General features: G+C 40.9%; 3 protein-coding genes across 6 annotated transcripts in view; all 3 read right to left on the bottom strand.

The window, feature by feature from the left end:
• Nucleotides 1-1,858, bottom strand: part of bicd2a (BICD cargo adaptor 2a) — a 106,266-nt gene extending 104,408 nt beyond the window's left edge. Inside the window, exon 1 of the mRNA XM_078210162.1 lies at nt 1,631-1,858. Within this exon, the coding sequence (XP_078066288.1) occupies nt 1,631-1,858 (228 nt within the window). The remainder of the gene's footprint in view (nt 1-1,630) is intronic.
• A 23,408-nt stretch (nt 1,859-25,266) lies between these two features.
• On the bottom strand, nt 25,267-68,006 carry LOC144491596 (transketolase-like). Of its 2 annotated transcripts, XM_078209630.1 has the most exons (15): nt 67,752-67,955; nt 64,963-65,005; nt 63,858-63,975; nt 54,618-54,731; nt 54,316-54,413; nt 47,857-48,048; nt 46,029-46,156; nt 43,195-43,388; nt 37,942-38,106; nt 37,141-37,297; nt 36,559-36,689; nt 35,861-35,944; nt 30,088-30,184; nt 28,866-28,988; nt 25,267-26,942 (listed from the first exon to the last, which is right to left on the bottom strand). In XM_078209630.1, the coding sequence occupies exons 3-15, from the start codon at nt 63,939-63,941 to the stop codon at nt 26,770-26,772; spliced, it is 1,740 nt and encodes a 579-aa protein (XP_078065756.1). In that variant the 5' UTR covers nt 63,942-63,975; nt 64,963-65,005; nt 67,752-67,955; the 3' UTR covers nt 25,267-26,769. The 2 variants fall into 2 exon arrangements, with proteins under 2 accessions (XP_078065756.1, XP_078065755.1); XM_078209629.1 differs by lacking the exon at nt 64,963-65,005 and having other exon boundaries at nt 67,752-68,006.
• Nucleotides 68,007-83,388: 15,382 nt separating this feature from the next.
• On the bottom strand, nt 83,389-142,691 carry dcp1a (decapping mRNA 1A). Of its 3 annotated transcripts, XM_078209627.1 has the most exons (10): nt 142,524-142,691; nt 133,338-133,378; nt 127,728-127,822; nt 124,467-124,594; nt 111,238-111,304; nt 108,433-108,571; nt 102,609-102,734; nt 99,937-100,653; nt 90,681-90,893; nt 83,389-86,067 (listed from the first exon to the last, which is right to left on the bottom strand). In XM_078209627.1, the coding sequence occupies exons 3-10, from the start codon at nt 127,745-127,747 to the stop codon at nt 85,987-85,989; spliced, it is 1,491 nt and encodes a 496-aa protein (XP_078065753.1). In that variant the 5' UTR covers nt 127,748-127,822; nt 133,338-133,378; nt 142,524-142,691; the 3' UTR covers nt 83,389-85,986. The 3 variants fall into 3 exon arrangements, with proteins under 3 accessions (XP_078065753.1, XP_078065752.1, XP_078065754.1); XM_078209626.1 differs by lacking the exon at nt 127,728-127,822 and having other exon boundaries at nt 142,524-142,685; XM_078209628.1 differs by lacking the exons at nt 127,728-127,822; nt 133,338-133,378 and having other exon boundaries at nt 142,524-142,555.
• Nucleotides 142,692-144,179: the final 1,488 nt, after the last annotated feature.

Genomic DNA, 144,179 nt, shown 5'->3' with positions numbered 1-144,179 from the left:
AGTAAGGCAAGCCTTTGGTGGCAGCAGCATACTCTCTGAGGAGCAGCAGTACAAGTAGTCGTACCAGGTCCCAAGATGCAGAGGAAGATATTGGATGCAAAGATACTTCACTACTGCATATACTGTGGCTTCAATCCACTGCCCCCCATTCCCCCCACAAACTCCCCACTTACCACCAATGTTTTTAAATCCAGGAATGAGCACCCTGAGTCTAGCAGCAGTTCAAGAAGGCTGCTCACCACTGCCTTCTCACGGGCAATTAGGAATGGGCAATAAACACTGGCCTTGCCAGCAATGCTCACATCCTATGAATAAGTTAAAAATCAATGCTGGGCTAATTGTAAGGAGCACACAGAGTTCCACAGATCAAAATATACCAGGATATTTGGTATAAATAGAAGAGTCTTATTGACTTTGCACTGTGGAGCCAGGGGCATGAAAAGGTAAGCAGAGAGAGCACACTGGGAAGAAATACATGATTCACAGCAGAGAATCAATCACATGATAACATTACTTAGCAGTCACAAAGTTTTCATCATCTGATTCAACCTTTTAAATCGCATTGATTCTTGCGATTCCTTTTTCACCAGGGTGTTTATAATGCTGCATGTTGGGATCCGTCCATCAAGCAAGGAGGATGCTGACAATTGCACCATGTTAACCTATTCTAAAATCAATCGTGTCTGTCTTGTTAGAAACAATCAGCTGGACATCCGGTGTACACCAGTAAAGATTATCCCTTGTCTAGGCTGTAGAATAGGATCAACACTGAGTATAAGTACAGTTCAGTCGTCACAGTGATTACAACTGCCCTTTTGCTTCTCTGGAAGCAGCTGCATATTCTCAGGCACTGCATCCTCTGTGTATCTTCATCCTGCTATCCTCAGGTTCTGCATCCGCTGCTGTATCTTCATCCTGCTAATCTCAGGGACTGTATCCTCTGTGTATCTTCATCCTGCTGTCCTCAGGCTCTGCATCCTCTGTGTATCTTCATCGTGCCGTCCTCAGGCTCTGCATCCTCTGTGTATCTTCATCGTACTGTCCTCAGGGACTGCATCCTCTGTGTATCTTCATCCTGCTATCCTCAACGACTGCATCCTCTGTGTATCTTCATCCTACAATCCTCAGCGACTGCATCCTCTGTGTATCTTTGTCTTGCTATCCTCAGGCACTGTGTCTTCTTCTGTATCTTCATCCTGCTGTCCTCGGGGACTGCATCCTCTGCTACTCCCTGATGGTCCAAGGAATCCCATGGATTTGAAATCCTTCCTGGGATTAGTGAATTATTATGGGAAGTTTATTCCTAATTTAGCTTCTTTGCTGGCTCTCCCTGCACGTTCCGCTGCGCAGGGTCTAGGGGACACTGCAACTGAAGGTTTTTAACAGAGTTAAACAGCAACTTTTTTCCTCTCATTTATTGACTCATTTTTACACCAAAAAGGACCTTATCTTGAGAAGTGATGTCTTTCCTTATGGGGTTAGGGCAGGAATGGCACATCGCTGGAAAGATGGGACAGAGAAATCTATTGTGCACACACCTAGGATCCTCTCAGATGCTGAGTGGAGGTATTCCCAGATCGAGAAAGCAGGATTGGCAGTTGGTTTTGGCATTAAAAGGTTCCATCAATACGTCTATGGTAGAACCTTTATCATAGTGACTGATCATAAACTTCCGCTGGGACTTTTTAAAGAAAGCAAAGCAATGCCTCCGCCTGGATAAAGCATTGGGCTTTGTTATTGGCAGTATATGAATATCTCCTATAGAGCCGCCCAAGACCCAGATAGCTAAAGCCGATTCACTGACTTCTCTGCCGTTGCCTGGAAGTCTGGTTTCACCACCAGCTGTGAAAGGGGTCATGATGGCACTCAATTTTTTGGACACCTTGCCGGTATCAGCGAGGCAAAAGGACCCAGTCCTGTCTAAATTAAAAAACATAATACCATTCGGGGCAATCAACGGACAGCCCTCAGATGAAATGAAACACTGTTGGATGAAGAAAGACGACCTCAGTGTCGAGGATGGTATTATCCTCTGGGGTTCCTGTGTGGTTCTTCCTCGCTCAGGGCAACATCTGATACTTATGGAATTACCCAATAGCCACCCTGGGATTTCAGAGATGAAAATGCTAGCCAGCAGCTATGTATGGTGGCCCGGCCTTGAGGCAGACATTACTGACTTGGTTAGACAGTGTTGCCACGCCAAAAGAATCGGAAACTGCCCCCCCCCCCCCCCCCCCCCACCTCAGCCTCCCTACATCCATGGGAGTGGCCTGGTAGACCCTGCTTGTGAGTGCATGTAGATTTCACCAGACCCTTTTCTGGCTCCATGTTCTTGATTATGGTTGACATGCATTCCAAATGGTTAGAGATACATTGTACAAACTCCACCACTTCCCATGCTATTGATGAGAAACTACAACGTTTCTGCACAAATGGGATACTCGAAATCCTAGTCTCTGAAGCACCGAGTTTCAGACCTTCCTGCTTTCCAATGGAATCAAACACATTAAGACAGCACCCTATCACTTGTCATCAAATGGGTTGGCTGAACGAGCAGTGCAGATTGTACGATTAGCCTGAAGAAGCAACCTGCAGCGTCATTAGAAACTAAACTGGCATGATTTCTATTCGACTACAGGACTACCCCTCACACAATGACAGAAATCAACACAATGGGATTATTAATGGGAAGGAGGCATTGGACAAGATTAATCTTATTTTTCCCAACCTGGCGGGGAGGCTGGAGTGCCCACCAGAGACCTAGAAATAGAACAATGATTCTGAAAGGACAGACAGAACATTCAAAACCTGTGACCCAATCCAGGCAAGGAACTTCGGGGTTGGCCTCTTGGGTACCTGCGTCATATAAGGTCCAAGTGCAGGACAAAGTTATCAAGAACACCCGAACCATCTCAGAAATAGGGAACCTGTGCCAGTACAGGCCTCAGACCCGCTATGGGGACAGCCATTGCCAGCGTCGAGACTTGCCTGCCCCTCCGGGTAATGAGGACACGGATTCTGAAATGGATGCAAAAGAAACCAGTGCTCCTACTGAAGTCAGACCTTGAGAAGAGCCGGAGTCGGCATCTTTGTGGCATTCCCTTCGGAAGCGAATGTCTCCAATCCGCTTCACACTCCCTGATCCTGTCCTGTCTCCAGTTGACCTCAGGCCAATCATTGAGCAATAGAGAAGAGCCCCCCCCCCCCCAATAGTGGGAGTATGAGGGAAAAAACTGACTTGAAGGGGGAAGAATGTTATGATGGCCGCACAGGATCACCAACAGACCTCCCCAAGGGCCTCGTCGAATATGAGCTCCCCTGTTAGGTGAGTGGAGGCTCACCCAATAGGCAAGGAGCAGTGGGAGGTTTAAAACCGGCTGGCTCCACTCAGGCCAGTAGTCGACAGACTCGAGACCGATCTGCACTCTGTAGCTGTTGAAAGGCATTCAGGTATCACTGTAAATAAAAGGGTGATTGGTGACGGAAGACTGGTTACAGTCAGAGCTCTTTTGTTTCCTGCATTTGTACAGACAGCTCTATGGTGCATTCAGTATATCACAACAATGTTGAACATCTTTACTGGGGTACTGTGTAAGGCTCAACAATCTTTGTTGAGCCTTACACAGGAAATGCCAGCAATATTTGATTTATAAAGGGCAGGGGGGTGTATGGAAATACCTTCAATTAGATTTTAATTGCTCATCATAAGCTGTTGGTCTTTTAAAAATACATCATGAAATGCATTTTCAGAATGCACTTTCCAGCAGTGATAAACTCCCACAATTGGAAGGAGCAGCAAAGGTTGCTTGCTGATCCTCTTTATCTTGGCCTCTGTCACTACACCATCGGGCTCTAAGCTAATATTCAAAAGTTTACATGCAAACTGCCCCTATGTGTCTTGGCCAAGCAGAGACTTCTTTCTGTTATCACGTTGCAGTGGAATGCTGGGCGTAGATAAAGAACAATGAATTGACAGACACAGACAGCAAGTTAGCATTCAGTTGAGCCAAACCCACATGCCATGCTTTAGATCACTCAGATGCATGTTAGATGCAATCGCTATATTGCACTTAGTTACCCCTGTTCTAACAGGTTTCACTCTGAAATATGGTTAAGCAAGACAACATGAATCAAATACTTCAGTTCAAAATCCTTCGATGGGATGTGGGCATGGCTGCCAAAGCCAGCATTTATTGCCCATCCTTAATTGTCCTCGAGAAGTAATGCTGCAGGCTATGCATTGCTGGTACTTCCACCGTGCTCTTAGTTCTAAGATTTTGATACAGAGAATATAAAGGAACAGTAACATATTTCCCAGTCAGAGAATAAATAACTTGGAGTGGAACTTACAGGTGGCAATGTTTCCATGACTGCTACCCTTGTTCTGTTAAGCAGAGGTCACAGTTCAGAAATATGCTGTAGGAGGAGCCTTGATGAGTTGTTGCAGTGCATCTTGTAGATAATGTTGGCAGTAGGCACGCTGCACTAGTGGTGGAAGGGTACAATGTTTAGGGTGTGGATAGGATGCTAACCAAGTGGGCTGCTTTGTCCTGGATGGTGTTGAACCTCTTGAATGTTGATTGTGCTGCACTCACCCAGGCAAATGGGCAACATTCCATCATACTCTTGACTTGTGCCTTGTAGATGGTGGGAATACTTTGGGGAGGCAGGAGCTGAGTTACTTCCATGGAATTCCCAATTTCTAACTTGATGGAAGTGCTGCAATGTTATTTCAAAGATGTTACACCAAAACTTGATTGGAATGAAGTTACAAGTTGATGAACGTGGGGTCAATGGCTTATTGAGGAATGGGTCAGTGGCAATGGAACTCCAGTCAACCAAGGGCTGCTGGATGTTTTGTCAACTTGACCAAAGTCAGACCAAATTCTGGACGTGTTTATTAATGAGTGTGATAAGAAAGTAAGGTATGGTAGCATGATGATCAAGAGTCTATTTATCCAGAGGCCTGAACTCAAATCTCATAAACGTGAATTCAAATCCCACCATAGCAGTTGGGAAATTTCAATTCAGTTAATTAAGTAAATTTGGAATAAAAAGCTAGTATTAGTCATGGAGACCATGAAATGGTTGAATTTTTGTCAAAACCACTGATTCATTATTATCCTTTAAGGAAGGAAACCTGCTGTAATCCAGTCTAGTATACTTGTGCTTGAATAAACAGCCTTCTATAATGTCAATCGGGGAGGTGGATGGTCTAGTGGTATTATCGCTAGACTATTAATCCAGAAACTCGGCTAATGTTCTAGGGACCCAGTTCAAATCCCGCCATGGCTGATGGTGGAATTTGAATTCAATAAAAAAATATCTGGAATTATGAATCTACTGATGACCATGAAACCATTGTTGATTGTCGGAAAACCCATCTGGTTCACTAATGCCCTTTCGGGAAGGAAATCTGCCGTCTTTACCTGGCACAGAGCCACAGCAACGTGGTTGACTCTCATCTGCCCTCGGGCAACTAGGGATGGGCAATAGATGCTGGCCAGCCAGCGATGCCCATGTCCCACGAATGAATAGAAAAAAACTAATGTGGTAAACTATAATCCATACAGACTGCAGCGATCCTAGAAGATGGCTCATCAATTTCTCAAGAGTAAGTAGGGATGGGCAACAATGTTGGCCTTGTCAGCTCATCACATCCTGTGGATGAATGAACAAAATAGCTGATTTTCTAAACCTCTTAATGACAAAACTTGTTCAAACTTGCTTGTTGCAAAAAGAGACAAAGAATGAGATAAGCCCAGCTCTTCGGTCCAGCAACAAGAAAGATAGGGGTATAAAACATCCAAACTTACAGTGATTGAGAGGAAAACTACAAGCAACATTTGAAGGAAAAGAGCCTCTCTTGTATTTTCCCAGAATGAACACTCTTGGTTCCAAGTTATATTCTACAGAGTAGGGTTGCAATAACATTACATCTAGTAAAACTAGATGATTTCAGGGGACTAGTGGGGTAAATATGTGGGGTTGCGGGGATAGGAGCTGGTGCAGGTTGTCAGTGCAGGCAAATGGTCTCCTTCTGCACTGTAGTGATTCTATGATTTGAATATTGACAGAGTTGGTTGGGTCTTGCTTGATTCTTGGTGCTTTGGCCATGAAATTCAAAGCACATTTAAATGATCTTGCATCTAGTCAGCACTAAGCTTGCTGCTGAGTGACTGCATACCTAAACAACAGATGCAAAAGCTATTTTCACTGCTTAAAAACCAGCCTGCACTTCTTAAAGCAGAGATACCTACAACAACTTATATTCAAATCACAGCTTTAACTTAATGAAAGTCCCAAGGCACTTCACAGGAACATTATAAAACCAAGTATGGCACCAAGCCATAAGGATATATTAGGCCAGATGATTAAAAGTTTGATCAAAGAGGTAGCTTTTAAGGTCGAGAGACAGGGAGGTATAGGGAGGGAGTTCCAGTGCTTAGGCCTCGGCAACAAAAAGCATGGTCATCAATGTTTTTTTTTATTCATTCAAAGGATGTGGGCTTCGCTGGCTGAGCCAGCATTTACTGCCCATCCCTGAGGACATTTAAGAGTCAACCACATTGCTGTGGATCTGGAGTCACCTACAGGCCAGATAACGATGACATATTTCCTTCCCTAAAGTGAACCAAAAGGGTTGTTACAACAATCAACAAAGGTAAGTCTAGCAAAGTTTCACCGGCAGTGCCAATGTTACTTAAATATCCCAGTGGTCTGCCCAATGAAATTTCCTGTGGCTCCATGACTCTTGTTATATGCATCCTGCCAACATGTGTAGGGTCGTGCACTGGAATCATAAGCCAAGTGGTCAGTAAATAACCCTTGTTTCCTCGTAGCCACTCTCTGATTTGTCCGAGTGACAGAAATACTGATAATACCGCAGAACAAAGGGATCATGACAGCTGGCATGACAATGGGAATTGACCTGCATGACATGAACACACAGCTGCTGGGCATTGAGGGAGTGGTATCCCTTCTAGGTGTGGTGCTCAGAATTTGCATGCAGCACCTGCAAAGCAATGTATGTGTCAGCAATAGCACTCTGCAGTTAAGTAACACTTGCACTGCCTGGCGAAATATCAAAGGTATCACAATGTATATATTATACAAAGGTATTGTCTGTATAAGCACATATATAATCATTTTGAACAAGTATTATAGATTTAAACTGTATTTTTGTATTTTCTTATCAGCTTTGGCCAATAAGCAATTTACCCCTTAGCATAATGGGAGATAAGTTTAATTAGATAGACCACATTCTTTTGGAACAATGGAGCATAGAGCATATACCCTATTATCAGGAGTAGGCCACGCAGCTACAGGCAACCAAGGTTATTGAAATGTATAGAAGGATTCAGCTTCTAGCTGTAACGAATAGCTGCAATTTATCCTCCATTGATAAAGCAACAGAAAACAGACCAGACAAGATGACTCCCTTCTGGTTCCCAGGACTGCAGGTGTTAGGTTCAAGAGTTGCCCCTACCAGATTTGCATAGGTAAGGTTACTAAAGCAATGGGGGAAAGAACTTCTGAGTTTGGTTGACCAATGAATTCCTAATTCTGCTGCAAGGTAGAATGCTATTGGTCAAAGTAAATAAAGTATATTAATGTAATTGGACCATCCAGCTTGGATGACAGGTTGGGCAGGAGGACCAAATCTTCAGAAATGTTTATCTGTTGTGCTTATGTGATGTAACATCAGAGAGAGGTTATAATCCTCTGACCTTCTCTCTCCCAATACATGTTGGTCAAATAAAAAGGTATTTAACGGCATACTGTCTTTCGCAAGCCTTTGTGTTAAACGAAGATCAGCTGAATGCAAGATCCCCAGAGGGAAACCCCTGAAAATCCCCTTACAATGGGGTAGCTTCAATGGTGTACTTCTGCAGAGGACTGAAGAGACCGATCTGTGTGAGGGCCAGGTTCTGCTACAAGTGCCACATATGAAGTAGTTATCAGGCATCGTTATGGGTTATCGTTTGGCACCTGTTGCCAAGTGACTGTAGCCATTGGCCATCATAGAGTCATAGAGGTTTATAGCATAGAAACAGGCCCTTCGGTTCAACTTGTCCATGTCGCCTAGTTTTCAACCATTAAGCTAGTCCCAATTGCCTGTGTTTGGCCCATATACCTCTATACCAATCTTACCCATGTAACTGTCTAAATGCTTTTTAAAAGGCAAAATTGTACCCGCCTCTACTACTACCTCTGACAACTTGTTCCAGACACTCACCACCCTCTGAAAAAAATTGCCCCTCTGGACCTTTTTGTATCTCTCCCCTCTCACCTTAAACCGATGCCCTCTAGTTTTAGACTTTATCTTTGGGAAAATATGTTGACTATCTACCTCATCTATGCCCCTCATTAAAGTTAATTTATTAGTCACAAGTAAGGCTTACATTAACACTGCAATGAAGTTACTGTAAAATTCCCCTAGTCCGACACTTCGGCGCTATTCGGGTAAATGCACCTAACCAACACATCTTTCTGACTGTGGGAGGAAACCAGAGCACCTGGAGAAGGTGCAAACTCCACACAAACAATGACCCAAGCGGGAATCAAACCCAGGTCCCTGGCGCTGTGAGGCAGCAGTACTAACCACTGTGCCACTGTACCACCCACATTATCATATAGACCTCTAAAAGATCATCCCTAAGCCTCCTACGCTCCAGGGGAAAAAGTCCCAGTCTATCTAGCCTCTTCTTATAGCTCAAACCATCAAGTCTTGGTAGCTTCCTGGTAAATCTTTTCTGCCCTCTTTCTAGTTTAATCATTGTGCATAATCATGCACAATGTCACCATTTCCATTTGTCACCAGCCAGTGTCTCTCAGGTATGAAAATCGATGTATGGGGCTTTCATGTCTTGTTTGCACGCATCCTTGAAGCAGAATTTTGGCTGTCCTACTAGTCTCCTGGCTCTGATTACCTCACCATACAGAAAATCCTTGGTTATATATCCCTCTCCCATCCTGCAAACGTATCTGAGCCAACAAAGTAGCCTCTGCCTGACGAGTGCCAACATACTTCCAACATTTCCCTTTGAGAGGACTGCCGCATGTGATTTTGTCATTGCAGAATGCGCCACAAAAAGTAAAGATGAAAACCATGGCTTTTCTTTTCATCCATGTTTCATAGCCATACAGCGAGGTGCCTCATAAACCAGCATCTTGGTCCCAAGACTCAGCTTGATGATATTCCATTCACATTTTATGAGTCGGCCAAAGGTTATCTTACGCGCCTCTCGGGTTCTACACAAAGAGATAGATCATTTGTCACTGTGGACCTAAGAATTTGCTAACCATTTCCAGGGGGGTTTTCTTGAGATCGATCAAGGCCAGAGATGTGAGGCTCTGTCACATAACTACAGTTATTTTGATGCTTCTACTAAGGGAGAACAAGTTGTAGACATAGGAGAGACAATCCATGAGTTTTTGTAGTTCAACTTGTGAGCGGCTAGCACAGCATCATCAGTGTAGAGGAGTTATCTGATCAAGATATGCATTTGCTTCAGTCTGGATAGATTGTAGAGCTTGCCATGTGACCGAGTATGCAATAAAATCTTCAGGGAAGACAAAGGTCAGAAGAGTGGGGAAAAATATACCAAAGTGGGGTCTAGGACACTCATTCCTCACCCTGAAACTATCAGAAGTGGTGCCGTCAGATATACAGTATGGTACACGCTGTCATGAAAGGAGCAGCTGAGACTTAGGAGCTTTGGTGGAGAGCCAATTTTCCCCAATATCTGCAGAGTCCATACATACAGCATAGTAATCATTGAAACTAGGATGGTTTGTAGTGATTACCTGAATTCTCAGTTTGAAGCATGAAATCACCTATTGTTATTTATATGCATTATACTATTTGGAATTTTATTTGGTTTTGGTCATTTTTTGTGTTGTCATGGGGAATGGCTAACTTAGTCTGAGAAATATCTAGTTGACTTTTCAAGTTTACTTATTAGTCACCAGTACGGCTTACATTAACACTACAATGAAGTCACTGTGAAATTCCCCTAATTGCCACACTCTGGCGTCTGTTCGGGTCAATGCACCTAACTCGCACATCTTTGGACTGTGGGAAGAAACCAGAGCACCCGGAAGAAACCCACGCAGACACGGGGAGAAAGTGCAAACTCCACACAGACAGTAATCCAAGCCAGGAACTGAACCCGGGTCCCTGGCACTGCAAGGCAGCAGTGCTAACCATTGTGCCACCATGCCACCCATTTCACAAGTTTAAATAATTTTACTAAGGATTTTAACTAAGGAAAGAAATCTGCAGTTAGTTCCTGGAAACTCTGGATCCATTCAATTTAATTAGTGAACTCAAACGGTGTGATTAACCATTGCATCAAATTGTTCCAGTGTATGTATTGCTAAAAAAAATTGATATTTAACACAACTCCAAGCTGTTTTCTGCACCTTACGTTCTGTCTGTGACATTTGCTGCTACAGGAAGAGATGCAGTAAATTTAGTTCAAGGTCTGATGGAGTGAGTACGACATCAAGGGCCAACATTAAAACAAATTAGCAGCATAAATCCTTTAGATGTAATACAGTGCAATTCCAGAACAGTAATAAACAGGTCTTCTGCAATGTTTTCTGTTTCCTCAGACTAATAAATATATATTTTTTGGCATACATGATTTGTTTAGTTACATAACATTAAAATGCGTTATCCTGTTCTGGCAGCTCTGCTGGAAAATAATGACTCTTGTTCTATTTTCACTCATGTGCTGTCACCCTGCGATTAGTCGCCACATATCATTTAGTATCCACAAAGCCCAACTATTTTCTAAACCTTCTACAGATTATAGTGCACGTTTCATTCAAATTTTTCATAAACATTTTAGGGATTTTGCTTGTACTGCATTTCAAATTTACTGAAATTTGAACAATTATTGTTATCTTCTCAGTAATATTCCTTAATTTTTTGTTCAGTAAGTCACAGCGTTTCCCCCTTTATTCCCCAGTCCCCTTCTGCCTAGTTATTGCAAGCGTCTCATTATTGGCTGCTTTATTTTTGGCCTCACTAACCCGGTTATATTCTCAGGAATCAAACAATTAAAGAACCTGCATTCCTACAATATTGTTATTTTTAACCTTGAGAAAGAGCAGGTTTTCTTTCCTCCAACAAAGTGGTAATTTTGGACCAATGAAGTCTATTAGCAGACCTCATTGTTTATAGAGTAACTTGGACCCCGACCAGCTGTTTGGGAGTTGTTTTGTTACAGCTTGAATGTTGCATGGTAACCACAGGCCCATACAGATAATTTTCCTTCCAGAAGTTTTCATGCAAGTTTGTTCATTAGATGAATGATCTCATAATGTATATATAAAAAAGGGTGCTCCAGATGGCTTTCTGGGTTTAATGTGCATCAGAGTCCAACTGTGCCAAGGTGAAAGGCGGCAGGGTATTAGCTCTTTGCACTCATATCCTCACTTCAAAGATTATTATTATTGTGCTTGCACCTTGCAATGAACCATCTGTTCTTAAAAGCAGATTCCATTTTAATTGCCCCCACTGAAACGTCAAAAAAGAAGCAATTTTAACAGAGTCATGTTCCTTTTGTTTGATTCATGCATGTTCATAAGGAAATAATGTCAAAGACTAAAGTGCTGATAATTATTTCTTGGTGAAAACTAAATGGAGAATTATGAATTAAAACCACTGATAAAAGCTGACATATCTTTCTCTAACTTGTATTAGCTGGAATCAGCAGTCTAACAGCAATCAATGAGCATTCTGCCGAATTTCAGGGTGTAGGCTGGAATTCTCCGACCTTGCTGCCGACTGGGATTCTCCAGTCCCGCTGCAGTGAATGGAGTTTTGGCTGAGCGCCAAATTCTCTGTTCTCACTTGCAGTGGTGACAGGTCTAACAAGATTAGAGAATCCCAGCCGTAGTGGAAGATTCTAAGCTGCAGATGCCATTTTATAATGGCTCTACAGCTGGATTTATTTTCCAATGATCCAATGCAAGAGATTATTATAAGACAGTTTCCTGTACAGAACTGCGCTTCAGAAAATGTCGTAAACTGTAGATTTAGAAATATATTTGGTGCAATTCTCCTATGTCCCCAATGGTTCAATGGTGGCCAGGGGGGTGAATTTTCCACGGGATTGTCTGATGGTGCTCGTCATAGCAGATTGGAAAACCTGCTGGAGGCCGGTGTGAAACTCACTTACATCTCGCTAACAGCATGCAGATGAAGGCCTGACCACCCACACCCAATTCTCCACAACGCCAGCAGAAAAACACACCAGTGCAAAACACACCAGGCACCATGTGGCGTGAAGATGCTGGGATTCACCTGAATAATGCCCGGGGCTGCCTCCGGAATTAGGGGTGGATGATGCTGGCAACACTGGACCCTAGAACACCACAGCAGTGGGTGGGGAGAGCAACTACAGACAGATCTTCCAGATTCGGTGTCCTGGAGGGGGTCCATCTTCTAGCCTCAGAATGTTCCTCAAGATCCATTTTATTTCTCAGGAGGTCCATCTCAGAGTGCTCCCGGGGACCAATCTTCATTTTCATGATATCCACCTTTTTTCAATAGTGAGTCAGTGATGTCGGGCACCTTTTCAATATGGCGCCCAGATAGGAGGGTGGATTACGTGCCCTCAGGCCTGCCGCACTAGGGAAGATGGCACAAAACATTGAGTTACATAATTAATAATATCGGGACTCTGTGTTTCCACCATGCCACAGAACTTAGTCCCAGGATGAGAGACTGTTTTATTTTCTGGGGTAAAAAGACTTACATGTACCTTGTGGCAGGAATGAAAAAGGTCCAGCACAAGATACTGTAGGCTTCCGGAAATCTGAATTAAAAACAGGGAATGTTGTAAATGCTCAGCAGTTCTGGCAACATCTGTGTTGAGAGAAACAGGGTTAATGATTCAGATCGGTGAGCCTTCAGAACTGCATTGTCACATTCGAGACTGATTAGTGGCAACATATATAACACAGCAAAAACTTAACTTTGCATACATTTCTTGTTGACAAAACCATATTTCCTGTTGTCAACCTTTCTGATTATAAATTCATAAGACCATAATTATTTGGAAACTACATTTGTCGAGGTGCGACCTTGTAACAATTCTCTCCTTCCAGTAGTGCTTCTATATTGTTTCTTCCAGCTTCTCAGCTTGCACAGCAGAGAGGCACTATTAGTTCAAATAACTCCATTTCTCTGCTTCCCAATTTCACAATAAATAACAGTATTAAAAATTAAGTACCGATATTATAAAAGAATAAGACTACAATGTCTGACATTAAAATGGTGATTAAATTATGTCTGTATACATGCTCTGGACCAAACGTCACCTGCTCTCTAACCCCTCTTTATCAGAAGACTACAATTGGCTTTGAGTCCCTGGGCTGGGTTATTTTGAAGGTCATGGGTGTCACATCCACTGCAGTGACATACAGTCGGCCAAACATAATCATGTGGCTGTGGGCCAATTAATTACTTTTCAATAGTGCACTCAGTTGCTGGCTCTTTCAAATATGGCATTTGTCACTTCCCTGGTGTGCTGATGGGCCGCCACCCGAGAGATTCCACACATTTCCAGGGGATCCCTGGAAATATCTAGAGATGTAGAAGCTAAGAGCCGCAGTGATCTTGAAGGCCACTGGCACTGGGTGTCCACCAAACTCTATGGGTCTCAGCTTGTCCTTCAACATGGCAGATAAATCAGTGACTGCCTCCCTGGAGAGAACCAGTCTGCAGTGACACTGTACTCAGTTACCTGCAGATAGTTGTGCTGTCTATGATAGAAGGACCTATCCCTAGAAGAGAGTCTATGTGTGGTAGGTTACTGGCAGTCCCTCTATGCCCTTGTCTGTCATACCCACTCAGAGGTTATCCTTTTACTCCTTCTGCCATTTTTGCTGTGGCCCTTGCTGGTGCCTGGACTTCCCTTCTCTCCCCTTCTTCTGCTCCTCCTTGGGGAGGTGGGCTATGGGGGTCATGAAGACTGGGTGGATCAGTCCCAAGTCAGGTGGTCTCAGAGTCATAGAGGTTTACAGCATGGAAACAGGCCCTTCGGCACAACTTGTCCATGCTGCCCTTTTTTGTTTAAAACCCCTAAGCTAATCCCAATTGCCCGCATTTGGCCCATATATCCCTCTATACCCATCGTACCCATGTAACTATCTAAATGCTTTTTAAAATATAAAATTGTACCCGCCTCTACTACTACCTCTGGCAGCTTGTTCCAGACACTCACTACCGTCTGTGTGAAAAAATTACCCCTCTGGACACTTTTGTATCTCTCCCCTCTCACCTTAAACCTATGCCCTCTAGTTTTAGTCTCCCCTACCTTTGGGAAAAGATATTGACTATTGACCTTGTCTATGCCCCTCATTATTTTATAGACCTCTATAAGGTCATCCCCTCAGCCTCCTACGCTCCAAAGAAAAAAGTCCCTATCTATTCAGCCTCTCCTTATAACTCAATCCATCAAGTCCCGGTAGCATCCTAGTAAATCTTTTCTGCACTCTTTCTAGTTTAATAACATCCTTTCTATAATAGGGTGACCAGAATTGCACACAGTATTCCAAGTGTGGCCTTACCAATGTCTTGTACAACTTCAACAAGATGTCACAACTCCTGTATTCAATGTTCTGACCGATGAAACCAAGCATGCCGAATGCCTTCTTTACCACTCTGTCCACCTGTGACTCCACTTTTAAGGAGCTATAAACATGTACCCCTAGATCTCTTTGTTCTGTAACTCTCCCCAATGCCCTACCATTAACTGAGTAAGTCCTGCCCTGGTTCAATCTACCAAAATGCATCACCTCACATTTGTCTAAATTAAACTCCATCTGCCATTCGTCAGCCCACTGGCCCAATTGATCAAGATCCTGTTGCAATTGGTGATAACTTTCTTCACTTTCCCTATGCCACCAATCTTGGTGTCATCTGCAAACTTACTAACCATGCCTCCTATATTCTCATCCAAATCATTAATATAAATGACAAATAACAGTGGACCCAGCACTGATCCCTGAGGCACACCGCTGGTCACAGGCCTCCAGTTTGAAAAACAACTCTCTACAACCACCCTCTGGCTTCTGTCAAGAAGCCAATTTTGTATCCATTTAGATACCTCACCCTGGATCCCATGACATTTAACTTTATGCAACAACCTACCATGCGGTACCTTGTCAAAGGCCTTGCTAAAGTCCATGTGGACAACATCAACTGCACTGCCCTCATCTACCTTCTTAGTTACCCCTTCAAAAAACTCAATCAAATTTGTGAGACATGATTTTCCACTCACAAAGCTATGCTGACTGTCCCTAATCAGTCCTTGCATCTCTAAATGCCTGTAGATCCTGTCTCTCAAAATACCTTCCAACAATTTACCCACCACAGATGTGAGGCTCACTGGCCTGTAGTTCCCAGGCTTTTCCCTGCAGCCCTTTTTAAACAAAGGCACAACATTTGCCACTCTCCAATCTTCAGGCACCTCACCCATGACTATCGATGATTCAAATACAGTGGAGCCCCATTTTAACGTGATGGTTGGGGTCCATAAAATGTGATCGCCAATGTTATCGGGGTCGTGCTAATTCACTAAACCGGAAACAGCAAAAAAAAGGGTCTGTCGTGCGATCGTGTCATATCCGATTTCGCACTAAATTGAGGCATGTAAAATGGGGGTTCCACTCTATCTCGGCTAGGGGACCCGCAATTTCCTCCCTAGCCTCCCACAATGTCCTGGGATATACTTCATCAGGTCCCGAGGATTTATCTACCTTGATGCGCTTTAAGACTTCCAGCAGCTCCTTCTCTGTAATATGTACACTCCTCAAGACATTACTATTTATGTCCCTAAGTTCCCTAACATCGTTTCTTGTTTCTCGTTCCTTGTCTTCCACTTACTTTGCAATACATCTCTCCCAAGATCTTCCCCTTGTTCCTTCGTTGGAAATAAATTCCATTGCCCCTCTGTGTCCCTTGCAGAATGCTGTCTACCTTCATAAGCCTTCTGTCACCATCTGGCACTGGTCTCCATTCCTCGCTCTCCTCCTTTCAGAATGACTGCCTGGCACAGGCAGCACTGGAGCTTCATTGCATTGCTACCACCTTTGACCTGCTTGGGCTCTGAAGCTCTGTGAATCACACGTGCCACTCAAAAGAAAAAGCAGTGTACAATTCCAGTCAGTTGCATTTAAATTCAAGTTAATTACCATTTAAACAACCTCAGATCATGCCTGCAGCATTGTCACGGGATGCCAATTTCTTCCACCACTCATAAAAGAGTTTGGAAATTAAGTCACAATGTCGAACTTCTGTGGAAGTCTGCCCACTTGCATTTTCCGGTCCTCCCACCACCTACCCTGTTCTTGCAGGCCTCTGGCCCCTGTGTGCAACACTGAGGAAGTAGGATACATAAATATTTTGCAGTTCTGCTTACCTTATAGTGATACAGGAATATACACATGGAGCTTTTCCGCCAGGAAATAAAAGATTTTATCAGAAAATCTGCTATCGGATAGATTGTATATGGTCTGTGGAAGGAGCAGGAACGCTGGGCTGAACGCTGATGTTTCTCCACACTTGTTCACTGATGGTGCAGTAGCCCATTACCTACTCACTGAGGCAGATAGATGTCTGCTATCTAAACTGAGCAATTACAACGGTCGGATTGTAACAACAAACTTAGCATACGTGGCAGGTCTCAAAAATATTGGTGAACAAGGTTATTTTACTTTTCAGTGAATGTATGCAATGAATATATGCTCTACAATATCAACTATTCAAACATATTTCTATGATGGTAAGGTTGAAACCTAATTCTACGTTGTACAGTATTCCAGCTTACTCAGATTGTCTATTAAACAGCTTTTATGTTATTGTACTGGATTCAGCGATAACTGTACTTGTTTCTACAAATAAAATTCCCTCACATGTAAGATATATTTCCAGAATTTAACAGAATACAATTTTTTAATCAAACTAAATGCTTTAAGAATTCAATAATGATTTTTGCATGTTATTTTATGGAATGACCCATACTTATAGAAGACATCCCCTTTTTAATGTTAAATGTCTAAAATTGAACCAGAATGATAGGACAGTATTAAAATCTCTGTCTCTGATGACTGCTGTGAATCCTTCAATGGGTGAGTTAAAACAGGTTCAATCTGCCTCCCAGTGGATATGGTTCCATGGAACAATGCTTCCCAGGACTACTGGACAGATTCAGTTGATTTGATGTGCTGGTAAACAGAAATATTACTCAAGTTGGCTAAATATATCGTGCCTGAGAAGAGGGTAACATAATTTCACTGCTGTTCCTAATGCCACAATTGCTATGAAGTTCCATTTCTCTTTATGCATGATGTAATGCCAAATTAGTTATGCAGATGGCAGAGTAATAGTTTTGTTATGCCATGCACGCAGTTTGGTCAATCGAATGAAAGCAGCTATAGTTGGTGCCATGAAGTTGCCTTTAATTTCTACACCATTATAAAAAGAGAAGCATAAGTTTGGCACGCAGTGTAGGAACAAAAAGTCAGAATGCAATTTTATACTTTCATTTGGGCAATTCACTCCTGTCTAATGGTGCTGATTATTCTGAACATGCAGAGTGCACTATCATTCAGCTACCTCAATGTAGCATTCACCTATTAGTGACCTTGGGGTTTGGGGGTGTGTGAATTGGGCCCCTCAACATTGGTGTCTGGTTTTGCTCATGCATGTGTCGACCACCTGCCCTCAATTTTCATGAACACCTTTTTGATTAAGACTGGTCTTCCAGTTTGCAATTCTGAATGTCACTCTCCTTTTGTTTAATTGTATTCCTTTCTCAGAGTTACAAACGCGTAGTGGACAGCACAAGCCCTGATCCATCTCTATGCTTGCTCTAAACAAGACTCAAAAATTGGGTGGCATGATGGCACTGCAATTAGCACTGCTGCCTCACAGCATCAGGAACCCAGGTTGGATTCCAGCCCTGAGTGACTGTGTGGAGTGTTCTCCCTATGTTTGCATGGGTTCCCTCTCAAACTCCAAACACGAGCAGGTTAGGTGGATTGGCCTTGCTAAATTGCCCCTTAAGTGTCCAAAGATGTGTAGGTTAGGGGATTAGCAGGGTAAATACATGGGGTTATAGGGATAAGGCCTAGGTAAAATGCTCTTGTTAGAGCCGGTGCAGACTCGATGGGCTGAGTGGCCTCCTTCTGCACTGTAGGGATCCTATGAAATTCAAAGTGAATCCAATTGTTAAATTTCTTTCTGCGCTGGATCCAGGTTTTTGCAACCTGGTCAGCCACCTCCAGCTATGTCATTTTGATGAGACTTGCTGTCTTTTTCCTCTTTCTCTTCCTGCCACCACTGCTGTGCTGCTTTCTTTGCTGTTGTCCCCTTTCTTCTTGCCTCTGTCTTCAAGTTGCCTGATGATGGTGTACGTCTTTAAAATTGACTGCTGTGGCATTAGCTGCCGGCAAGAGGACCCAACTGCCGCTGTTAATTGGCCGCCGCCGGGAGTCTCAGCAGCACCAATCACCCGCATTTCTGCAGGCCTCAGGCCACCGACTCAATTAGTAAAATACAACTGGCTTTGGAATTGTGGACGTGATGTGATTAAAGTGCTTGTGTCATTTTCCTGGACAATATCTGCCAGCAGAGCAGTCAAACTATCTGTCCTTAATTGTCTGCTTCAGCTTATTAGTTATTATTTGCAGCTGAGCCCCTTAAAGGGCGGAAACCCAACAAAAGAAACACATTCTTACCAGTACGTCCCAAGTTAAAAGTCTATATGCTCCGTCTAGAGACAAATAACTGCATCGAAAAGCAAAATAAATGCAGTTGTTCTTGAGAATTTGAGTTGGATTTTCTTACAGCTAATTATAATGCAGAGTCACAAAAGTATAATTCTCATCAGCTTGTAAAATTCTAAATACAGTATTTGCATTTTAATTTAATTCAGTTGTACAGTGTAGTGACACGACACACACGGGCTGTGAAAATTTGTGGCTTGGTTTTGTTTACAGCTTTACAAAACAATCAGTTCTCAGCCGTTTGCTTGCCAATTTTGTCTTGCATCATTCTTAAATACTCCCATTTAAATTTACGCGATGTCCCCTTGTGTTAAGAACAGAAATTGCAATTTCCCAGAAAGTGGTGACCAGAAGACTAGCGCAGTACATCTATCTATTTTTTCATCCCTATGTCTGGACTTCCTTCGAAAAACCACAAAAATTGTTTTAGTTTGACAATCTGAATTTGTACCTTTAAGATTTTTGCAAATCCTCACTTGGTAAATAATTATGATTTTACAATTTGATGTAACTGAAGAAAAAAAATACAGCAGTTCGGACTTTTTAATAATAGCATTTTGTATGGGGTTTATAGTATGCAGAGTGTATACTGAACAAATTGCTCAATCATTAACTTGTACGGTTAATGGTTTTCATTCGGTCTCGGGGCAAACATGGGGTACACTGAAAGGAGCATTTGGTAGAACACACTTTCCTTATTCTGAAATTTCCATCTCAGAATCAGTGAGATTGGAGACTCAGTTTCTTTTAGTATTCTGGCTGCTGTGACTTTTTAGTTCCACAATCATAAAATGAATTCCCAACACATGCTTTTCATGCAACTACTGTGCGGCTGTTTCTCACCATTCCAGATGGTCTTGTAGCGCCCATGACTTCCAAAAGCATCAGAGCTATATGCATTCCTCCTAGTTACAACAATTAAGTCTACAAATAATAACCATTAGTTATTCTTGCTCAAACAACTAAAACTAAGCAAGATCTTTCAGGTAATCCTCCCAATTTGTTTTGTAACCAAATTAACTAGTCCAGTTGTGATATTGTTAATACATCATGAAGAACCTGAAACTCCCAATCCTGTGATCCAATTGTGTATGTGCAGAGATGACTTGCCCATTTGATTTGACAATACCCTGTTCAACTCCTGTATCAGCAAACTTAAATATTGTTGACGTGGCCAAAAGTCCCACCCATTCTTTAAGATTTGACTTGCACATTTCCATTGTCACCATACCCAAGACCCAGTTCTGTTATTACGCTGACTTAAGAAAATCAGGTACAATCATGCTCCTTCGATTTAAGTCTTTTATCAAATTTGTCAAAGCTAGTCTGGTATAAAGTGCAGCTGAAACTTTCCTTTATGGGAGAGATTAGAACAAGAGGACAGAGTTTACAAATAAAGGGTCTCCCATTTAAAACAGAGATGAGTTTTTTTTCTCTCAGGTTGTTAATCTCTGGAATTCTTTTCTTAGAATCATAGAAGAGAATCATAGAATCCTTACAGAGCAGGAGGAGGCCTTTTGAACCAACAACAACCCCACCCAGGCCCTATCTGGCGCTCGACTCATCGATCGACAGTTCCGACGCGCCACAGCGAAAAACCACACCGACCTCCTCAGAAGACAAACACGGGACACGGCGGACAGAGTACCCTTCGTTGTCCAGTGCTTCCCTGGAGTGGAGAAGCTCCGACATCTTCTCCGGAGCCTTCAACATGTCATCGATGAAGACGAACATCTCGCCAAGGCCATCCCCACACCCCCATTTCTTGCCTTCGAACAACCGCACAGCCACAAACAGACCATTGTCCGCAACAAACTACCCAGCCTTCAGGAGAACAGTGACCACAACAGCACACAACCCTGCCACAGCAACCTCTGAAAGACGTGCTGGATCATTGACACGGATGCCATCATCTCATGTGAGAACAGCATGCACCAGGTACACGGTACATACTCTTGCGACTCGGCCAACGTTGTCTACCTGATATGCTGCAGGAAAGGATGTCCCGAGGCATGTTACACTGGGGAGATCATGCAGATGCTATGACAACGGATGAACAAACACCGTTCGACAATCACCAGGCAGGAGTGTTCTCTTCCTGTCGGGGAACACTTCAGCAGTCATGGGCATTCAGCCTCTGATCTTTGGGTAAGCGTCTCCAAGGCGGCCTTCACGACACACGACAATGCAGAATCGCTGAGCAGAAGCTGATAGCCAAGTTCCGCACAAGAGGACAGCCTCAACCGGGATCTTGGGTTCATGTCATGCTATCTGTAACCCCCACGACTTGCCTGGGCTTGCAAAATCTCATGAACTGTCCTGGATAGAGACAATACACACCTCTTTAACCTGTGCTTACCCCTCTCCACTCACATTGTCTGGACCTTTAAGACTTGATTACCTGTAAAGAATCGCATTCCAACCATTATCTTGTAAATTGAGTTTGTGTCTATATATGCCCTGTTTGTGAACACAGCTCCTCACACACCTGAAGAAGGAGCAACACTCCGAAAGCTTGTGCTACCAAATAAACCTGTTGGACTTCAACCTGGTGTTGTGAGACTTCTTACTGGGTTTCTACGTGACATATGGCACAAGAATTTCTGGGCCACTATTCCATGAACATCATAGATCTCCAATATCTTGGCCAAATGCTCATTCTTCAAAATATAAGCATAGACAATGTGTGCGCACAGGCTCTTTGAGCATTGCAGACGTCGCATCAGATCCTCAATCCTGTTCTCATATTATGGTCTTTTTAGATTGAAAGTAGTTGTCATGAGCAGAATCTTTAGCTTGTTGTTTTTCTTTATAAACCAGGTGAGCAGGAGCCAATGGTCAGCAGTGATTTCCAGTGTCTGGAGACTGACAAGAAGTTTACTACAAAAATATGGCAGTAGTGGCCAGGGTGCAGCATCAAGAGAGAATAAAAATAAGATGAGAGCTGGAGTATTAAACCACGGGCAATCACAAAACCTAGCGGTCATGACAATAGAACCTGGCTTTTGAAGTGTGACTATGCTGGCTCCAACTTTCCAGAGCATTTCTTTGATAGTGACGTGGATGGTGACATAGCCCAAAAGTTGGAAATATTGAGATAAACTGAGCATTAGATATTTTCTCAATTGGGTTTCCAAATTCCTAAACTTCTGTGGATATCAATGACAAACGTTTATACTGGACTACACTATAAGATGGAGCTGCTGTATCTTGGGCTGCACAGTAGCACTGTTGCCTCACAACTACAGGCACCCGGATTAGATTCCCAGCTTGGGTCGCCGCCTGTGCAGAGTTTGTACGTACTTCCGGTGTTTATGTAGGTTTCCTCCGGGTGCTCCAGTTTCCTCCCAGCAAAAGACGTGCTGGTTAGGTGCATTGGCTATGCTAACTTCTCCATCAGTGTACCGAACAGGCACCAGAGTGTAGCAACTCGGGGATTTTCACAGTAACTTCATTGCAGTGTTAATGTAAGCCTACTGTGACACTAATATATAAATATACTTAAACTTTGAAGTAAATGTGATCAGTTTACATCTCTGCTGTTTTTCTGTTTTCTGCTGCTTTTTTGTGGGCGGCACGGTAGCACAGTGGTTAGCACTGCTGCTTCACAGCTCCAGGGACCTGGGTTCGATTCCCGGCTTGGGTCACTGTCTGTGTGGAGTTTGCACATTCTCCTCGTGTCTGCGTGGGTTTCCTCCGGGTGCTCCGGTTTCCTCCCACAGTCCAAAGATGTGCAGGTTAGGTTGATTGGCCATGCTAAAATTGCCCTTAGTGTCCTGAGATGCGTAGGTTAGAGGGATTAGTGGGTAAATATGTAGGGATATGGGGGTAGGGCCTGGGTGGGATTGTGGTCGGTGCAGACTCGATGGGCCGAATGGCCTCTTTCTGTACTGTAGGGTTTCTATGATTTCTATGATTCTACTAAGCCTGCGACTGACCTATCAGTTCTACTGCTTCGACTCTAGTATGTTTCCTGTCAGAAATTTATTTTCCTGAACCAAAGTATATTCCTCCACCACTTCTGGATCTCATTGGATCTCCAATTAGGCCATCATCTTCCTGTCTCACACAATCGCACATCTCCTGGATCTTTATTCATATCTAAATATCTCCATTAGTGCATCTTCCAATACTCTACCCGTAAACCAGCTCCTGGACTTCACTTGTTGGCCAGAGCTGTCTCTGAATTTGGACAAAAGTCTGTTGATACTTTATGCTCACACCATCCTACTTACATCAACTTTATTCCATCACAGGACCTCTGGACCAATACTCCCTCTAAGCTGTGTGGTTACTGAGCAACCAAAAAGTCCTAGGCAGTCCACGCAAAATTAAGCCCCTTTAAATTACAGGTGCCACTTCAAAAAAATTAAAGAAACATTGCTCTGGACTGCCTTCTATCATCTCCGATCCTGTTTACTACCAAGATATATCTAATTATTAATTAGCATTGAATCAAGGCTAGTAACTTGAGTTTATCTAATGTATAAGCATCTACATTTTGCTGCCACTCAGGATTCAATTCCATTTTTTTTTAAAAACCCACTTGGACTATTCCCTCATGTTCCCTCGCATTTCACCCACCTTGGGTACTGCGCTCTTCCAAATCCCTTTCCCAACCTTTTATGCTCCCCAATCTACCTCCTACCAATGCCCACAGGCTTAATCTCCTCTTAGATAAGTCTAGAGCTTCCCTCTGTGCCTCTCTTGACATGATTGTATTGCTCTACACCCACACAGACCTTCTCCCTCTATCCAACCCTGAAAAATAATCCGCCAATTCATTTGGAGCTGCACTTTCAAAATCCAAACTGTCTCACCACAATGTTTCTGCAGCTGCCAATCCATTGAGCTGCACCCCAACCTCTATCTTAGAGGCTCTAAACTGCATTAAAAGCATTACTCTCTCACCCTGATCATTCCCTGGTATAACCTCATCTCAGTTTTTCCCACATCCAAAAGGCGCAGACGTGAGTGGATATGGTGGACAACTGGTTTAGATATTCAACAGAGTTATTAATGCCAAATTCCCAACTGTCAACATCCTTCAGATCACCACTGACCAGAAACTTAATTGGATCATCCACATAAATACTGTGGCGAGCAGGGCAGGTCAGAAGCTGGGTTATCTGTCACAAGTGACTCACCTTCCGACTCCCCAAAGCCTGCCCACCACATACAAGGCAAAAGTCCAGAGTGTGATGGAATAGTACCCATTTTGCCTTATCTATACAATTCCAACAATATTCATGAAACCTGACACCATCTAAGACAAAATAACTCATTTGATTGACACTTCCCCCACCACTGGTCAGTGTGGCTGCAGTGCCATGACATCTACAAGGTGCACTGCAGCAACAGACCAAAACTTCTTTGACAAAGCCTCCCAAACTGTTTCTCTTTTATTACCTAGAAATACGAACACAGCAGCTACTTGGAAACACCACCACCTGCAAGTTTGCAGAGAACAGAAATGGTTATGAGATGGTTCTAAACACCATAGAGCTGAGACAGATGGAACATCTGCAAGAAGGAGGAAGGGCGGTGGGGGGCAAATCATGATATTTGAATGACCATGAAGAATATCATCAGATAGAAGCGGCATACGTGGCATTTGTGGAAAATCCATAGTGTGTGAGCACCCATGCAATCTTTGTGCGACTAGCGTTTCTTAATTCTTCTAATCCAACCTCTACAGCTTGGCGCATCCCCAATATGCATAACAGAGGTTCAGGCAGCCTGCTAACTGCTATGCCCAGTTGTCTGTGATGACCGTGGCAGGCATTTTCTGGATGGCCCCAATCTGCTTTGGGTCTCCTGCTCTGAGGCTGGTGCACACTCCTTGGCCTGTGGAGGTGATGGGGTCACAAGCAGAGGGTATTGGGATTGGCAAAAACACTCTCAAAGTCATCCGAGTTAATGGTGGTGGGGTGTCCAGCTGCTGGTCCTCATCCCAGCGGGTGCACAAGGACCACTGGCCAACTCTTCGAGAAGGAGTAGCAAGATGGAGATGCCCATAACCCCTCTCACTTAGCCACTGATGGATCCTACCTGTGCCTACAGTGATGGCATGCAATCCATGGCACACACCAGGCCCCGTCCTAGACCAAGGTTTCCATGGCGATTGCCATCCTAGCAGTGTTGACCCAGTGAGCTGGCATGTTAGCACTATGATGTGAGCTGGACTTAACACAGACCAACTCCTCCATCTTACGCTGTAATCTGTTTACTGTATCTGACAAGTCTGCTTGATATTTCTATCTGTCGTTGCAGCTCCAACTAAAGGAAGCACCCAGGCATTGGTTATGTATTTTACCCAACAGAATAGCTTGATTCAAATCAGCAGAAACACACTTAACAGTTGAATGCAATCACTGGCAATAATTAATTAATAAATGAAGAGCAAAATTCTGATTCGCTGGCTGACAGCTACAAGAAAACCTCAGAATTCCTTTTCCAGTTGTTAAAAAATTTATTTTGCCATGGCATAGCACCTCTGAAACAAAACTTGCATTTCTAAGCCCTTAAAGTTGAATATTCTCTTAGACTCTCAAATTTTAGAAGCAACATTTAAAAAACACTTTTTTTTTTAATTAAAATCTTTCAAAGTCATAAAATAAACAATTTTTTAAAATTATGCCAGCAGTAAAATGGAGGCAGTGAGTTACTTATGCTCTCTGACTTGTGCAAAACTCCACCATTTATTGTTGTAAACATCAAACTGTGAGTTACTTTGGTTCAATTCTCCTCCATAAATGAGTTACAAGACTGAAAATTAACTGCTAAATTCACATGGGCACCATTTAAACAAAAAAGGCTTTTCATTAGAGAAAAGAAATACTGAATGAGATTTTTGTTGTATTGAAAGAAACTGAAATCTAACATAGCTTAGAAAGTCGAGTCAACAATATTAATTGGTGAAAAGAAACAACCTACACTTACAAAATACCTTCAGTGTTGGAGAGGGACAAGGATGAGTTTAAAAGGGAAGTTCCAAAGCACAAGAAAAGCACAGCCACCACCAGCAGGGAGAAAAAGAATACGCATGAAGCCAGATTCAGAGGAACAGATATTCAAGGAAAATAGCTGTTGGACTAAGAAGTCATAAGGAGGAAAAGTAACTAAGGGATTTCAACACAAACATGTAGATCATATAGGTGAGTGGGACTTTGTGTAGGATAGAGTACAAGCAGCAAAATTTTGGGTGAGCTATAGCTTGTGGAAAGGCTGATGGTTTAACAAGACTGGTTAGTTAAAGGTAGAGGTGGGCAATGTTTCAGAGGTGGAAGTATGAAGTCTTTTGTTATAGAGGAGATGGAGTTAAAAGCTCAACATGAACTTAAATAAGGGTGCTGAGATTCAGTCTGAAATAGAGGCAAGGGAGGGGGCTGGAGTCGCTGTCAAGGGTATGCAGTTTAACATAGATGTAGGATATTCTTCTGCCTATGTAGCACTGACATTAACCTATTTATTTTATTGGATTGATTCCTGCACTAAAATAAAGAGGGGAAATTAAAAATGTATTAAGTATTCTTCTAGTAATACCATAAACTGTCATTTCTAGTCTCTGATGCCTTCAATTCCTATCCAATCTGAGGGCAGGTAGTCTTTAATATGATTGCAGAGGAAAAGAGGGAACTGGTAAAGTATGGTCTTTCACAGGTGTTATATGAAACAAATCAGGAGCTGTAACCATCTATACACCATCAAATTGGCATATTTTGTGCACATCAGCACACCACTGGAACAGAAACAAAAACTTAGTGGCTGTAAAAACGATAGGCAACAATTGTCACTATGAAGACTACTTCAAGGTTTTTACAGGTAATTTTCATAGCTTATTATAATGCTTACAATTAAGTAAATCCAAAGAACACCCAAACTATATTCCTAATATAAACAAATGGCTGAAAAGAATCAAACTTTAGCCCGTTATGCTATCCAAATTGGGGCCACGGGCTAGTCGCCAATGATGTCTTTCACATGTTTTATGATTGCCGCTGCATCAATCTCAAACCTTCCCAGTAGCTCCGCTGGTGTTGCACTAAATGGTACACCACACACTGCCAAACGGTGCACGACAATAGCAGGTTCTAAAGAAAGAGCAGCTGCCACTGCTTCACCAAGACCACCTGCAAACAAATAGAAAAGCTTTAATAGTATGAATGTATGAATAGATGTACTATGTGGAATAGTAAGCTTTTGTATAATATACAGTATAGACATACAAAAAATACTAATTCCGCAGTAATTGCAAAAGTACAAGAATAGCATGGGCATAGCATTTAACTTTTCTGATGAACAGTTAAGGTAGTAAGAAGCTTATTACGTCACTAAGTCAATCAAGAAAATATTGGACAGCAGCTGGAACAAATAGCTTTGTGAATTAATGCACTGGAAGAAGATAAGACAGGAAGATCACACTGATCCATGATTTCTCACTTAGGGATACAATAAATAACAAACAGACCTTACTGCACAGACTTACCCAGAGATGGTTACATTGCACTGACATAATGGCATTAGGTTACAAGGACAAATTTATGTTCTCATACCAACAACAACCTCTGATTGGTTCATCTATACTTTTGTCTCTCAAGGGGCGAGATTCTCCCCAAAAAATTTGAAGTGTCGAATTCACTTAAAAACTGGAGTAAATCCCGCTTTTTTTTCAGCGGGAGTTTCAAAATGAAACTTCCACACCGTGCACTGCAGAGTGCACTAGCCTGATTCACTCCAGAAACCAGTGGGTGGGACTTATTCCCACTGGAGGCCGGCAGCATAGCACTGAGCGGGCCACTGTGCAAGTGCCAATTTGTCAGCGCCGAGATCGGCTCATGTGCAGTGTCTGCTGGCCTCCCAATTGCTGGCCAGCTCCACGACCTCCGTATCACCGGCTGAGCAACCCACCCCCCTGCCCCATGATCCGATCGCTGGCCTCTGAACATATCAAGGCCCAGCCCCGAACCACCCCCCCCCCCCCCCCCCCCCACCCCCCACCCCAATGCATAGTAAGAAAATTAGCAAGAACTTTTATCAGTTACAAACAAGAAACAAAATAACCACTATAATGTAATGTATATATCTAAGATGTTCCAATCAAAACCAAAACCTTCCATAGACAAAACCCTTTAAGCAAGTTCAACACAGCAAAGACTAATGCTCATGTGTTACTGGAAATTGAGTCCTTAGGATTCACTCAGAACAAGTTGAAGTCAAAACAGCTTCTCAGAAACCCAGGAAGAGACTCTCTGGTCAAGCCACCAAATGCAGAATTTTTACTGCAAGAAGGTAAGACCTTTCTTTCAGATAACCAGCAGAATTTCCAAAACAATAGGGAGAGGGGGGGGGTAAAACACTCCTTTTTAGCTTGCTGTCCCTTATTAAACTGTAGCTCAGAACTGAAAATGAAAGAACGCCCATCACCTGAGCTGCCAATAAGAAAATCCCAAAGTAAAAACAAACAACTCCCATCCGAGCCACTTAAGGAGCAATAAAAAGACATCTGGTAGCCAACCCGGCAGCACTGAAATCGGCAAGGGCTGTGAGCTAAGAAAACACTGAAGCTGTGAGAGCTGCAGAAATCATGATTAAAAAAAACTTTTCTTAAAGGTACACCAATGTCACATTAGCTAAATTAATCTTATGGAGAGCTGTCATGAATTTGATGGGCTGAAAGGCCTCCTTTTGTGTTGCAACCATTCTAAGATTCTACAGACAGTGCAGTTCCTTGGCGAGTTGTTTTGCTGTGGTCTGTGAAAGCAGTTATGCCATATTTTTTATCTCCTGAGGTGGTCTTTGGAATGTGATCTATAATGTTACCCTTGGTACCTACATCACGTAGACAGTATTGTTTTGGCATCTTGGGTTGCAAATAGTCGCAGTGCTCATCCAACTTTTATAGAGAATATAGGATGTATGGGCAATCTGTCTCAATAGCCTAACAGATATTATATCTGAGAAAATGCAAACATTGGCCCGTGCAATGAACCACAACATAGTAAAGCACAGCCCCACCATGCTTGGGCTGGTCTAAATGCATTTTAAAACCTTACCTTCATAATAGTGGTCCTCCACAGTGATAACATGCTTCTTTTTGGTGCCTTTACTGCAACAAATGATCGTTTTATCATCAAGTGGTTTGATTGTAAATGGGTCAACCACTCGAATAAATATACCTGTAAAATATTACACATTTGACCATTTTGATTTGGTTGTACATAATGCAAATATCTTAACCATTTCAAAATACAGATTCCAAAATCCCTCATGCACAATGAAAGGAGAGTGAAGAGAATAGAGACAATATGAAAGCTTGATCTTTTTTGCTGAAGACTTTGCCAATACACTGAAATCCTTGACCTCATTTATAAATACCTCCATTCCTTTATCCCATCCTACCTCCAATTTCCTCCTGGCCTTCCTTTTCTCTTTTCCAAAAGATTCTGTACATTCCTTTACCACACTGTTGGTAGCATCTTCTCAACTGCCTTGATCCTGATGTCTGCATTTCCCTTCCTAAGCCTCTTCACTCCTCTTTCCACCATTAAAAACCCATCTTAAACTTTCAATTACCCCTTGTTAGACAGCAGAATGTATAACCTTCCAAAATTCAATAAATAATACTGGTCATTAGTTGCAGGGTAATTCACAGCTTTTATTTTTTCTTTAATGCAAAGGATGCTGGAAATTTGAAACAAAAACAGAAGATATTGGAATCCCTCAGCCAGCCTGGCAGTTTCTATGGGGAAAGAAACAGAGTTAAATATTTCAGATCGCTCCACGTGCGATGTCAGCCCCATTGATTGTTTCCAGCACATCTGTCTTTATTAACCTATCCTTTTCCTTGTTCTTATTAAATAGATGAAACAATAACCCCTATGATCCCATATTCAGGCCTCCAGCATTTAACCCAAGTTAATAACTTGGAGTCATGCTGGAGTGACATACTGTCTGAGGTTTCTGTTCCACAATAAACCCATTCATATGAGGATGCTCAACAATCAAGTAGAAACTAAATTCCATAATCTTCAATCAATAGCAAGTAAATCAATTTTATTCAACTATACAGTACTTAACATGGAGGATTTTATTAAAAGGATATGTAAAATGCATCAGTCTTAGTTAATAAAATCTGATGGAATGCAATCAATGATAAAAGAAAAATCATATTGCAAGAAAGGAATTGCTTGTAAAATCTGTTCATTAAATTATAAACCTGTAAAGAAAGACACCTTTACTTTTATACATTTTCAGCAGCCATTATTTTATATTTACCTTCTTCAGCCAACTTAGCAGCTGCAGTCAATGTCTCTTGCATCGTCACCCCAGCAGCAACAACAGTGACCATATCCTTATCGGTCTTCTTCAGAACCTGCCAGAATATTCAAAGAGTATTGGGACTTACTTTAGATCAACATCATTTCAATTTAATCACAGAATAGGTTTTACAAAAAAATGCTTTCTCTATGAATTAATGATACGCTGAAGAGAGACAGAATATAGCAAGTTAAAGCTGAATTATGATTCAGTTCCATTTTAAATTTTTGATCCCTAACAAAGACTATTTGAAATGGGCATTTCTATTACAGCTGCTGTATTGCTTCCAGTTTGGCAATACCTCATATATAGACTATAATTCCCTGGTCCAGGGAACAGACATAAATTGACAATTTTTGTCTGCATTCTCTGAAGACTTGCTTTATTCTTTGTCCCCACCATCCCAGACTGTTTGAAAAAGGTTTGACACATACAATACTTATATGGCGTAGGATGTTAAATTCAGATAGTGCGAGTTTACTGCCTCCAGGGCCCACACTGGAATTGAGTGGAGTCCCTACTCCAGGATTATACCGCAACTTGAGCATCATTACAGAATGTCATCCAAGTCCAGGGTTGCGCACTCTGCCTCTAACAACCACAACATTAATGCCTAACTAAACTATTTGTAAAAACAATACCAAACGCAAGACTGTTTCCTACAAATAAACTTAATATCTGAAAATACCATCGGAGATTTGGTCGGTGCACATTTGAATCAAGGGCATTTTTCACGAGGAGATATATACTCCTCTGTCACTTAGAGTAAACAACAGGAAATTAAGAAAGGGAATAGAAATGACCCTGGTAATTATAGACCAGTTAGTCTTACTTCGGTGGTTGGTAAATTGATGGAAAAGGTCCTTAGGGATGGGATTTACGACCATTTAGAAAGATGCGGATTAATCCAGGATAGTCAGCACGGATTCGTGAAGGGCAAGTCGTGCCTCACAAATTTGATAGAATTTTTTGAGGAGGTAACTAAATGCGTTGATGAAGGTAGGGCAGTTGATGTCACATACATGGATTTTAGCAAGGCGTTTGATAAGGTCCCCCACGGTCGGCTTATGATGAAAGTAAGGAGGTGTGGGATAGAGGGAAAGTTGGCTGATTGGATAGGTAACTGGCTATCTGATCGAAGACAGAGGGTTGTGGTCGATGGAAAATTTTCAGACTGGAGGCAGGTTGCTAGCGGAGTGCCACAGGGATCAGTGCTTGGTCCTCTGCTCTTTGTGATTTTTATTAATGACTTAGAGGAGGGGGCTGAAGGGTGGATCAGTAAATTTGCTGATGACACCAAGATTGGTGGAGTAGTGGATGAGGTGGAGGGCTGTTGTAGGCTGCAAAGAGACATAGATAGGATGCAAAGCTGGGCTGAAAAATGGCAAATGGAGTTTAACCCTGATAAATGTGAGGTGATTCATTTTGGTAGGACTAATTTAAATGTGGGTTACAGGGTCAAAGGTAGGGTTCTGAAGACTGTGGAGGAACAGAGAGATCTTGGGGTCCTTATCCACAGATCTCTAAAGGTTGCCACTCAAGTGGATAGAGCTGTGAAGAAGGCCTATAGTGTGTTAGCTTTTATTAACGGGGGTTGGAGTTTAAGAGCCGTGGGGTTATGCTGCAACTGTACAGGACCTTGGTGAGACCACATTTGGAATATTGTGTGCATTCTGGTCATCTCACTATAAGAAGGATGTGGAAGCGCTGGAAAGAGTGCAGAGGAGATTTACCAGGATGCTGCCTGGTTTGGAGGGTAGGTCTTATGAGGAAAGGTTGAGGGAGCTAGGGCTGTTCTCTCTGGTGCGGAGGAGGCTGAGGGGAGACTTAATAGAGGTTTATAAAACGACGAAGGGGGATATATAGAGTGAACGTTCAAAGACTATTTCCTCGGGTGGATGGAGCTATTACAAGGGGGCATAACTATAGGGTTCCTGGTGGGAGATATAGGAAGGATATCAGAGGTAGGTTCTTTACGCAGAGAGTGGTTGGGGTGTGGAATGGACTGCCTGCAGTGATAGTGGAGTCAGACACTTTAGGAACATTTAAGCGGTTATTGGATAGGCACATGGAGCACACTAGGATGATAGGGAGTGGGATAGCTTGAGCTTGGTTTCAGATAAAGCTCGGCACAACATCGTGGTCCGAAGGGCCTGTTCTGTGCTGTACTCTTCTATGTTCTATGTAAATTGGTCCTCCAGTTTCTACTGCAAATGGACAATACCATATATACTAACATCAAAGTTGATCTCACATAAAAGCCGATCCCATGATTTTTGGCCTGAAAATACCATACATTTTCATATAATTAGTGCAAATTCCCCAGTTTTTCAAGGATCAAAGCCCAAAAATATGTGGATTGTGAAGGAGGAAATCAATGCTTTAAAAGCTTAGGTTACAATTGAAAAAGCAACATTTAAACCAATCAAAAACCTCTGAAGTGGATAACAATAGCAAAAGATAAATCCCAGTTGTCATAAAAGTTCCAGAGAGAGAATTACAGTGATGGGTTAGTAGCTGAGAATATAAATACTGATTTATTTTCTTTTTATGAGGGGAGAGATTATTGTCCAAAACTCTGTTGAGTGCAAGAGTAAAAGTGAACTAACTCACTGACATGTCACTCAAAAACTAACACAGGAAGAATATTTTTAATGCAGTAGAAATGCAATTCAAAATTAGTTGTTTGTGCAGCAATATATGTTTAAGAATATTGAGCAGAGTTTGGGTTTGAAAAGCTTATGAACAGACTTCAGCTCCTTTTTACAATGGGTTTAAAGCCACTTAAATTTATTTGACAATGCCTCAGCTTCCTAGCCACTAGAGGTCACTATGTCCATTCAGTGTGGCCTGAATCAAGCACACACGTCAGCTCCTCGAAAATACAATTGTTAAAGTCAACACCAGGACTTTTGGCCTAAAAAAAGGTCTCAAAAATTTGACTTTTGGGTGGGTTGATTGAGTTATTTCATTCAATTAAATCGTAACTGACAACTTTTCCAACAATAACTAGAACTGGATTCACCATATGTGATTTCCACAGTGTAAAAAGACAATCAGGTCTATAGACTAGAAAATACAATGCTGTTATATTCAGAATATAAATCATGAATCCAGCTGATTGAGAAGATCAGTATTGAAGGAGAGCACTCATTCGTACTTTTAGGCTGTTAAAGATAGAGAGAAAAGAAAAAGGCTGGTGGTATTGTTTGAGAATATTGAAGCTCTGAAGAGAAAGGATGTCCAGGATGAGTCAAGGACAAAATCTATTTAGCTTGAGCTAAGGAAATAAATGGGTGCAATCACTTTATCTGGTATAATCTATAGGCCACCAACTAGTGGGAAAGATGTAGAGGAACAAATTTGAAAAATTATATACTGATGCAAGAACATGTGAAGGTCTTCAATAATGTGTATATAGACTGAGATATTAATAGAGTAGACAGGGAGGGGACAAGTTGAGTGTGCAGTTCATAAAACATACAGTATCATAGATTTTATTAATAGGCGCACAAGAGCAAGGTGATATTAAACTGGTATAAAACATTAATTTGGCCTCAACTGAAGTACTGTGCCCAGTCCTGGCACCACACTTTAGGAAAGATGTGAAAGCACTAGAGTGCAGAAAGGATTCACAAAAATGGTTCCACAGATGAGGAACGTTAGTTATGCACATAGAATCATAGAAACCCGACAGTACAGAAAGAGACCATTGGGCCCATCGAGTCTGCACCGACCACAATCCCACCCAGGCCCTACCCCCATATCCCTACATATTTACCCACTAATCCCTCTAACCTACGCATCTCAGGACACTAAGGGCAATTTTAGCATGGCTAATCAACCTAACCAGGAAACCCACGCAGACACGAGGAGAATGTGCAAACTCTACACAGACAGTGATCCAAGCCGGGAATCGAACCCAGGTCCCTGGAGCTGTGAAGCAACAGTGCTAACCACTGTGCTACCGTGCCACCGGAAGTGTTTTGAGCCATGTTCCAACATCCATAAACACTTCCATTATCATCTTTCTCATGTTCCAACTACACTTCCCTGTTGACAGTGAGCTGGTGAGCACTTTGCTGCACATTGGTGGGGTGATGAATGGCTAAGACTAGGGTGTCATTCATCCTATTTAAGGTAGCATTTATAATCTACAGGTCACTGATAGATTGGAAACGTTGGGACCTTTTCCTTGCAGAAGAGGAGTTTGAGAGATTTGTTAGAGGTATTTTTCCCAGCGTGGAAGAGTCAATTACTAGGGGGCACAGGTTTAAAGGTGCGAGGGGCAAGGTTTAAAGGAGATGTACGAGGCAGATTTTTTTCACAGAGGGTGGTGGGTGCCTGGAACTCGTTGCCGGGGGAGGTAGTGGAAGCGGATACAGTAGTGACTTTTAAGGGGCATCTTGACAAATACTTGAATAGGATGGGAATAGAGGGATATGGTCCCCGGAAGGGTAGGGGGTTTTAGTTAAGTCGGGCAGCATGGTCGGTGCTGGCTTGGAGGGCCGAAGGGCCTGTTCCTGTACTGTAATTTTCTTTGTTCTTTGTATTTAAAATCACAAAGGGTTTAAACAGAGTAGATGGAGAAAACTGGTTCCCCCTTGTGGAAGAATCAAGAACTAGAGGACACAGATTTACAGCAACTGGCAAAAGAAGCAAGAGAGACAAAAGGGGTACTTTTTCATACAGCGACTGGTTAAGATCTGGAATGCATTGTCCAAGAAGGTGGCTAAGGTAGGTTCAATCGAGGGGTTGTATAATTACTTGAAAAGCAAGAATGCGCAAGGCTATGAAGAGAAGGTCTGGAGAATTAAACTAGCGGAACTGCTCATTCGGAGAGCTAGTGCAGACACAATGGACCAAATGGCCTCCTCCTATAACAATTCTGTGATTCCATAAATTCATCGATTGTTTTGAGGTACCTTTTAAGATTCTGCAAACATTTTCAGAATCTCTGTCACCCTTTGTGACGATCAGTTTTAGTTCTAGCCCATAAATTCACTTGAATATAATTTTAGTTCTTTCCATTACTTGTGTCTCCTCTGGTTCATTTGAATCTGCAATAGGTGCTGTGAATAATTACACAACTTAGTTAGTTCTAGAGGATCAAGTCCAATTTTCTCCAAAGAAGTGGCATCTGTTCTTAATTACTTTGAACCAATGGGCGAGATTTTCCTGCTGTTCAAGCCAGCAGGATCTTCTGGTGCTGTCGACGATGCACCCCCACGGCGACAAGGCGTGCGTTCAACGGGGATCCCCATTAATAATGGCGGGATCAGAAGATCCCATCATCAGCCAATGGTGGACCACCTCCCGCTGCCAAGAAACGAGCAGCAGATGGCACAGATAATTCCTGCCCAATGTGGATGATAAAGTAAAAAAATGAAATTTGACCATCAATATATGTAAAATTTAACTGAAGATCTTGAATTCTCAGGACTTAGTGGCAGGTAACTTGATTAATGAAATAAGGTTTTAATTATTAGAGTGTAGAAAACAGAGTATTAAAATGGATGCATCCGTTCATATCTCAATTTTTTGGCTGTTTCAGGAATAAATTAAAAGACAATTAAGTCAAGATAAACAATAACTGTCTCTGAAAAGAGAAAACAGAATGCTAATCAGGCTTGCTAGTTAACAGTAAAGTGGACATTCAGACATTGGAACTAAAACTGAGAAACTACACCACAGATTTTAAAAATTGCATGAATTCCTCTTTGTTTCCTACCTTAGCTTTTCCAACTTCAAATACTTCAGTATTTTTATAAATTACTGTAGTTTCTGGTCGGCTGGTTCGAATGAAGCAAATACCCTAGAGATGTACAGAAAGGGTTTCAGTTTTGAAGGATTCAAATATCTGATGCCTTTATTCACATAGAATAGTTTAAAAATTCAGTACTGTATACATCAATCATGAAAAAAGAACACATTTTTAGAAGTTCTATTCATTATGTAAAAATATGCATCAACCCAAAATGGTGCAAGATGGTGCTTTCAGCTACCCGGGATCTTAACTGCTACATGAAGGAATCATCACTGTCCTCTGACATTTATGTGAATTAATATCCATAAATTTAGCTCTTTTTATTCCTGGTTGTAAATCTCTTTTCTTTCCCATGTCCTTCTTATGTACATGTATGTATGTATCTGCAACGACCATGAATAAGCAATACTTTTGAATTAATCTTAAGAATTTGCTGTGAGTCGCTTTAAAATTAACTTCACAAACTTGAAGAGGGTCTGGGGAAACATGCCATCACCTATTTAAAGCAATGAAAATCCCTCTACTTAGGGACAAATAGCAAAAAATATAAAGGAGTTGAGTTTGCCTTTCTGCCCTGTCTGTCTTTTAAAAAAAATACAATTTGGCTTTAAAATTGATTTACAATTAGGAATAATGCCACTTTAAAGTGTGCTGCTATATACCTTGGTGTTAGCAGCCAGTTCTACAGCCCGTTCAGTTGACACAGCATCACTTGGATAGAAGATTGTTGCTGTGGGAATGGCACGGAACATAGCAAGATCTTCCAGACCCATTTGGGAAGGTCCATCCTCACCTAAGAAGAATTAACAGCAGTAGAAACATTATCACAGGCCATCTCTCATTGTTCAATTTGAAGATCCACTGCATGATCAGCAATGTGTAAGGTTCAATCTTTGATTCTGTTGAGTTAACACAATATGCTTTGAGAAAATCAATCAGGACTTCCGATCAATCACTATCCATTGACCTGTACTGGAAGTGTATGCCAAGCCACTAGAGTGAAGAAGAACAATCATTTGTTGTCCACACTCTCATGCAAAATATAACCACTTACACAAGGTACTGTACTCCAATATAAGTTCATTCTTTAGGACAGTCAAGATGCTGCAAAAGGACAATACAAGATGATCTTCCTGATAAAATTAGGAATTAGCTTAGAACATAGAACATTACAGCGCAGAACAGGCCCTTCGGCCCACGATGTTGCACCGACCAGTTAGTAGAACCACTTAAATTAAACTCACCAATTGAGATACCACAGTGGGATCCAACAAAGTTGATATTGCTTTCAGAGATTGCTGCCATACGAATCTGGTCAAATGCTCGGGAGAAGAAGGTAGAAAAAGTGCTAACAAACGCAACAGTCCTATCCCTTGCACAACAACCAACACCAACACTCACCTGCAAAGTGAAAAACAGAATCAATAACAACCATTTGGCCAATTGCAGAAACAGAATGAACAAAAGTTCCTTTTTCCTTCCACTTCTTTTTTTTGCAAGTTAGTTGCATTAATTGATAATGGAAAATAAGGCAGAAAACTCTACTTAATGGATCAAGACAATGCATAATTAAAGTATGATAATATGAGAGACCTTTTGATCTCATCAGAATTTTCTAATTTTACATATCTTTTTCAAAAACTGTCACAATAATAATTGACAGTGCCAGTTCTCTCCGACAAACAAAAACTAGTAGTTAAGGAATATATTGGTGGCAACTGAGAAGAAAGCTCTAATGAAGAGTCATCTAGACTCAAAACATTGGCTCTATTCTCTCCCCACAGATACTGTCAGACTTGCTGAGATTTTCCAGCATTTTCTGTTTTTGTGCGAGAAGAAAGCTATCTCAACTGCAGAAGCATAAGGCTAGGCTAATGGACAAATAATAGGATGACAGTCAACATAAACTGTCCAAATACCCTAGAAAAGTGAAAAGGTCAGTACGTTTTAGTTCCACTTTCAACATTACATTATGTAGAATCAATTTATTCCTATTGTCTGCTTTTATTTGTGTAAAATTAAGAAAATACATTGAAAGAAGTTACCATGTTCTGCTCTGCTATGAAACATTCAACATAACGCTTAGGATGCTCCTTTTTGAACATTTCTGAAAATGTTGAGTTCTTGGTGTCACCATCTAAAGCAATAACACGGTCATTGCTCTGACCTATTTTTGCCAGGGCAATTCCAAAAGCTTTTCGGGTGGCTACCTGGAAGAACAAAATAAAATGTCAACGACACACAATGATTCCCTGTACTTGTTTTATTTTAAAAATGGAGCCTTGATGCAACAGTCAGGTTATGCCTTTGAAAGAGGTTTCTTTTTAGTTCATCTTGAGGAGGGGATTGAATAAAATACTTTATTAGGGGAGGAGGTAATTCCATTTATGCCCATAAACTTTATGGATGTTTCTATCTCTGACATTCAAAACTATGATGTGGAGATGCCGGTGTTGGACTGGGGTAAGCACAGTAAGAAGTCTCACAACACCAGGTTAAAGTCCAAAAGGTTTATTTGGTAGCACAAGCCACAAGCTTTCAGAGTGCTACTCCATCAGGTGAGTGGGAGTTCGGTTCACAAACAGGGCATATAAAGACACAAACTCAATTTACAAAATAATGGTTGGAATCCTGCCTGGTGATTGTCGAGCGGTGTTCATTCATCCGTGAATGAACATCGCTCGACAATCGCCAGGCAGGAGTGTTCTCTTCCTGTTGGGGGACACTTCAGCAGTCCCGGGCAATCAGCTTCTGATCTTCGGCTAAGCATTCTCCAAGGCAGCCTTCACGACACACGACAACACAGAATCGCTGAGCAGAAACTGATAGCCAAGTTCCGTACACAAGGACGGCCTCAACCGGGATCTTGGGTTCATGTCACACTATCTGTAACCTCCACAACTTGCCTGGGCTTGCAAAATCTCACTAACTGTCCTGGCTGGAGACAATACATAACCTGTGCTTACATTATCTCTCCACTCACATTATCTGTACCTTTAAGACTTGATTACCTGTAAAGACTCACATTCCAACCATTATTTTGTAAATTGAGTTTGTGTCTTTATATGCCCTGTTTGTGAACAGAACTCCCATTCACCTGATGAAGGAGCAGCACTCTGAAAGCTTGTGGCTTGTGCTACCAAATAAACCTATTGGACTTTAACCTGGTGTTTGAGACTTATACTGTACTCAAAACTATAACATGATATGCACAGAGTCAATCTACTGCCTCATAAAATATTTACATCATTGGCTACAAAAAGGAAATATTTATTGAAAACAAGAATAATGAGAAAACTTCATGAAAATAGAATATGAATGATTTACATAAAGTGACACAGTATAGGCAAGTAATCTGGGGGCAGCTAAAGCCTTCAAAAGATCTAAATGAGTAGATTGTACAAACACATCTGTAACACAATTTCAGATGCTTCACTCCATGCCATCTGAATCCCATGATGGTCAGGCAGCCTGGAGCAAACTTTGCTCCATTTTTACTGGAATCAGGCTACAACTGAAAATAACAAGAAATACATCAGCCAAACAGCAAAGCATCACCATCTTTGGCTCAATTCACGTGGAGTGACCCAGTGAATTTCAGTTTGGATTTTAATTGCGACACAATCACATCCCTCAGTCTGTCCAAATGACTTCCGATTCTAGACTGTAACAGCATAGGATTGAAAATAAATTCTAACACATTGCTTATTCCACTGAATTGTTAAACGGCAATATGGATCACCTACTGCCAATATTTAAAATGGCCTGGATTTGGTTACTGTTATTGCAGAGTAATTCAGACCAAGTCTATGTGCAGCCAAACGAGGAAATCCAGAAGCTGCTTTCTGATATTCCCTGCTCCCCCAAAAACTGTTCTCAACCTGCACTTTGCCAACAGACCTGGCATTGAAATCCATGTAACAGACATGCTTGTTGTATCAACCCACTAAAAGCAAACGAGAAAATATTGGGGCTGGTACATTCAGGTGTAAGCAATTTTTTAACATTGTGATAGGTTTCAATTACGACCAAACAACCTTTTTGCCAACAACTTTCAGAGTTTAATTATTGTCGGAGGTTCAATTTTTTTTTTATTTCTCTCTTATCCCATCTTTCTTTCCCTCTGTATTTCATTTCCTGTACATAGTTACAGTGCATATTCTAATTTAAACCTCTTGGTTGAATTTCTGCATGTCTGCAGGATTCTTCAATCCAATGAACTGAAGATATACATTGTTGGTGGTGGTCCTGCTCAAAAAACACCACAGCTCCACAGAGGGCACGGCACTGGAAATGATCTTTACAATAAGTTACTGCTTATAAGCTTATGAAAAATCCATGGGCAGCTTTAAACATAATTAATGTTGACTATATTCCTTCGTCACTTGCTGCAAAATCTGGCAGATTCGAAATATTGGCAAACAATTTACAATATATTTGCACCTGGAGTTAGACACAATTATACAATAGCCAAATACATGTCCAACAGATCACCGAATTTTGGGCTTCCTTCAATGTCTGATTTTCATGAATGTCCCGAGGAACAAGCAATACCAAGAGTGTAACAAAACTAACAGGAAGAAGCCACCAGCATTTCAAAATGCATTTCACAGGATGCAGTCTCCCAGCAATAAGATTAGCAGGCTGCAGACAGACCAGGACAATACCTCGACATGCTAATAGGAAGCACCTTAGTTAGATGATTGAACTATCAATGGGAGGCACACATATTTTAATTTTAGAGCCACAAGAGCTGGAGGGTCAGACAGCAAATACACAGAGAACAAAGGGAAAAATAGTATAATTGCCAACACACCAACATTCAGGAAAGCAGGCAGGCAGATTCCACTTAACAGCCTGGAGGCCAGTTCTAGTTAACAGACAAGCAGCAAGAGTGCAGAAACCTTTGAGGAGGCAGTTAAAAACCATATGTTCACTGAATCAAGAATATTTCCCAGAATACTCCTCAATTGTGTACAGTGTAGTAACAATAAACTGGCCTTTACTTATAGATCAATTGAAGTGGATGTTGTTTAGGAACAGGGAAGTCCTTAAAAAGTTCAGATCTCAAACAGACTTTGAATCAGCTGTGTGGGTGTGTTTGGTAGTTCCTATACGTAACGGTCTTAGATCATTACAGTCCTGTATATGCTTATGTGTCTTTTCTTTATTGTAATATAGTCTTTCATAAGTGTTGTATTATGACTGGGTTGGTTACTTTCTCACTGGGTCTTCCATGTGACTCCTCGCATCATTCCTGTCAATAAAATTAAACAACACCACAAACTGATGTTCCAGGTTGGGACACCCTCGTAGATAACATCAGCCAGGGTCGGGACACTGATGGACTTAGATCATCATTTCTAACTCAATGGGTATATTCTCTTCTGGTTGCACCAATGTTTCTGACAGTACATAAAGACAAATGTCTGTATCAACTCAGAAAATTAACTACCTGTCATGTTACGGGGTTGATGGTAGTACAGGATGCTAAATATCATTCTAGCTCTACTGCTTTTTGTTGACTAACAATTTATTCAATTAGCTATTGTAATTTTTTAAAACAGGGAATCTGACATTTTTAAAGGCGTGAAACTTGTAAATGCAGGGGGATTTCAGCGTGCTGGTCGAATACAAAGTTAGAATGGAGTTAGAGCAAGCAATTAGGAAGGCAAATGGGATTTTCACCTTTATTGAAAGGTGACTGGAATATAAGAATAAAGAATTCTTGCTACAATTGGACAGGGCTTGGGCAAGACCACGGTGAGCAGTATTGGCCCCCATATTTAAGGATAAACTTGCATTGAAGGGAAAAGAGCAAAGGTTCACTAGATTGGTTCTTGGGATGAGAAGATTATTCTATGATGAGAGTCAGAGAAAACTGGGCCTATATTCTGATAGAGAAGAATGAGGTGATCTACTCCACTACCTGAATTACAGTAAAGTAGGACTGTGCGGCCTATAATTAATAACACAGATCTCATCCCAAATTGGAAAGACCAGGTCACTTCCATAATTGTAATGGGTAGACCACAGCTATACTTGGGCATCAGATGCACCCAGAGAAACTTGCGGAGGAATGAAGCCACTCTAATGAAGGCCTGCTGAGGCTCATAAAGGATTGAAGATATAGGCAAGGAATTTTTCTTCTACTCCCAAAGGAGCAACACATATTTTTAAGATAATTGATTCCTTCTAAGATACATTTCTCCAGGGTTGTCTTGGGGTCTTTACTAGGCTCAGAGCAGAATTTAGGCCAGCTCTCAGTTCATATCAGTTCCATGTTATGTGGGAACAAGCCAAGAACTCACAGTAATTGCCCACATTCCTCAGGGATGGTGAGAGGGGTGACATAAATATAATGCAAACTATGGCCACTTTATTTTTGTGATGAAAACCTGCTGGCCTAAGTACTGCCTTCAATCACCACCTCTCTCCCACAATTGATGGGGGATTGGTTCACAACACTGTCAACACATGCATATCAGGCCTACTGTCTGTTCAACCAGATTCCTAAAGTTTAAAGTTTAAGTCACAAGTGGTTTTACATTAACACTGCAATGAAGTTACTGTGAAAATCCCCAAGACACCACACTCCAGCACCTATTCGGGTACACTAAGGGAGGATTTAGCATGGCCAATGCACCTAACCAGCACGTCTTTCGGTCTGTGGGAGGAAACTGGAGCACCCAGAGGAAACTCATGCAGACACAGGGAGAACGTACACACTCCACACAGACAGTGACCCAAGGCTGGAATCAAACCTGGTCCCTGGTGCTGTGAGGCAGCAGTGCTAAACGCTGTGCCATCATGCCGTCTTTGATCATGTGGTTGCTTTGGAGGGAGTACAGAAAAGGTTTACCAGGATGTTGCGTGGTATGGAGGGTATTAGCTATGAGGAGAGAGTGAATAAACTGGGATTGTTCTCCCTGGAAAGACGGAGTCTGAGGGACAATCTGACAGAAGTTTATAAAATTATGAGGGACATAGATAAGGTGAACAGTTGGAAGCTTTTTCCTCAGGGTAGAAATGACAATCACAAGGGGGCGCAAGTTCAAGGTAATGGGGCGGGGGTGCACTGCCAAGTGAAGTGGTTGAGGCAGACAAGTTAGCGACATTTAAGACTTATCTGGATAGACACGTGAACAGGCAGGGTAGAGAGATACAGGCGATTGGTCTAGGTAGAACAACATGATTGGCTCAGATTTGGTGGGCTGAAGGGCCTGTTCCTCTCCTGTACTGTTCTTTGTATAAATGGCAGCATTTTGGAATTGCATGATGTTGGTATGATTGTTTACCTTCTCAGCATGCTTATATTTGGGTGGTGTAGAAAGTTGGATGTCTTGAATATTCACACATGGTGCATTTTCCATTGGCTGCCCTGGGTTAAGTTTCTTTCCCTCAAGGATCTTTGCTTTGATTGCTCGAACAACTTCTTCCATTTTATCTTTTGGAATAGGCTTGCCATGCCAATTTTCTTTATCTTCAACACCTGAAAATATTTGAAATATTGAAGGCTAATACCGCACATATCCACAAACTCACGAGAATTAGGGGTTGAAGATGTCACATCAGCAACCCTGTTCAATTGGTGTAATATGCCATTGCGAACCTTCTGATCCTTGAAACGCGTACACAGCATTCAAGAGACACACACTGCACATTAAACACAACATTCAGCATTCACATTATACGTTAGGATACATTTCCTAATCAGTAACTAATGATTTTCAGGCATGTGACATTACCAGTCAGAAAATTTGGGAACCTTTCCAATTTTGAAACTCATCCATTTTGCTTATTACACATTTCCATTACAGAATTTATAGGGGAAGGAAGTTACAACCTGAAACAGGCAGAAGTCTGTCATAATTTATTATATTGCAATTATCACATTTTGATAGCCATGCATTTATTGATGATTGAATCGAAAGAAATGGCACTCAGGATTGTTAGGGACTGAACTATATACACAGATTAACAGCCAAATAAGGAAAATACAATGAACAGTTTTCAACCACTTCTCAGCCATTTTTGTTTTTTTTTCTCCTATTGTGATTTTCAGGAGCATTTGTGCTTACTGCTCATTACTTTGTGGATTTGCTCCAGGGGAATTGCTCTGTAACTGGTCTGCCAGGGAAAAATGGAAGAGAAATGGAGGGACACCAGGCCAGTGGGGTTGTATCAGAGTTGTGCTATTTCCATCTGTGGTAATCCAGAAGCTCTCAGTACTTGTACACATTTGTCAGCAGAACAGATGCTATGGCAATTGAATTGAATAGGCATCACAATACAGGTAAGCCATTTACTCCAACTAAACTCTCAGCTGAAACTGTTCACAGGTTGGGCATTGCAATGCCTGTCCTATTCATAAAGTGGGCCTCAAGTATTAAACTAGGTTCATTTCAGGTTTTGCTAACTGTATCAACAATCAGTGTCCCTACATTGATTTTACAACACAGAACCTGGTCTTTCAGCCTAAACTGTCAATGCCCATATGATCATCCTCCCATTCTACATCATCGAATTGTTATGGCATCCTTCTATTCTGTCCCCTCTCATTTAATTTTCTCTTAAATGCATCTATACTAGTCACCTGGACTGTGGTGCTGAGTTCTATATTCTGATCACTTTCTGGGTTAAAATGTTTTACTTGAATTCTTGGTTTGGTTTATTAATGCCCATTTTATATTGGAGGACTTATTTATTAAATATTTATGATTTTAATGTAATTCTCCTGCTTTTCAATTTCACTATTCTGGAATTGAAGATCAGTGCTTTGTTTAAGATTTTATAGCCTCTCCCGCTGAAGGTAGATGGAGGTAATGTTTTTGCCCCGGTTAGTCCATTTGGAAATATATCTAAAACAAACAGGTGAACTCAATAAAACTTAGTATACAGATAGGATATGGCCCAAAAAGAATTGATTAGCTTTTGGCAAAGACGCAGATACTGATCCTGAATTTTTTTTTCAAAGGAGTGGTTAACATTGGGAGATAGAACAATTTGATTTTTATGTTTTGTTAGAATTATGTTGAATATTTTAAAATATTGTCAATTGTCTCAGCTGTCAAAACATGAGCAGAGCTTTCAGAGCAGGTTGTTGGATGCAAGTCAGCCTGAAGCCTCCTTGGTGAAATGAAAACTCTTAATAGAACAAAGAACAAAGAACAGTACAGCACAGGAAACAGGCCCTTTGGCCCTCCAAGCCTGTGCCGCTCATTGGTCCAACTAGACCATTCGTTTGTATCCCTCCATTCCCAGACTGCTCATGTGAGCAGTCTGGGAATGTCAATAAAAAGATATATTTTTCAGCGTTTTAATTGGAGAACCCCAAAGCATAATTGTAATAATATTTAGTTAGAACAGCACGGGAGAGGTATGCTGCTGACTGCCCTCTTCTCCTATTAATCCATGTTCTTTCTTGCTAAATAATTTGTGAATCTGTATTCCTAGATCGCTTTGCTCCTCTAGCCCAGCAAAACTAGTTTTCAATAAGTACAAAAGTATCCTTATTCTTCCTACCACTATGTACCACCCCACACTTATCTATATTGAAACTGCAAGGTGTTTCTGATCAGATCATGTGTCCCTCTGTACGGTCTTGTATACCAGTACTTAATAAATATAAACAGATTCCACGCTCTTTAATTTATTCATAAATCGCACCAGATAATGCAATCAATGCTCATTTTCCAAAAAGCAATCACAAACCTTTCCACAGTCCTCCCAACATATGCTAATCCTTCTGACTGTTATTCCCTGTGCTTAAAAATCTTCATGGTTGTAAAGACCTCTTTTTAACTTGTTGCCAGGAGGGATAAATCAATACCTTAATGAACCTTTGTGAATTTGTCATTCCTCTAGTTGTATTAGCCTCAACCCAGCAATTATTCAAATATTGCATGAAATTTTGACTTCTACATGGTGGAATTTGAATCTGAGCCTGTGGTAGCATTAATTAGTGTTCCAATATAGATCATCACTGGGCATATCTACTATTATAGGTCCTTAACACTACATAACCAAAATACAGAATGTAGTTTGTTTGCTTTCCATTAGTATATTCACTAATTGCTCCAAAGAAAAAATTAATACAGTTCCATAAAAAAGGTACATAGATTTAGAATACCTTCAATGCCTTTTCCTTTAGTGGTCTTAGCAATAATAATAGATGGTTTGTGTTCGACCATGGTGGCCTGCCAAAAGGCTTTGCAGAGTTCATCAACACTGTGTCCATCCACCACTTCAGTCATCCACCTGTACACAAGGGTTTAGAATTCATCACAATCACCAATCTGAGCCACAAAATTCAGCAAATGCAAAGCAATTTAATCGGTTGCATTATCTGTAGTGTACTTGGACCACAAGATACTGGAATATTTACAGTATTTGCAGTAGAGGCAAAGTTTAAAATCTAAATAATTCTGATGAGAAAGTTCGTTGGCTGATTAAAGCCATATGCAACTGTGTTTTAAAGAATACAAACACAAAAAGAAATAATTTTCAGCCTTCTTCACAAAATTTGTACTCTGTTAATTAATCCATTCTCTACTCAGCCACAGTCTCAGATTAAACCAGAGTGCTCATAACCTATATGACTCCAAAGGAAGCTTCTGGCCTTATATTGTCTCTCATCACAAAAACCACATACAGACATGGTTCATCTCTGCCCTCTGCCTTGGCCCATATGTTGCTAGAACCCTCATTCATAACTTCTGAATACTTCAGTCTGGAGGTAACAATTTTCTCCTAACCAGCATTCCATTTGCATCCTCACTTCACCCTAACGTTGCCTTTAGACACTTAAGCCCTAGGAATTGTCTCCCTAACCCCCTCTGCTCTTATTCTTGTAATAAAAGTACAAATCAATAAAGTCGAAAAACTGCAAACATTAAAAATACTGCTTTGATTTGATGTTTGAATTCAATTTGTTTCCACTTTGGAATTAGATGATGCAAGAAGCCAGTAAAACTAACATATTTATAGGGTGTACTAAATAAGAACCAGCATCTTTCACAAACTCAGAATTTTCAAGCAAATTATGTAATTTTGACTTTAGCACTGATCCTAATGGCACTCCACTAGTCAAAGCCTGCCAAATTTAAATGCCTATTTATGCATACTTGTTGCTTCCTGTCTACTAACCAACCTTTTACCCTTGCTAATAAACTACCCCCCAACTCTTTGAGGCCTCAGGTTGCCTGTTAATCTTTTGTGTGGTATCAAATAAATTATCTCAAGCCCCTGCACAATAAGGGAATTATTAGGGAATATGTTGAGCAATCCACGAAACTGAACATCTGTATCTTCAAACTATTTTTAATTCAGCTCAAGTTTATTCAAAACAGTAATAAAATCAGAAAGAAACATACTGGCGAAAGAGGTAGTCATATAGAGAATGTAAATATGAATTTACATTCATCAGACTATTATGTTTGTTATAGGCTGGTATATGTTGACTCAGCAGAATGGATTGGAAAATGTTTCTCAAGTAAGGTGGTTACAGCCTGCCAGCTCTTTTAAGGAACTTTTTAAGGTAACTAGTACTCCTTGCAAAGCCAATTTTGCATGATGTAGCTATACAATCATCTTACGCAATGTTACTGCTCTCAGCATGAAAACCTTCAAACAACTTTTAAGAATAGAAATATAGCAAATATGTAATAGTTCTACCGTACCATATGATTTCATTTCATCTACTGACTATTGAACCTCAAGAAATATCAACTAAAGATAGAGCAACAAAAAAGTTAATATTGCTCTGGATTCTGAATTTTGGAACCTATTAGTTTTATTTTTCTTTAGTTTTATTTACGGCATTACCTCCTCCCTAGCCTATTGCTTAGGTTCCTCTTCGAGTATTAATCATTGAAAGGTCAAAGACCATTCTGTCCGTCTACATGTACAGTAGTCATCATCCAAACTTCTGCGTTTGAACTTCCAGGTTACAAACTTACCCAAAAGCTTCACAACGTTTGCGGTAGATTTCAACTTTGTGCTGCAGTGGAGCAGGGTCGCTTTGACCCAGGCGGTTCACGTCAATAACAGCCAATAAATTGTCAAGTTTATAGTGAGAAGCAAATGCCATTGCCTCCCAGACTGAGCCTTCAGACGATTCTCCATCTCCCAATAAACAGAATACACGGTAACTAGAGGGAACGGGGGGAGAAAAGTATCAATAATTCCACATTAACTTATTTGACTCCAGGATTTCTTTTAGCTTTTGAAAAATTGAGAAGATTTTGAGAGAGTTACTAGCAGCAGTATAATGACATCAAATTCAGGATTTTGACCATTTACCAATAAATGAAATACAAAATAATTTGATCAAAAACATGTACTTCGCACAAACAGCAATGTACAAACAACATTGATTTATCCCATTTAAATAATTAGGAACATAAAACTGATAATACGCAAAGTCAGGTTTCCCAATTATTATGCCCAAGTGCTCTTCTATCTACGTTTCTGAATTAAAAACATGATTCTCTCTCAAAAAGCCAAAGTACTTATTTCATTAAGTTTATTTGTGTCACAAGGAGGCTTACATTGACACTGCAATGAAGTTACTGTGAAAATCCCCTAGTCGCCACACTCTGTTCTCTGTCCCTGTTCGGGACACAGAAAATTTAGCATGGCCAATGCACCTAACCAGCACGTCTTTCAAACCGTGGGAGGAAACCCACGCAGACACGGAGAGAATGTGCAGTCTCCACACAGAGTGACCAAAGCTGGGAATTGAACCCAGGTCGCTGGTGTTGTGTGGCAGCAGTGCTAACCACTGTGCCACCGTGCTGCCCCATGATACATATGATAAAAATGGTGAATCTAATTTTCCCATATAAATGTAAACAAAGTCAAGCTAGTTAATTATTTGGCATGGAGAGAATAACTGTGGAAAGGGTCCGTCCAAAAAGTACATCCTTTGAAATCTGTATTCAATTTAACTAAATTATTCAATTACCAAATGCACGACCCAAACATCATTGTTAATGTAAATATTAAATGAACCTATTTCATTTAAATAAGCTTCTATTCCTATCTAGTAACAGGATAGAATGCTCAGGTAGGTTGGGAACAAGTTTGCTCAATAAAACAATGAATTACAACACTTGATTAAACATTTCCTAGACATTCTTTTATATTAACTTTAGGATGTAATTTATGACAAACATTGCATCTGACTCCTCCTTAAAAATCCGATCTATTATGTTCACCGAGAAGATTTTGCTACAACACTGTGCTATGAATGTTAAGTTTTTTTAAAACGTAGAAATTATGTAATTCTTCAGAACAAAACACATGTGGTGGCACTTAGTCAATTTGGTTTTGTTTAAACAAAGTATTGAAATCTGTTCAAACACAAAGATAATTTGGCAAAAATGCTACCATAGTCCTCAAAAGAAAAATGTTTCTTACACATGGGTACCTAACCTTAATTAATAAGTTGTCAGAAAAGGCATATGTTGCAAGAGAAAAGCTTTAAAAATTAAAAGTATGTGTAGTCACCGTGACTGAACAGATTTGTTTTGAAGCAGTTGGATTTCTTGGCAGTTCATGCACAGTAATTAACTTCCTACCAGTATTTGCTGTGGCAATTTCCAAGTCCCCACCTACTAATCAATAATACTCTATTTATCAACCTGATTTGGTAGTATCTGCAAAATATAAAATGTCCCTTCCCTTTAATAAGTAAGATTGATGAATAAGTGTAAAGAAACAAAGTAAATCCAAAACAACCTAATCGGAAATGTCCTGACACGCCCTGATAGCATTAGCAAGCTCAAATATCAGCCCAAGCAACACCTGGCCACGCGCCATCACATCAGATTTTCCATTCCTTAACTACTTTACAATTTATTATAATTCTCTGCAGAGCTGAGCTTGTAGTTATCTTGATCTTTATAAAGTAGCACCACACCATGGTATGTATTCATTTTTAATACATCTCAATACGAGTTATCATTTGTGTTATCAGTCGACACATTACTGGATTGGACCTGCACTAGAACAAAGCAAATTAAGAATGGGGCAGGCTGAAATCAATGCAAATTTTCAAAGAGGAATCAAACCATACCACTGGAAATATTCATTGGCCTATGCTCTGATATATCTGCTGTCAAATCAGATTCTTATTAAGGGATCACCCTCATCACCAAGGTTTTTCAGTGATTATTTTTGTGAGAAGGTTTATTGACTGAGGACATATGCTACATATGTTTTGGGTGAAAAATTGGGCTTGTTACTGCCCATTTTCTGTGTCCCAAGAGCTCCAAAATAGCATTTGTGGTGCAAATTAAGACAGATGCCAAATTAGTAAGGACATTAACACATGCTACAGGAGATTATGATGTCAATCAGTATTAAATAACAATTTGACACCAAGGTTGCCATTTTGGAGTTCAATGTCCCAGAAAAACCCATCTCTTAATTTTGCGCAGCTAAACATGCATTCAGTAGGTAGGACCTCCCACCATGCTAATTAAAGCGATTATCTACTTATACAAGTTGGCTGATTTCTTTCAGCTGTTACTACAATCCTTCAAGTGTTTGCCATTTTCTATTGCAGTCAGGAGCCCCTACTCGCTCAGGATGTTCATGGAGCAATTCCTCTAGCTCAGCAAGGAAGAATGTTGAGACATATGGGCTTCAACAAGAACATACCTACTGAAATCAGCCAAATAGTGACACGGCGGCTACCACTTCTGCTTCACTGCGCTAGGGACCCAGGTTCAATTCCAGCCTTGGGTGGCTATGTGGAGTTTGCACATTCTCCCTGTGTCTGCGTGGATTTCCTCCAGGTGCTCCGGTTTCCTCCCACTGTCCAAAGATATGCAGGGTGGATAGATTGGCCATGGTAAATTGCCCTCAGTGTCCAAAGAATTGTAGGTTAGGGGGATTAGCCAGGTAAATATGCGGGGTCACACGATAGGGCCTGGGTAAAATGCTCTGTTGGAGAGTCGGGGCAGACTCGAAGGGCCAAATAGCCTCCTTTGGCACAGTAGGGATTCTATAAATACAATTTCAGCAAGGCAAGGATTTTATTGCCAATGGCTGTGGCGATGACCATGAAAATCAAACTTTATGCACCTGGCTCCTTTTAGGCTGCAGCTGGAGATATGTACAACATCCTGCAGTCTCGCATTAGCTATACGTCCCTGAGACTTTCTATTCACAGACAACTAACAATATTTCATTCTCTCTGCACGAGACAACTAGAATGAGCACACAGCTTCCACATGAAGGAAAGTGTACGCACACATCCATTTTCAGGTGCTCAATGCCACTATTGTTACTCACACAAAGTGGCTGTGGTGGGAGAATCAACCCAGACTGGTATTTTAGGTTCAAGCTGATTTATTGCAAGATACTTCCTCAGTTCTACTAATTTGCAAGAAGTTCTCTACAAAGAGTGTTCCAGCTGTATCTATTTATAAGACAACCAATGTCACTTGTTTAACTAACAATTCCCTTAACAGGGTAATTGCCATACACTGTGATTAATAGTACATTGACAACCGTGCCCTATATTGGAATGGAAAGGAATTCCATACCTTCAAGGTCAAGCTTGACTGGCCATAGGCAGTGATTCATGCAGATCAACACCCAGAATCCTGGCAGCATTCAAGATGCTTTCATTCTGTGGCAATTTGTTGTACAAGCTGAAACTAACTTACCATGTGAAACTAAAGGCTGGTTACAGAGTGACCAGAGGTTATTCACAAGACATGGCTGATGGCTATGTTGTGCAATCCATACATGCATGCAATGAAATCTACCATGCTTCTTATGAAACATGATAGGGAAGACAATTGCCACGCTGAAACATTGCTGCATGCTGCACCTCACCATCAAATCGGAGTTAGATTCATGAAATTAAGAGACTCTGCTAATCCCACCTTTGAAAGAAAAAGTTGTTCAGAAAGGTTGCTGTCACAGATTTGCATCTGTGGACAGCCACCTGGGAGCATCATTCATAAAGGCCCATCCTTTTAGAAGCAGTGTTACCTAATATTTTCTGATATACAACTTAGTCACAAACAGAGTCGGTGGAAAATTGTTGAAAGAGGGTTTCAACTGTTTTCACTGGGTTACAACCTCTACAGTAAATGTCAGATCCAGCTTAATTTTATGTTGGAAAATGGATCTAAAATCAAGGATGTGCTATAAATTAATAAGGAAAAAAAAACCCAAGGGGCCCCCTCGGAAGGCACGGTGGCACAGTGGTTAGCATGTTGTGCCAGGGGCCCCGACTTCGATTTCAGCCTTGGGTGACTGTCTGTGTGGAGTTTGCACTTTCTCCCTGTGTCTGCATGGGTTTACTCCGGGTGCTCGTTTTCTTCCACACTCCAAAGATGTGTGGGATCGGTTGATTGGTCATGCTAAACTCTCCCTCAGTGTCCCAAGATGTGAAAATTAGTGAGGTAAATATGTGAGGTTACACGGGATAGGACCTGGGTAAGATGCTCTGTCGGAGAGTCGGTATAGACTCGATTGGCCAAATGGCCTCCTTCTGCACTGTAGGGATACTATGATTCTGTATCAAATCTAATCGCAGAACCTTTAAGAGAAAGAGTGGTAAAGTGGAATATGGGCCAATTAATGACAGATGCAGGCAAGAATATAGTGGACACAAAGGAAATGGCTTGTTAAACTGCGTGGTTTCAATCAGCTTTCACAGGGAAGTGGAGAACAAAATGCCAACACAAAAATGAAGGGAATGAATTTAGTGGATTTATTACAGCTTTAAAATTACACAATAAGGAAAATGGAACTTAAATAAATAATAGAATCATGGAATCCCTACAATGCAGAAGAGGCCATTCAGCCCATTGAGTCTGCACTGACTCTCTAATAGGATATCCCGCCCAGACCCTCTCCCCCGCCCTATCCCCAAAACCTCACACATTTAGTCTGCTAGTCCCCCTCACCTACACATCTCGGGACACTGAGGGGCAATTTACCATGGCCAATCCACTTAACCTGCACATCGCTAGACTGTGGGAGGAAACTGGGGCACCCGGAGAAAACCCACGCAGACACAGTCTACAGTTCCAAGACAAAAACAAAATACTGCAGATGCTGCAATCCGAAATAAAAACAAAAAATGCTGAAAAAATGCAGCAACTCAGGTAGCATCTGTGGAAAGAGAAACAAAATTAATGTTTCAAGTTCGGAACTGAATGGGTAGAAACACGATGAGTTTTATGCTGTTGAAAAAAGGAAGAGCTATGCCTACTCCAATCATGTAATGGATCATGTAAATCAAGCCCAAAACAGGAAGTGAGAGCCCTGACTTATCAGCTTGGATCAGGAATGTCTCAACTTGTTGAGACTCTGAATTGGACTTGATTTGATTGAATTGGAATAAAAATACAAAAAAAAGAGGGTCACGTAGGGCAAAACGGAAGATCAAGGATAGATTAGAGGGTGGGGGAGATTAAATTACAAAGATGTCATGGAACAAAATGCAAGGAGAATAGGAATGGTAGTAGGGAAGGAACAAAGCATTGGTACAGAGTAGGTGCGGAATCTTCCCGTTCCGCCGCCACAGGAATTGTAGCGGGCAGGACGTGGACCATGCAAAGGTGTGTTGACCTCAGATGGGATTTTCCGGTTTTGGGGTAAGCACACCCGGAAAATCCACCCAAGATATTAATAGTCTGCAATTTGCTTTTAGATTGTGCTGACCTTTATTCTACTACAAGACCAAACGCAGACAGGATGACCACTTTGCAAAACACCTATTTTCAGCCTGCAGGTATAACCCCAAACTTTAGTTGTTTCCCATTTCACTTTGCTCTCATGCTCATATTTGTGTCTTCAGCCTGCTGCAATGCTCTAGTGAAGCCAAATACATGCTTCATGAACAGCACCCAATCTTCCAATTAGCACTTTACAGTCTTCGGGACTCAATTTAAGCTCAACAACTTCAGGCCATGAAATCTGTCCTCCATTTTGTATTTTTCCCCTGGTGCCAATCTGCATCTTGAACTGCTTTCAGTTATCTTTATTCTACTATTAACGCATAAAAACACAAGGTTTGTCTTTCATTCATGGGATGCGAGCATCACTCTTGCCCATCCCTAATTGCCCTGAGAAGATGGCAGTTTTCCACCTTCCTGAGCCACTGCAGTCCACAGGATGTAGGTATTGTTAGGGAAGAACTTCCCGGTGCGGCAATATAGTCCCGAGTCAGGATGATCTGACTTCAGAGGAGAACTTGCAGGTGATGGTGTTCCCATGTATTTGCTGCCTTTTTTCTTCCAGGTGTAGGGATCAGGGGTTAGGAAGGTGCTGTCAAGATTGAAGACTGAAGATTTTAACATCTGAACATATTTCGTTTAAAAAGTATACACAATACAAACAGCAGATAATGGCTAGTTTTTTGAGAGCTAATGATATAAAATGGTCACCTGGCTTTATCAAAGTATTTCCCGGTATAAGCCATCCCAGCAGCAGCTCCCAGACCCTGTCCCAAAGATCCAGTCGCAACATCAACAAAAGCTAGTTTCTGAAAAGACATAAGAAGCAAAATGTGACTTGGAGACAAAGACTACAGAAAGCAACACCGAGGTAATGCAGCAGAGCCGAATGGATGTAAACGGGCAACACTCTCAACTCCCATTTCCCAAAATAACTGAGTATGCAATTCAGTTATTTAGAATTACTTTTTAGAAATCTTCCCAAGTAAATGTGGTATTTTCTTGAGACTCACCGGAACAGGATGTCCTTCAAGAATGGAACCCATTTTCCTCAGTGTTCGTAGCTGGTCTACATTCAGGTAACCAACCTCCGCCCAGGCAGCATACAGAATTGGAGCTGCATGGCCCTGAAACCAAGAAAATAGAATTTCCAAATGGTACTCCTTAAATATGCATCTTGCACTTTAAGTAACTCTGTCTTAGGTAAGGTGATCGGTTGTTCCACATTGCCCAACTCTGTAATAATGCTGAAATCAAAAAGTATAAAATCAAAATGCGAACAGAAATTTTTGAGTTAAAGCAGAAATGCTGGATAAACTAAACAGGTCTGAACAAAGAACAGTACAGCACAGGAACTGACCCTTCGGCCCACCAAGTCTGTACCAACACAGATAACCCTCTAATCTAATATTTTCTTGTCTCTACATGGTCCATATCCCTCTATTCCCTGCCTATTCATGTATCTATCCAGATGTCTCTTGAACGTTATTATAGAATCTGCTTCCACCACCTCCAGGCATTCACCACCCACTGTGTGAAAAACTTGCCCCTTACATCTCTTTTAAACTTTCCCCCCTCTCACTCTCAACTTATGCCCCCAAGTAATTGACTCTTCGACCCTGGGAAAAAGACCATCCACTCTATCCAAGCCTGTCATAATTTTGTAACCCTTTATCAGGTCAGCCCCCTCATTCTCCGACGCTCCAAAAAAAACATCCAAGTTTGTTCAACCTTTCTTCATAATCCATATCCTCCAAACCAGGCAACATCCTGGTAAATCTCTTCTGCACCCTTTCCAATGGCATCAATATCCTTCCAGTGGTGTGGTGACCAGAATTGTGCACAATACTCCAAATGCAGCCTAACTAAAGTCTTATACAGCTGCAACATGATTTTCCAATTCCTATATTCAATGCCCCAACTGATGCAGGCCAGCATGCCATACGCCTTCTTGACCACCTGAGTTGCCACCTTCAGGGAACTGTGGATCTGCATGCCTGGATCCCTCTGCATGCTAATATTTCTAAGGGCTCTACCATTTATTGTATACTTTCCTTCTGCAGTAGATCTTCCAAATCGCATTACCTCATATTTGTCCAGGTTAAATTCCATCTGCTATCTTTCAGCCCAGGTCTCCAGCCAATTTATACCCTGCTGTATCCTCTGACAATCCTCCTCACTATCTGCTACTCCCCCAATTTTTGTATTGTCTGCAAATTTATCAGACAAATTTACATTTTCCTCCAAATCATTTATATATATATTACAAACAACAGAGGCCCCAGCACTGATCCTTGTGGAACACCGCTTGTCACAGACCTCCAGTTAGAAAAATACCCTTCCACTTCGGCTTTCTATGCCCAAGCCAGTTTTGTATCCAGCTTACCTCGGATCCCATGTGAGCCTGCCATGAGGAATTTTATTGAAAGCTTTACTCTAGCCTTTGTATAAAACATCCACTGTCCCGGTCAATTTTTCTGGTCACTTCCTCAAAGAAATCAATCAAGTTTGTGAGACACACCCTCCCCTTCACAAAACCATGCTGCCTATCACTAATAAGCCTATTCTCTTCCAGATGTGAGTACATCCTGTCCCTAAGAAACTTCTCCAATAATTTCCCCACCACTCATGTAAGGCTCACAGGCCTGTAATTTCCTGGATTGTCTCTTCTGCCCTTCTTAAACAGAGGAACAATGTTGGCTATTCTCCAGTCCTCTGTACCTCGCCCGTGGCTAAAGAGGATACAAAGATTTTGGCCAAGGCCTCAGCAATTTCTTCCCTCGCCTCTCTCAGTATTCTGGGATTGATCCTATCTGGCCCTAGGGACTTGCCTACCTTAATGTTTTTCAAAACCTCCAATACCTTCTCCCTTTCGATCTCAACATGTTCTAGAATGTCAATATCCTCCTTTCTACAGTCACCATCCACTGCATCCTTCTCCTGTGAATACTGATGCAAAGTACTCACCCACCTCATCTGGCTCCACACACAAATTCCCTCCACTGTCCTTGAGTGGACTTACCCTTCCCTTAGCTACCCTCTTCCTCCTTATAAGAAGGTTTGGCAGCATCAGTAGAGAGAAATTGAATTAATATTTTGAGTCCATTGATCCTTCTACAGAATGCTTTCTCATTCCACCACTAGCCCTCTAGTTGTCATCTGTACTAGCCTTACTTGGTCTCCGAACCCAGCCGGAAGGATCCTTTTCATGAAGTGGGGTTGGCTGCTCCCACTATTTTCAATACTCTGTGGACCTTCAGCCTGTTGAGGCGGAGAGCAGGTATGCACGAAATATCAGAGCAGTATCTTACCACTCTATCAAGGAAACAGCTTTTCCACCTGAAGTCGGACATTATTTAAAAATAGATGATCCGTTTAGACTGGCAATTTTTCTAAATATATCGGACTGCTGTGTGATTCCTTGCTGTCAAGAAATTAGTACAATGGGCCCATTTATGCCAGGGTACAATCTGGCACTCTGGAACAAAGTTAACTGAAGTTAATCAGAACACAATGGCGCTCCACCTTTATGGGGCCAATGGAGAAAGAACTGGTTAAGTGGTATTGTCCCAACTACACTTCTGACATTCACATGGCGAGGACGCACAAAATGTTCCAATCATACTTTATAGAACATAGAACAGCTACAGCACAAACAGGCCCTTCGGCCCACAAGTTGCGCCGAACATGTCCCTACCTACTCGGCTTACCTATAACCCTCTATCTTACTAACTTCCATGAACTTATCCAAAAGTCTCTTAAAAGACCCTATCGAATCCGTCTCCACCACCACTACCGGCAGCCGATTCCACGCACCCACCACCCTCTGAGTGAAAAACTTACCCCTAACATCTCCTCTGTACCTACTCCCCAGCACCCTAAATCTGTGACCTCTTGTGGCAACCATTTCAGCCCTGGGTAAAAGCCTCTGAGAATCCACTCTATCAAGACCTCTCAACATCTTATACACCTCTATCAGGTCACCTCTCATCCTTCGCTTCTCCAAGGAGAAAAGACCTAACTCTCTCAACCAATCCTCATAAGGCATGCCACCTAATCCAGGCAACATCCTTGTAAATCTCCTCTGCACCCTATCATGTGAAAAAGGGTGAATGCCAGACAAAACCAGCCCCATTCCAAATTCCAGCTCATTTTCTGGCTTCTCCTTAACAACCAGAAACTTTGGATCCGTGGGCATTTTAAAGTTATAAAGAACAAAGAAAATTACAGCACAGGAACAGGCCCCTCGGCCCTCCAAACCTGCACCGACCATGCTGCCCAACTGAACTATAACCCCCTACCCTTCCGGGGACCATATCCCTCTATTCCCATCCTATTCATGTATTTGTCAAGATGCCCCTTAAAAGTCACTAGCATATCCACTTCCACTACCTCCCCCGGCAACGAGTTCCAGGCACCCACCACTCTGTATAAAAAATCTGCCTCGTACATCTCCTTTAAATCTTGCCCCTCGCACCTTAAACCTATGCCCCCTAGTAATTGACTCTTCCACCCTAGGAAAAAGCTTCTGACTATCCACTCTGTCCATGCCTCTCTCAATCTTGTAGACTTCTATCAGGTCGCCCTTCAACCTCATAGCTAATGCCCTCCATACCAGGCAATATCCTGGTAAATCTTTTCTGTACCCTCTCCAAAGCCTCCACATCCTTCTGGTAGTGTGGCGACCAGAATTGAATACTATATTCCAAGTGCAGCCTAACTAAAGTTCTATAAAGCTGCAACATGACTTATCAATTTTTAAACTCAATGCCCTGGCAGTTTGAAGGCAAGCATGCCGTATGCCTTCTTGACTACCTTCTCTACCTGCATTGCCACTTTCAGTGACCTGTGTACCTGTACACCCAGATCCCTTTGCCTATGAATACTCTTAAGGGCTCTAGCATTTACTGTATATTTCCTATCTGTATTAGACCTTCCAAAATGCATTATCTCACATTTGTCCGGATTAAACTCCATCTGCCATCTCTCCACCCAAGTCTCCAACCGATCAATATCCTGCTGTATCCTCTGATGGTCCACATCGCTATCCGCAAATCCACCAACCCTTGTGTCGTCCGCAAACTTACTAATCAAACCAGTTACATTTTCCTCCAAATCATTTATATATATTACAAACAGCAAAGGTCCCAGCACTGATCCCTGAGGAACGCCACTTGTCACAGCCCTCCATTCAGAAATGCATCCTTCCACTGCTACCCTGTCTTCTTTGACCGAGCCAGTTTTGTATCCACCTTGCCAGCTCACCTCTGATCCCATGCGACTTCACCTTCTGCACTAGTCTGCCATAAGGGACCTTATCAAAGGCCTTACTGAAGTCCATGTGGACAAAATGCTCTGCCCTACCCTCATCAATCATCTTCATCACTTCCTCGAAAAACTCGATCAAGTTAGAGACACGACCTCCCCTTCACAAAATCATGTTGCCTCTCACTAATACGTCCACTTATTTCCAAGTGGGAATAAATCCTGTCTCTAAGAATCCTCTCCAATAATTTCCCTACCACTGATGGAAGGCTCACCAGCCTGTAATTACCTGGATTATTCTTGCTACCCTTCTTAAACAAAGGAACAACATTGGCTATTCTCCAATCCTCCGGGACCTCCCTTGTAGCCAGTGAGGATACAAAGATTTCTCTCAAGGCCCCAGCAATTTCCTCCCTTGCCTCTCTCAGTATTCTGGAGTATATCCCATCTGGCCCTGGGGACTTGTCTACCTTAATGTTTCTCAAGAACCCCAATACCTCCTCCTTTTTGATCTCAACATGACTCAAACTATCTACACATCCTTTCCCAGACTCATCATCCACCAACTTTGGTGAATACTGATGCAAAGTACTCATTTAATACCTCACCCATTTCCTCTGGCTCCACACATAGATTCCCTCCCTTGTCCTTGAGTGGGCCAATCCTCTCCCTGGCTACCCTCTTGCTCTTTATATATGTATAAAAAGCCTTGGGATTTTCCTTCATCCTGCTGGCCAATGCTTTTTCATGACCCCTTTTAGCCCTCCTTAAGTTTCTTTCTACTTTCCTTGTATTCCACACTTGCTTCGTGTTCCCAGCCTCCTAGCTTTGACAAATGCTTCTTTTTTCTCTTTGACTCGGCTCACAATATCTCTCGTTATCCAAGGGTGGCACGGTAGCACAGTGGTTAGCACTGCTGCTTCACAGCTCCAGGGACCTGGGTTCAATTCCCGGCTTGGGTCACTGTCTGTGTGGAGTTTGCACATTCTCCTCGTGTCTGCGTGGTTTCCTCCGGGTGCTCCAGTTTCCTCCCACAGTCCAAAGATGTGCGGGTTTGGTTGATTGGCCCTGCTAAAATTGTCCTTAGTGTCCTGGGATGCATAGGTTAGAGGGATTAGTGGGTAAAATATGTAGGGATATGGGGGTAGGGCCTGGGTGGGATTGTGGTCGGTGCAGACTCGATGGGCCGAATGGCCCCTTTCTGGACTGTAGGGATTCTAAGATTCTAAGTTCCAAAAACTTGCCATACTTATCCTTCATCCTTACAGGAATGTGCCAGTCCTGAATCCCTATCAACTTACACTTGAAAGCCTCCCACATGCCAGATGTTGATTTGCTCTCAAGCATCTGCCCCCAATCTACATTCTTCAGTCCCTGCCTACTATTGTTGCAATTAGCCTTCCCACAATTTAGCATCTTAACTTGAGGACTACACTTATCTTTATCCATCAGTACCTTAAAGCTTACTGAAATGTGGTCACTGTTCCCGAACTGCTCCCCTATTGAAACATCGACCACCTGGCCGGGCTCATTCCCCAATACCAGGTCCAGTACAGCCCCTTCCCTAGTTGGACTATCTACATACTGTTTCAAGAAGCCTTCCAGGATGCTCCTTACAAACTCTGTCCCATCTACGCCCCAACACTAAGTGTGTCCCAATCAATATAGGGGAAGTTAAAATCTCCCACCCCAACAACCCTGTTACTTTTACACTTTGTCAAAATCTGCCTACATATCTGTTCCTCTATCTCCCTCATGCAGTTGGGTGGCCTATAGTAAACCCCCAACATTGTGACTACAGCCTTCCTATTCCTGAGCTCTACCCATATTGCCTCGCTGTATGAGCCCTCCAAGGTGTCCTCCCACAGTATAGCTGTGATATTCTCCTTAACCAGTAGTGCAACTCCCCCACCCTTTTTATCCCCTCTATCCTGCCTGACACATCAGTATCCTGGAATGTTGAGCTGCCAATCCTGTCCTTCCCTTAACCAAGTCTCTGTAATGGCAACAACATCATAGTTCTTAGTACTAATCCAAGCTCTAAGTTCATCTGCCTTACCTGTTACACTTCTCGCATTGAAACAAATGCACTTCAGTCCACTAGACCCTTTTTGATTAGCAACCTCACCCTGCCTGCTCTCTCTTGGGTGAGTCTTACTGACCCTACTCTCTGGTTCCCCTTCAGCTAATTCACCCATGCTTTGGTTCCCACCCCCCTGCCAAACTAGTTTAAATCATTTCGTGTGACACTAGCAAACCTCCCGGCCAGAATATTTATGCCTTTCCAGTTTAGATGCAACCCGTCCTTCTTATACAGGTCCCACCTGCCCCGAAAGAGACCCCAATGGTCCAGATATCTGAAACCCTCCCTCCTACACCAGCTGTTTAGCCACGTGTTGAGCTGCACTATTTTCCCATTCCTAGCCTCACTTGCATGTGGCACAGGGAGTAATCCTGAGATTACAACCCTAGAGGGCCTGCTTTTTAAACTTTCTACCTAACTCCCTAAACTGCTGCTGCAGGACCTCAATCTTCCTGCCTATGTCGTTAGTACCAATATGTACCACAACCTCTGGCTGTTCACCCTCTCCCTTCAGAATGCTTTCTGCCCGTTCAGAGACATCCTGGACCCTGGCACCAGGGAGGCAACATACCATCCTGGAGTCTCTTTCACATCCACAGAAGCGCCTATCTGCACCTCTAATTATAGAGTCCCCTATAACTATTGCTCTAGTCCTTTGTCCCTCCCTGCTTAGCAACAGAGCCAGCCATGGTGCCACTGCTTTGGCTGCTGCTGCTGTTATCCTGATAGACCATCTCTCCCTACAGTATCCAAAACAGCATACTCATGATGTAACTGTTCCAAAAGGACAGGAGGGAAGAGAAATTGATAAAGCAATGGGTAGGCTACAGTTAGCATACATTGTGCAGTCACAAGCAGTACATTATACATGGCACATTACAGTCAGAGATCAGCCAAGATTCATCATGGCGACAATAGAGGTAATAACTATAGTTAACAGACGAGACTAGATTCATTATGATCGTTTTCACTCAGAGTTAAGAGGAAATTTTAGGGAGGTTTTTAACATTATGCAGAGTTTTTGACAGAGAGATTAGGGAAGGAATGTATTCTGGTTGGGAAGTCAGTGACAAAAGATGATCAATTTAAAGATTATAAGAAAGTGAGGGGAGTTTAGGTGAAATTTTTTCGTAATGGAATTTCTTAAAGCCTGGAATACCTTCTAGAGACAGAGACCAATACACTTTTTATGGGATATACACATAACAATTTGAAACAAAGGAAGGCGAAAGGGTGCTGGGGGGAGGACAATGGTATTAAGTATTATTTTAGGAAAGCTCTAGCAAAGAGCCAGTGACACAGACATGATTTGATTTATTGTAACATGTATTATTATAGTGAAAAATATTGTTTCTTGCGTGCTATACAGACAAAGCATACCATACATAGAGAAGTAAAGGAGAGAGTGCAAAATGTAGTGTTACAGTCATAGCTAGGGTGTAGAAAAAGATCATTTAATGCAAGGTAGGTCCATTCAAAAGTCTGATGGCAGCAGGGAAGAAGTTGTTCTTGAGTCAGTTGGTCCTCAGACTTTTGTATCTTTTTCCTGACGGAAGAAGGTGGAAGAGAGAGTATGTCCGGGGTGTGTGGGGTCCTTAATTACACTGGCTGCTTTTCCAAGGCAGCGACAAGTGTAGACAGTGTTAATAGGTGGGAGGCTGGTTTGTGTGATGGACTGAGCTTCATTCACGACCCTTCAAGTTTCGTGTGGTCTTGAACAGAGCAGGAGCCATACCAAGCTGTGATACATCCAGAAGGAATGCTTTCTATGGTGCATCTGCAAAAGTTGGAGAGTCGTAGCGGACATGCCAAATTTCCTTAGTCTTCTGAGAAAGAGGCGCTGGTGGACTTTTTTTAATTATAGCATCAGTATGGAGGGACCAAGACAGGCTGTTGATAATCTAGACACCTAAAAACTTGAAATTTGATTGGCTGAATGGTCTTCTTACATGGTGTCATCTTCCTTGTCTTTAGATGTGATGTTAGAGTAACAGGAGCCAGTGATTTTATAGGCCTTTTTAGTTGAAATAAACTTTCTCTTAGTGGGGACCTACAGGTCCTGAACAGCCAGCTTCTTTAGCTCTGAATAGTACTGAATGCACAGTACTTTTTTTAAAAAATGGAGCCCTGTCCTTTATCTACTTCAAGCTAATTATTTTGCATAACATTTCTTCAGTTTTGCAGTTACAGAGCATCAACCTGGCAGAGAAAAGCCACAAGGAAAAGCTAGGTAATTGTAATAACATTGAGTTAACACAGCATGGCAGAGGTATGCGTGCAGTGAGTGCCTTCTTCATTTGTTGTTTCTGGATAGTCTTTAAAAACATGTTAAAGTTGACAACTTAATAAGTAAGCATGGCTAGTTATTTTTATTTGTTATTGAAAGATTTATGAGCTTTAGCGGTATATGCAAATGTTTCAGCTAAACAAAAAAGTAGGTAGCATCGATGTTCTAGTCCCCTTCCAGTTGACAAGTAATACATCTCTGAAAAGATTTTAAACAAAATTTATACTGTATTTCAGATTAGACTGGTCTCGAAAATCAGCAGAGTTGTGTAACTTCAATAATTTAACCCATATTGAATACATGTGTGGATGCAGATCATTATATACATGCCTCACATTCAAAGTCTTAATTATCTTTTCAACAATAGAATCTCACATTATTACATCTTCTTCAGTCTATGTAATAATTTGTTAAATCTATAGCTCCAAGACTCACTACAAAGATTACAAAATTATCTGCTCTGTTGTGGAGTATCTGCTGCAGTTAAAATATAATGAGTCTTCCTTACCTGCCAAATTGATAACCCAAATGTAGAGCAAGTCTCATGGTGACTTTAGTAGAAGACATGGTGGCAAAACGTATTTATATATTTCTAAAGTTTACAGCAGCAATTCTTACCTTTGAGAGTACAAAGCGATCATTGTTCGGATTCTTAGGATCATGAGGTTTGTACTTCATGGCATGGAAGAATATCACAGACATAATCTCGGCTGCACTGCAGCATGATGTAGGATGTCTGTAAACCAAACAGCATGCTGACACTTGACACAGTTCATGTTCTGGCATTAACAGTTCAACTTTGCAGCATTTCCTTTCAGGGTAGGCAATTACTTTTAGATCTTTTTAATCTCAATTCAATATTCTTGCAAAATGTTATTCCAGAAATTTGTATTAAATAATGCAATCAGTTCTGAGATCTGCGTTACCGGAATAAAGTTAAAATAAAAATTCTGTTTTAAAACTGGGCTATACCCATTTGTGTGTCCAACTTTTGGCAACAAGGAAAATCTGGGAACATGTTGAACAACTATGAGCTCAACATTGAGCTTAGTTATTAAACAATTATGAACTTTCCTGATAAACAGACTTATTCAGAAAAATAATTCAGAATCCCTTTCTAGAGTAGGAAATACTTTTAAAAATAAATACATTTCAATTTTGTTTCATTTTCATATCTTAAGCACAAAGTCAAATGGAACAAGGTGCATGTGAAACTTTAGCTAAACAAATGAAAATAAATTTACCTTCAGGAAACCAAACAATAATTTGAGTTGCATTATGCCACAAGTTTCAGCATTCCGACTGATTATCTTTGTTAACTAGAATTCAAACTAGTTTAAAAACCTACATTATTTTGGTTAATATTTACTCTTGTCAGATTTTCACTTGCTGGAATCTTAAAAGGAAATGCCAGCTAACCACAAAAATATTTTCAACAGATGAACAATATTTTAAATTTGTTAGATAGAAGCATTTATTTGCTCATCTAACAGAAACTTGTACAGCATTTAACCAAATTAATAAATTGGAACACTGCACACTACATTTATTTTTAGTAAATACTTTTCATTCATGCAGGTTAGAGCACATTCTATTTTGTTCACATCCGCAGTTCCATCAGACAAAACCTCAAATGGAACTGGAGTACTTAGACATACCACATGTTAAATATTAATGTTTCACATGCTCCAATCTTGAGCAATCCTTTCATGCTATACTTAACCATGTATCCATCAAATTCTGTGTCTTGTTACTGTGATCTAAACCTGTAACAGTACATAGATAATAAGAACAAAAGTAAAAGACTGCATTTTAAAAAATCATTAATGGGACGTGAACCTCACTGGCAAGGCCATAATTTAGTTATCTCTCCTAACTGCCCACTAGAAGGTGGTGGTCACTAATCTTGAAAGTAACTTGGTGGATTGCTGGGCCATCCCAGAAGATATTTAAGGGTCAAGCATATTGCTGTGGGTTTGGAGTCACACAGGCCCATAGGACACAAGATTTTTCACCCTAAAAGACACCAACGAATCAAGCGTTTTTGACCACAAGACAGTATTTTCATGGTCACCATTACTGGTACTAGTCTTTTATGCCAGATTTATTTAATTGAATGTAAATTCGTTAGAGGCCATGATGGGATCTGAATTCAAATCTCCAGTTCATTAGTCCAGGCTTCTAGATTGTTACACCCCTTTCAAGATTACACGTAGTTAAGATCAGATCCACAATGATTCTGAAACATTATCTTCATTTTCTATGGTAAAAAGGTGCTCAGTTTGCTCAAATTTGCAAATACACTACTTTATGAGCAGCAGAAATAAGCTCTTTGAATAATTTCTCTATTTCACAATAATTGTTTTTAGCAACCTTCAATATATTTTGTTCTTCTAATAATCAATCCTCATTAAGGAATTAAGTACATCGATTTGGACTTTTGTGTCTCCTCGGACTCCGGGGCAGGTAATACACAGAAGTGAAACAAAGTTCCTCCAATGACTCAAAGAATATAGACAATATAAGAGCAATAACGATTTGACTGTCCCACGTTTGACCTCTGTTCTATGTTGAGTTAGTTGATCTCAACTGGGGCAGCAGTTAAGGTTCTCCCTTTGGCCTCAGCACCTGAAACTGTGTACAGAAATTGTAAGTCACAATTCCTGATTTTGAACATTATCCTGAAGCCACTACTAGAAATGTTGGGAAAGAATAAGATTAGAGTCGGCTGTGATATCCTATATAATCAAACTGCTCACTGTTGAGACTCATGTCACAAGCAATGGCATTTGGGGTACGTCTGTATCCATGGAACTATATTCCACCAAAGCAGAAATTTTGAAAAATAAGCTGCAAAATGAAATAGGGTTACAAACTGTGTAATCTTCATTTTTCAGGACTACCAAATGTTCATAAACCATATTTCTTTGTACTATAATAGCAAAAAATAGGAAAAGGAAGTTCTACAATCCTACACAATTGGAAATTAATGCCCCAAATTTCCAGACCATTTTGTAGTACTCCAAGCTTACATTTGGTACTATCAGTTCTACTTCACTTGAGTCTTACTTGCCTTTTCACTATACTTTATTTAGAGACAGTCCAAAAAGTCAAATAGGAATTGTTCAAAGCTCGATCTATTCTTGAAAGCCTGAATCTCTTTTCCATCACTAGTTTTCTCACTTTTATTGAAAGCCGTAATTTCTTGCCAGTGTATATATAGATACTAGTGCTTTTCTTAAATAGCCTTTCTTTGACTGATTGCTGGAAGACTGTTCAACTAAAGGAAAATCACAGCTGAGGCCTTCCTGTTTTCACCTAACATTGATACACTTGCATTAATCACCAGGTAGCAGTCCCCTGCCGACTGTGATGCCCCCAACTAGATAATCAACTGAACACAGATTGAGGATTTACTTTATCTGTATAGCTCAGTTTTCTAAATTACTAACTGAACATTACTTATCTCTGAGCACACCTAAAACTGTACAAGTTATTTAACTGCATAACTTTACATACCTGCCTTACATTTGGAAGCCCTGCACCAAAATGTGATTGTAAGGAAACTCCCTGCTTCAATAACAGAGGAACCCTCTCTTTATTTCACACACATCCCCTCCCCGCTCTCCAATTCACGAGGACTGGGAATCATTAAAGCCAGAGATCCCTATCCAGCCGCAGTAGTGAACAGAAAGGAAAGTTAACCTGTACCTTTAATTCATTATCTATAAACATTTAGCTGTGGCTCTGATTATATGATCTTCGGGAAATGCCTCAAAGACCAAATAGAGACAGATTTAAACAAAGGAGTTTATTTGGGTGTTTTATATTTCAACAAGACCATACATGCGGACTTTTTTTTAATATTCAGAAGTGTAAATCTAGGTGGCAAGCATTTATTTTTCATAGTTCTACTCATTTGTTTTGGTACCCTGTGATTCCTGACTTCGAAGCTATGTTGCTTATTGTGCACCGATTGTTGTCTCATCTTGAGTGTTAGCTGGATCATCTTAACGGAAACTGAAGCGTAAACCTGTTTTTCCTCTGTCATTGAAATGATATTGATGACTTAGTGACAAGATCCTCATACTGGCCTTTTAATGGTTGTGAAGGGCTGAGTTGGGATGGGATGATGTGGAGATGCCGACGGGATGGGCAGGGCAGGGCTGGGCATGTTGTCCTCTCCCCAGCCGCCATCACAGCCCCGGGGCCCCACAGCACAGGCAACACAACCACCTTTTAATTCATCATTATCCTCCCGAATAAATCCTGGTGCTTTCTAACACATGGTCTCCCCCTCACTTCTCGCCCATTTGGGTTTGGCGGGGTTTTGTTTTTAAATTTTACACAGAGGGTGACGGTTGAAATTTAAACCGCAGGTCAGCGTCCCGCCCCCTTTCCTCCGGCCGGAGCGGGCTGGTTTAAAACAAACACCCTGTTCGAGGACATCCATCCGACATAATCCCGGGGGGGGGGGGGGGGGTTCAATCATCCGCCGGCTGGACACCTTACCCCGAGCCGGCCTCGCTGGTGGCGGTTATGGAGTGGATCCTCAGCGTATTGGCGATGTCCTTCAGGGCCTGCAGGGTGTTGGCGTCCGGTCTGTGGTAACACGCCATGGCCGGGCGGCTGGGTCTTGTCAGCGGTAAACAAGAGAGACACAAGACAGCTCCGGGACCCGAGTGCTGCTCTCCTGGGCTTGCGATCAAAGCCGGCAACAAGGCTCAAGACAACTTCCTTCCTGCCTCCCCTCTGCCGTCCACTGACACCGAGTGAGAGGAGGGCGCGGATCAGGCCAGCCGCCTCCTATTGGCTTCCACCGACAAACTGCCAGAGTGCCGCCTCTGCACACATTGCAAACCACAGCACAAATCCCTGCACACTTAACTCACAGCACTCCCTTATCTTTCCTAATCCTGCCAAACTAACTTTTATAACATTGCTTGGAATGTAGCTACAATCAAAAAGAACAGCTGCAACTTAAATTAATATCTCAAGACACTTCACAAGAAATGTAAGGGCAAAGAAAGATATTAGGATAGGTGATTCAAATGCCTAACAGAGTGGGATGTCCCACTCGAAAGTTCCCATGGGCGATATGGCCATATTCATTCTTTTACTTTGTCACCTAACTATGCCATTCCGATTACAGTCATGATGTGAAGATGCCGGCGTTGGACTGTGGTAAACACAGTAAGAATTTTAACAACACCAGGTTAAAGTCCAACAGGTTTATTTGGTAGCAAATGCCATTAGCTTTCGGAGCGCTGCTCCTTAGTCAGATGGAGTGGATCTGCTCTCAAGAGATCAGATATCTGTTGGACTTTAACCTGGTGTTGTTAAAACTCTTACTGTATTCCGATTACAACCAGGCATCTGAACCATACTATTACAACTAAAGAGGAAGAAACACTTGGAGAACCATAGCACATTTGAAGGGGAAGGAAAGTCTTGGGGAATTACTTTTTGTTCAAAGTACTCAACATTTTCAGACAAGAAAATAATAGTGTCGCCAATAGACTTTTATAGTTTTTGCTGACATGGTTTTAAAGTTTATTTATTAGTGTCACAAGTAGGCTTACATTAACACTGCAATGAAGTTGCTGTGAAAATACTCAAGTCGCCACACTCTGGTGCCTGTTCGGGTACACTGAGGGAGAATTTAGCATGGCCAATGCACCTAATCAGTGTCTTTTTTGGACTGTCGGGGGAAACTGGAGCACTCAGAGTAAACCCACGCAGACACGGGGAGAACATGCAGACTCCACACAGACAATGACCCAAACCGGCAGTCCAACCTGGGTCCCTGGCACTGTGAGGCAGCAGTGCTATCCATTGTGCCACCATATCGCCCATAGGAACTTTCAATTGGGATATCCCACTCTGTTAGGCCACTTGATTCATCTATCCTAATGTCTCTTTTTTTGCCCGGATGTCAATTGATGTCAAAACAAAGCAAACATTAAATGCTATCTTAGATAATCACAAATATCCTGAATCAACATATATTAAACATGAATTAATAGTTATATTGTGCTCGATTATAATCTATAAAAGGCACATTAAATGGAAGATTGAACTAAGACAACTATAATTTTTCAGCGATCGAACTCAGTCATAAAGTCCTTTAAAACCCTCTTCCTCACAAAGAATTTCAATTTCTCTCATAGGATGTAGTCTGATCCACAGTCAAACCACGGGCACATCTTCACCACAAAAGGCACACATCTGCAGATCTTACCCAACTCAGTCTGAATGCTGTAGATCTACCAATGTTAGCTTCAAGTAACAGTAATAGGTGCAGCAACTTATTCTCAACTTCTGGATCTAGGCTCTGCCTTGTTCAGATTGCCTGTTCTGCATCAATGAACTCATCAACTGCTACTCCGCAGCTTGGATTGATCTGTGTCCTTTTATATTTTTCAATTTGGTATTGTAAAACAAGATAAGATTAATTGATAACCTCACAGTGAAGGATCCCTTTGGCAGAAGTGATCATAATATTGAATTTTACGTTCAGTTTGAAGGAGAGAAGTGTGGGTTCAAGGTTAGCCTCTTAACTTGAATAAGGATAATTATGAGGCATGAAAGCAGAGCTAGCTAAAGTGAATTGGCAAATGAGATTAAGGGATAGGTCAATCAAGATGCAGTGGTGGATATTTAAAGGAATATTTCAGAATACACAGAATCGATACATTTCAATGAGAAAGAAAAATTCCAAGGGGAGGACCCACCATCCGTGGTTAACTAAAAAGTTAAAGACAGTATCAAACTTTTTTAAAAAGCACATAATTGCAGAAATATGGGTGACAGATCAGAAGATTGGACAGAATATAGCAACCAGCAAAGGATAATGAAAAGATTAATAAGGAGGGAAAAATTAGAGTATGAGAGAAAGAAGGCTAGAAATATAAAGATGGATTATAAGAGTTTCTATAGATAATTAAATAAGAAAAGAGTTAACAAAGTAAATGTTGGTCCTATGGAAATTGAGTCCAGGCAATTAATAATGGAAAATAAGGAGATGGCAGATGAATTGAACAGCTATTTTGCATTGGTCTTCAGTGCAGAGGATACATATAACATCCCAGGAATGGCTGTAAATCAGGAATTGGAAGAGAGGAAGGAACTCAGGAAAGTTGCAATCACCAGGGAAGTAAGTGGTACGTATCAAATTCTTGGAGTTGCTGGCTGACAAGTCTCTAAGTCCCAATGGACATCATCCTAGGGTCTTAAAAAAAGTGGCAAAAATAAAAGATTAATATATTATTCTTTAAAAAAAGTTAATAATATTCTCACTTCAGAGTGGGAAGAAAATAAATATTGACACTGTACTGTGGAGTTTTCCGGCAGTCTAAGTAATTACAATGAATAATTCTACTGAAGACCAATTGTGTTAACTGCTTGGGTAGATTTCTGATTGCTGATTTATGTTGCTGACATAATTGCTGATATGTAAAATTTCACCTCTCAGTGTGATTTTTATTTCAGTTTCTCTGTTGTTTTGTTTGCTACTTTTTTTCCTCAGTGTCTTTCGATCTGTTTGTAGTTACTGAGAGCCATTGCACAGTTCCGTTGCTCAGTTGGATTTCCTATCTGCATATTTTCAAAGTATGTTCAAACAATGAATCATTTTTGCTGCAGGCAGTTTGAAAGTTTGTGAACTTGGTATTCAGCAGGACTAATGAAAACGAGTAGGATTCACTTACGTTGAACTCTGGAATTTGCTTTCTTGTGTATAAAATGGTTTTCCTCTTTTCTCACCAATTCACCACTCTCCAGTCAGTTCTTCTGGTTATATTATTTGAGCAGATTTTAATGAGTGCTGGACACCATCTGGTACTTTGTCCAAATATCTATTGTTCATTTGTGAATTTTAATAATGAGTGACTGCTGGATAATTGATCATAGAGCTGGGCGTTAGCGAAGAATGCATTCAAAGCTGAGCTCAATTTTGTCTTTACTCAAAATCCACACTTACACAATTACACTGGGCACTGTGGCCATGCTGGCACTCCTATTGCTGCCTTGGTTGATATCAACTAACTTGGAATTGAACCTAGAATGCATGTCTAAGCATATTTTCTATGCTCTAATTGTAGGGCTTCCAAAAAGTCAGAGGAGGCAAAGTCCTGGTAGGTACCAATATCGGCCTTCTCCTCTATTTCGATTGTACTGTGACTGGCAAATGCACTGCTGCAGTTCAACAGGTGCTTATGTCAACAATACTTTGTAGTTCCTCATCTTCTATCACCAAGAAAGATAAAAATAGCCAATATCTAATAGAAATTGTATTTATACAATACCCCAACATGCACATCCTATATCATTTGGTACTTTACACTTGTGAACAAAGCCATTTTCTGTTCTTTAAAGGTTCACCAGCCCTGAACAAAAGCTGCACCCTGAAAGAATCTGCCCTTTTGGTCCCTCTAGTATTATCGTGGGCCAAATTTTCATCTTTGAGGTGGGAATAGGGAATTGGGAGATTTCCAAAGTGCTGGCAAAAACTTTGGTCACCAAATCAGTATCTTCTAGAGAGAGGTATTGCTTCAGCTAGCACCAGGCACACAATATGAACCATCGGATAAAACCATTGGTGGCATCAGCCTCAAGGCTGTGGAGAGATTCTCATATCTTGACAATGTGCTCTCTAGGGATGCCACAACTGATGCAGGTACACATGCACCTATCCAGAGAGTAAGTCCTGCCTATGGCCAACACCATGATCGTGTCTGGAAGCAGCATAGCATTAAGCTGATGACTAAAATCAAACTCTACCAGACCATTGTCCTTATCACCCTGTTGTTTGGCACATAATTCTGGCTGTACTATAAGCACCACATCAAAACTCTGGAAACTTCCACCAAAGACACCTGAGGTACATCTTGAGAATTCAACAACAGGACAAGGTCACAACCAATGAAATCCTCCATCTCAACAGCATAGAACCCACTCTCCAGAAAATTAAACTTAGATATACAGACCACGCCTCCTGCAATGGATGATTACAAAATCCCCAAACAAATCTTCTACAGGCAATTGTCTCAGGGTAAAAAACACCAAGGGGATCAGTACAAATGACCAAAAGGACAACCTACAAGTGAAGCTTACAAACTCCTGCATTGCAGTCAAATAGCTCTTGGGGAAACACTGCAGCCAACTGGCTCACATGGAGGCAAGCACTGAAATTTGTTTCAACCTGTTCCAAGGACCTTCTACACCAAATTCACAAAATCCGACCTGCCCAGAAGGCAAAGGTGGTGCATGTGCAGAAACTCCCACAAGCGCCAACAACAGTACAAATTGCCAATTTTGTGGACATCCATGCTGATCCCACATCATGCAAGAACCTGTAAATTTATTCAGAAGACAATCAGAAAAATATTTAATAACTTTGAACTATTCAGTGAAGTTGCCCAATTCATAGCAATATAGCTGGGCATATAACTTGAGTAGATCTGGTTTAATGTTAAGTTTTGTTTCTTGCTCATATTTTTCCATCTATGAAGCTAAATTGTAGCTGGACCATATGAGTTGCTCTTGTATCAGACCATTTTATACCATATCATTATTGCTGACTTTTCTTAATTATTAATATTAACAGAAGACAAAGAACAAAATGTTTATACCAACAAGAGTTGAATTCTTCGTACAAAACCCTAGATGGAAAACAAAACAGGATCATCAGAATATCCTGAGTGCCGTCAAACACAGCTGACACCATGTTGCCTTCAATGTGCTTCTTAATGTTTGCAAACAAGCTAAATACTTATGCATTACATTGTTTGCATGACAAAGCACTTTTGCAGCAGGGTAATACTAGTGCTTTGAGTATAAGGATTGTCCAGCAAAGCATAGTACAGAAACAAACTCATTCACAGCATTCATGTTCTGTGCTCTCTTTATCTACGATCAAAGCCTTTGAAATGCTCTGCTGTCTCCAGGTTTTAGCAGTGACATTCAGTTTGATATATTGATAGCTTGCATGAAGTTCTCTGGAAGGAACAGCATTTGCAGGTAAGAACCTTATTCTTTCATTGAGTCTATTAGAAATGACAAAGAAAATCAAGGAATCATTTTGTGGAGATTCTTAAAATCAGTGCAGAGAGCTGTACAGATAATGAACCAGTTCCACTTTGAGTCAAAATATAAAAATGCACATTTATATACCCACGTATAAAAACACATCTCAGGAAACTTTACTCAAAAGGTAAATCACAAAAACAAAACAAAAGTGAACTTATATGTTGTTGCTTTAATAGGAATTTATAAATAGTGAGTGTGCATCATCATGGCAGCAAATTATATCATATAGCATGTGACATGTGTTGATTCCATAGTAATATGTGTATGTAAAGCTCTTCAGTAACTTGTATGTAGTATAGTGAGTCTTCGAGTATTTGTTACCATTCATCAGTGTGTGGTTGGTCAGTATGTATGAAGAACCCAGTAACACATGATGGCAGCTGTGTGTTTTTATAGACTACGCTGTGGAAGTAAAGTCGCAGTACAAATGTGAAGATTGGAACCATGGTAATTTGCTTCAGGATAGAGATCATTGAGTGGAACCAGCTTGAACATTGGGAGAAGGCAGAAAGAAGAAATTGGGACAACACAAGTTGTCTGCTACAAACCATATGCAATGCAGTGAGACACAGGGAAGTAGTAGGGCCCTTGGGGAGCGATGTTAAAAAAAAGTAACTGACTAGGTAACTGGATCGGTGGTCAGTAAGAATATTAATGGTTCAGGATTGGGCTGTGAAAGCTGTTTTGGAATCAGGCTGAAAGGTTGGGGAGCCATTTGGGTGTCATGATGCAGTGCCCAGAAAAAACAGCTTAATAATTGGGGACAAAGGAAAATCGCACCATACAGGATGCAGCACCATCGAGTTTCAGAGATACAAAACCTGGGGCTGGGAGTGGTAAAGAATCCAAAGAGCTTCTACAAATACATAAAGGGCAAAAGAGTAACTAGGGAGAGAGTAGAGCCTCTGAAGGGTCAACAAGGTCATGCGCGGATCCACAAGAGATGGGTGAGATCCTAAATTAATATTTCTCATCAGTATTTACTGTTGAGAAAGGCATGGATATTAGGAAACTTGGGGAAACAAATAGTGATGTCTTGAGGAATGTACATATCACAGAAAAGGAGGTGCTGGAAGTCTTAAAGCGCATCCAGATAGATAAATCCCCGGGACCCGATGAAGTGTATCCCAGGACATTGTGGGAGGCTAGGGGGGAAATTGCAGGTTCCCTAGCAGAGATATTTGAATCATCGACAGCCACAGGTGAGATGCCTGAAGATTGCAGGTGGCAAATGTTGTGCCTTTGTTTAAGAAGGGCTGCAGGGAACAGCCTGGGAACTACAGACCAGTGAGCCTAACGTCTGTAGTGGGTAAGTTGTTAGAAGGTATTCTGAGAGACAGAATCTACAGGCATTTAGAGAGGCAAAGAGTGATTAGGGAGTTAGTATGGCTTTGTGAGTGGAAAAACATGTCTCACAAATTTGATTGAGTTTTTTGAAGGTAGATAAGGACAGTGCAGTTGATGTTGGCTACATGGACTTTAGCAAAGCCTTTGACAAGGTACCGCATGGTAAATTATTGCATAAATCTCACAGGATCCAGGTGAGGTAGCCAAATGGATACAAAATTAGCTTGATGACAGAGGACAGAGGGTGGCTGTAGAGGGTTGCTTTTTAAACTGGAGACCTGTGACCCTGCCTCAGGGATCGGTGCTGGGTCCATTGTTATTTGTCATTTATATTATTAATTTGGATGAGAATTTAGGAGGCATGGTTAGTAAGTTTGCAGATGACACCAAGATTGGTGGCATAGTGGACAGTGAAGAAGGTTATCAGATTGCAACGGGATCTTGATCAATTGGGCCAGTGGGCTGACAAATGGCAGATGAAATTTAATTTAGATAAATGCAAAGTGATGCATTTTGGTAGATCGAACCAGGGCAGGACTTACTCAGTTAATGGTAGGGCATTGGGGAGAGTTATAGAACAAAGAGATCTAGGGGTACATGTTCATAGCTCCTTGAAAGTGGAGTCACAGGTGGATAGAGTGGTGAATAAGGCATTTGACATGCATGATTTCATTGGTCAGAACATTGAAAACAGGAGTTGGGACGTCTTGTTGAAGTTGTACAAAACATTGATAAGGCCTTGGAATACTGTGTACAGTTCTGGTCACCCATCTATTATAAAAAGGATATTATTAAACTAGAAAGAGTGCAGAAAAGATTTACTAGGATGCCAGTGGAACATGGTCATTTGCGTTATAAGGAGAGGCTGGATAGACTGGGACTTTTTTCCCTGGAGCGTAAGAGGCTTAGGGGTGATCTTATAGAGGTCGATAAAATAATGAGAAGCATAGATCAGCTAGATAGTCAACATCTTTTCCCAAAGCTAGGGGAGTCTAAAACTAGAGGGCATAGTTTTAAGGTGAGAGGGAAGAGGGTCCAGAGGGGCAATTTTTTCACATAGAGGGTGGTGAGTGTCTAGAACAAGCTGCCAGAGATAGTAGTAGAAGTGGGTACAATTTTGTCTTTTAAAAAGCATTTAGATAGTTACATGGGTAAGATGGATACAGAGGGATATGGGCCACATGCGGGCAATTGGGACTAGCTTAGTGGTTAAAAAAAGGGTGGCATGACAAGTTGAACCAAAGGGCCTGTTTCCATGCTGTAAACCTCTATGATTCTATGACTGCAATTGTAGACACAGCAGCTCTACAGTATTATTTTGTATTTTCATTGAAAGAAACCCAACCCACAATAAATCAAAAATATCTTTGAGAAGCAACGAGCATCGGAACAATTACTAACAAATTTCCTGCCATGAATTAGAAGGCCACAGACATTATACTCATGTTTAGGCTTTTTCGCCAGGACATAGAATTATGTTTCTTGGATTTATCCATTGGTAAACCTGACAGACAGGCAGTGAAGATTAACATAGCCATTGGAAACGAGGTACTCCATTGAATTAATGCATCAAGCGTATTTGATGAGGATCAAAAGGATCCATTGAAGCTCTGGAATACAATAGAAAATCAAGTCTGTATAAAGGTAAACTTCAGGAGCTGCCGTTTAAAGTTAGTGACATTCAGACAACAGCCTAAAGAGTTCACTGATCAGTTTGTAAGCAAAGTTGTTAGAACATCATGGAACTTATCATTGCTTCAAAGCCAGATCAAAGCTTTCCAGATCAAAAATGGCATGTTATCAATCCTGTGTGGAAAAAAATGTAAAACATAACCCTATCAAGTCTGTCCATGACTACAGCTTAAGTACCCAGGCAGATTCAATGATCTGAGGAGTTTCAAAGGTGATGCTATTTTGCATTTAAGAGAAGATGCAATTCCTTCATTTGACCCACCTAAGAAGTGGTGTAAATCTCATGGAAAAGCTGGTGACTGAATTAAATAATATGGAATTAAATGGCATTATTCGTGCTCATGATGTGGAGATGCCGGCGTTGGACTGGGGTGGGCAGAGTAAGAAGTGTCACAACACCAGGTTAAAGTCCAACAGGTTTATTTAGAATCACGAGCTTTCGGAGCGCTGCTCCTTCATCAGGTGAGTGATGAAGGAGTGCGCTCCGAAAGCTCATAATTCCAAACAAACCTGTTGGACTTTAACCTGCTCTTGTAAGACTTATTATTCGTGCTGACCACTGTAGCTCTATTACATGTGTATTGAGGAAAGATGGTACAATTCGGGTGTGTTTTGACCCAAGATGTTTGAATCATGCGCTTAAGAGGCTTCCAAATAACATTCCAACATTTGAAGAATTAAACCCACAATTTTTTGGAGCAAAGTTTTTCTTCAAATCAGGCGTAAAATATGATTATTGGCCCGTGCATTTATCAGAAGGATCACAAGAACAGACTATATTTAGAACACCATTTTGGAAGGTATTGTTTCCAGAGATTGCCATTTGGCTTATCTGTAAATTGAGACTTTTTCCAGCAACATATGGCTAGGATCACCGAAAATGTTCCAGGTTGAATACATATAGCAGATGACATTTCAACTCTGGGTACCATGAAGGAAGAAAATGATCAAAACCTTCACGTGTTGACAGAAATGGCTGAAGAAAAGATTTTGTTTTTAAACAGCATATAAAAGCAAGCCACACTGATTTTTTGATTAAACCTATTGTAACACTAGGATACCTCCTGATCCAGACAAGGTAGAAGGTGAACAATCAATACCCACACCTCAAAATGGAGAAGATTTGCAATGGTGTCTAGTGTTATTCAATTTCTTAGCACTTTATATGTCCAACTTTCCAACAGCATTGACATTGAAAAAACTACTAGGAAAAGGCGTTTATTTGTGTGGCAAAAAAAAACCACTTTTTTGAATCACTTAAGCAGTTACTATCAGAGAAGACAAGTCTTCAATACCATGATCCAAGAAAGGAAACAGTCTTGGAAGTTGATGTGTCACAGAAAGGGCTAAGAGCCTGCCTTATGCAGGAAGGAAAGCTGCCAGCATTTATTTCAAGGACTTTTTAATTTACTGTTTTATGGGATGTGGGTGTCTCTGGTTAGGTCAGCATTTATTGCCCATCCCTAACTGCACTCAAAAAGGTAATGATAAGCTGCTTTTTTGAACTGCTGCAAGACATGTGGTGTAGGAATGCCCACAGTGCTTCAGAAAGGGACTTCCAAGAATCTTGACCAAGAAACAGTGAAAGAACGATGTTGTAGTGCCAAGGTAGGATATTGTGTGGCTTGGAGGGGAACTTGTAGGTGTTGGCGTTTTCATGCATCTGCTGCCCTTGCTCTTCTAGATGGTAGAGGTTGTGGGCTTGAAAGGTGCTGTTGAAGGAGTCTTGGTGAGTTGATTTGATTTTGATTTGATTTATTGTCACATGTATTAACATAGAGTGAAAAGTATTGTTTCTTACGTGCTATACAGACAAAACATACCGTTCATAGAGAAGGAAACGAGAGAGTGCAGAATGTAGTGTTACAGTCATAGCTAGGGTGTAGAGAAAGATCAACTTAATGCAAGCTAAGTCCATTCAAAAGTCTGACAGCAGCAGGGAAGAAGCTGCAGTTCATCTTGTACATGGTACACACTGCTGCTACTGTACATTGGTGGTGGAAGGAGTGAATGTTTAAGGTGGTGAATAAGGTGCCAATCAAACAAGCTGCTTTGTTCTGAATGATGTCAAGCTTCTTGACGGTTATTGGAGCTGCACTTATCGAGGCAAGTGCTGCGCATTCCATTACACTTCTGACTTGTGCCTTGTAGATGGTGGACAAGCTTTGGGGAGTCTCTCACTGCTGCAATACAATTACTTGAACATCGAGTACGAGACACTTGCTGTAATGTTTGGCATTACGAGGCTCCCTTTTTGGTAAGTGACTAATTGTGGAAATGGATCACAAGCAATTAGAAATGATATGGTGTAAATCCCTGACAAGCCCACCACCGAGATTACAAAGGTTACGAGTCAAAATCCAAGAGTATTTATGAAGTGCGTTATAACCAGGGAGCAGGATGGATATAAGGGACATATTGGCTGGAAATTTACCGGCATGCCCACCCCAAAATCGAGGCGGGCGAGGTTCACAGAATGGAATTCTCCATTGACCTCGACCGAGATTTTATGAGTCTCACCTGAGCGAGGTCATAAAAAAAACAGCCATTGAGTCAATTGCCATATCAGAAACAGTGGATATTTCATTAGATATACATGTTGACAGTATGAATATAGAGGTTGAAGACATACTTAACGTTGACTTGATGCACTTGGAGAAGCAGCCAAAGATCTATTGCAGAAGACATTGTGGTGAGCTATTGTTAATAGTTGGCTTGATACAGTACAGAAGTTTCAAGACAAGGTCCTTTTGGGTTGGGTTATACAACCTTTTGGTTGTACAAGGATGAGTTTGGTATCATAAGGTGAGCATTATTTAAAGGAAGATAGCTGCTGATTCTTTTTGTCAGCATATATTCTTGCAATTATACCTGGGACAAGACACTTGGCGAGGGAAACTGTATACTGGCCAGGAATTAACTACAACATTGAGAGAGCTGGGCTATGCTATGTTTAGTCTTTTTTGGTAGGCCGGAGGAGATTGTATCAGATTATGGTCTACAATATACAGTCAAACTCTTTCGGGATATGGATGCCAAACCATTTAACAGCCTCTCCATATTATTCTAGATCCAACGGCCTTGCTGAGAGAATGGTTTGCCTGGTTAAATTGTTTATTGTGAAGTGCAGAGAAGCAGAGCAAGATTTCAAGGTTGCAACACTATCAGACATGGGATGACTATCACTAGCTGAAATCAGTTTGGGAGGCAGATCAAACAATATTTCCATGTCATTATTTGTCCAGGTATCGGTGCAGGCAAGACTACTGGAGAAGCAGGAGAGGATGAAGCGATACATGGTGTTCTAATGATGCGTCCTCAGACTTCGTCAGGAACACAAAGGATATTTTTTATTAACAAGGAAAAGCTGTAGAAAGGCCAGCAGCCCACCGGCTGCCCCAGTCCCTACATGTGTTCAGACTGTCTTCTGCTTAAGAGAGAGCTCCACCTTCCTGGGGTAATTGCCCCAATTGGTCCCTCAAACAGGTGACCCTCTTCTGCTGTGTTGACCTTAAAAGGACAATCACCAATCATCACATCTCTCCCCCTTAACTCTTTTAAGCAAATCTTCAAGAACCAAGTTACTCAGTCCCAAATCTAACTAAACATTATACACGAGTTGGACAATCGTAAATTGAGTCTTTGGAGGATATTTCTGTAGAAAAGGTGTAATTCTGTACTTTGGGATGCTTCCACCGGATCGCCATTAACAGGAACTGCAAATAATGGGTACCTCTTCTGGCACAATTCATTACTACTTGCTTCCACGGAGGCATCAGTCATATCTATAACAGGTCAATCAGGTACTTTGGTGCTTACAGGTTCAAAAACATTTCTTGATGGCAACACTGACTGTTGAAGCGTCTCTCTATTTCTCAAGTGATCCATGTGTTTATGAATGATCTATCCCTCCATGTCTTCAGGGTACGACAAGAGTCCAGCCACAGAGACAATAATTCCAGGGATCTAACTTGATCCCGTGCTGAAGTTTCATATTATGGCACCATGTCATGCTGTGTACTTCATATGGGTATTTTATTGTGGCCATGGTGAGGGCTCATGGATGATGTTTTGAGACTTGTATGTCCAAACATAAACACTTTTATTGGCAGGCTTTAACTATTGGAATAGTGTAGATTAGAGGGGCTTTAGATTGGTTTCACTGGTTGGCGCAACATCGAGGGCCGAAGGGCCTGTACTGCGCTGTAATGTTCTATGTTCAGTTCCAAATATGGTCTTACATGGAACTCTTTCATACAGGTTTGTTTTTCCATTCATGTAACGATTTCAGCAATCTTGTCCTGGCACATAGGTTCTTTCTCTGAAACCAGTAGCAGAATCAACAATTACCACTTCAGTTAATTTCTCATTGTCCAATTCCTTTCTTCAAGCTCCTATTCTCCAGATTCAATTCTTCACTGGATTTGTCCTTATTTTCTGGTTGTTTTTCTTTTGGAGTTTAGATTATTCTACATTGTCTCATTAACCTCTCCTTCTTAACTTCCTTTTGTCAACTTTTGCAACTTTCTTTCAAGTTTGCTGTCAGTCATTTCATCTCATTGTTTTAATGTCTCCTCTAAAGCTTTAATTATTTTTGCTGATTCCTCTTTATATCCAATAGTTCCTAGTTTCTTTTGAAGTTTTTAATTTCTGCATTTCTTCCAAGGTGACTCCATCATGTTATTAAACATTTACATTTCACAAATGGAATCTTCATTTCTACTTGTCTTAACTTCAGCAAAACCTTTTTGGCTTCACTGTTGGTTGGGTCCGTCTTCAACATGTTGACTTGTTTCCATTCTGCAATTCTCTTGTCCCTCATTTGGTTATTTAGTGTATTTTGCTGCCCTCCTGGGATCTTTCGTTATTGCCTTCCTTCTGGAGTCTTTCATTGCCCTCCTTCTGGGGTCTTCTCTTCCCTAAGGTCTTACTGCCTCCTCTGAGGTCTTGCATTACTTTTACCTTCTCCAATTTTCCTGTCTGTTTCCCTCTGTTTCTTCAAATGGTTACTGCTTTAAATGCATTCCATCATTAAATACATTCACTTTAAGACTGTAGGAAGTGATGTCATACAGTATATGTGACAGCAGTACAAGTTGTAAGATGTGCATATAGCGCGTTCCTGTAATTTGTGTATAGTATTATGAGCCTTCAATAAAACGAACCCAAAGTATTTGTTACTGCATTCATCAGTGCGTGATTGGAAAGTTCATATAAAGAACCCAAGAATATGAAATTACTTGCACAAATTTATTATATGGCTGCTAAGAGGTGCAAAAGTAACAGTAAAAAAAGGAAGTGATTCTGGCCTGTGTCGCACTGTTTAAAGGCTACATATGTTATAAATTGCATCAACTTCTGCAATCTGAAATTGCCAATCACTCTTCAGTTACACTGCATAGTCAGGTTATTAAATCGGGGGCGTTCCATCCACGTCCATTGCTATCCTCACATATGCATGTTGGTGCAAGAAGCACTGGTAGTTAGCAGGAGTGGGAATCCAATCTGATTTTCCTTTCTCTAATCCAGAGGAGTGGAGGACAAATGTGGTGGCTGTACACATATTGTGACCTAATAAATACTAGCAAAGGCCAGGAATCAAACCTGAAAGCTTCTGTATTTGTAGGTTAGTCACATCAACTTTACCAGTAGGTGAGTTAAAGTTAGAGAGTTTAATCACTGCAAGGTTTCCACAAAGTATTTTTTCCCCTTTCTTTCAAACATATCAAGTATCTGGTGAGAAACAATTAAATTTAATGAAGTCTTAACTTACTAAATGATGTTCCAAGGTTTATGAACTATGATGCTGTCACGCAATTTCTGAGAAAATATTTTTGAGGAAGAACTTCTTCCAATTTTACCATTTGGAGAGTATATTGCATCATGGCATTATGCAATAATTGCACTTCTAGCTTGGTTATCGCTCCTAGTCACACCCCAAATTTGTTAAATTCAGATTCCGTATGAATTCACTTGAAGCATAAAGAAAACATAATTTTCCCAGCAAAGAGCACTTGGGCTTAGATCATTTTTATTCTGCAAGGCAAGACATACAATATCAGCTCTGTTTCCAGTTATCCATGTGGAAAACCATGTTTTCACTGTTTGTATTACTATTCAGTTGGGAAAGTCAGACCTCTGTGCATGCATACTTAAACACAAGGAATTAGACAGTCAGCTCTTTTTAATCAATAAAATGTGACCAACATGACACCAGACACTACTTTGTAGAGTAAAAACCCACCTCTCTGGTACTGCTCTGCACCAGCTCCTTTTATACTGTGGTGACTGTGTATTACCTTTGCACCAATGCGTACTTATTTTGCATTCTAGGATGTCAAGTAACAAGGCACACACTAAAACTACTGCATCAAATCGTACATTTCTCAAGCCATTTCTTTCCTTTTGGTTTTAACTCATGAAAATAAGAGATTGTAGAGAGCAAAAAGATTCACTAACACACTGGGCTGAATGAGGCTCATTTATTAGTACTAACACTTCATCTTGTCACAAAACAATGAAATATAGTGCTCTCCCTAAATTAGCTTGTGTGCAAGTGGTATAGAAGCAAAATTGTTTATATATAAACAAGTCCATTAAAGAAAATGTTCACACCAGTTAATTTTTAATGATTTTGAGAGATCCCATCACATCTGTTTGGCAGTCCATTTCACTCACTAATTATAACAAAAGGGGAGTCTCAGAATGGTATAGAATGCAGCTGGCAGATATGAATTATGCTGCTGGTCATTATTCGAATCTGCTCTGTGATAACAGAGCTCCTTGCTCACCAGATAATTAAATTTGAATGTGCGTCAATCCCAAACAGATTAGCTCAACTCCAAGAAGCAGCCTCACACCACTTGACCAATATGCTGCTGACCTGATTCTAGTTAGAATATCACTGATGCATATGTATTGACACAAAAAGAGGTCTGACAAGTTGTAAGTTATAGGATCATTCACAAGCTAAACTATATATTGCTTATTAAAAAAATTCATGGACCAATGCAGTTTTATTGCAGGTGTTTAAAAAACGCAAATTATTTATTACAAAAATATACTTGCAGAATTACAAAAAGATGAACTTGTTCAAAATACTCTGATTCACATCAGCTTTTTTTTTAGAAAAAGGTACATAATAAAGTGTGAAAATCACTGACATGGTGTACATTTCACATATACAAAGGAAACCACAAGTAAATTGTGAAGTGGCTAAGTATCAAGGATGGACTGGCATGTTGTCTTATAGAATGTTAAAATGTGTACACATGCTTCCAAATTTCTGCAATGTATGTTCCTGATCTGTGTTTTGGTTGGAAGGCAGGGGAGGGATGTGCTGAGTACAGGGCAGGTCATATCTGGAGCAAGTTCTCCATTGAGACTGATTGCAATACAGCAATAGCAGGGACATGGGAACACATTGCCTTTTTGATGAGAAATTGTGCTGGGAAAGGAGGGGAAGGGGAGGAGACTTATGGAGTTTGGCAGGAAAGTTAACCAGGAAACCAGATTAAGCAGATTGTTTAAAGAAAATTTGAACCGAATTTGAAAAGAGGAGTTATATTTACTAGTCTATTGCAAAACAACAGGCATATAGCAGGGCCATATTAATTAGTTTACTAATTAAAGTTATCACAACCAATACCTGTCTAAATTTAACTCAAGAAGCAAGCTATAATCATCATACAGAAATAGGAGTATGATCAAATCTTTGAATGTTGTTTTACTAAAGAAGGTGACACCAATATGATAAAATGTTTTTAGTTTATTGAGCAACTAACATACATGCAGCTAAAATATTCTTCCAGCTGAAGGTTCTGTTTCACGATCACTTCAAGTTTTACAGTAATATACTGGCAAAAGGACACCGCTACAAATAGACAGTCGCTAATTGAATATTTAACTACAAAAAATTAGCTCCCATCAGCTCTCTCACAATGAAAACCACTTAGATTTGCAGCTTTGATTTATTTAAACAAATGTAAGTCGCGGCATACAAGTCAACCCATTTTTCTGGCCCCAAAAATCATGGGAGGGGAATTCTCTGGCCTCTCTGTGGTGAGTTTCTCGCAGCAGGAGGTGGCGCACCTTTCGCTGGGATCTCCTGGTCTTGCCACTATTCATGGGATTTCCCATGTCCTTGCATATATTCAGCATGCAAGTCGATCCCCCTTTTCAGCCATGACATGCTATTCTCATATTAGTAGTCAGCCTCAATTTTGTGCCTCGCAAATGCATGTTTTACTTACCAGTACCTTATAACAGGCACAATAGATCAAACAGTAATATGGGCCATGTTGAGAATATGCACAAAAGTTTAAGACACACCCACGCCTTGTGTTGGATGCCATTGGCATACCCATACCCAAGTAAGTCAATCCTATTTTGGAGGAGTTTTGATGCTTCAATGGTTAACTCATATGCCGAAACCTATGATAAATTGCAATGCTGTATGTCAGTTAACTGTTTTCAGAATTAGTGACTACAAACAACTTTTTAAAAAAAACTTTGGAAGTTTGGAGAATTAAGGTTCTTTTTGGCTATTACAAATCATGCAAACTAACACATTTCCATAGCTAGCATGAGAAATTCATTTTTGATTTGGACATATCCAAACACATATAAAGCAGCCACAGTTCATCTATGAATTCAGTAAGTGATGATAATAAAGAGAAGTTTGTGTCCAAGGCAAGAAAATGTTATCATCCTGCCTTGACAATCATTTTGAAATAAACATGCAAAAATGTGCAAGTTTATTTTAACTTTGAGTATGGTGCAATTTTGAATTTTGCTCATTTCATTATTGCTGTTTTTTTAAAGCTATAATTAGTTCTGCAGTACAAAATAAGCATTTAGGGCTAGTGTTGAGGAGCCGATGTGATAATTTGGAAAGGAATTTAGCTGTGTGTACAGGTTGACTTTTAGTGACTAGTTTGCCCTGCAATTTATATCTTATGCATTTATTTGTAATACTAGAAGTCTGCCACTTCCATATAAATTTGCACAGCATTTCAAATTTAGTTAAGTGGAAAATCTGTTTAAAATAATAGTGAATAAAATACTTCCCTCTGCATCTAAGCAATAATATATATTAAGCAATAATATATTATTGCTTTTAAAACACTACAGACCGCATGTTGTATTTCTAAAACAGAAAACTCCACAGAATGCTTGTTTTATTCATTAAAAGGTGACAAAACAACTGCGACAAGTTTTTAAACAGGAACAAATTCAAAAGGTACTTCTGTAAAACTAAGTCATTTTACAAATATTTCTTACAGAAATCAAAAACAAAAAAACAGGAGAAACTCACATTGCTCATTAACTACATTGTACCTTTTAAGGCATCAACAGTAAGATGCTACTACCTATATATACACACACTCTGTTTTACCAAATACTTTCACAGAAGTGCTTACAATATTTAAACTGGAAATACAGTAACATTTTTAGATGTAAACAAAGACTGATGATCACAAATATAAATGTAGAAACCAAGACAATTAATATTGCGAAATTGTATTCTCACAGTATTATGTTGCTCAAAATAGCAATATTTTGCATTATTTGTGCTTGTAGAGACCTGCTACTCCTGCAATTCAAAGTAGTTTGTTCTTCATAATTTGATATTACCTACATTCTTTAGAAGGCTCTGTAGATACGCTTCATGGATTGTGTTCAAAAAATCTGCGTCATTCTGGAGGGACACACAAAAGAAAAAAAAAGGTCGATAAATTTAACAATCTTTAACACATCATTTTATCCAACTGCATAATAAGATTGTCTACATTGAGCTCCTGTTCTTTTATTTGCAATTTAAGGGTAGGTCCATGATGCATCTGGAAGAAATTACAGAGCAAGTACTTCTTTCAGCTTTTGGTTAGACTTCCTGCAATGCAATATTTCTCAATCCTGCTTCTGTCCAATCCTCTCCTGTAAATGGCTCATTTTGTGCTCCTGTAAGTTTTGTAGGCTTTGTAAAGTTTTTTTTTCCACTGAGCGTTGCTGGCTGGTCTCTAGATTATTAGTCCAGCGACAGCACCATTATGGCACTGTTTCAAGGTAAATATTGAGTAGAGGCTGGAGGATCCCTGCAGGATTTTTCTGGGTTCTGAAGGCTGTTATACTCCCAGTCCATTGAAATCCCCCGAATTTTGTCAAGGGCCAGTTACTTTTATAGTAAAGGTTTTAAGCAAGCAGAAGAAACTTTAATATACAAAAGTCATCAAGCAAACAATCAACATTATCTTATACTCTATAACATCTGGAATTAACACGACGTAAACATGAATTAACATGCAAATTGTGGCTGAACGCATCACAATAAACTGCACATTAAATGACAGACACAACCAAGACAGATGTCATGAACTTCTTAGCAGCCCACCCATATATCAGTGATCATGGGGGTCACAAAATCCTTAAATCTTGCCTTCATCATGAGGGATTTCAGCTCCTCTCTTTTGAGAATATATGTCTTCTGAATTTCCTCAACAGCCGCTTCAACTCTCCTTGCTGCAATGACTGATCGCCTCCCAGCGGCTCAATCTCGTGTCGAGACTGTCTCTACTGAATTCCCGAGGCTGCACCCCAGCATCTAATCACCGGCATGATCGGAGCTATCTCGCTGCTTTGAACAAAACATGACTACCCATCGATTTCCCCAAGCCCCAACTCTCAGCTACACCGAGCAAATACTGCTCCTTGGCTTTCCTGAATCCTAATCCTCTGGCACTGAGCAAATACTGTTCCTGGGCTTCCAAAAGCCCCAGCTCTTAGCAGCCCGAAGCTACCAATGCCTCCCAGGGCTTTTGAGCCCAACCCTCTCAGCAGCATGGAGCTGACCCTCCCCTCCATCTGCTTTCGACTGACATGTCACACGGGCTAACATTTTGTGCCGCACCATGGTCATTGTTTCACTCTGCACTACCATGCAGGTACCATGCAGTCCCATACCAATCCCTGCAGCTGCAGACGAACATTGGAAATGAAGCATGCGTAGTCTACCTCCCTGACATGCTTGCACTAGAACTCGTACACATGTCAGACCTCTGCCCTGAAAACCCAGGAACCCAACAATACAGATTCCTTCACAAGGCTTTTGTAGTGTGCTAATCTGCAGCACTGGATCTGGAGACAGTTTGTTGTGAAATGTCATTATTTAATCCCTATGCAGAAAGACACCAACAGCTTGGTGAACCTAATCATGTTGGGATGTGCTCCAAGTATAATGTAACCCAATCCGCAATCCATGTGGTAGCATTCGAGATACCGTGGCATGTATGTCCAGGCCTTAGTTACAAGAAAATTACACGAATGTACCAAATCAAAATTAAAAGCAGCAGGGTATAAAAAAGTACAAATTATATTCCAAATTGAGAAAGACCAGAGCAAAGATAGGTAATCATATTTTTATCCTTCACATACCTTTAAAAATAGGATTGTTAAGGTTATGACCACCAAACGCAACAATGAAACTCAAACCCAAGAATTTCATGTAATATAGTCTTACCGAGCCTAGACTACAATTGATGGAGCTTTTATTTTGGTAGTCACTCACCTGTTTGATTGACGCAAAGACACGTCACAACCCGCCCACCAATACATCTTGCTGGTGATGGGGTAAACACATCTTTTTATTGCTTGTCACACCCAGTTATATAGAAATATAAGTTTACAGCACAGAACAGGACATTTGGTCAACTGCATGTGTTCCATGCGTGAATATTCATGATAAAACAGCCTGATCAGCTGATCTGAATCAGCTTTCCAGGTCTGAAGGAAAAGGACTCTTAAAAAGGACACATTGTAAAAGACCACAGAACAGAGGCTAGATCACCATAGCAACAAAATGAGTCCAGGCCAGCTGGAGGTCATTTTGAACACCTGGATGCTGAGAGAAAACAAGTCTGTCACTGATAGAACCAGTAATTGACAAGCCATTGTCCCAGGGTTGTGATAGTGGATTAAAAGAGCTATAAAGAGTTTGTAAAAGCTAGGCAGATGTCAGAGTAAAACGTGGCACAACTCTAACTTCACCTCTCAATCCTGGCGCTGCCACCTCATTGGGCACCTTCCTTCATGCTTTGGTGTTGGCTTCAGATTGCCCGACTTTGAGGAAAGCTTACTTTTCAAATATTGGGAAAACAAATTTGAGCCAACCACAAATATAAAACCTTCATTATGGGGTTAGTCGAAAACAGATAATTGATTTCCAAAAGGTTATATGTATTTGGGATTTCAGAGCTATTTAGAGTCATAGAGATGTGTAACATGGAAACAGGCCCTTCAGCCCAACTTGTCCACGCTGACCAGACTTCCTAAACTGAACTAGTCCGATTTGCCTGCATTTGGCCCATATCCCGCTAAACCTTTCCCATCCATGTGACTGTCCAAATGTCTTTTAAATGCTGTAATTGTACCCGCCCTTTACCACCTCCTCTGACAGCTCATTCCATATATGCACCAGCTTGTGTGAAAACGTTGCCCCTCAGGTCCCTGTTAAACTTTTCCCCTCTCACCTTAAACCTATGCCCTGTAGTTTTGGACTCCCCTCCCCTGGGGAAAAGACCTTGGCTATTCACCTTATATGTGCCCCTCACGATTTTATAAAGCTCTATAAAGTCACCCCTCATCCTCCTACACTCCAGGGAAAAAAGTCCCAGCCTATCCATCCTCTCCTTATAATTCAAACCTTCCAGTCCCGGTAACATCCTTGTAAATCTATTTTGCACCTTTTCCAGTTTAATAACATCCTTCCTATAGCAGGGTGACCAGAACTTGCGCTGTTTTCCAAATGTGACCGTACCAATGTCTTGTACAGTTGTAATATAACGTCCCAACTCCTGTATTCAATACTCTGACCGATGAAGGCAAGTGTGCCAAACGCCTTCTTCACCACTCTACCTACCTGTGACGCCACGTTCAAGGAACTACGTACCTGCACCCCTAGGTCTCTCTCTGTGCCCTGGATTGTCCTACCAAAATGCAACACTTTGCATTTACCTGAATTAAACTCCATCTGCCATTCCTCAGCCCACGGGCCCAGTTGATCAAATCTCATTGCAGTCTTAGATAACCTTCTTCACTGTCCACTAAACCATCAATTTTACTGTCATTCACAAACTTACTAACCATGCCTCCTATATTCTCATTTAAATCGTTCATATAAATGACAAACAACAGTGGACCCAGTCTGCACAGACAGTGGACCCTGCAGCACACCATTGGTTACAGGCCTCCAGTCTGAAAAAACAACCCTCTACCACCACCCTCTGTTTCCTACCGGCAAGTTAATTTTGGATCCAATTCCATGTGGTCCCTTGTACCTTGTCGAAGGCTTTGCTAAAGACCATGTCAACAATATCTACTGCACTGCCCTCATCTATTTTCTTGGTCACCTCTTCAAAAAACTCTATCAAATTTGTAAAGCACAATTTCCCATGCACAAAGCATGTTTATGTTTGCCAGCAACACGCTGCTTGATAGCAGATGGTGACAGCTGAAACAAGCCTGGAAGAAGCACCATGGCCATCGCTAAAGTGTATTTATTAGCGTCATGAGTAGGCTTACATTAACACTGCAATGAAGTTACTGTGAAAATTCCTTAGTCGCCACATTCCAGCATCTGTTCAGGTACACTGAGGGAGAATTCAGCATGGCCAATGCACCTAACCAGCATGCCTTGCAGACTGTGGGAGGAAACCGGAGCATCTGGTAGACATGTAGACATGGGGAGAACGTACAGACTCTGCACAGACAGTGATCCAAGCCGGGAATCATAGAATTGTTACAGCACAGGAGGCCATTCAGCCTATCAAGTCCATGCTAATTCTCTAAGATCAATGTAGCTAGTTCCACTATCTTGCCTCATGCAACGCAATAGAATTGTATAGAATAAACAGAATATACTTAAAATATTATACAAGTGAACCATAAAGATCTGTCAATTAAGATTTTATTCAACTTTTCTTTAATCACATTTGCAGAATTATATATGGCCATGCCTCCCCCTTTTCCCTCGTAAATGTTCCCTCTAATTTCCCTTTCCTGTGCGCGACCAATTTCTTTCACTGTGCAGGCTCTTTAAAATTGCCATACAGCCCTCATAGGTGTATCTTAAAGGATTGCTGCTTGTGCATGATTTGTTTGTGGCACATCCCTGATGGCTATACAGGTCACTAGGGGTCCTGATGAGGTGTACAAAAGACAGACAGCACGCAGACAGAAATAGAAACAAGTTACTACTTGCTCATGATATGCAATGTATAACTGATGAATATAGTCTGTACAAACTATCAGCAAAATTACCTTTATTAGGTGAGTTAATGTTTCCTGAAGCTGGGTCTTATTGAGAACGGTTGGTAATGGTGAAGACCGAGCCTCTGATGTCAATGTTAAAGGGGAGGCTGAAGTGTACTTCCTTTCACTTTCTGAAATCATTCCTGTTGACTGTTTGAACATACTGGGAGATAAAAGCATAGATGGACTAACTGAAGAGGTGGTTGTTGGTGTGAGGACAACCTACAAAAGAACACAAAGTTAAGTAGAATTAGTGACCTGGTAAAGCTGAAAATGTAAATTATACACTGCAATCTATCCCCAAATCTTTATTAGAATTCAGGTTTTTCTAGTGAATCAAGCACCAATTTGGCAAAAGATTTGGTTAGACTGAAATGTTAATTGGGAATCAAAGCTGAACCGTTGATATTCTGATCAAAATGCTTTGTGAATTGCAGCAAAATATTGTATTGCTGAATTTTGATATAATGTGTATTAAATCTGAGAAAGTCCGATTATGAATAGCTCATTTTTAAAACTTTTCCATGCTTGTTTTGCAAACTCAGCTGTAGATCATTCTACTGACTAATAACATTAAATATATAGTGAAAATTGATGTTTTAAGGAATGCATTAGATCCAAAGCAAACTGTTGGTATGTTAGATTTAAAAATACAAAAATAAAGCAGTTTTCCAAATTTTAGGGCCTGAGGGCAGCAACCTATTTGATGGATTGAGAGAAAAATGGTATCAATATTGCAAACAATATTTTCTGTCTTGTCACTATGAGAAAGCCCATGAACAACATTAAAACCCACTAATGACATTTGATGGTTAAATATATACGGAAATACTGCACAATATTATAGAATTGTACTGAAGTTTCAGAACATGCTTAAGATATTATAAATAAACCATGAAAATCTGCCATTGAAGATTTTATTGTTTATTGCCATATTTGGAATTTAGGATTTAAACAGTATTTTCTCCCATGGACAAGGATACCAACTGCAGATTCTAAAAGTCTCAAAGCTAAACTCAATGTTACATAGTGAAATTAAAGTACACAGTCAGCTATAGTATTTTAGTTGTGTGACTTTGTTCATGAGACACCCCATTAGTTCAGGTGAAAAAGTTGGCATTTCAGCAAACTCAGATGTTCCAACATATGGAACAGAACACGTTGATTCTGTGCATATCTGAAACACCAAAACCTCCCTAGTGTTGGGAAACAAAAGGTGGAATTTTCCCATCCCGTCCATCACGGGAATCTAGCAGGTGGGGCGGACCACGCAAAGGTCCGTTGACCTCAGACAGAATTTTCCAGTCTTGAGGCGATCACGGCTGGGAAATCCCGCCCAAGATGTTTACCATCAGATAAGAGGGAGAATACTTTCATTAAAGATTTTTCCCCCCCCAACATTAGTTTATTTCAGCTGCGAGAAGTCTAGAAAATTCCTACATCCTGGCTAATTAACAGGAAATAACTCGAATACAATAGTTGACTGTATATTTTAACTTTGTTATACTGATTTATCTTTTTAGTGCTGTTATTAATGCACCCCAGGTAAAAGCAGTCGAGAGGTGACTTGTGCAGAAATTTGGTTTGAGCTTTCATTGACCAAATGTTTTACTGGACAAAAGATGTCAAAGAGGCAACTGGTCAAAAAAAAACAAACTCCAGAGGTAGTTCAGTACTTTCATGATATGGCTTGGGTAGGCACAAATGATTCAATTACATCTTTTGTAATTGCTCCATTCAAATGATAGCTCGGCAATGATTGGGCTAAATCAGCCTCTGCAGACTTTCCTGTGTAAATAAAGTATGAGGAGATTCCCTAAGCACTGAGATTTGTGGAGGTATTTCACATTTCACTGACTGATGCCACATTACCTCGGGCAAAAGTGGAGAGTTTATGTGGAGATCGTGGGGATGATTTTCCAGTCTCGCTGCATCTGGCACATATCGCATCAATCCCAGAAAATTGCGTGGAGACCCAAAAATGGATTTTGTGCCTGGCACCAAACAGTTTGCAATCATCCCAGTCCCTCTCTTCTAGTGCAAAATGGATCTTACCCAGAAAGGGCGAGAGGCAAAGTAGCATTTAAGTATGCTTAGCCTATTTGAAGCCGGATTCTACCAGCTCCGGGAGTGGGGGAGTCGTGAACAGAGTGTTGAGGGGGGGGGGGGGGGGGGGGGGTGTGGAGAAGGCATTGGGCATGAAAGGGAACCACTGGGAAGGCCCCAATGCCGGGGAGGGGGTGGGGAAACATGCTGCCGATGAGGGGGGTGGTGGGGAGTGCCCCAATATCCATGGGGGGAGGGTAGGGATCTTCCAGTGCAGAGATTAGGCGCCCTTTCAAAAGAATGCCTGATTGCTTTGCAGTTGGGCTCACCATGTGTTCAAGCTCTGATTCTCCCAGAACCGGGGCGCAACTCACCACTCTCCCAAAAAATGACTAAGTGTGGGATAATTTCTTTCCTGTCCATGCCGGACAGACTGGCGCAGATCGCTCCGATTTTCGTGCCCTTTGACACTTTATTTTTTGGGAAGATTCAGTCCCATGTCTTTACCCAAAGTGAAATGGTAATGCCCTAATGTTGCAATCAATGCTGAAGCAGGCTTTGATCCAAGTGGAACCATTAATCATCATATTTTGTGGCTGGAGAAGTGGCTTGAACAATATAGCAGTACACCACTTGGCCCTTTGAGCCTGCTCCACCACTTAATATATGGTTGATGTTCTGCCTCAACTCCACTTTCCTACTCATTCCCTATATCCTGTGAATCCCTGAAAAACCAAAAATCTATTTATCTCAGCCTTAAATATACTCAACGATAGATCATCCAAAGCTCTCTGGGGTAGAGGCTTCTGAAGATTCATAACCCGCCGAGTTAAGAACGTTCTCCTCGCCTCAGTCCTAAATGATCAACTTTTTACCCGGAGACTCTGAACCCTCCTTCTAGATTTCCCATGCATGGGAAAAATCTCCCCATGTGGAGCCTCTTCAGAATCTTATGTTTCATAGAATGGTTATAACATAGAAGGAGACCACTCAATTAGACCACCTCTCATTCTTCTAAACTACAGAGAATATACGCCCATTTATTCTACCTTCTTCCAAGGACAACCTGCTCACCCAATGAACCAAGCTAGTGACCTTTGCTGTGTGGCCTCCAAGGCAAACAGATCATTCCTTAGATATGGTGGCCACAACTGTGCAGATTTGATCTATACAAGCCCTGTGTAGTCACAGAAAGACTTCCTTACTCTTGTACACCAATCTCCTTGCAATAAAGATCAAAATGCTACTTGCCTTCCCAGTTGCTTCCTGCATCGGCATGCCAACTGAGTACATTGGAGTACATCCAAGTCTCTCTGAACATCAACATTTAAAAATGTCATGCTTTTTTAAAAAAGATTTTTTTACTCTTACTAACAGAGCAAATAACTACACAGTTCCCCACATTACACTCCATCTTGTTCCCACTCACTTATGTTTTTGTAGCCTCAGTGTCCTCCTCACAGCTTACAATCCCAGCTAGCTTTGTAACATCAGCACACTTAGTCTCTTCACCCAAGCTATTAATTGTAGATTGTAAATAGCTGGGGCCCCAATTCTGATCCTTCCAGTTTACTAGTTACAGTATGCCATCTTGAAAATGCACCATTTGTCACCGCTCTGTTTCCTTTCCATTAATGAATCCTCTATCCATGCTAATATATTACCCCCAAATTCATGAGCTCTTATTGTGCATGTAACCTTTGGTGAGTATTTTAACAAATGTCTTTGGAAATTCAAATTATACATTTACTGGTTCTCCTTTTTCTACCCAATAAATCTTAAAGAAGTCTTTTGAGAATGTATGAAAAAAATTTCCTTTCATAAAAAAATTCCTTTCATAAAACGACGCTGATTCTCTGATCATATTAGCACTGCCTTAATAATAAATTCCAGAACTTACCCGATGACAGATGTCAGACCAAAGGTTCTGTATTTCTCCCTCCTTGCTTAAGTAGGGGTGTAAGACTTGCTAAATTTGGAAAATCAAAACCAGTGTATCCAGCATCTCTGCAGCTGCCTTTTCAGAACCCCAGGATGTAAGCCATCAGATCCTGAGGATTTGAGAGGCTTTTTGTTCTTCAGATTTCTTCAATACATTTTCGTTGCTGACATTACCTTAATTTCCTTGCTCTTATTCAACCCTTGCTTATCCTCTATTCCTGCTATGTAATTTTTCTACCATGACATCACAGCCATTTCCTTATGATAATTTCTCTTGCCTCTGTCTCCAAGAGACCAATATTTATGCTTATCCTTCACATCCTTAGTAAGTTGCAGATGGATTTTACGGAGAGGTTTTGCTTTTTTAATGGAACATATTTTTATTGAACACTTTGAATGATTTCTTCAAATGTCTCTCACTGTTCATTTACCATCATACCTTTTAATATATTTGCCCAATCAACCTTAGCCAGTTCTCCTTCATAGATAAGTAATTTGCTTTAAGTTCAAGATAGTTGTTTTGAACTCAAGTATGTCACTCTCAATATAGAATTTAACTGTATATTAATCTTTCTTTCCCCCCAGAGAATCTTTTACAAATTAGATTACAAATTTACCCTGTCTCATTACTACAGAGGTGGTGTTGGAGGTAGGAGACATGTACCCTAGATTGAAAGTATCTTTAAATGTACTAACCTTTAAGCTCATCTTCTCTTTTTATTGACTGATAGTGCACTATCTTTACTGAGGTACCAAAACGTAAGTAAACATCTAATGTGGTAACAAGACGAAAAGCATGATACTCAAAGAATGAGGAGAAACAGATAACACTAGAAGAAGAAACAGCAAGGCATTAAGTTGGTCAGAGTAGGGATTGCCATACGGTTCAATTAGATTTACTGTGCATATATGTTTGACAAATAAGGTTCATGATCTGCAGGCACAGTCAGCCTAAAGGAAAGATTATGTTGTGCCAATAATAAGAGACCTGGTTCAAAAAAGGACTGTTTTTTGGATACTAGACATGCAGGATAGATTGGGAAGGAAAAAAGGAGGGATGGCAATATATATTATGCAGAGTATTACAGTATGGAGAGAACAAAACCCATTGGTTAGAGCTAAGAAACAATACTGGTGTCACGACTCTACTGGATGTATTCTCACTGACTGGTGGGAAAGATATGGAGGGACTAATTTTCAAGGAAATCACAGGGAGGTGGAAAAATTACGCAGTATTTATAATGGGGGGCTTAGTTTTTCCTAATATAGACTGGCACACTAAAAGTGTAAAGGCAAAAAGGGGAAGAAATTCTGAAAACGTCTTCAGGGGAATTTTATACATCAGTATGTTTCTGGTCAAAAAAGGAAGGCAGCGCTGCTGAATCTAGCTCTTGGAAATGATGCGAGTCAGTAGGGGGACATTAAGATGACTGTGATCATAGTATCAAAAGTTTAAGTTGGCTGCGGAAAAAGGGCAAGGAGCAACCCAGAGTAAAAACAATTAATTGAAGGGCCTATTTTAATGGAGAAAGGATCTGATCCAGATTCTTTAATGAAATCAAAGATTGGTTGGCAAAATTGAGACAGAATAATGGACTGTCTTTAAAGATACAATAGTTCAGGGGCAGTCGAGGTACATTGCAACAAGGAGGAAATGTACGACAAAGTCATAACTCCCTGGGTGATAAGAGAAATCAGGAGTAAAATAAAACACAAAAATGGTGCATAAAGATGTCAGGTTGATAATACATTGAGAACCAGGCTGAATATAGAACGTTCAGTGCTGGTAGAGTGAAATGAATAAATTAGAGAAGGGAATCCAAAAGTCTTCTGTATGAATATAAATAGTAAAATGGGTGGGGCTGATTAAGGAACGAAAAAGAGCTTTATTCATGGAGGCAATAGGTATGGCTGAGGTACTAAATTAATCCTTTGCGTCTGTTTTTACCAAGGAAGAAGATACTTTCAAACACAGAAAAGGAGGAGGTAATGAAGTGACTGGATGGGATAAAAATTGATTGAGGAGTTATTAGAAATGTTGACTGTATTTAGAGTTAGTAAATCACCAGGACTCAAGGGTGCCGAGGGAAGTAAGGAGTGCAGAAAAAATGTACTGGGATACTGCTGGGACTTGATGGTTTAAGTTAAAGGAGACGCTGGATAGACTGGGACTTTTTTCCCTGGAGTGTCGGAAACTTAGGGGTGATCTTATAGAAGTCTATAAAATAATGAGGGGCATAGATCAGCTAGATAGTCAACATCTTTTCCCAAAGGTAGGAGAGTCTAAAACTAGAGGGCATAGGTTTAAGGTGAGAGGGGCGATATACAAAAGAGTCCAGAAGGGCAATTTTTGGACAGAGGGTAGTGAGTGTCTAGAACAAACTGCCTAAGGTAGTAGCAGAGGCAGGTACAATTTTGTCTTTTAAAAGCATTTGGACAGTTACATGGGTAAGATAGGTGTAGAGGGATATGGGCCAAACGCGGGCAATTGGGACTAGCTTAGTGGTTAAAAAAAATGACGGCATGGACAAGTTGGGCCGAAGGGCCTGTTTCCATGCTGTAAACCTCTATGACAATGATAGAAACTGGGGAGGCATTGACCATAATTTTCCAATTTTCCTTAGATACTGAGATGGTGCCAGAGACTCGAGAATTGTAAATGTTACACACATGTTCAAAAAAGGGTGTAAAGATTGGCCCAGCAATTACAGGCCAGCCAATTTAATCTTGGTAGTGGAAAAGATTTTAGAAAGGATGATCAGGATTAGTTAAGGAAAGCCAGCACTGATTTTTTTTTTAAAAAGGTCATCTCATGTTTAACTAACTAGCTGAGTTTGTGTGTGGGGGAAACAGGTGCAATCATGGAATTCATTAAAAATCATGGGTGCTGGCATCTGTAAAGAAAAAATGCTGCAGAGCTACGGGCAAAGGCAGGGAAGTGAGACTGACTGAGTTCTCACAGAGAGCCTGCATACGTCAAAGAGCTTCTTTTTGTGTTGTGGCCATTCAATGATTTGATAATTAATTCTGCTTTAAAATAAATTTAGATAATGACACCCTAATGGATCATCCTTCTCTAACCCTTCACCATGCAAATTAAATTACAATTTCTTTTGCCTTTCCTCTCTGGTTGAGCTGTGACTGAGCTTTGATGTTGCAGACTGAGCCTGCATCCCGACTTGTTTTGCTGCTTTCTTGCACTTTATCAAGGGAAGGGACCACCATGCAAATTAAATTAGAAGTCAGGAAACAGACAAATTAAACTATAAAACCCTAGATGATTTATCCCTACTGGCAGAACCGTCATATGCAAACCAAAACAGTTGTCAATTTTAGAAATTAATTTATGAAATGTGAGCGTTGCTGGCTACTGGCCAACATTTATGGCTCATCCCTAATTTCCCTTAAGGTAGTGGTGATCTGCATTCTTGAAAAGCTGCAGTCCCTGTGGTGTAGGTACACCCACGGTGCTGTTAGAGAGGGAGTTTCAGGATTTTGACCCAGTGGCAGTGAAGGAACAGCGATATATTTCCAAGTCAGGATGATGAGTGGCTTGGAGGGGAATTTCCAGGAGTGGTGTTCTTATGCATCTGCTGCCCTTGTCCTTCTAGCTGGTAGCAATTGTGGGTTTGGAAGATGCTATCGAAGGAGCCTTGAGTTCCTGCAGTGCATCTTGTAGATGGTACATACTGCTGCCATTGTGCATTGGTTGTGGAGGGAGTGAATGTGCCAATCAAATGGGCTGCTTTGTTCTGACTCGTGCCTTGTAGATGGTAGACATGATTTGGGGAGTCAGGAGGTGAATTACTTACTGCAAGATTCCTAGCTTCTGTTCTGCTCCTGTAGCCAAGGTATTTCTATGACTAGTCCAGTTCAGTTTCTGGTCAATGGTAACCCCCAGGTTGTTGATAGGGGATTATTCTTGTTTCATCTGGGATTGGAGGCTTAGGCCTAAGATCGGAAGTTGAAGTGATCAGTGTGGGTTCTCATCATAAAAAGGCAAAGCAGACGGACTGAATGAACTTTTCAATTCTACCTTTTGCCCAGAGTTGGTAATATTGAATAATCCTCGAGTGCGAGATTTTCAGCAATCAGCCGTGCTCGGCACATGTCCTCAGCTTTCTATCAGTTTCAAGCATCCAGCTAGACTACATTTAACTTATAACCTTAACTGTTAATTTCTAAAGTGAAATAATTAATGAGGTTGCAAAGGAGGCAGGAACCCGGTTTGCTTTTTCACCTAGGTATATCATCAATTGGGTGCTGTATCCAAACAGATGGCATGCAAGGCTGTTCAAAAACTTTGCTCGACAATTTTATGAAGAAACCCAAAGGGTAAATCCATTGGTATCTTTTGGATATAATTAGTCTAGCAGATAATGCTTGGAGTTGCCATCCATGTTAATATATCCATGTTATTATGTCCATAATCTACTGCAGCAGCAATCTGAGTCTTGTTGTTTACATTAGCCTACACCCTTTTCCATATCATAGAATGGAAATAGAAACACTGCCAATTTTAACAGCCTGTGCACTGATCATTTTCAATGCACCCAAAACTAGGCAACTGAACATTTAAGGTGCTGTGTCTAGCTTCTTCCCCTGTGCATGTAATCATTTGGATTCCTTTCATACCAATGGTTTAATTCAAAAATCTAATTTGCTGGAAGGTCATCTTGACTATAAGGTTACCCAATTTATATTCTTTAAAGCCCAAAGATAGAGCATGCGTTATCACAAATGGTTGGAGAGAACATTTCAGAATCTCTGGGGTTCTCACATGTTCCAGGGTTTAGGCTTCTTATCACTCAATAACTGTTCAGAGAGAGTGACTCGGAAAATAAAGTTGCAGCTGTATGCTCCTTTGGCATTGCTGCATAGAAGTTAACACTTTTAATGGAAATATCTGCTCCTTCTCTGTTTTATTGTGGGGCCATATAAACAATGAGTAACTGCAGTTGGAATGTTTGTCCAAAAGTTACGTGCACATCTGTGCATATTTTAAATGTTCTCCAACACTAACCCTAACCTGGAAGCGATGCAGGTCTACATTATTGCAATCTTCTCTCCCCAACTCCAAAAAGATACTTTGGGATGCACAAAATTTAATTGAGCCTCGATCTCTCCCTCTTGACATCCATCTTCTCCCTTGCCCTCCTGGATCTAATTAATGTCCACCTTCAAATCCTCCATGACTGCAATACTGAACTTGGTCTTGATTTCTGATTTACAATACAACAGGAGATTAAAAAAGTAAATACATTTTAATAGTTAGTACCTGTAATGAAGCCTCAGTGGTTTTTACATTTGGTTCTTTAAAGCTCTCTGGCGTTACAAGTAGTGGAGAAAAGTTTGCAGCTAATGAGTGTTTGCTGAGAGTTTGGTGCTGCTGATCATGCTGTCGCGTCAGTTTAAGTTTCTGAAGCAGTTCATGACCTTGCGATCCAATATTGGAAGTGCTTCTTTCACCAGTGCCACTCTGTGGTATCTGGTTACTTCCTGAAGTTATGTTCTGGTTGGTACATGTTATTTCAGATGAAAGTGGGCACATCATCAGTGGTGATACTGCTTTGACTTCTTGTTGCAAATTCTGACTGTGGCCATTAGTACTGATGGTGGCCACACTCTGATTAGAAGTAGCTTCAAAATTTAGGGAAGACTGAAAGAGGGGACTGACAGAAATGTCATACATCCGATTGTTTTTGACATCAGATTTCTGGAGTGCAGCCGGTGTCATTAGTACTTGTGCAGTGTCTTCTTGGTAATTCAATCGGGAAAAATTCATTTTGTTATTATGACTTTCAGGACTCCCCAGTTGTTTAAGTTCTATCGATTGTTCATAAGTGAAAGGTAAGACTAAGCTTTGACTTCTTAGTTTGGTGTCCTGCTGAGACATCAATAACATTTCTTGATTAGAGTTCACCAACTGTTCTTTAGTAACAGGTGCTCCAAATAACTCCTCTACAGTCAAATGTTTGCCACCTGAAAGAATATGCTGTGTGAGGAAATAAAAAAAAGGCAGTATTAAAATATTTTACATATTCATAATTATAATTATTGGACAAGTTGACATTTTCTCGAATGAAATGCTGGGAAGACCAAACCCAGTGTATTAGGTTCCTGCCACACATATTGATCCCTGGTCACCATCTGAGGTGGATGGGTGGCACAGTGGCAACCACTGCTGCTTCACAGCGTCAGAGGCCCAGGTTCAATTCCGGCCTCGGGTAACTGTCAGTGTGGAGTTTACATGCTCTCCCATGTCTACGTGGGTTTCCTCCGGGTGCTCCGGTTTCCTCCCACAGTCCAATGATGAGCAGGTTAGGTTGATTGGCCACGTTAAATTGCCCCTTAATGTGTCGGGGGTTAGCTGGGTAAATACGTGGGGTTACGGGGATAGGGCCTGGGTGGGATTGTTGTCAGTGCAGGCTTGATGAACCACTGTTCTGTAGGGATTCTATCAAAGAAATGAACTTGACTTGAGTTTCTGATTCCATGCCTTTCTATTACTAAGATCCTTATTTTCACAACATCACCCACCTCTGCTTATGCTGCAGCTCATTTGCTGCTGAAACCCTCATCCATACCTTTATTACCTATAGGCATGACTATTCCAATGCATTCCCAATCCAATTGCACCCTCTGTAAATCTGAGATCATTTAAAACCCTACTGCCTTATCCTAACATGCCAAGTTCCATTCTCACATCGTCCCTGTGATTGCCTCATTTAAAAAATTTTTGTTCTTGTTTTCAAATCACTCCATGGCCTCGCTCCTCTTCATCTCCTCTAGCCCTACAATCCTTCATGGAGTCATAGAGGTTTACAGCATGGAAACAGGCCCTTCCGCACAACTTGTCCATGCCGCCCTTATTTTTTTTTAAAAAACCCCTAAGCTAATCCCAATTGCCCACATTTGGCACATATCCCTCTATACCCATCATACCCATGTAACTATCTAAATGCTTTTTAAAAGATAAAATTGTACCCGCCTCTACTACTACCTCTGGCAGCTTGTTCCAGACACTCACCACCCTGTGTGAAAAAATTGCCCCTCTGGACACTTTTGTATCTCTCCCCTCTCACCTTAAACCTATGCCCTCTAGTTTTAGACTCCCCTACCTTTGGGAAAAGATATTGACTATCTACCTTGTCTATGCCCCTCATTATTTTATAGACCTCTATAAGGTCATCCCCTCAGCCTCCTACGCTCCAGAGAAAAAAGTCCCAGTCTATTCAGCCTCTCCTTATAACTCAATCCATCAAGTCCCGGTAGCATCCTAGTAAATCTTTTCTGCACTCTTTCTAGTTTAATAATTTCTTTTCTATAATAGGGTAACCAGAATTGCACACAGTATTCCAAATGTGGCCTTACCAATGTCTTGTACAACTTCAACAAGACGTTCCAACTCCTGTATTCAATGTTCTGACCGATGAAACCAAGCATGCCGAATTCCTTCTTCACCACTCTGTCCACCTGTGACTCCACTTTCAAGGAGCTATGAATATGTACCCCTAGATCTCTTTGTTCTGTAACTCTCCCCAATGCCCTACCATTAACTGAATAAGTCCTGCCCTGGTTCAATCTACCAAAATGCATCACCTCGCATTTGTCTAAATTAAACTCCATCTGCCATTCATCAGCCCACTGGCCCAATTGATCAAGATCCCGCTGCAATTGGATCTATGCTCCTCCAATTTTGGTCTCTTGTGCAACTCTTATTTTCACTGCTTTGCCATTCGTAGACAAGCTTTCAGTTGCCTAGGTCCAAACCTGGAATTTTCCACCTAAATCTCTTCGTCTCCCCACCTCCTTAAAACCCACTTCTTTGATTTGTCCCAATATCTCCTTTTGTGGCCTAGTTTCAAATGAAGCGGCTTGGGATATTTTATTACATTAACTTGTCAACAGCAAGTTGTTGTTGTTAAAATCATAATTGAATAAAATTACCTTGTTGTGGTGCTGTGCTGGAGAAGAGCTATGTTCATCAATTGATGATTTTTTCACTGCTAGGCCTACAGTGCTGTGTATGCCTGGAGAACTTGATAAAATACTCGAATCACCAAATTGACACGTCTAAAAGAGAAACAGATATTTTTTTAAGTCAAACATTATATTCAATATTGATTCAGTTGTTAACATTTCAGCTGTGGCGATATCAATTGGTACCAGAGGAAAACTAAGAGTCCAGGTTCTATAAAATGTAATTACATTGATTAAACTGAAAGCTTCAATAGAGAGCAGCCATGGACATACTCTCAATTTCTCTATCTACGTTCATGGCACGTCACCACCACTAGATGGCAACTAAACTCCTTTATTACAAAAAGAAAAATATGCTAATTGCTAGTTTAAATGATACATAAAACTTAAGTTAGCACTGATTCAAAGTAAATGTGATTATTTCTAGCATTTATGTACCTTGAAGAAGCAGAAGTGTTCAACTGAAATCTAACATCTCAAGATCAAAAATCCAGTAACACTCATGTTAAGCAGTTTACACAACTCAATGATCTGATGTGAGCTTAAAATGGACAAGTCTGGGGCGAGGGCGAATGGAGAAATTCTCGTTACACAAAGTGTGAGCTTATGTTAAAAGAACAAAACAATGTTCTTTTTAATTCCTTTGATTTCCAAAAAATATCCAATTTGCTCTTTCTCTGCATCATTTAGTTCCAGTGACAGACAACAGGGCATTCCAAGCTTTTGTACTCATGGGTAAAGAGCTTTGGGGCCTTGTGGGAAAAAGAAAGCTTCCACAAATGTTAGACTTTTCAAATGCTGATATACGAATACATGTTGTCCTGATAGGGAAGCAGCACTGAAATTCAACAGGACAAGGCAGCAAACAAAAATCATAAGCGCAAATCTAATTAATGTCCCAGTTTTCTCTAAACTCTCGTCTGAATTTGGAACTTGATGACGCAAGTTTCTGGGTCTTCTCAGTAGTTTTATTGTGCGTATGTCAAAGAGTATCAACATTTAATTCCAAAACAAATTTTCAAAGAGGACAAAGAACAAAGAAAATTACAGCACAGGAACAGGTCCTTCGGCCCTCCAAACCTGCACCGACCATGCTGCCCAACTGAACTAAAACCCCCCCACCCTTCTATTCCCAACCTATTCATGCATTTGTCAAGACGCCCCTTAAAAGTCACCATCGTATCTGCTTCCACTACCTCCCCCAGCAACGAGTTCCAGGAACCCACCACCCTCTGTGTAAAAAAACCTGCCTCGTACATCTCCTTTAAACCTTGCCCCTCCCACCTTAAACCTGTGCCCCCCAGTAATTGACTCTTCCGCCCTGGGAAAAAGCTTCTGACTATCCACTCTGTCCATGCCCCTCAGATTTCATTTCAATAATTCATCAGTTATAGATGACTTGAAAGATTGATGTCAAAATACATCTTTGTAGGTTTGCATTATCCTTCATTGCATGTGTGTTCTCATTGACCTCTGATATGGTCTCATGTGGTTGGGATGGAAGTGCTAATTTCTGCCAAGATGTTGGGCTGAATTTTCCCAAAAGATTTCCAAGCGTCATAAAGTGAGAAAACAGGAGTTGTCCACGCCAGTCTCAGGCTCGCTCCATCTTGCCATCTTACGACACTCAGTGCAATGAAGGAGCCCCCATGTGAATCACGCTGTTATGGAGGCTCCAGGCACCCGACTCGCCCAAAGTGGCCACAGCTGTCAACAAGGGGGAAACTGCATTTAAGTGCTAACGATGCACTCACAGTCAGCCACACCAGGAAGATGGCACTGTGCAGAACAGCTCCACGCTTTACGCAGGGAGAGCTGGGATGGCTGCTGGACGCCATGGAGGAGAGGAGGGTCATCTTCTTCCCCCAAGACGGTCGACGGCCCAGAGCTTGGGACGGCAATGCGGCCTGGGAAGTGGTGGCAGTGGCACCAGTTCTCAAGCACTGACATAGAGGACCAGCGGTCAGTACAGAAAGAAACTGAATGACCTCCTTCAGGCAGCAAGGGCGAGTGTTCATCCTGTCCTGCCAGCAGTCCCGTCTGTCACGCCAGGAACGTTCACATCAATCCACCCTGACATCCAGTGGGCCTCCCAGTCCCTTCCCCCAACCCCTCTGGCACCCCCCCGTCACAAACCCTACCTGCTGAGACACGGCACCAACATATGCCATCCCATTGCCCCATCACCGACACCCTTCGAGCCATCAGGCTTTCAATCCGTCCCTTTTGTCCCCGCTGGAGAAGATAGCCCATAACAGAAGGGAGTGGGAGAAAACCAGATGTGGGTCCATAAGTTCATAAGATATAGGAGCAGAATTAGGCCATTCGGCCCATCAAGTCCGCTCTGCCATTTGATCATGGCTGATATGCTCCTCATCCCCATAACCTTTCAACTCATTACCAATTAAAAATCTGTCTAACTCCTCAAATTTACTCACTGTCCCAGCATCCACTGTACTTTGGGGTAGCCAATTCCACAGATTCACAACCCTTTGGGAGAAATAGTTTCTCTTCAACTCTGTTTTAAATTTGCTACCCCTTATCCTAAGACTATGACTTCTCATCCTAGAATGCCCCATCAGCAGAAGGATCCGCTCCACATCTACTTTATCCATACCTTTTATCATCTTGAATAGCTGCGTCCCCTGACTCCATTCGAGGAGCGTGCCATCATAGGAGGCCGAGGAGATAGCTGTGACTGACAACCGGGTTGGTATGCACCACAGAGATGAGGAGCCACAAGACCTTCATTCAAGTCAAGTAAATTGCAATGTGCCAGATACCTGTCCCTCCCTTGCACCAAACTATATGTCTTGTGTTGCAGGTGATGACTCCGATGAGGCCAGGCCATCAGGAGTTGTCACCACCGCCACCCCTCCCCAACATGGCCCCCCCTGACACCCCCATCGACACCTCAGAGAACAGCTCCTACCAGTCGACACAGGCATCACACGCAGCATCCACCAGCATAGATATGGGTCATCATGGTGGGACATATCAGCAGTGAGACTTCTGGGTCACCTTCTGGTATGCACCACGCAGGCTTACATGCACATCAGGTGGAGGTGGAACACCCAAGGGCTCGGGCAGGCAGAGGTCTGCCAGAGCTGAAGAAACAGCTGGCTCCCAACCAGGTACCAAGCTGCTGGGATCAGTTCTCCAGAAGCTGCTGGAGATTTTTTTAAATACTTTTCCAATTCAATCAAATCAAATCCAATTCAGAGTCTCAACAAGTTGAGACATTTCAGATCCAGGCTGACAAGACAGGGCGAGCGACCAAACCACCCTGTCCTGGGCCTGATCTACATGAGTCAAGCTGATTGGAGAAGGGGGAGGATCCTCCTCCAAGACTTGAGCTCATTTGCGTCTTAGCCAATAGGCCGAGATGCCGCTTTTAAAAATTGCTTCATATGAAACATATGAAGCCTCAGCGTAACCTAATGACCTCGACCAAGCGCGGCCGACCATGGGCTGCCGTCCAGACACTTGATCTTAGCCAAAAGGCCGAGAAGCTGCTGGAGATGCAGAGACAGAGATGGGGATTGTGGGGGTGAGGTCAGCAACATTCCAGCAACTGCGAGGCCATTTGGAGGGGTCCAGCAGCCTTCAGGTGATGGTGTTGGTATTGCGTGGCACTCAGGTCAACACTGCAAGGGTGATGTCCACAGTAGAAAGCCTGGGGCAGGAAATAGTTGCCATGGGTGGCAGGGTCCAAGGCATGGCCAAGTCATTCAGAACCATGGCCGAGGGCCTCGGGAGCATGCTGGCAGCACAAAGGATCATGGCTATGGGCTTCAGGCTATCGTTGAGGGGCTCCAGAAATTGGTCCAGACTCAGTGGGCTATCAGTGAGGGCTCTCATACCATGGTGCAGACGCATTTGGGTCTCCAGGACTGGCAGAGCCAAGTGATGCAGAGGTTTCTGGAGCTCACTCCAGCCTCTGTCCCACAGAGAGACCCAAGGGCCCACGGGCATCCTGAGGGAGGAGAAAGAGCTGGAGCTCATACCACGGCATTCCACCCAGGAGATCCCAGCCGTCCAAACCCTCCGAATTCCCCATTCCTGACACCGGTGCAACAGACTGAACAGAGTGGCACCCAAAAGTCGGCCAGGGTCCCAACCCCCCCAGGGGAAACCTGCCAAGGGGATCACAGGCTATGGAAAACAGCTGACTGCCTCAATCTCTGATGTGCATCCTGGGAGTCACCTAGACGTAACGGTTGGCCACATAAGATTAAGTTGTAGGGTCACCAAGAGGGCATGGGTGATTGTTGTCAGCTTCCGCCACAAGTGAAAATGAGCCCTTTCGTATCTAGACTCAAAAGGTGAAGAACAACTAGCAACATTTAGAGTTTTCCTTTGTAAAAACAAAAAAGGGCCGCAGAGCACAAAAATTAGAATTATGCTAGATCTTTACAATATACTGGCTATGTCCAATTCTGGACACACTTTTAGCAAAGATGTTGCGGCCTTGAAGAGCGCGCAGAGGATATTTACTGGACTGATCAAGGATGAATTATTCTGGTTATGTGGAAAGATGACGAGAGAAACTGGGATTGTGTTCCTTGGAACAGAAAAGGTTAATGAGAGATTTGATATAGATATTCAAAATCTTGAGTTCTGGTGGAGTGAGGAACAGTTTCCAGTGACAGAGGGATCAGTAACCAAAGGGCACAGGTGTAATTTAAGAGCCAGAAGCAACATGAGCTAAAGGATCATTACGTAGCATGTTATGATCTAGAAAAGTACTACCTGAAAATGTTGTAACAGATTCAATAATAATTTTAAAAGGGAAGTGGAAAAAAAATCTGAAAATGAAATGGGACAAAGCCGGGGAGTGGGACTAATTGGATAACTGTCAAAGAGCTAACACACGCACAATGGGCCGAATGGTCTCCTATGTTGCAACATTCTATGATTCTATGGCTAGTATTCTAATCCATTTTGGATCCAGCAGCTGCTACTGTTATTCTCACATTCATAACTGGATATATTTGCCTTTGACATTCATCCTTGCATCATATCTGAACAGATTCTAGCATCTCCATACAAGTGCAAACAGTTTTGAAGCTGGATAAAACCCTTCATCAAGAAATTATTTTCAAATCAATTTTAATTTGTTTGCAATTTACAAGAGTTCTTGCCTTCCCTTTGGGTTTATGTTTCAGGGAAGGATTTTTCAAATGCATGTAAATTAGTCACTGTGGCCAAGTATGATTTCAACATGACAGGATTACTTCAGTGTTTAATCCTTATTAATTGAACTTTTACAATACCAACATTCTTTTGCAATTAAATGGACATAAAGGTTTAGAAGTTTTTTCTTAAAAAACAGAATACACAACATCTGGATACACAAATGCTATGAACGTTCATCATCCAGAAAGGTGAAGGTTGCAAGTCAACTTCAAGCCTTCCTTGTTGCGAATCCAAAATAATAAAAAACTCAGCCTTTGGAAGAGGAAGAATGAATCTTTGTAGCAGTATGCAAAATATAAACAACTTCTTATTACTGGTACTTACTGTTGAGTGGTGTGACAGTCACATACTGTGATTTGTTAAATAATGTGAGATCTTCAAGAGATTATCTTTCAGCTTCCCAAAATAGAAGTGCAACATTCATAGAAACTAGAAGCAGTAGGCCATTCAGCCCTTCGAGCCTGCTCCGCCATTCATTTTGATCATGGCTGATCATCGAATTCAATATCCTGATCCCCCCCCTTCCCCCATATCCTTTGATCCCTTTTCATTATTTCAGTTTTTATGAATGTTAAACAGTTTAAATCCTTACTTGTTCATACTCTTCCTTGGCTTTGCTAAGCATGTCTAGGATGTCAATAGGATATTCTTCATCGTATCCATTGGGTTTGTTCGGAGTGGTTCTCCCCGGAGATTCTTGCTGGGCTCTCTGCGCTTCCATTTGCACCACCCTAAGGGAACAGCAGCACAAGTATTATACCAAGTAGGCAGCAAGAAAATACTATCCATTCAGATTAGACGGTCCTAAATTTAAACCCTGGTCCATGTTTAACTTAAGTTTCTCTTAGCTTGGTGTGGCACGTTCAAACTGACAAGGCAGCAGGGGAAAGGAGCTGAAGAATTAAGAGGCATTGTTCCTGATGATTGCTATCCAGTGACTTCTGCTGGAAGGTGCACTTGTGAACATTTGGGGAGAACAGAATCAAGGAATTACTCCTCTTTCTTAATTATCTACAAATAAAACCTTCCACAATTCATTTAGCACTTCAAGCTCATGTTCTCCTTGGTCAAAATGTTTACAAAAAATTAATTTGTTTGGTAGTACAGAACTTTATAATATTTCACTAAACTGTTCATTTTGGCATCTAACCATCACAAATTTTATTTGGTCCAAAATCATACGATTCAAGATCTCACCTGTATTAGTCTGATACACAGTTGCTATCATTGTTACAACTCTAATGACTCGCTGTGCACCAGTAAACTGCTTTCAAGATCCTTGTCTCGAAATCCTTGTGTGGCCTTGCCCCATCCTATTTGGGGATGATTCTCTATTTATATTTTGTCTGTCACATTCCCTCCGCTCCGGCACTAGATGTCAAGCTTGTGGCAATCACACCCGCCCTCATATTTACTGATGGGGGAAAAAAAAAAGACATCCCTCATGGGGGAATCTAGAACTAGAATTTCAACATAAGCGGCCTCCCATTTACAGTGAAGATGAAGAGGAATTTCTTTGCTCTGAAGGTCATTAGTCTTTGGAATTCTCTTCCCCAGCAAGCAGTGGAAGCAGGATCGCTGAATATTTTTAAGGCAGAGTTAGACAGATTTTTTGCTGACAAAGGAGTCCAGGATTATGGGGGGATAGTTAACAGAGAAGTAAAGTTAAGGCCAGAATCAGATCAGCGTGATATTACTGAATGGCAGAACAGGCACGTGATGCCAAATGTCCTGCTCCTATTTCTTATGTTTTATGAAAGCCTGTCCTTGACCTTATCCTTGATCTACAGCTGTCAAATTCTCACCAGCTACAATTTCCCCTGCACTCCCCTTAAACTCTTACATGCAAGGCATTATAAAAATGGTTACATTGGAATGCTGCTCACTATTGATGTTCATACATGAAGGTTAGCTCCTGGGCAGACTCAATTAACTCATATCCCAGCAGTATAACGGAAGTATTTATTTGTGGTGCAATTGCTTTGCAAGATCCAAATTCAAATTTCTAGAATGTATTCATTGTAATTGTTTACAGCTACAGAATGTAGGTGTTTTCACAGTCGAGATAAAAATTTACTTCACTGACTTCAAAGTTGCACAATTACATTTTGGTTAGACCTACCAAGCTAGGAATGTCTGATAGTCCACAATTGTCTGCTTTACATCAATGTCAGAACATCGCTCAACAAGCTTCTCACCACCACGGCTCCAGAGACAGAAAACATTTTATGTACTTTATCAGTCTCAAGTAGTAAGAAACATTGATATCAATTATCGTAACAATTAAATGTTTGTTAGAGCAAATTAGAGTACACATTTTTTTTTAAAAAGGTACAGAATATTCAAATCTTGTACAAAAGTTTCCTATTTAGCAACTTATTTTCTGCAGTTACTCCATTAATTCACTTCTGCATCTGGGACACTTCCAAGTTTTTCAATTCAACAAATTAAGTAATACTGGGGAGTGGTGGTGGTGGTGGTTAGGTGATTTGTATAGTTGTATTCCCATTAATTCAGCACCTGAAACTAAGTGTGACATACTGGAACCGTTAACACTTAAAATAATTGAGAGCATTTTCACACCTATATTAATTTGAATGTAAAAAACTGTAATTTCACTTAGAGAAAAAAAGACAAAGACAGAATGCTGACCTTCCTGGTTGATACAACTTAAATGAACAAGGCAACAGCTGTCACAAGAGCAGGTGCACTAACACGACTACCGCATCAATAAATATGTCATGCCATTATAGCCAAAATTAAAATCTCAGCGGATATATTAGAATTTACTTTAAAATCAATCCCAACTAACTTTGCATGCAATGTCTGAAAAAGTACTTTTCTTTGTTTCATATTTCTTCAACGCATTTCCGTACTGTAGTTAGGCTGGGAGAAATCAGTGCAAGATCACCCATCTATTTTGGAAGGGATTGCATCATACTGGTGACTAAATATTATTGAGGTTTCATAAAAGCAAAGAATTAATAATGCAACAGTAAGCCAACTGGAATGCAAATCACCAGATGCAACATTATTATTTACACTACGGATTTGAAATGAACACAGTTCAATGTGCTTCATTTGCCTGGCTGGTCAGGGTGCAGAAAAAAAATAAAAAAACAAGCACAATAATCTGCAGACTGAGAGGAGAGATGGGACAAACTGAACAAGGGAGATTTTGTTTAATGGATTAAAACACAGTAATTTAACAAAACAGGTTTAAAATCTGCACTTTCTTGAACTCGTTAAAAGGTTTTTGAAACTGGCAATAATGCCCCCAGACAGGAGAATGTGACCTTAACTTGAAATTTTGGAAAGGAATCTTAAAAATTGAGAGCACGGTAACTATATCTTATAAAATAAGCTGACTTAACAGCATGCAAATTTCAGTCCTTACTTTGACATCAGTTGTGCAATTCGTTGACAGTCATTCTTGTCATAAAACCAGATGCTGTAAATGGACACTAACAAAGAAAGATAAAAAAATAAGCCAAGATCATTTTATTCAACTCCCAACATCTGTTTTTCATAGGACTTCAATTTCTACCACCGATGAAAATTCTCTAACATTCTGCCGTTTGTAATTTGATTATTATTTTCTTGTTTCCTGGACAAGTAGAATGGTGGGCAACAGTTTGGTTTACCAACAAACAATGTCTCAACTGATGGGATGTAGATTTGCATCAGATATTTATTGCAATCCATCAATTGTAGGTGTTTTGCCCAGAAAAGATGAGTTTCTCCAGCTGCTCTTGAATACCTAGTAATTATAGCACAAACACCAGTGGCAAACGTCTCGCAGCCAGCCATCTGTTCACCCATTTCCTTGAATAGTGCTATATGGAGGAAGAAAATCAGCTAAAAACAGGGAAATTGGAAGGATAACAAGACCATAAAAAGAGGAAAACAAAAACTCAATTCAAACTCTGTTGTTCTTTGCAATTTATGAACAGTCTCTCATTTATCTAGGTGTTTTCAAAAATTAACTGATCTAGGAGTGTAGAGCAAACATTGGAACAGTTAGCATTTAATGGTAAACACCGATTCCTTTTCCATCAAACTCCTTCAGTATATAATCTTAATGGCCCAACAAGCTTTCATCTGAGCTACATAGTTGCTAAAAAGACATAAAAGACATGTAATCATAAATGACAGCTTAATGGGCAATGTGGTAATATTTGAACTGATTACTTTAAGAGAGCCACCAGCTATATTGGTCTGTTATCATATCTGATGTTTCACATTTTGTTTCTGGAAAGCAGTCCTGAAGGGTTACCATTAGCTCTAATCATAACCATCAAAGAGCACAGACAAATGATTAGTGTTCATTAGCATTACTTTTATTACTAGAACTGTTTGTTCCTTTTGCAGGCTTTCTGGATATAGCAAGACTTGAAAATTTAAATTGAAATATTTTCATGTGCTTCAGTTTAAAATTAAGACTTCTTTTTAAAAAAAGTAACCCATAACAAGGTCTATTTTGGAATGTACTTAATTAAATCCTGAATACCACATTTAGAGACCATACTATAGATTAGTTGCCTTCAAGTCATTAAAAATAATTTATTTTAATAACATTGCTTTTGAAGTCACTTCCACTTTGCTTTAGATCATCTCTCTGTACAAGATCTTAAACCACATAAAATGGTTTTAATCAACAAGAAAACAAAACTGCCGTGGTTACAATAAGCCAAATTGTGTCCTTCTGCACTGTACATTTTCCATAAGGTTCAAAAAAATGCTAAATTGTACAAATAAAAAGGTTCATTGCTATTCATTTGCATGACTTCCACTGTTTAACATTATTTTTAAAATAACCAATTAATAAAAAATGCTTCATTCACTACGTTGTAATAGTGCAAAGTGAACAAAAATTGACATTCAAAAGGAAATTAAATCCACGCATGTTTCCAATGTTTTAATTTTGAGGAGGAAAAAGATACATTTTGAACTCAGCAGGTTCATTAAAGAGGGCAGGTATTTTAAGAAGTATAATTTCTGTTGGGCGAGCACTTTGGAATGCTCCAACAGTGGTACACAAACCCATAACGTCTTTTATTCGCCCTCTCATTCTATCTTAGGTTTTCCAATCGTGCTCCCCCTCTATTAATGGCGGATTTAGGACTGCTCTCACAAGAAAGAATACAATTTGGAGACAGAACTATCAAAGACCATTGCAACACTCACAGGAGTATTTAAGGATCAACAAAATAATAAAATACTGCATTGGAAATGGAAAATATGGTGTTGGACTAAATGCAACGGAATCTGGTGCCAAAGGCTCAAATAAAAATAATTCCATTAGCATCCTTACTTCAGCTTATTCCATACATCCTGTAAACTTAGAACTGAAGCATTGCGGGAATAAAACAATCTGATTTGTAAATAAACTGCTGCATTGCGAACTATTTTTAGTCAAGAAGTTTTGCCCGCACGTTAGTACATCCTTAGCCCTATTCCTCAATGTAAATATTTGATCAGACATTAACATATACACACATACACAGACCATTTAGTTCATGTTTCAGCTTATTACTATAGCTGTTCCTCATTCAGAAATCTAAACTAAAAGGCAGTACAATTGCATTATTTTACATTTATAGCAATCTTCACAATGGGGTAACCTGTTAGATAAATTTAAGATCTTAGTGGGAAAAATCAAATACAGAATGTAACGTCCACAGAAAGACATTGTTCAAAACAATTTAAAATTATCCAAAAGTTGGTTTGTTTCCAGCTAATCTTGCTTGGGTATTTATATTCAATTTTAGCCAATGAAATGCAAGATGATCAAATACTGCACTGCATACAACACCATGTTAAAATAAAGGATTCAACATACAATTTGTCACATTTCCCTCAACCAGAAACTCTTCCCCCAGGGTGGCCCAGAAACAATGTCAGAGTTAACTCTACTATAAATCCCAAATGCCTCACATATCTGTTGTCACTGATAAGCTCAGCTGCCACTATGTTTCTCAAAATCAGGCATCCATTAACTCTGGCATTGCATCCCTTCACCTAACTTTAATTGTTTTTTTAAACTTTGCTTCCAACAACTGGAGGCTGGATGAAAGCAATTGTGAATTGTGCAAGTGCACTTGAAGATGTAACTGCGACAGCGAGTTGCTGATTTTAAGTAGCTTGTATTTTCAGGATATAAGTAGCAGTTACTGCACTGAATGCTACAAGATATTTCCATCTCTTATCAGCAGCTAGATGGACACAGAGTTCTACGTAAATGATCCACAATTCTTCGGTGATCTGACTGAAACATGGCGCTTACTCATCTTGGCATTCGTCTCTGATCAAACAACTTTTGGATATCATACCCATCATTAATGAATATGAATATTCAAAGTTTTTCAAAGAAACTACTTCTTAAAAAATGGGATTCCCATGAAGAATTCTGTGCCAAATATAAAGGGACTGTTATAAGTGAAACAGACTTAGAACCATACTTCTTTAAGACTAGAACAAGTAAGTGTTTACTTTGTTTCTGTTTAAAAGTGTTTGTTTCATCTTTATATCAGGAATAAGTAGTACCAAAGGGAAGTTAATATGCTGGACTATTTTCTCAGTGATTAATGATCTATATATTTTATTGAATATCTTGCAAAAGATTTTTGAGAGTGCAGCTTTAGGAAACTTGTTTGATAAATAATCTCAAGATTCAAATGCATCATTTAAGACCTTATGAAATATATTAAATTATTTGATTTAAAAAAAAATTGAAATGACTATGGAATTTACAAACTATAGCTGTCTAAAGTCTGTTTGCTTTTCATCTTTTAACTGCTTGCAGACATTGCAAATATTTTACAATTCTAAACATAACAGTAATAAAACAAAAAGATTAGATAATGTTGTAAATCATTCATCATTTCAGATGTTTTCAATAAGAATTCTTCTGAAATTATGCCAGCTGTTATTGAACCAAATTGGGTTGATCAGCAGCACTTAGGTGGAGAGACACCATTAATTTGAAAGAATGGGCATCATCTTATCATACCTAATTCAGTTAATTGACATATTAAAAAAATGGATTCTGCTGTTTCAGTCACTATTCATCCCAACTGATAATTCACCTCCATTCAAAAGAACAGCAGTTGATAATGTGTATTCATTTTGTTCTTTGTGTAACAGATGTGTGTAAATAATACCAAAAGAAGAGCCCAAAGACCCAGCAAGGTTTATTTTTGTCCATGCTGGAAACAGTGCCCCAATTAAAAAGGGATTCGGATTACATGCTTTGTATCAAGACTAATAATGTCAATGATCTTCATTTTGCAACAAGTCAGGCCAGCATTCATCACTAGGAAGCATGTGGCAAAGCTGACAAAAATATTACTGCTAGTGATATTTAAAGGAGATAATTTTACAGAATAGGTTTATGAATGTGAGAACAACATAAAATGGGTAAACAGTCATTTGTCATGGTTGTTTACTTAGTCAGTGATAGGTATAACCACTTATTAATAGCACCTCTTTACCATATCTGGTGAAGCAGCTTAAATTAGTGCTCTACCCTCACTGCACTCAATTCAACTGCATCGTTCAGGTTCAATGTATCTTAAAGTATAAAGAATTCCAAAATCATCACATAGTCCAAATCCTAATGCTGGAGGAAGGAACAGTCAATGTCTTGTCTCAGAAAATTATCAAAGCTTGCTTTTCAATATTATCACAATGAAATTACATCCCAATCGAAAAAAATACAAGGAAAGCATTGCTGTTCTTTTCCGTACATCACCAGTGTAAGCAATTATTTTTCTAACACCTGTCCAAATAAGGGCATTTATTAAAGTGTCTCAAATTTTAAACTATAAATGACCATCACCACATTGGAATTGGCCCAGGTTTAACTTAAACTCACCCCCTGCTGTAGTAGCCATAGTATCATAGTTCTGATTTTTTTTTAAAGTGGCAAGATAAAATAAAAGCAGTTTAGATTTCAATAAAGAGGTGACTCACAATTGGAAAACTAATTTTGTTTTTAACATTAATAGCTTTCCTTTTATAATGGGACATTATTACACTTAAGAGCAGGAAAATAACCAAAGCCCTCTTTGGCACCGCCAATACAATCAGCATTTTCTTTGTCTATCTGCAGGTTCACATCTGAAATTTTCTCCTGTCAGGTCTCTTATTTAAGTCTGGGATAATGAGATCAGGGACGTTCTTCACAGTGGGAAAGAAGCTTCTTGAACAAACCCATGATCATAGGTCATCACAGAAGCTCTCCTGAACAGTATTCAGGAAATGCAGCAGCAGATTTAAGAAATGCCACAGCCAATTTATGCACCGGAAGGTTACACAAACAGCAGTGAAATAAATCTTGCTGCATCTTTGAGCTGTCCTTTTGGTTTCATTTAATCTATTTCTTAGGCAATACGTGGGAACAGTGCTCATTAGGTATTTCTTTGAATAATAACTTTGGGATCTTTGACATTCATGTGAGAGGAGTGTCATGGTTTAAAGTTTCACCTAAAAGGTGACACACCCAACACACTCTGAGAGCTGTATTGAAATACCATGTGTTCAAGTTCCAGGAGTGTTTTAGAATCCACAAACTTCTGATCCAGAAGCAAGAGTCCTACCACTAAGCCAAAGAAATTTGCTTTCGTTACAATCCAGTTCGGGAGCAATAACTTTCATTGTTTAAAGAAAACAAAGTTTGAAATCCCAGTTAGCCACTAAAGTTACACGATTCCACTGTTTTAAATTTACAAAATAAACAAACAATTTCCAATATCGAGCTTCTATTCTAACATTTGATATTAACAGGAGGTAAATATGAATTAGCATGTGGTTGAACACACAATGTTGCACATTAAATAGCAGATGCCATCAAGAAAGATCCCACAGATTTCTCAGCAACCCATCCAGATGTCAGTGACCACTGTGGATCTCACAATCTCTCCCTCATGAGGTACTTCAACTCCTCACTTTCACAGATCTAGCCTTTGAATTCCATCACAAGCTATTATGGGTTGGACTGCCTCAATTGAGATTGTGTTCCACAGAAGTCAGAGCTGCACTCCTGCCGCTAATTCATTGACACAATTGCAACTCTTTCGCAAACTGCCGACTTCACTAAGGTGACATTGTCCCTGGGTTTCTTTGAACTCCTGTCTCCAGATATAAATGGTTCCCTGGACTTCCCCAAGCCCCAACTGCCTGGAGACAGCTCATATCTCCCAGGACTTCTCTGTTAACTGCAAATCACACGAGGTCCAAACTACAAACAACACTCTCTCCCAGAAAACACTGATAAATGGAAACCAGAGAACCTTCCTAAGATCCACCCATCTCCATGCTGACACAGCTTTGAAGATTCACGGAATGCTTTCAAGCTAATTTAGTTCCAACTCCCAAAACAAAATCTCTCTCTGTTTGTACTGTTTTGCAAGCAGTGTAAATATCATGTTTCCAGCTCTCAAGCTGGTGTGCCCACTCGTTTTAGGATCTTGCCTTTCTAGCTGTTAATCCCTTAGGCCAACATGGCCCTAACCTTCTAAGTGTAATAGACTCCAAGCTGCTTTAGTTGCATTTATCCCATTTTTTATAGTTAAAATTTAAACTTTTCAGAACTAAAAATTACCTCTGTAATATTAACATGCACCGTGAACTAGATAGTCGTCACTCTCTTCCATTGGTCTTACTATAGGAAGAAAATTACTAAGGGAGGACAAAAACCAAACCATCACGAGAGCAGCTACAAGAAAAACCTTATTTTACAAAATAACTCGATTCACTGCTAGAAAGCTATTTTGTGATTATCCATCATTCCAATAATGAAAAATGTACTCATTCGCTAACAATGAAATATATTTTCAAAAGTTTCCTTCCTTTCAGGATCCACACTTCATTTTCATTTGAACAATTAGACTAGAATGAGCACTTAAGCCTTGCTAGTGCCGCAAGAAGCATTTTTGTAGATTGGGTTGAAATCATCTACAATGTAAATGCTTCATGTCAGCATTGTACAATTTTTCAAATGAAATAATAAATGGGTTTAATTGCACTTGGTTAATTACCCTCAAATAAATAATTACCTAGAATAGGTTTGTAAGAAAATCACTGATACGCAATGTCTTTATAGTGTTGATTGCTATGTCTGTGGCCAAATTTCTATTACAATAGTAATTCAGAGGAATGTATGAGGACTAGACAAAGAATTTTAACTTAAGAAAGGATTGTATTAATGATAAGTTGGAATTTAAATTGAAAGCAAGTTGGGAATCTAAAATTGGTAAATCAAGAACAATTAGACAATTTTGAATTTGATCCTGGCTCTCTATTTAACATGTTAGGTCTGTATTGGTTATAGAATTATACAATCCCTACAGTGTTGAAGGAAGCCATTTGGCCCATCAAGTCTCCATCGACCACAATCCCACCCAGGCCCTATCCCCGTAACCTCACATATTTACCCTGCTAATCCATGCATCCCAGGATACTAAGGGGCAATTTAGCATGGCCAATCAACGTAACCCACACATCATTTGGACTGTGGGAGGAAACTGCAGCACCCAGAGGAAATCCGCGCAGACATGGGGAGAACGTGCAAACTCCACACAGACAGACACCCAAGCCGGGAATTGAACCCCAGTCCTGGAGCTGTGAGGCAGCAGTACTAACCACTGTGTAGCCTTATGAAAGTAGCCTACTTGTTTTATTTAAATAAAAATATACTTTATTATTTTTTGATTGAATAAAAGACCACAATGTTTTGGGCAATTGTCATATAATAGAAGTGGCGATGGATACTATTAAATTCATGAATAAAATCAGATTGTCATTATATCACTGGAATGCTTTTGCCTTCAATTAATCTATACAAGTCATCACTTAAAGTTGTGGTTGCAGTGTTGAAAATGGTAATTTTAAGTGAAGCAACTTTAAATGAATTGTGGGTTGCCATAGGTTAGGTTCAGTTCCTTCAGCCATTTCTCACCCAGAAAAAAAACAATGTACAAGTTGAATACTGTACTATACATGTGCAGCACTGTACATTTATAGCTGAAAGAATTTGGAAAATAAAATACAGCACTAAATGTAAAAGAAATACAATATACAAATTAAATTATTTGAAAAACTTACAGTACCCACCTCAGCACACATCATGCTCATGCTCCATCTAGTGGCAGAGGTTGGTTGGTGCAATTAACAGCTGTCCTGACTACCTGCACTGACCAACTTCAGCCATTAAATGGAGCCCAAAACTTAGTGAGAGTTCAGAGGAGCAAAGCCAGAAACAGGAGTCAGGAACAACTGATCCCAAGGTCTCAAGTAAGAACGGATGGCTGGCTGGGAGGCAAGGGGAGCTGGCAAGGGGCGGAGTCAGCAAGAGGGTTTGGGGGCATCATCAGGTCCATAATTTGGTGGGAAGGAGTCAGCAAGGCCAGGAGGCAAGTGGGTGAAGAGGGACTGGGAGGAAAGGGAGAAGCACTGTGGGAGAAGTCATATGAGTAGACAGGTCACAGAACAGGATGTCTGTGGAAAACAACATTAAAGTGAAACTGACAACATTAAACAGATATATTGTCACTAATGACTTTAAAGTGAAACAACGTTAAGCAAGTTGACATTAAGTGAAGACTTACTGTATGGTATTATTGAACAATGCGATCAAAGCATTGACAGAAGTAGTGTGCTTTTTCAGAAAAGGAAAACATGGAGAAAGTGCAGAAATGATTGGTATCAGAACTGAGAGATTACAAATATTAGAGGCAATGAATAGATTGGGGCTTTCTGCATGCACGAATGTGAACAATTTCAGCCAGTTCCTGCCCCACTAAATCACAACTCTGTGCATGGGGAGAAAAAAGTCTCATCACACCTACATTCATAACTTTTCCAACACCCTCCGTCAATTAAACAATTTCCTAGCCCTAACTGTCTTCTTTTCCACCATGAACACCCAATCCCTCTATACCCCCATCCCCACCAGGTCAGTCTGAGAGCTCTCTGCTTTTTCCTTGGTTGAACTCACTTCCTCTAAATATAAGGTGTTGCTATGGGTACCCACATGGGTCCTAATTATACCCATCAGCATAAAGCCTTTTCAACCTTGCCCCTCACCTGAAGCATGGTGATCCTCAGGTTAAATTACCACCAGTCAGCTTTCTCCTTCAGAGGGGAAGGCAGCCTATTGTCATCTGGGACTATGATAACTTTATCTTTACAATACTGCTACTTTGTCTGCATTTGCTCACACCCGCTTCAGGACTCTTATCCATTCTTCCAGATCCTGCATCTCCAACACTTGCTATATTTTATTTTTTCCCCTCAACCAAGGACTCCACTCTCACCGAGTTGACAGTGTCCATTCTATTTCATACAATTACACCCATTCCCGTCCCTCACAAGAACCAAATCATGTTCCCCTTCACATTCCATCCCATCAGCCTCCATATTCAACTGATTATCCTGTGCCATTTCCACCACATCCTCACTGTCGAAAGTTTGGAAATGGAGCAGACAATGAGGAGGACAGTAGCAGACAAAGAAGAGAACACAATCAGACTTTCGTGAAATGAACAAAATACATTACAAATTAAGTTTAATGCAATGAAGTGATGTATGTTAGAAGGAAAAAAAAAATGAAGAAAGGCAAAATAACTTGCATGGTAGAATCTTAAAGGGGTTGCAGGAAAATTAATTCGTAGGTGTTCTTGCATACAAATCTTGGAAGGTGGAAGAACAATTTGAGAATGAAAAACCATACAGAGTGACTGGGCTTATAAATAGAGACATATAATACAAAAGTAAGGATATTATGGCAAGTCTTTCTAAATAACTGGTTTAGCCTTAGCTACAGCACTTTACTCAATTCTGGGAACCACACTTAAGGTAAGATGTCGAGGCCTTGGAGGGGCTGAACAGGATATTTACCAGAATGTTACCACAGATGAGAAACTGCAGTTATATGGAAAGAAATGAGAGGCTGTGATTCTCTTCCATAGAACAGAAAGTTTAAAGGGCAGATTTAATAGAGGGGTTTAAAAATTATGAAGTTGCAATTCAGTAGGTAATTCAGTGATGAACTGTTTCCACTAGCAAAAAGGTCAGTAATCAGAGGACACAGGTTTGAAATGACAAAAGAAGAGAAGTTGTCGAGGAGATTTCACCCAAATCTATGAACCACTAATCCTTGCAGCTTTGTACACATTCTATTTCAATTACATACCATCCTTAACTTCCTTAATTAACTATGGACTATGCAACCTTCTCGTAGAGTCTATCTCAATGCAACCTTTCTTTGTTCAGAATTATGAAATCGTTCCTCAAATATCTGCCACTGCTTCTCAGTGGTATTTTCTTATTCCACTGTAGCCAACTCTGATTTCATACTTTTGTAATTCCCTTTAAGTTTAAAAACACAAGTTTCAGACCCGCATTTCTCACCCTCAAACTGAACATGAAATTCTCTCATCTGTGATTACTCTTACCAAGTGGATCGTTTTCTCTAATCCTGTCTCATTACACATTACAGTCTGAAATAGCCTGATCCTTGTTGGTTCTAGAACATGTTATTCTCCACTGTGAACAATGTGAACTCATCCTCCTTGTCAACTTGGATTTGTCTAATCTACATGAAGATTAAAATTGCCCATGATTATAGCAGCACTATTTTTTAAACCCCATTATTTCTTTGTTTACATTTTGTCCTACAGTGCAGCTCCTGTTAGTGAGCCCATAAACCACTTCCACAAGTGACTTTTTCCTTAGCTATTTCTTACCTCCACCCAAATTGATTCTATGGGGGTGATTCTTCCAAATATTCCAGCTATTCCTCCTAAGTAAACTTCCATTAGATTTTGGCCATGTGAGCCTCCAACGTTTCTTTAGCACCTCGAGGCCGTGGATGCCTCAGCTCCTTGATCAGGTTACCAGCAGATATCTAACTCCCTTTCCCCAGCTTTCCTAGCTAGCTCTGCTGACTGCTTTCCCCCACAAGGCTCCGTGAAGACTGCTGTAGGTTTGTTCCACTAGTTATAAGCTAGAGCAAAACTTACAGTTGCTTCTCCCTCACAAAATCCAAAACAGAACAGCTTGCTTCTGTCAGCAAAATACACACAGCTAACTTAAACAATACAACCTTCTAACTAAGGCTCCAGCCTGAAATCACTATCTCCAAGGCAACATGACATGTTTTGGGAAGATTCAGCCAGAAATGTAAAGAAATTTTATCTTCAAGGTTGCTCTTTGATTCTGTAATCCATATAAATAATTTCTATCTCTAGTGGAGTGTTACGACTCTCTTTCACAGAATTGCTAGCTTTTACCTTATTTTATGGAGATAATGATAGACATTCTGTCTCAACCCAAAGGTCCAGAAACAGGTCACCCATTGTTTCCCTACCCACCCCAACAACTATTAACTCTGACCTTATACAATAAAATACAAGTTAGATTTTAACTGTGATTAATTCCAAGCTTGTGTGAATTGTGTTTACTTCAGGGTTGCTTATCAGTTTCTCAATTGGATGCTCTCCATTCACTATCTCCCCCACCACCCCAATGCAGACAGGCTAAATTGATGGAGAGTGAGCCTTCTGCCCCTCAGTGGGAGGAGGCCCCACATTCATGAGTTACAAGCCAATCTGATTGGCTGGCAGCGTCAGAGTTCAGGAGTGGATGCTATCAGGACTACAAACTTTAAAGGGGATAATGGCTGTCCTGAATAGGCAAGTCCCAGGGTTTTAGGGCAGGAAGGAATCCTAGAGGCTAGGGAAGGGGATGTGGGAAGCAGGTTTTGCTGGCAGATGACATGGAAGGAGGAGGGTAGAGGTGACATCTTTGGGCGGGGGGGGGGCTGTGGTGCTCCAATGGATGTCAGGCAACCCCCAAATGAGGTGCCTTCCCTTTCTTCCTGTTTTCTTTTAAAAACAGCTTGCCCATTCCCTCCAGACTGTCCATGTTCGTGCTGACTATCTAATGGTATTTGCAGTATATTATTCAGGTCATAGACTTGCTAACAAGCCAAAGTGGCCTTTAATTATTCATTTAAACTGGACAGGTTGGCTGCCACCAAGAACCAGCATATTATGGGAATCTGGTCAGGGTGGGCAGGTTGGTGCTGGACTTACCACCTGACCCATTGTGAATTTCAGCACACAGTTCTTGTCTTACTGATTTGCTGATCTCAGTAATTCAGCACTAAGCATGCTTCCCTTAATCTTGGTTTTGGTACAATGAAACCATATTACATGCGAGTAAAATATTCAAAATCAAATTGCTGAATTCATAAAATAAATCAATGTTAAAAACATAGCGAAAGATAAATTTACAGCACAGTTTATCATTTAGCCAGTACAAGGTTCCAACTGCAGCTGTTTACTCTAATCCCATTCCTAAGCACTCTTTCACATACTTTAGCCTACAGTTAATTAACCAATTCCTACATTGCAACCGTGACTACACTTCTTCAAAAGTGCTTAATAGCTGCAAATCAGTTTGGGACATCCTGAAGTTGAGAGAGGCACTCCAGAAATGTAATATTTTCTATGTCACAACAGTCACTTGCAGTAAAATATCATTGGCCATTTGTCATAATAATGATAAAAGCATTCTACCTTTCCCCTGTTTTTTGAGATAATCTACCAATCTGGAAATACTCTTATCTACTTCCTCACCACCTTTCAGCTTGCAACTGAATCTGCCACCTCTTTGCCAACCTATGCCCTACTGTAAACTCTTGCATTCTACCTTGAATATTGCCATTTAATTTGCAGTTTAATTTGACTTCACTCTCAGCCACAGGGAAGACTTTTGAATGTAATGGAATCCCCAAAGCAGACAATTTTCTGATCAATAATCCACAATAGCACTTCGATATTGATCCAAGAACTATGCAAGAACGCATAAACTCAATATAGTTTCTCCTGACTCTGGAGCAGTACCTACAAGAGCTTTAGTGAACTTTGTTCATTTCAGAAAGGTGAAATCTTTACAATTCAATACCAGTATTTTTTGCTTGAATCAAATCCAAGTACATGCAAGAGCTTGAAATCTGGATCAATAGTAGGTCAAGGATGGCTACTTTTTCCAATTTAAAATTGTTAAAAAAAAATTGAAGTATAGTAACTCTCTCAATATTTTCAAAATCAAGTTACTTCTGAAAGTTTAATTTTAGCCAATCTTAGAAATGTCATTTTATGGAGTTTATTTTTGGCAGTGATCATTGTAAACCATTCAAAAGATTCCAGAAAAACTATGATATAGTTGGAACCCCGATTTAGAAAACAATTCCATATCAAAGGATAGTTCTCAATTGCACAAGAACTCAATGGCATAACAGTTAAAAACTGAGGTCTGATTAACTAAATCGCAATTCAATATTTAAATTTCAAATGGTTTTGCTCATCAATTCAGGTTGTTAATGCTGAGGATTGGGACATCTTCCATTTCAGGCAGAGTTAGAATCAAGTAGAGTCAGATGCAGAGCAAATCATCTTCTGCTCTTTTCCTGGCAATATGCGTCAGTCTTAACTTCAGATAAGCACCCCCGCTCCACATTTATCCCCATTTCCATTAACTCAGAATTAATGAGCAAACCAGTTAGATAACTGTTCTGACAAGTTGAATATTGCAAGTTTAAAATATATCAGTACTTACAGTTTGAATTTCTATAGAGAAGAAATGGGTCGTGGAGCTGAAACTCCAGATCTTTGTTGATGGGTTCAACTAAATTTTTCATGTTAAGTCGATTCATGATTGTAAAGCCATGGTAAGGAGAAGCTGACCTGTGAAAAACATGTTTTTTAAATATACATATCGGTTTTAAACTTACAAGGCCATACACACTTTACACTTAACATATTCCTGCAGAATTTTTGTATCAGTATTGCTTTCATCTGAGTCAAGAGAAACAATTTTCTGACACTGTATTGAATCTATGCATCTTCTGTCAGTTCTGATGTAGTTAACCACAAGTTCATAATTCAAATAACCCTCTGCTTCTCTCTAGCTTGGTTTTCCTTTCTGTTTAGTCTTGTAATGAAAACAGTAAATCATGGGTTGCCACTGGAAGGTATATGACCAGGCTTTGGGGATCAATGTGTGAACTGGTTCCTTACAGTTCTCCTTTTATATTGGCACAATCAATTCCAACCAGCTACTCCAAGTTGCAAATGCTCAGCAGTAGCAACTTCCCTTGGCATCATGTACCTGCACAGATAAGTAATCATGAAGCAGCTGAAAAACAGTTTTTCAGGTCAGCTTCTCTTTGCTACGTCATTATACATGATCATGAATCGACTTCACTTCACTATGCAAAATTTAACCTTGGCTGGGCCAGATCAGTGCTAAGCCCACTGACACTAATATCACCTCGGACTGCACACAATTCAACCTTCTCCGGAGAATCTGCTGGCCTATTGTCCTAGCTAAAGTTAGCTAAAACAGTGAGGCTACAAAGGGTGTTCGAGAGAATTTGCATCACATTACTCCTTTTTCTACAAAATTACCAAATTATTTCCAAAATTATGTTTCTGAAAGACAGCTTTAAGAAAATGTTTGCATTTAATAAGCACCTTTCATAACCTCAGGACATCCTACAGCACACGACAGCTAACACAGTAGTTCACAGTGTAGCCACTGTTGTTCTGCAGGAAAGACAGCAGCCAATGTGCACACAGCAGTGTCCCCCTTCAGCAATCAAATAAATGATCATAAAACCTAGTTATAGTGATAGATAAATATTCAGAGCGTCTATCAATACCATAGTGTCAGTCAATAAGTTGAAGGTGAGGTGGGACTTGAAAAAGGATGCAGAAAATGTCTATTTACTCAACAAAATGCAAGGCAAAGTCTTTACTCAGCAGTCTATTTAAACAGTGCATTACAGTAATGAGTCCATTTAAAAAGGGTATCCACAAAACACAGCAAACAGGACTCATAACTGCAACTACAGCAACTATTCCAGGTAAAAACATAATGATTCGCCAGCAAACTGGAATGAGTAAAGGTTATGGGCGGCACAGTGGTTAGCACTGCTGCCTCACAGCGCCTGGGACCTGGGTTCAATTCCAGCCTCAGGTCACTGTCCGTGTGGAGTCCGCACGTTCTCCCCGTATCTGTATGGGTTTCCTCCCACACTCCAAAGATATGCGGGTTAGGTGAATTGGCCATGCGAACGTGCCCCTTAGTGTCAGGGGGATTAGCCGGGTAAATATGTGGGGTTACAGGGATAGGGCCTGGGTGGGATTGTGGTTGGTGCAGACTCGATGGGCCGAATGGCCTCCTTCTGCACTGTAGGGATTCTATGATAGTTATACACAATATGTGAAATATTAAACGCAAGTAAGTTCTAACAGTGTGGTCTGCAGGCATGACTGACCGGGGAGTTACCTAATCCTCACCCAATCTTACCAAGAATGGTTGTTTGACAATGCTTTTTCCTCATTCTTGCATGGGATACCAATGTCACTGGCAAGGTCAGAAATTGTTGCCCATCCTTAATTGCCTTTGTAATAGTGCTTTGCAGGGCCATTGCAGAGGGCAATTAAGAATCAACCACACTGTTGTGGATTTGTAGCTCAGATCAGACAAGGACATCAGATTTCATTTTCTAAAGAACATTAGTGAACTAGATGAATTTTTACAACTATCGATGATAGCTGTCATGGTCATTACTGACATTAGCTTTCAATTCCAGACCAGTTACTGTCAACCTATCACAGAACAGGTTCAAATTGTGATGAGCTACAGTACACCTGTCATAAGTGCAAAACTAAATGCCTCAGTGAATTACAATAGAAATATTTTGCTGATTCCCAATCCCAACACAGGTATAATGGAGGAAACATTATTCAGTATTTGCCCTGACATCAAAGCACTTTTTAAAATTTGTTAACCATGGTGGGAATCTCATTTCTTAAGTCTCGGTAGCTCTAATCATCCTGATGGTTGCACATTCGCTTGTTAAGTAATGCCGAACCTTTCAATAAGCTTAATTCAACTGGACATTTAACACAGGGTGGCTTTGTGGCAAACAAAAATCAAGATAATGTCAAATCTTGAGAGTTGAGTGTACTCCATTTGAGTAGAGCAGATCTTTTTCTCCAACACATTTGTTCTACATGGCCACCTAACCCTGGTTGTTCAGTTGCTCCCAGTAACAGATTCTGCTATCTCACCTTTTGCCGTCATTAGAATTTTATCTTTTAATGGCACTGTTAACACTCCCCTTTGTCTTATGTCCAGGACAAATCTGTCCACATCTCCTTTGCCCCAAACTATCCCTGATCTTCTGTTAGAACCAAAGAATCCCTACAGTGCAGGAGGCGGCCATGCAGACTATCAAGTCTGCACCAACTCTCTGAAAGAGCATCGTACCCAGGCCCACCTCCCTGCCTATCCCCGTAACCCCACACATTTACCGTAGCTAATTCACCCAAACTACGTATCTCTAGACACTAAGATTCAATTTACCACAGCCAATCCACCCAACTTGCGCACCTTTGGATTGTGGGAGGAAATTGGAGCACCCAGAAAAAACCCACGCAGACACGAGGAGAATGTGCAAACTCACACAGTCATCCAAGCCCGGAATCGAACCCAGGTCCCTGGCACTGTGAGGCAGCAGTGCTAAGCATTGCACCACCCCCACCTCCTGTGTCCCCATTTCCAACGATATAATTCTCTACATTTCTACCTTGCTTCAGTTCTGGAGAAGGATCATTTAGATCCAAAACTAAACTTTGTTTCTCTCCACAGATGCTGCTAGGTCTGAGTTCATCCAGCATTTTTTATTTCAGATTTCCAGCATCTGCAATATTTTGCTTTTACATTGGTCCTGCATCTGGAAAATATATTTTCCAGGATTATACGTTAGTACTCATTGATAAAAACTGCTTGAATGCTACATAAACTTACCTAAAGTTGGTTGGTAACATCTAAACCTACAAAATGCTACCATACTAACTTCTACGTCTGAAGTAAGAAAGAAAGGATTTAGCTGGAAGATAGATCTATATAAATGGAATTAAAGAAAAAAAATGAATCTCTTGAAAAAAGTTTTAATTTTAAAACATACTACACGTTGTGCATCCCACTTTGCAAACTGGTACCATTTGTAGTTTCAGTGCACAGATTGTAAAATAATAGAATTTTAGTGTTATTGTATGTTTCGGATGCACCTCAGTGCAATACATTCTAATTAAGTATAAATTAACTTAAAAGTGATAAACGGTAGATATCCACAGACACTATATTTCTCAATGAGAAATTATTTGACTTAACAGAAAATATATTTATCATTTCACTAATCAGTCCTATGTAACAGAGATTTATCCTATGTTTTCCATGGATTTTCTGCAGGGTAGAAGTTACATGAGAAAGCTGTGGGAATACATTTTCATGATGTGGAGATGCCGGCGTTGGACTGGGGTAACCACAGCAAGAAGTCTAACAACACCAGATTTTAACCTGGTGTTGTTAGACTTCTTACTGGGAATACATTTTCACCAGATTAATTCACCTCCCCTGGCATTGCTACCACAGGATATGAGGACATTGGCTTTTATTCATTCTTTCACAGGATGGGGGCATTGCTGGCGAGGGTAGCATTTATTGCCCATCCATAATTGCCCTTGAGAAGGTAATGGTAAACTGCCTTATTGAACCACTGCAGTCCATGTATTGCAGATACACCCACAGTGCTTTAAGAAAGAAGTTCCAGGAATTTGACCCAGCAACAGTGAAGGAATGGTATGTCGCTTGAAGGGGAACTTGTAGGTGCTGGTTTTCCCATTCATCTGCTGCCTTTCCTCTGCAGATGCAGTGCATTTTATAGATGGTACACACTGCTGCTCCTGAGCATTGGTGGTGGAGGTAGAGTGTATTTAAGGTGGTGGATGGAGTGCCAATCAAATGGGCTGCTTTGTTCTGGATGGTGTCAAGCTTCTCAAGTGTTATTGGAGTTGTACTTATCCAGGCAACTGGAGAGTATTCCATCACATTCCTGACTTTTGCCTTGCAGATTGTGGGAGTCAATAAGTGAGTTATTTGACGCAGAATTCACAGCCTTGGATTTGCTCTTGTAGCCACAGTATTGATGTGGTGGTTTCAGTTCAGTTTCAGGTCAATGGTAACCCTCAAGCTGTAGATAGTAGGGGTTTCAGTGATGGTAATGCCAATTAATGCAAAGGAAAGATGGTTGTATTCTCTTTTGCTGGAAATGGCCATTGCCCAGCACTTCTGTGGTGTAAATATTATTTGCCACTCATCATCTCAAGCCTGAATGTTGTCAACGTTTTGCTGCTATGGACAGTGCTTCAGTATCTGAGTCACAAATGATGCTTAACACTGTGCAATCCCCACTCCTGACCTTATGATGGAGGGAAGGTCATTGGTGAAGCAGTTGCAGATGGTTGGGCCGAGGACTGAGATGACTGATCTCCAGGTACCACAACTTTCCTTTATACCAGGTATGACTCCAACCAGAGGAGGGATTTCCCCTGCTGATTCTCATTGACTTCAGTTTTGCTACAGCTCCTTGATGCCAAACTCAGCCAATTTCTGCCTTGACGTCAAGGGCAGTCAGTCTCACCTCATTTCGAGTTCAGCTCTTTGGTCCATGCTTGGACCAAGGCTGCAATAAGATCAGGAGCCGAGTGGCCCTGGCAGAACACAAACTGAGCATCCGTGGATAAAAGCAAATTACTGCGGATGCTGGAATCTGAAACCAAAAGAGAAACGCTGGAAAATCTCAGCGGGTCTGGCAGCATCTGTAAGGAGAGAAAAGAGCTGACGTTTCGAGTCCAGATGACCCTTTGTCAAAGCCAAAAGGCATAGAAAGTGGGAGACATTTATACTGCAGGGGGAGGGAATGAAACACGAGTCATGGCTATAGAAATCAGGGGAAAAAACTGCTAATGGCTGTTCACAGAGAAAATAAAGGGCGTGAATGGTCAAATGGCAGAGAAGCTGTAAACTGAGACAGATGGGGATGGGGGGGGGGGGAAATGGAACAGAATGTAGAAAAGAGGAAGCGGGAGGAGAAAAGGTAAGGGAAGGGGGGGGATGAAGTTGGGGGAAAGAGTGGGGAGATGGAGAAAGAAAAATGAAGAAAGACAATAAAGAAATAAAAGGTAGAGAACAGTAAAAAAAAATTAAACAAAATAGAATGAAAACAAAGGGGTCGAGGTGGGGGAGAGCAAATCATCTGAAGTTGTTGAATTCAATGTTGAGACCAGAAGGCTGTAAAGTGCCCAGCCGGAAGATGCGATGCTGTTCCTCCAGTTTGCGTTGAGCCTCACCGGAACATTGCAGCAGGCCAAGGACAGACATGGGAGCAGGATCGTGTGTTAAAGTGGCAAGCAACCGGAAAGTCAGGGTCCTGATTGCGCACAGACCGAAAGTGCTCAGCAAAGTGATCACCAGTCTACGCTTGGTCTCTCCAATATAGAGACGACCACATTGGGAGCAGCGAATGCAATAGACCAAATTGAAAGCGGTGCAAGTGAAACACTGCTTAACCTGGAATGAATGTTTTGGACCTTGGATGGTGAGCATAGAAGAGGTAAAGGGACAGGTGTTACACCTTTCGCGATTGCATGGGAAGGTGCCACGAGTGATGGGAGAGGTGTTGGGTATAGTGAAGAAGTGGACTAGGTTATCCCGGAGGGAACGGTCTCTGCGGAATGCTGACAGAGGGAGTGAAGGGAAGATGTGTTTGGTGATGGCATTATGCTGGAGTTGGCGAAAATGGCGGAGGATTATACTTTGCATGCTGAGGCTGGCGGGGTGAAATGTGAGAACAAGGGGGACTCTATCCTTGTTCTGGGAAAGAGGGGAGGGCGTGAAGATCATGGCGTGGGAGATGGACTGCACGCTGTTGACGGCCCTGTCGACAACTGTAGATGGGAATCCACGATTGAGGAAAAAGGAGCACATATTAGAAGCACCACTTTGGAAAGTGGCATCATTGGAACAAATGCAACGTATCAGTCGCATTTGTTCCTATGATGCCACTTGCATCTGCAACCTGCATCAGTGGGCAGGTTTTGCTGAATAGGTGCCGCATTATAGCACTGTCAAACAACACCTTCCATCGCTTTGCTGATGATTGAGAGTAGACTAATGGGAGAGAAACGGGCGAGGTTGGATTTTTCCTTTGTGGACAGGATGTACCTGGGCAATTTTCTACATTGCCAGGTAGATGCCAGTGTTGTAACTGTACTGGAATAGCTTAACTAAGGCCATGGTTAGTTCTGGGGCACAAATCATCAGTACTATTGCCATAATATTGTCAGGGGCAGTAGGCTTTGCAGTATCCAGTACCTTCAGCCATTTCTTGACATCATGTGGAACGAACCAATTGGCCGAAGACTGACATTTGTGATGCTCGAGATCTCAGAAAGATAGCAGCTTCAGCTTTAACGTTTGGACTGATGTGTTGACTCCCCCATCATTGAGGATGGGGATATTTGAGAAGCCTCCTCCTTCTATTGTTTAATTGTCCAACACCATTCATGACTGGAAATGACAAGACTGCAGAGCTTAGATCTGATCTGTGGGGTCACTTAGTTTTATTGTTTCGTGTGCTGTTTGACATACATGTAGCCCTGTATTGCAGCTTCACCAGGTTTACACCTCATTTTCAGGTATGTCTGCTGCTGCTCCTTGCATGCTTTCCTGCACACTTCATTGAACTAGAGTTAATTACCTGGCTTGATAGTAGAGTGGGGGATATGCAGGGCCATGACGTTAGATTCTGGCCGAATACAATTCTGCTGCTGCTAATAGCCCACAGTGTCTCATGGATACCCAGTTTTGAGTTGAAAGATCTCTTTGAAATCTATTGCATTTTGCACAGTGATAGTGCCGCACAATACAATGGAAACTATCCTCAATGTGAAGGCAGGACTTCATCTTCACAAGGACTGTGCAGTAGTCACTCCTACCTGTCATGGCATTGTAATGGGTACTTTGGTGACATTGAGGTCAAGTAGATTTGTCCCTTGTTGCAAACCCCAGCAGCTATGCCCTTTAGGACTCAGTTAGATTGGTCAGTAATGCCGCTACTAAGCCAGTCCTGGTGATGGACATCAAAGTACCCCCACCCAGAGTACATTCTGTGCCCTTGCCACTCTCAGCCCTTACTCCAAAACGGTAGGTGGTAATCAGCAGGAGGTTTCCTCGTTTGACCTGTACCTGATGCTGTGATATTTCATGAGTCCAGGGTCAATGTTGAGGATTCCCAAGGCAACTCCCTACTGACTGTAAACCCATCCTGACTGATGCCTCTTAAATGTTGCTAATGAAGCAGGCACATTAGCAACATTTAAAAAGGCATCTGGATGGGTGAATGGATAGAGAGAGAATAAAGAGATATGGACCGAGTAAGGGCAGAAGGTTTTTTTTAAAGTTTAGTTAGGGCATCATGATCGGCACAGGCTTGGAGGGCCGAAGGGCCTGTTCCTGTGCTGTACTTTACTTTGTATATCACTGTGCCGTCCCATCTGGTGGATCAATCCTGCTGGTGGGACTGGACATACCCAGGGATGATGATGGTGGTGGTCTCTGGGACATTGTAAAATATGATTCTGTGAGTATGACTACGTCAGGCTCTTGCTTGGCTAGTCTGTGGAACATTAGCATAAGCTCTGTAGAGAAGATTTCCCTTTGCCATAAACTAAGCTGTGCTGGGAAAAGGCAGTGGCATCTCTGTGCAGGGAAAATTAACAGAAAGAATTCTTGAAGTTGCGAGTTCTTGATTATAGGTGACCAGCATGGCGAACAACACCAAATATCTGAAAGCAGATCACTACCTTCAACAGCAGCATGCAACTCAGGCAGAACCTATAATTAGCAGACAGAGAATGTAGGGATGCATGCCCATCACTGGAAAAAGATGGACAGCAAACCATTAAAGTTTAAAACACAGCATTCATATTTTACAACCACTCAGCAAAATAAATAATTTACATATGAACAATTCAGATTACATAAATCTATTTTTGTCGTGCAGATTAAAGTCCAGAACTACAAGTTTTGTTCACTGATTGCTTCTTTCCTTCCCTACCATATCCTCAGGAATGTACTTGTGGGCATAGCCGGGTATAGAGTGTTTTATAGACACTGATAATATTTTGATTTAGTTGATAAAGTATCCCTTTGTCTTTGTTGGAACTTTGTTTCTTATTTTAATTTCTTTTAGTTCCATTGGACCATATTTCTTTGCTATATTAGCGTTATCCTGGTTGCTTTCTCACTTCCAAACTCCATTACTGGTTGAAACTGGGTCATTGAGCAACATAAAGAGTTAATTGTGGTGTTAAAACTTAAAGATTGTATCATCTCATCCTTATATTAGATAACATCCATCATATATTTGCACCTTTCAATCTTCATTTCTCCTTCCAGACCAGCAAGTGGTGCTGAAATATGATTGTATATATTTTTTAATGTTTTCATGCCATGGGACATAGCTGCTTTAAATCTTGAAAAACAGTTCAGCAGATGCTGTATTTCAATACATACCTGGTGTATACAAACAAAGTACCTTCTACATCAGTCTTCTCCTGTAAAAGAAAGAAGTACATCAAATTTCAAATTAAGCAATCAATGACAAAACCCTCTACAATTCTAAAATAATCTACTTATTTTTACTTGCAGAAACTACCTCTTGTACTACAGGCCTTAATACTGTAAATCCATTAACTACACAAGAGATTCCTCAGAACTATTACTGAAAAACAATCAGATTATAATGGTGGCTTAACATCTAGGGCATTCATTCATCCTGGATTCCTCGATGCAGCAAGATAGTAATAACGCTCTCTTACTTATTCACATATGAACACCACCACCTGGAAGTTCCCCTCTAAGTCACTCACTATCCATTTGGAAATATATTGAGGTTCCTTCACTGTTGCAGGATCAAAATCTTGGGAACTCCCTCCCTAATTGCACTTGTGTATACCTACACCACAGGAACTGCAGTGGTTCAAGAAGGCAGCTCACCACCACCTTCCCAAAGGGAATTGGGGAGGGGGAAATAAATGGTGCCCGAGGCAGCGACGCCCATATCTCGTAAATGAATAAAATAAAATCTGTCAATCTCTTAACATGGCCCTTGTCTTTTAAGTGTAATAAACCTCAGGCTTGTTTGAATTGCATTTACTTCAGTGTTCTTTTATTTTCAAGTTCTCAGTTCAAACTTTAATTTCTAAAACTAAAGGTTACATTCTCAAACATATAAATCATCAATTAGATATTCACAACACTTCTGAAAGCCACAATTGAATCTGCCTCTACCACACTCTCAGGGGATGCATTTGAGAACCTAACCACTCACTTTGTAAAAATTGTGTCACGTCACTGTTGGTTCTTTTGCCATTCACCTTACATTAGTGTCCTCCAGTTCTTGACCCTTCAATCAAGGGGAACAGTTTCTCTCTATTTACCCTATCGAGACCACTCATGATTTTGAACACAGCTATCAGATTTCTTCTCAAACTTTGCTAAGAAGAACAGCCCAAGCTTCTCCAGTCTGTTTGTGTTACTGAAAAATGAGGACAGGCATGGAAACAGAGAGTCCTTACTTTCTGTAAATAATTAATCTTTTCCCAAATTCATTAAAGCAAGTTCCCGAAGTAGGTTGACAAACTTTTAAAATATTTTCACTCGCTGTTAAATGGTTTTCAGATTTGGAAAATTTCTATTGAGCCAAGTCAAACAACACAAGGATTGCACCTGTCCAATTCATACAGAATATTGCAAAGTGTCAATTGTTTCATTCAACTACCGATCTGGCTAGGATCATTATCATGGCATATTATATAATTAGGGCTAATAATAAGGCTTTACACTAATACGGGGAGAGGGCAGGGTTTGCTCGAAGGGAAATTTAGAAATCTAAAGAGAAAAATTGAGGCAACAGTGTAGTGTGGCAATTGAGTCAAAATCCTAATGCACTGTGGGAGTTTTTACAAAACATGGACTGCAGCAGTTCCAGAAGGCAGCTCAACACCACCTTCTCCAGGGTAATTAGGGATGGGCAATGAATGCTGGCTGAGCAAGTGACACATACATTCCATCAAATAATAAAATTAAATTGGGTAGATCATAAGAAGTAGGAGATGTTGCCCATTTGACCCACCAGCCTCTACAACATTCAGTAAAATCATGGCTGATCCAATTGTGGCCTTAATGCCACTTTCTTGCCTGTTCCCCATAACACCCAGACTTTCAAAGTCCCAGAAGGGTATTATAGGTAATGGCTTGGTTATGATCCTAAACCAGATCCCCATTGCAACCAGGTTGATCTCTAATCATCTTGACCTGCAACTTGCACTCTTGAATCAGTTGGATTCACCTTCATAAATAACCAGGCTCATGTGGAAAAAGTCATATTGATAATTTGAAAACAAGAGAAGAGGAGAGATGAGTAACAGTTGGAAACTGTGCTTCAGGCACCACAGATAAAGGAAAACATAAAGACAAAGTAATTAAACTGGAAGAGAGAAATAACAAATGAGTGAAATATTAGAGCTGAATGGATGGTGTGTGATCCAAATAATCTTTCTATAGGAATGCATGGAGTATAGGTGAACAAATTGTACAAATTCAACATGGAGGGTATGGCTTGGTAGCCTTTAGTGAGACTTGACCGCAAAACGGTCAGGACTGGGAACTAAATACACCAGGCTATATGGTCTACAGGATGGGGATCGGTTTATGTACAGGACACAATTTCCACATTGCGGGATAGATGCCAGTGTTGTAACTGTATTGGAATAGCTTGGCTAGTAGTATGGTAAGTTCTGGAGCACAAGTCTTCCGATTGTGTCAGAGCCCATAACTGTTGCAGTATCTAGTACCTTAGGCTGCTTCTTGATATCACGTGGAATGAAGCAAATTGGCTGAAGAATGGCATCGATGATATTGGGGACCGTCAGAGTATGCCGAGGTGGATAATCCACTCAGCACTTCTGGCTGAAAATTGTTGCGAGTGCTTCAGCCTTATCTTTTGTACGGATATGCTGGGCTCCTCCATCTTTGGAGTTGTTTAATTGTCTACCATCAATCACAACTGGATGTGGCAGGACTGCAGAGCTTAGACCTGATCCGTTATTTGTGGAATTGCCTCGCTCTATTACTTGTTGCTTATGCTGTTTTGCACACAACTTCACCAGTATTGCTCATGGTATACCCTCCTACACTCTTCAGAGTTGATCCCCTGGCTTGGTAGTAACGGTAGAGTGGATGATGTACCAGGTGAGGTGACAGATTGTGGTAGAGTACAATTCTGTTGTTGCTGATGGCCCACAGTGCCTCATGGGTGCCCAGTTTTGAATGGCTAGATCTGTTCAAAGTCTATCCCATTTAGCACGGTGAGTGCCACATAACATGATGGAAGGTATCAATGTGAAGATGGGAATTTGTCTGTGCAGTGGTCACTCCTACCGATACTGTTATAGACAGATGTACTGCAGCAGACAGGTTGGTGAGCATGAGCTCAATCAAGTTATGTTTTTAACTCTTGTTGGCTCCCTCACTACCTTCTGCAGACCCAGTCTAGAACTTATGCCCTTTAGACTCCAGCCAACTCGCTCTGTGGTACTCCAAAGCCACTCCTGGTGATGGGCATCAAGTCCTTCACCCATAGTACATTCTTGGACAGGTGGCCTTGCCCTCCTCAGTGTTTCCTCCAAGTGATATTCAATGTGGAGAAGCCTAGAATCCCCACAGTGCAGGTTGAGGCCATTCAACCCATCAAGTCTGCATCGACTCTCCGAAAGAGCATCTTACTCCGGTCCTAACCCTATAACCCCACATATTTACCCCGGTGATCTCTCTAACTTACAAATCTTTGAACACAAGGTGGGGGGGGGGGGGTTTAGCATGGATGTCACATGAGCAGTAGGCTTTGCTGTTTTGAACCTGTTTAAAGGGTTTTGTCTATGGCAAGGGTTTTGGTTTGATTGGAACACATATCTTTGTTAAGGGTTATACATTATAGTGGCTGTTTGTTTCTTGTTTGTAATTGATAAAAGTTTTTGCTAATTTTCCCACTATACATGTTGACTATATTCTTAAATAAACTTTATTTGATAAAAGCTCCCTAGTGGGTCATTTGAATCATACCTGAAGTGAAACATATAATGTTTATCCTAGCCAAATTCAAGATGCAAAACTTATAATTCATGCAGGCTTCATAAAACATTTTGGAGTTTCTGACCTGAACCATAACAGCTGCCACCTCTGCTGTATCGGGCCTGCCCTTGCATTAAATGTTCTGTCCTTGTAACAAAGGGTGATTTTAACTGCCACATAGATTGAATCAAGCACATGAGCACTTAACAGAAAGGCATTGAATTTCTTGATTACGTCTGGGATAGTTTTACGGCAATAGGTCCTCGAGCCAACCAGGGAGTATGTCAAATTAGACTTAGTAATGAGCCCGATTTAATTATAACCTCTGAAAATTTACATAACAGCAATCATATGATCAATTTCAACATATTGTTTGAAAGAAAAACACAAAACAGCTATTAAGATTCTGGATTTAGGTAAAGGTGACTTCAATGGGATAAGAAAGTATGTTCACAATAAACTAGACAAATCTGTTAATTGTTAATATGATAGAAGACCAGTGGAAGGTGTTTTAAAAAAGAATTTGTGACATATAACCAATTTATATCCCCAGAGAAAGCTCAAGCATTGGCTCAAGTCCAAGATAAGTCGAGCTTGAATTTTATTTCACAAGTTATTACATCCCCTCCCACCCAAATTTCTCCCCTTCTGAACACAGTACTCGGGTACGATTCCACAGATTGTAACTAATCATATTCTCATTTAACTCCTTTACACTATTTGTTTTCATTCATTTGAGACACAGTGGAAGTTTGACAGACATAAGTGAGTGCCCTGATTATTCTTGCGCTATACAGACAAAGCATCTCCTTCATAGATTACATAGTGGAGAAGGAAAGGACACGGGCGTTATGGTGGCACAGTGGTTAGCACTGCTGCCTCACAGCACCAGGGACCTGGGTTCGATTCCCGGCTTGAGTCACTGTCTGTGTGGAGTTTGCATGTTCTCCCCGTGTCTGCGTGGGTTTCCTCCAGGTTTCCTCCCACACTCTAAAGATGTGCAGGTTAGGTGAATTGGCCATGCTAAATTGCCTCTTGGTGTCAGGGGGACTAGCTAGGGTAAATGCATGGGGTTATGGGGATAGGGCCTGGTGGGATTATGGTCGGTGCAGATTCAATGGGCCGAATGGCCTCCTTCTGCACTGTAGGGATTCTATGGAGCCTTATTTTGTCAACTTGGAGCTTGTTTCTCTCTTGTGGGGACCATGAATTGAATTCAATTTGAATTTGGTTTTTGGAGCAAGCAAGGAGAGGGATGTGTGTCTGCCAGGTCCACTTTGAGCATTGGCTTTGTAACTTTAACAGAGTAAAAATGTTTCAAAACAGCTCTGCTTGCTGGAAAAAACAGACATGGACTACATAGGATTACATAAGTTATAAAACACGGAAACAGACGCTTCATTCCATCCAGTTCATGCTGGTGTTTATGCTCTACTCGAGCTTCCTCCCACCTTCCTTCATCCAAGTCTAGCATTGTAAGCCTTTATTCCTTCTCCATCATTTGCTTGTCCAGCTGTTCCCTAAATACATTCATACTATTCACTTCAAACACTCCATGTGATACAAAGTTTCACATTCTCATCACTCTTTGGATAAAGAAGTTTCTTTAAATTCCCTTTTGGATTTCTTGGTCATTGTCTTATATCGATTGTTTCCTCTCGTAGGGAAGAGCATAATAGAGACATTCCCTCTATTGAGACCTTTCATAATTCTGAAGGCCTCTATTAGGTCATCTTGCAGCCTTCCTTTTTTTAAAGGTAAAGGGACTTAGCCTATCAAACTTTTCCTGAACATCTAAAGAGGTGGGAGACAACATAAAAGCAAAAGGTAATAAAATGCAAATAGTGCAGATGCTGAACAGCAAAGGGCGACAAAACATAAGAGTTACAAGAAGGGAATATGAAAAGAAACAAGCAAGAGATAGCGGGATATCAAAATAATAAAAATACAATATTAATAAAGGATGGTCAGGAGCAATGAGAGCCTTTGAAAACTGATTACAGTGATATTGTTAATGAAAATAAGAAAATGGTGAACTTGCTTCAGTATTTACAGGAGATGAAGTGATCAGCATGCCAAACATCCTGAAGTAATACGTTTTGATTCAAGGACAGAGATTCACAAAAATCATTAGCAAAAAATACAGAAATGAAAAAAATAATGGCACGAAAGAGTGACAAATCCAGAGGGCCAGTTGGTATTTACAGGAGATGAAGTGATCAGCATGCCAAACATCCTGAAGTAATACGTTTTGATTCAAGGACAGAGATTCACAAAAATCATTAGCAAAAAATACAGAAATGAAAAAAATAATGGCACTAAAGAGTGACAAATCCAGAGGGCCAGTTGGTTTCCATCTCAGGATTTTAAAAGAAATAGATGAAAACATTACAGATGTCCTAACTATAATCTGCTGAAGTCTCTTGATTCTGGAACCGTTCCTTTAGATTAAAAAATTGCACAAGTCACTTTTATTTGAGAAAGATGACAAAGGGAAACCAGGGAATTATGGGCCAGTTAGCCTACAATGTGTTGTCAGGAAATTGCTGGAGTCTATAAGGATAGGATGATTGAACACCTTGAATATTTTCAGCTGATTAGCAAGAACCAGCATAGATTTGCACCAGGTAGGTCATGCCTGACAAACCCAACTAAACTTCTTGAAGAGGTGACTAAAGTGAACAAGGAACTATCTAAGGATGCTTGTTATATGGACTTTGTGGGCATTTGATGAATTGCCCATAAGAGACTGTTCGCACAAACTGAAGTTCATGGAATTGAAGGAAATTTTTGACTGGGCTGGGAATCTGGCTGATTGGCTGGAAACAATAAAATTGGGATAATTAGCAGATTCTCTAATTGGCAGCATGGTGCTGTGAGGCAACAGTGCCAACCGCTGTGCCACCATAACGCCCGTGTCCTTTCCTTCTCCACTATGTAATCTATGAAGGAGATGCTTTGTCTGTATAGCGCAAGAATAATCAGGGCACTCACTTATGTCTGTCAAACTTCCACTGTGTCTCAAATGAATGTAAGCATCTGTGTTGGGATCTTAACCAATCACTGCATTCATGGATGGCTTGGAAAGTAGGATGGAAAGCCACACATCCAACCTTGTCCATGATACAAAGATAGGTAGCACTGTACTTAGTGTGGATAGAAGCATAAAATTACAAACAGATATATAATAAATAAATGATTAATAAATGGACAAAATTGGCAAATGGGCAATTTCTAAATGATGAAAAGCTAAAAACTGTGGAAATCCAAAAAAAATGGGTGCTCATGTCCATAGATCATTAAAATGTCATGGGCAACTACAGATAACATAGAAACATAGAAAACTACAGCACAAAACAGGCCCTTCGGCCCCACAAGTTGTGCTGAACATATCCCTACCCTTTAGGCCTACCTATAACCCTCCATCCTATTAAGTCCCATGTACTCATCCAGGAGTCTCTTAAAAGACCCTATTGAGTTTGCCTCCACCACCACTGACGGCAGCCAATTCCACTCGCCCACCACCCTCTGTGTAAGATAATTAAAAATGCTGATGGAATACAGCCCTTTATATCTGGAGGACCAGAATGAGGTGTAGGAGTTATTCTTTAGCTGTGTAAAACCATAGTTAGACCACAGCTAAAGTATTGTAAGCAGTTAATTTATTATTTTATGGGATGTGGGTGTGGCTGGCATTTGTTGGCCACCCCTAATTTCCCTTGAATTCAGTAGCTTGCGAGGCCATTTCAGAGAACAGTTAAGAGCCAACCACATTGCTGTGGATCTGGAGTTACATGTAGGCCAGACCGGGTAAAGACATTAATGAACCAGATGGGTCTTTACGACAATCGGTGATCATTACTGAGACCAGCTTTCAGTTCCAGATTTATTAATTGATTTTAAATTCCACAAGCTTCCAGGTGGAATTTGAACCCATGTTTCCATAACATTACCCTGAACCTCTGAATTACTAGTCTAGAGACATTACCACTACACCACTGTCATAAGCACATACATAGATTATATTTACCTTGGAGGGGGTGCAACATAGATTTACCAGCACAATACATTAACTCCTGGTGGCCAACCATCCCGTTTTTTAAAAAAAAAGGATCATCCAGCAAATTCATTGGCTGTCCTTTTTGTTTGTATTCCCAAGACGCTGGTTGTCCTGTATTTTCACAGCTACAATTGGCTCGCGACGTGGAACCAGTCAACTCTTACAACTCCCAATGTGTCTTTGTAAGTTGTGCAGCTGCACTGCACTCCTGTCATCAGTCACAAGGCAGCATTAGAGCCCCTGGAGAGTGGCTGAACTTGTAGATGGCAGGTTTGCATTATACATTTGTTTTCCACTGTTTTTTTGTTCAGGACCCCCATCCCAAGTGTCCCTTAAATTATTCCATAAGAGTTGGTCACCATGCCTGGTCTCCAAGGACTAAATTACAAGGAGAGATTAAACAAACTGGGGTTGTATTCCTTAAAATTTAAAAGACCAAGGGGAACAGACAGGCTAAATAGTAAGAAACTATGTCTGCTGGCTGGGGAATCTAAGACTAGAAGGTATCGTTTGAAAACTTGAACCCCACTTTTCAGGAGTGAAATTAGGAAACACTCCCGCACAAAATGCGATTGCAGTTTGGACTCTCTTCCATAAACAGTAGCTGATGCTGGACCAATTAATTTAACTGAGATTTCTCTTTACCAAAGATATTAAGGGATGTTGGGCAAGGCAGGTATGGAGTCACATCACAGATCAGCATGATCTTCAAAGAATAGAATTCCTACAGCACAGAAGGAGGCCGTTCAGCCCATCCCTGACAGAGCATCTTGTGAACAGAATTCCCACTCACCTGAAGAAGGGGCTTGCAGCTCCGAAAGCTTGTGTGGCTTTTGCTACCAAATAAACCTGTTGGACTTTAACCTGGTGGTGTTAAACTTCTTACTGTGTTTACCCCAGTCCAACGCCGGCATCTCCACATCAGAGCATCTTAACCAGGCCCACCCCCTATCCCCACGTATTTACCCCGTTAATCCCCCTAACCTACACATCTTGGGACACTAAGGGGCAATTTAATATAGCCAATCCACCTAACCTGCAAACTTTGATCTTAGTGGTGAACAGGCTCGAGGGGCTAAAATGGGCCGACTGCTGTACCTCTTCTACCAACATCTTCCCGAAACTTCAATAACGTTAACTGATGATTAAGAAGCTAGATGGTCACACGAGGGCGATAAGAATAGGTTATGTTAAGATTTTAAAAATCAGGACGAGAGGAGGCTCGTGTGGAACATGAAAGCTCCTTAAATTCTTCAGTTGAAGCTGCTCGGTCTTGGCCGACTCCTCCAATTTCAATACTTGGGGCCTCCAACAGATTAGGTTTCAACAAGTTTATACGGCCGAAACCAAACACCCGACAAGCTGTAAGCCGACAGCTTCGACTTGAAAACTTCAACGGCTCTTGTCCCCACCCCCCTCCCCTCGCCCCAACAAGAGTGAAGTGCAGCAGTTAGTCCCGAGATCGCCGCCGTTTTGGGGGTTATTTTTTTTAAAAAACACCGGCTTACCCACTCACTGGCCTTTGGGTTAAAAGTATACAATGCAACCTGGCTGGTCACGTCGACGATGGTGGAGATGAAAGGGTCGTTTTGCTTCAGAGCGGACAGGCTGATATCGCGGCCTTTACTCAGGGCCTCCATGTTGGATTTCCCCAGCTTGTTGTAAAGGAGAAACTCAAAGGCTGTTCCCTCCCCCCTGACCTATAGCCTCCCCGGAAAGGCAGAGAAAAAAAACACACACTGCATGCAGCAAAAAAATATCCGCACGCCTCAATAACTTGCAAAATCAAACCGATTGTGTTTTTTTTTTCAATTCACATCAAAATGCATTTCCCCCCATTCCTCATTGAAAACGTTCAGGGATAAAATTGTGGCTGGGTCTGAGTGTTGCATCGGGAAAAAAAATCTCCACCGTCTCTAAAGGATTGCTTTTTAAAAATGATTTTGCAGCTGAAACTTGACGTTTAATTGATATTTTATTCAAAGGGGCCATGGCTTTTATGCACGCCACTTGTTTAAAAATAAATCGCCCCATTATATATCTGTGAGTTTGTAATGTTGAATTTATTCAGTGGAGATATTTTCCTCCGTTTCCCCCAGTGTTCTTTGATTGTAATTCATAGAAATACCGGGTCTGGCAAACCCTCAGTGGGAGACTTTCGGTCACTAATCCTATTAGCTGTCGCAGCTATTCCCCACGAAATGTGAGTGTGGTTAAAAGTGGTAAACTGCGACAGATGCTGCAGTCTGCTCGTTCTTTCATTTGAGTTTCAGCCCACCACCAACCTGGCCCACGGAGCTCATTGGAAAGTACTAGCTAGCAATACCTGCAATACACTCGCAAGCTGGTTGCCATGTACACACTGATGATTTATTTGAAGGAACATGCCTTTGATTATTACAAATTACAGAACGCCAGTACGATGCTACTCAAACACAGAAACTCTTCATTTCCCCTCCAACGTGCAGATGGATATCCTACACTTGTAACAACCTTCATCTTTTCAACAGCTCCAATCACTTTATCTCACTATTTTAGAGACCTGCTAATTGTTACTTATTTGAAATAATTACGTGTTTTTCAGTTTATTTATTCGTGTCACAAGTAGGCTTACATTAACACTGCAATGATGTGAAAATGTGAAAATCCCCTAGTTGCCACATTCTGGTGCCTGTTTGGGTACACCGAGGGAGAATTTAGCATAGCCAATGCACCTAACTAGCACGTCTTCTGGACTGTGGGAGGAAACCGGAGCACCCGGAGGAAACCCACGCAGACACGGGGAGAACATGCAGACTCCGCACAGTGATCCAAGCTGGAAATTGAACTTGGGTCCTTGGCGCTGTGAGGCAGCAGTGCTAAACACTGTTATTTGAATTTGAATTAGTTATTTGAATTTCACAAATAGACTCAGTTCCATTTAGTATGAATAAATTGACAATTCTGTCACTCTTGTAAAGGCATAGATGAAGCTCCTAAAATTTTCCAGGTATTGATTGCTCTGTAACTTACACAATTGCCAACAGTGGCAAAATTCTCAATGTGAGATTTAGATTTTCAGCTGCCGGTAATTGGTACTGCATATCCACCATCACACTCCTTGCTGATTCAAATTGGCTCACTAGCCCTCGACCTATTTACTTGTCCTTATTTTCAAATTAATC

Source organism: Mustelus asterias, chromosome 3, assembly GCF_964213995.1.
Source record: "Mustelus asterias chromosome 3, sMusAst1.hap1.1, whole genome shotgun sequence".
NCBI lineage: Eukaryota > Metazoa > Chordata > Chondrichthyes > Carcharhiniformes > Triakidae > Mustelus > Mustelus asterias.
The sequence above is the reverse complement of the archived record's forward strand: the minus strand, read 5'-3'. Positions and strand labels throughout refer to the sequence as shown.

Coding starts and splice junctions, on each gene's coding strand:
- dcp1a (XM_078209626.1), bottom strand. CDS start 142,655: ATGGAGGCCCTGAGTAAAGGCCGCGATATCAGCCTGTCCGCTCTGAAG. Junction 133,379..142,523: donor ACCCAAAGGCCAGTGAGTGG/GTAAGCCGGTGT, acceptor TTTCTTTTACAG/GAGAAGACTGATGTAGAAGG. Junction 102,735..108,432: donor CCAAGGAAGAGTATGAACAA/GTAAGGATTTAA, acceptor TTTCTCTTTTAG/ACGTGTCAATTTGGTGATTC.
- LOC144491596 (XM_078209629.1), bottom strand. CDS start 67,858: ATGGCGTGTTACCACAGACCGGACGCCAACACCCTGCAGGCCCTGAAG. Junction 46,157..47,856: donor AAACGTTGTGAAGCTTTTGG/GTAAGTTTGTAA, acceptor CCTTGTGTACAG/GTGGATGACTGAAGTGGTGG. Junction 36,690..37,140: donor CCACTGTGGTATCTCAATTG/GTGAGTTTAATT, acceptor AATTCTTCTTAG/GTGAGGATGGACCTTCCCAA.